Source organism: Chiloscyllium punctatum, chromosome 26 (genome assembly GCF_047496795.1).
Source record: "Chiloscyllium punctatum isolate Juve2018m chromosome 26, sChiPun1.3, whole genome shotgun sequence".
In the NCBI taxonomy this organism is placed as follows: Eukaryota; Metazoa; Chordata; class Chondrichthyes; order Orectolobiformes; family Hemiscylliidae; genus Chiloscyllium; species Chiloscyllium punctatum.
Genome location: NC_092764.1, coordinates 30857041 through 31001219, shown reverse-complemented (window position 1 = coordinate 31001219; position 144179 = coordinate 30857041). Strand labels below are relative to the sequence as shown.

The window sequence follows — 144179 nt, the reverse complement described above, 5'->3', positions numbered from 1 at the left end:
TAGCCTGATAGCTGGAAATTTCATGTCAGTTACTGATTGATTACTTATCTCTCTGCACATCATTTGAGAAGAATGGTACAAAATTGTTAGAAATGCTTTTAAAAATGTGCAGAACCATATTAGCTGTGCTTTAAAAGTGCAAATGCACAATTTAAACTGGACGGTTTAATAGTCATTTACTGACACTTAGTAAATGGGAAACGTCAGCAGAACAGTGAGTTGTTGATCACTGGCTTTGTATCCACATCTATCTGACTAGTCATCTCATTCCAAGAGATAATTTCTGGATAATTTAGAAAAGAACTGAATGAAGCAAAAAAATCAATTATTCAATCCAGCTAAAGCCTGTGTTTTACTGGTCACCAGCTAATATATGAGACTAATGTAAGATAAATGCATTGGAGTAATTACATGTACACAGAATCTGCCACTTTCACAAGCTACAAATTTTCTGCCAAATAATGAGATCTGTTTTATGGTGGTAAAAGTGGGAAATTGTCAGACTTCACTTTCTTCATACCAGTGACATGAAAGCAACTGCTGGATTCAGCATATGTGTGGTTAAGTGTAGAAATACATATTTGCTGTCAGTGACTGCAGATTTCCCCATAGGGTGCACTGTTGAAGTCTCTGCAGACAACAATCAAATAGAAATTGTTGAACTGATGTGACCTTTGACTCCTTTGCGCTTGCTCTCATTGTAAAAACCCTTGAAGAATTCACACCTGATTGAATGAGACACAATTTGGTTTTTAACAATGTAATAAATTCTTAATTACTCCTAAACATGCACTTGAAAAACTAAGTCGAGAGTGTGGTGTTGAAAAAGCACAGCAGGTCAGGCAGCAGCTGAGGAGCAGGAGAATCGACGTTTCAGGCTTAAGGTCTTCTTTATACAGTATTTGTGGAATGTCAGGATTCTCCATTGTGATTAAAAAAGGTTGTTGTTAAACAATACTTCTTAAAATATATATTAATGATGTTTCACGTACTATCTGAATTTCATGTGTATGCTCCAATCATTTATTTTATTCTTTGTAACATTTTAATTATAAAGTTAAATAATCAGTACATTTTACTTCCTAATTTGCTGTTTATGAGAATACTTCAACATGATTGGCTGCTTACACTCCTTGATGACATCACCTTTGCTGAATATTTGGAGATAAGTCTGACTTGACACCAGATGCAAACTGACATCAGGAGATGGGAAACCCACACAACAAAGATCACTCAATCTTTGTAGTTAATATTTTTCAAGGTCTAAGTGAACACCATTATTTCACTCCTGCTTGACATTGTATTTGAACAAGTACAGCAAAGTCTAATTAGTTACAATACATAAGTTAGTAATGAAATATATCGGATAAATCAATTTGGGATGAGGACTAAATAAAATATTTTTTATATTATGTAGGTACACTATGCCAGAACAAATTTAACATTTTCTCGAATATTTTGGATTTTTGTTTAAAATCAATATCATGGAACCTCTTACTAACTTTCTGACCAAGAACACAGAAAGCAAAACATATAAAAAGAATGTTTTTTTTTGGCTGTAGTATGTTATTGTAACATAATGAAGATGTGTTTCAGACCTTAGTAATTGCAAGAGACTTTTGTGCAACATAATTTATTTTCAGACTTAGAGCTGAAATCAAAATCATTCTCCTTCCTTCCCAGTAAATAATTCTTTTTCTTCCAGAAAATGAATGAGCAGACCCATTTCTCCTGAATGTTTTGAATATAACATGGTTTTCTCTTGAACAGATAAACATGGTCCTTGAAATCTGATGTCTGTGCTTCTGGGCAATGTAGCATATGGCAGAAATCAGATCACAACATTAACAGATTTCCTTTCTTGGCTTGATATACTCTTTAACACAGACATATCCAGGTAAAAACAATGACTGCAGAAGCTGGAAACCAGATTCTAGATTAGAGTAGTGCTGGAAAAGCACAGCAGTTCAGGCAGCATCCGAGGAGCAGGAATATCGACGTTTCAGGCAAAAGCCCTTCATTAGAAATAGAGGCAGAGTGCCTGTAGGGTGCAGAGATAAATGAGAGGAGGGTGGGGGTGGGGAGAAAGTAGCATAGAATACAATAGGTGAATGGCGGGGGGAATGGAGGTGATAGGTCAGGGAGGAGGGTGGGGAAAGGTAGCAAAGAGTACAATGGGTGAATGGGGGTGGGGATGCAGGTGATAGGTCAAAGACGAGAGTGGAGTGGATAGATGGAAAGGAAGGTATGCAGGTAGGACAAGTCATGCAGACAATGCTGAGCTGGAAGTTTGGAACTGGGGTGAGGTGGGGGAAGGGGAAATGAGGAAACTGGGGTTGAAGTGTTCCGAGATGGAAGATGAGGCATTCTTTCTCCAGGCGTCGGGTGGTGAGGGAGCGGCGGTGAAGGACGCCCAGGACCTCCATGTCCTCGGCAGAGTGGGAGGGGGAGTTGAAATGTTGGGCCACAGGGTGGTGTGATTGATTGGTGTTGGTGTCTCGGAGATGTTCCCTAAAGTGCTCTGCTAGGAGGCGCCCAGTCTCCCCAGTGTAGAGGATACCGCATTGGGAGCAACGGATACAATAAATAATATTGGTGGATGTGCAGCTAAAACTTTGATGGATGTGGAAGGCTCCTTTGGGGCCTTGCATGGAGGTGAGGGAGGAGGTGTGGGCACAGGTTTTGCAATTCCTGCGGTAGCAGAGGAAGGTGCCAGGACGGGAGGGTGGGTTGTTGGGGGGCGTGGACCTGGCCAGGTAGTCACGGAGGGAATGGTCTTTGCGGAAGGCAGAAAGGGGTGGGCAGGGAAATATATCCCTGGTGGTGGGGTCCATTTGGAGGTGGCAGAAATGTCGTTGGATGATTTGGTTTATGCAAAGGTTGATAGGGTGGAAGGTGAGCACCAGGGGCGTTCTGTCCTTGTTACGGTTGAAGAGGTGGGATCTGAGGGCGGCGGTGCGGGATGTGGACAAAATGCGTTGGAGGGCATGTTTAACCATGTGGGAAGGAAAATTGCGGTCTCTAAAGAAGGAGGCCATTGGTGTGTTCTGTGGTGGAACTGGTCCTCCTGGAGCAGATACGGTGGAGGCGGAGGAATTGGGAATACGGGATGGCATTTTTGCAGGAGGTAGGGTGGGAAGAGGTGTAATCCAGGTAGCTGTGGGAGTCGGTGGGTTTGTAGAAATTGTCGGTGTCAAGTCGGTCGTCATTAATGGAGATGGAGAGGTCCAGGAAGGGGAGGGAGGGGTCAGAGATGGTCCAGGTAAATTTAAGGTCAGAGTGGAATGTGTTGGTGAAGTTGATGAATTGCTCAACCGCCTCGCAGGAACACGAGGTGGCGCCAATGCAGTCATCAATGTAGCGGAGGAAGAGGTGGGGAGTGGTGCCAATGTAATTACGGAAGATCAACTGCTCTACGTAGCCAACAAAAAGACAGGCATAGCTGGGGCCTTTACGGGTTCCCATGGCTAGCCCTTTGGGAGGAAGTGGGAGATTCAAAGGAGAAATTGTTAAGGGTGAGGACCAGTTCAGCCAAATGAATGAAACGTCGGGAGAGGAAGAAACTGAGGGCTTGGAGGCCCTGGTCATGGCAGATGGAGGTGTAGAGTGATTAGATATCCATGGTGAAGGTGAGGCGTTGGGGGTCGGGGGGGAAGTCTTGGAGGAGGTGGAGGGCATGGGTGGTGTCTCGAATGTATGTGGGGAGTTCCCCTCCTCTCTGACCTATCACCTCCATCCCCACCCCCATTCACCTATTGTACTCTATGCTACTTTCTCCCCACCCCCACCCTTCTCTCCACCCTGCAGGCTCTCTGCCTCTATTCCTGATGAAGGGCTTTTGCCCGAAACGTCGATTTTCCCGCTCCTCGGATGCTGCCTGAATTGCTGTGCTTTTCCAGCACCACTCTAATCTAGAATCATAGACATATCCAGCATAGACCATGACTATACAAAGCAGTAAGGCACCTCAGTTAACAAACAAAGCAATAATTCAATTTACTGACATAAGCATAAAGAATGAATGTGATAACAACATTTTATTTTTACATGCACTTAAAAAACAAAAACATCTCACATCCAGGTTATTGTTTTCTAAAAACAAAGTAATTTCTTAAAACTAGAAATAGACACAAGATCTGTAAAACATTTCAAATACATCATGGATATAAACTATTATAGATAATAGAATCTGGATAATCTTTGAGTATTTGGCTGGCAATCCCACCATCAAATGAAAAATCCTTAGTGGACAATGGTCTGAATGGTATGAGCTTGGATGAAATTTCAAAATGCTAATACACATCTATGTCTTTGAACTTAATGTTATGGCTTAAAATTTATCCTATTGCTGTAACTAAAACAGATTTTCATTGTGGTTTTCCTGTATTTTGCTGCCTGCATTTGTTCTTGTTTTATTAGTGAGTATCTTCTTTGATGTGAAAAAGCACATTGGCTTAGCATATTTCTGTAAAGTAGTGCCATATTTGATGTTGAGTCTTTCCAGACCAGTAAATATTTTCAGAAGGTCATTTTTGCAGTCACTCCTGGATTCTTCCTTATTGACTTCTTTGCTTTTCTGATTGAAGATTGAGGTCTATGCAAGCTCCTCCAAATAAAATAGCGAACTTCTGACACAGTAATTTCAAATATCTACTTCCCGTTGCACTGCAATGCTGCCTACAACTTTCCATTAACTTTTAGTTCAGTCCTTTCTCAACCATATAACGAGATTTCTATTGGTTACAGACAATGTGTTAGTAAACACAGTTTATTATCTGATAAAACTATTACTCTCACTCCTGTATCTAGTTTAAAGTTGGTGATATGTCTGTTGTCATATATAGCTGCATTCCAGAATGTACGGTTGGGATCTTTGATCTCACAAAGGAAATTCCTATCTTCCTCTTGTAGCAGAAATCTTTCAGTTTCATTAGTAACTTTGTATGTGAAGATATTTTCTTTGGAACCTGTGAAGGTCAAGGCTTCACTTTGACACAATTTTTAAAAATGGCCAATCCATCCACAGATATTGTGAAGCATTCCACAATGTTTGTAGTGCTGCATGCAGTTCTGGTTCCCCCACTATAGAAAAGATATTATTAAATTAGAAAGAGTGCAGAAAAGATGTTATCTGGACTGGAAGATTTGAGTCATAAGGAGAGTTTGGCTTGGCTGGAATATTTTTCCCTGGAGCTGAGAGGTATAGATAAGATAGTTAGCCAACAGCTTTTCCCTATGCTAGGGGAGTCTGAAACTAGAGGGTATAAGTTTAAGGTGTCTGGAATGAGCTACCAGAGGTAGTGCTGAAAGCAAGTCCAATTTTGTTATTTAAAGAAACAGTTAGACAGGCACATGGATGGTAGGTATGGAGGGATTTGGATCAAACACAGGCAAATGAGACTAATTTAATTGTGAAAACTGGGTGGCAAAGGCCTATTTCCAAGCTGTAGACCTCTATGATTCTATGATTTCAGAACCCACGCAAAGATGAGTTTACCAATCTCGACTACTTATGGGGGATCGTTGAACTTCTTGTGGCACTGCTGCTAAGTCCTTGGGAGCTGACACTAGGTACTGACCTCTTTTGCCACCATTTTCCATTCTTTTTAGAGGTGTCCATGACCTCCTGGACCTCCAGGGAATGAAGTCTCTCTTTTCTCCTTTTAAACTCAATTGCTAAAACATCCTTTACCACAGTCCTGAACTGATAGACTTCAGCCTTTCCTCATGCTGGCTGCATTTGTTAAGCTTAGTCTTGTAGTCAGTTGCAATACTGGCAGTCAACAGCAGTTACCTTTTATTGGGTGTAGCTCCCTTTTAAGAGGAACAGGTTGTCTTTAAGAGCTGGAGGTTGATTAGTTGCCTTTCAGAAAAGAACAGGTAAAATTTTCACATTAGGTTAAATGCCACTAGCAAAAAATTCATTGATAACATACAATGAATTGGTCAAATATGGCTGGAACTGTTTCTGCACTATACACGGTGGCTCAGTGGTTAGCACTACTGCCTCACAGCGCCAGGGACCCGGGTTCAATTCTCGACTCAGGCAACTGTCTGTGTGGAGTTTGCACATTCTCCTCATGTCTGTGTGGGTTTCCTCCCACAGTCCAAAAAAAAAGTGCAGGTTAGGTGAATTGGCAATGCTAAATTGCCTGTCGTGTTAGGTGCATTAGTCAGGGGTGAATGTAGGGGAATGGGTTGCTTTTCAGAGGGTTGGTGTGGACTTGTTGGGCTGAAGGGCCTGTTTCCACACTGCAGGGAATCTAAACTAATCAGATTTAGCATTTGAGCTGTGCTTTAATAAACATAATGTGTACCTTAGTGCACTTTTACAATATTCAGTTGCTTTTTATGTATACAATATTATTAGAATTATAATGGATCCATCTTTTGCCCTCATTCTAGGCTACTTTACAGGTGTGCATGACATGAAATAATATATACCATTATCTCTCAGTGATAATTTAAATACTTTTGATAAGTTTTTTTAAAAAAGTCAAAGATCCATTGAACATTGCGGTTCACCCATTCTGAACAAAATACTGGCACACCTTTCCCTTTTATCAAAATGTTATCGTGGAGATGGTGCTCAATCCTGAATCAATAAATTCTTTTATGAACTATGAAAATGCCCATGTTTAAATTGAAACAGATAAATAGAAGATTTTTTGATTTATGACTTTCCAGTACATTTAAATGCCACAATAATACAGAAACTAAACAGAAAATATTTTGCACTGGATAAATAATAATTAAAGCAAAGAACTGCGGATGCTGGAAAAATCAAACAAAACCAGAAATTGCTGGAGGACTTCAGCAGGTCTGGCAGCATTGGTGGAGAGAAAACAGCGTTAATGTTTCAAGTCTGTTCTGGAGAAGAGTCACTTGGATTTGAAATCTCAGCCACTTTCTCCAAGGCAGCACTTTGGACAACTAGTTTTGGATAGTTCTGGGAAAGGGACACTGCATCTGAAACATTGTTTCTGCTTTCTCTCCATAGATGCTGCCAGACCGGCTGAGTTCCTCCAGCAATTTCTGTTTTTGCTTTGAATGATAATTCAATTGCATTTGATACTGATTTTAGTTTTAATAAAGTGCAGGAATATGAATCAATGTCATTGGATTAGAATTCTTTTTGGTTGTTCTTAGACATCATCTGCTTTATCGGAAGAACAGGTACTTATTTCTGCAGGGCAACTAGGTGTAAAAACATTTAATCCCCTGGGAAATTAAACAACGTAAGTGAAGCTTATGATAAAGCTGAACAGACGTTGGTTAAAATAAACAATCACATCATCTGTAGCTTAGCTAATAATATTAATTGCAGGTATATTTGACATTACCTATGCGCATCTTGTTACAAATTTGTAAACTTTTAAATTACATGATTATGATTTCATACATTTTGCATTTGGAATATTCCCCTTATGTTTTGTAACTACCAATATTCAAAATAAGCATTTCTAAATTTGGGGTATGATGAAAAGCACACTAAAAAGAAAACTTCAGAAAAAATACAGCAGACATTCAACATGATGATTAATTTGATCAAGATTGCTGCAGAGTAGGACACTCCTGCAGGAGCTCCTCTGCTCTGCCTGTTCTTCTTCTTCCTTTTTCCTTTATTTTCCTCTTTTTTTCTTCTTCCTTAGCACCAGAGGCGAATTCTTGACCAGCGGCGGGCACTGGCAGCAAATCCCTGGAGCAGCGAGCCCTGGAACAGTGCACAAGCAGCGAGTCCCAGGCGAACACTGGCACAGGGGAGGAAATCCTGGAACTTGCCATGGAGCAACTGAGTGCTGGTATGGAGCAGACTGGAGCTTGGAACAGAGCAGGGATGACTGTTGGACTGGTGTCTATTTTTCAATTCTGTAGAGTAATGCAATTATTTGTAATTCTCTGCTGGAACTAGGTACTTGCAACTAAGATGTTGCCTTAAGAAGGCAGACATTGTAAAATTGTTTCACTGTACTCCTACAATGGAGCATACAAGATAATATAAGTTTATTTTATTCCAATTTTTAAAAAGATAACCCACTGGCTCACCGTAGAAATGATAAAATGCAGGAATTACTTTGGTAATTGTGCCAGAAATACCTTTTGAAATAACACTTTAACAGTTTGAAGTTTTAGCAGAAATAAAGCTGATGTATACTTGCTTATCATGCTTGTTGAATACACCATAGCTCAGTGTTCTTAAAGATAATGCTAATGGAAAAGTTATTCAAAATGTAGGTGTTTTGGTACGATGTATTTTGTTCAGTGAAACAAATAATACTGAGCTTTTTGACTTAATTAGCTGATTTTGTATGAATTATTTCTCATTTTTATTAATTGCCCCAGTATATATGTTGATTATAGATTAGAGTGGTACTGGAAAAGCACAGCAGGTAGGCAGCATCCGAGGAGCAGGAAAATCGACGTTTCGGGCAAAAGCCCTTCATCAGGAATGGAGGCAGAGTGCCTGCAGAGTAGAGAGATAAGTGAGAGGAGGGTGGGGGTGGGGAGAAAATAGCATAGAGTACAATAGGTGAATGAGGGGTGGGGATGGAGGTGATAGGTCAGAGAGGAGGGTGGGGCAAGGTAGCAAAGAGTACAATGGGTGAATGGGGGTGGGGATGGAGGTGATAGGTCAGAGAGGAGGGTGGAGTGGATAGGTAGAAAGGAAGATAGGCAGGTAGGACAGGTCAGGGTACGGTGCTGAGCTGGAAGGTTGGAACTGGGGTGAGGTGGGGGAAGGGGAAATGAGGAAACTGGTGAAGTCCACATTGATTTGTTGATTATGACTGAACATCTGATTGAGCTGCAACAGTAAAGCTTTGAATCAACCGCAAGAAGGTAATTACTTGAAATGTGACTGTACATCTAGTGATTATCTGTTTATTTGCATTTGTGCCTTTTTACCTGTTTCTCTTTCTTTACCTGTCACCATTTAAACGTAGATTGAGAAGGAATACACAACAAGTATTCCATCTGGAAGATGATAGCCAGTACTGCGCAGCAGTGTCAGTTTACATTTCATATTCAAATCATTGGAGTATTACTTGAAATCATGACCTCCTGACTGAACACTGAGCCCAGGCTGAAATAATTAAATGCCTTTTATAAAAGCTCAGAATTAAGGTATGTAACTGTTCTGGGGTGATGCACTGATTTATGTGTTTTGCAGCCTGCTGTTAAATACATTACAATGCTGTTTTCTCTGTAAAATGTATGGCTCTAACATAATTCCACATTCTCTTCTGCTGGTCATTAATTATTGTGAAGGTATCCATGAAATGTTTCTCTCTGTTGAGATCAGTTTAGTAAATCTATGTTATTCGAATATTAATTCTGTATTGCCGTGAACATGGTACGTGATGGAATGATTTGTGAAAGAATATTTTGAAACAAATGTTGAGCTTCTAGTTAATTAAATAATTGAAAAGAATGCCTTGGCTATTTATAAATTAAATCTTTTGATATCATCTGAGGAATAAAACTTGGAATGAGAATTACAGTACTTTGATAGTAACCCAGTGGTAGAGAAGTCTTGCCATTTGGAGGAGAACCAGATGCAAATTCAGTGCCTAATTGAGGAGGAGGGCATCAAAAAAAGGGAGTGGCTTGCTGAGACCACCTCCTGCCCTTGCTTCTAAGATCATTCCCCTGTGACCCCCATTCTGAATACACCCATCCGCCATCATCATCTCCAGCCAGGGATTGAGAAGCAGTCTTCATCCTGAGGTGGGTGTTGTACCAGAAGCATCATCACACCCACAGTGGTATTGCCACTCAGTGCAGCTACTGACCTCTGACTCTCAAAAGGTGGGATTTCTGTCCTGGGCTCTTTGATTCCTGGGAAAGGCCCACTGCTGGCCTTTCAAGTGATTGAGTGGAAGGCAATGTGGTAGGCCTTTCCAAAATGAAGCAATGCAAGACTCACACTGGATCTCATGGAAAGCTGTGACCCTCATCATTGCCACAAGATTTGGCCAGTAGGTTGTGAATAGATGGGGCCCCAGCACTGATCTCTTCTGCTTTCCCACTATTTACAGCCTGGCATCTTGAAATTGCCTATTTATCCACACTCTTTCCTTCAACCAATTCTTTATCCATGCTAATAACTTACCTGCAACTCTGCAAACATTTATTGTGCGCTTTAATCTTTTGTGCGGCACTTTATCAAATACCTTCATGGAAATCCAAATATACCACATTGGCTGGTTCCCCTTTACCTAGCCCATTAATTCTATCCTCAAAAAAATCTAATGAACTTGTCATAAACATTTTCCTTTTCATCAAGTCATTATTGACTTTGTCTCTATATTGTTAAAATGCATTTTTCCAAAAACTTCTATCAGGTTAACTGGCCTGAGCTCCCAATTTTCAACCTCTCTGCATTCTTGAATTATGGAGTTACATTTGTTAACCTATATCCTGTACAGTTCTGGAATTAAGAGGATTTTGGAAAGTTATAAGCAGTGCATCCATTTCCTCTGCAGCTGGGTTTTGATTAGAAACCCACATTGTTGGCAATTTGATCGTCAGGATTTACCAGATTTTAGGCCCCTAAGTTTCTCCAGTACTTTTTTTCTTTGCTAATATTATATACTCCATGTTCCTCACTCTCATTACCCCAATGATTACCCTCTCTTTCTGGTAAATGATTTTTGTGACAGCAGACACAAATTTTTTTTCTTTTTTTTGCCATTTTGTCATTCCCTTTGATAGGTAAAAACAATGACTGCAGATGCTGGAAACCAGATTCTGGAGTAGAGTGGTGCTGGAAAAGCGCAGCAATTCAGGCAGCATCCGAGGAGCAGGAAAATCCTGCTTTTCCTGCTTTTCCTGCTCCTTGGATGCTGCCTGAACTGCTGTGCTTTTCCAGCACCACTCTACTTCATTCCCTTTGATAGTTTCTTTTTCTGCTTTTAAAGGACATTAAGCATCTTACTTTTCATATACTTGTGAAAGATATTATAATCAGCTTTTATATTCCTGACTCATTTACTCTGATAATAGTATCTATTCTCTTTATATCAACATTTTGGTTGCACTTTTTTGGTTTTGAAAATATTCCTAATCCCTGGTTTTACTGCTATTTTTTGCAATATTATTTACCAGTTGTGTCTTTACCCAATACAGTCCTTAACATCCTTAGTAAACCACAGAAGAATCTTTCATACCACGATTCTACATAGGTCCAATGTCTGCTCCTCTGCAGCTGTCAATTCCTACATCTCCAGAAAGCCATATTTTGGTTTTCAGCCTCACTTTTGTGATCTGTGTTCTCCTCTCCAACAAAGAGGAAGATAAATCATCTAGTGGTGTGTGTAATAGCATGTGTCGAATGGGTGAATGGAGAGCATTTGTTGGGATGACCGTGAGCAAGAGGCATGACAAAAAGATGAGGGTAAGGATCAGCAATGGATTGCAGATGGGGATGTGAGAAAGTGCATAGACAGAGCAGGATGGGTGAGTCAGCAAGGTAAGTGTGTGTGAGGAATGATGGACTGGATTAGGCTTGAGGAAGTAGAGTACACTTGGAATGATACATTCATCTACATCTTGCAGTCAACATTTCTGCCCTGTTTATATCATGATAATTTTGATTTTGGATTCATGAATATGGCACCAAATTCGTTTTTTCATCATTCACAGGATGTGGGCATTACTGGCAAGACCAGCACTTATTATGTATCCCTGTTCATCCCTGAGGAAACCGTGGTTTGCCGCACTCTTGGAAGTGATGGATATAGGTACACTTAAAGTGCTGTTAAGAAGGGAGTTTCAGGATATTGACCCAGTGACTGTGAAGGAGCGGCAGAATATTTCCAAGTCAGGATGGTGTATGATTTGGGGTGGAACTTGCATGTGATAGCTTCAACTGTCTGCTGTCCTTGTTCTTCCAATTGGTAGAGGTTGAAAGTTTGGAAGCTGCTGTCTAAGGAGTATGGACAAGTTACTGCTGTGTCTCTTGTAGATGATACACACTGTCTGTCATTGTCTGTCAGTGGTAAAAGTGATGGATGTGGTGCCAATCAAAGGCACATTAAAGAATACCAATACAGAGAATGAAACAAGATTAATCTCTTTAAGTGTCTTATTTTCCTTCAACTCTGTGACATCCCATTTCTGATCAAAAGCAGCTAAGGAAATTTGCCTTGAATTGACTGATTCACACTTATTCAAAATTACAATGACTTTTACAAAGCATTGTGTTGATTTTGCCAATAGGAACCTATGCCAACATTTACCATTGAGCTTATATTTCTATACTGGAATACAAAAATCAATGTAAGACTTTACAAGTACATGCATGACTTCCCCACCTCTAAGTGATTTGTAATACAATTGTAGACATAAACATTCTTTAAACAATAATGGGCAGGAAGTCCTCCCCCAGTACAGTGTGGGCAATGACTAAAATGGTAGGAAAATACAGTGAGTATGAAAAGAATCAGAATCTCAACGTTAAGAAATAATTTCTCGATCGTCTCCTCAAGCCTTAAATGGTGTTTTCAGAATCTCACCATTGAGCAGTGACTACCTTATTTTTATGCATTTGAATTTCATTAAAGCCCCAAATTACTTAGTTTCTCTGGATGTGACAGATAAATAATGTGCGCAAATTCCCGACATGTTAACTAGAGCAAATGCCTGTTGGCTGCAATACGCAGAATGCCTATCCCAGCCATTGTGTAATCTTTTCCTCAGCACAATATCCCAACCTGTCCCACAGCCAACCTCCTCCTTGACCCTTAATCCACACAAGTAAACATCAGCAAATCTCCAGCCTCACCCTGACACCCTGGGCGCTCTCAGAACAACCTGCACACCACTTTAGCCCTTTACTTGGGTACTCAGGGACACCTATGACTTGCATGATTCTGTCAGCTTGCCTTGCACACAGGGATATACACACAAACACACACACACATTTCATCTGCACAGGATGCATCTTGGCTTCTTAGCACTCACTCTCTTTAGTGCTCACGTTGATGCTGCCATCATCTATGTACTTTGCATCTGCTGGATGGCTGATGCTAACAGATGGGTTCAATTCCCACACTAGCTGTAGTTATCATGAAGGACTCTCCTTAAGCTTTCCCCTTGCCTAAGGCATAGTAACCCTTAGGTTAAACCATCACTTGTCTCTCTCTGTCTCTGCATTGAGAGAGCAGCCCTACAGTCAGAGTAAGAAAATGGTGACTTTAATTTTAAAATCACACACCAGTCATAGTCCAAAAGGTTTATTTGGAAGTACAATTTTTCGAAGTACAATCCTGCTCCTTGGATGCTGCCTGACCTGCAGTGATTTTCCAGCACCACTCTAATCCTGATTTTTAACTTTGTCCACCCCAGTCCAACACTGGCACCTCCACCTCATGGTTACTTTAATTTCACATTGCTTTCATAGTGCACATTCAATAACTTCAGCAATGGGTTATGGGCTTCTACTCATTGCGTTGGGCTTTCTTAGTGCACAGGCTCTTTACTGATCCTCTATCTCTTCAGTCAGATAGAGGGTCACCTATTGCTGAGTGGCATCGTGCAATATTAACACTAGATCTGTAGCATATGCCAGAATTTTATGCGTGTTTCAATTAAATGGTCATGTATGAAATTCAAGGGGGAGCAGTCCTTAGTATGATTGACTAAGACTATAGTAAGTCAGGGGTACCATCACAGTCAGTCCAGGACTTGAATAATTCCATTTCAGAGGGTTAGCCACTGTCAGTCAGGCACCTGGTCCTATCAGACCCCAGGGACCTTGTCCCTGCAGCCCAAAGACAAATACAACTGCTAGTCAAGTATAACTTGTCCGGAGATTACAGACATACACAGTCAGGGTGTTGTGGAGACATCGGTTCAGGAGTGGATCAGCTTTCCCCTAAATAGGACAAAGGGAGGGATTGACATGATGGAAGGGAATGGAAGAGCAGTTAGCAGTGAAGCAGGAGCAGGGTAGGTGGTGAGGTGACCCCAGCGAGAGAGTAGGAAGCACAGAGGGAAGCCAGAATAAGGAGTTTGAGATGATGAGAAAAGTGGATATAATGCATACCATAGTGAGTGTTGTAGTTTGTGAGTCATAGTGAGAGCAAGTGGTAGAGTGAGAGTGAATGATGGCCCTGTGAGGTGTGAGGTAGCTGAGAGAAGAAGTTGATACTTACCCTTGTGAAGCTCAGAAAATCATTGATCTTTTTCCAGCAGAGCCTTCACTTAGGACACAGCACTGACCAATGGCTGTAATTAGTGCCCAGCCTGGCTTGTTCTGGTGGCTTGGCCTCCTATGGTGATTGGCAGGAAAAAAAGACTGCCCTGCTCTCCATCCCATCCACCAAGATCTCCTGCTCGCTACATGAGGACTGAGGTTTAGTATCTTTGAACAATCTGCTAAATGTTGACCATCCATAATAACAGGGTGAGGGCCAGTTCCTGAAGTGGAGCACAGCTGAACTTGAAAAATGGTGCCAGAGGAGGGAAGGCTGGAAATTCTGACAGAGGAGAGCATCTCAACATTTCTAGACGCGTTAATGCCTGAGAAAGACAAGCAGGAGCCGAGTTGCACAATTATTGAGGTATAGAGCAGAATATTGACCAAGTCATTCATTCCACGCAGCCCAGGCACCATGAATCTTCCTGAACAAAACTCTTTAACTTTTAATGGGAAAATTCCACTTGACATTTCCAAATAGGTGATGAAGAAGTTTGTAAATCTCTGTTGCTGTTTAGCAGCTTTTCGTTTTGAAAGCATGTTGCATTTCTTGATGGGGAAACAGCTTCTCAACAAAAGTGCTATATCATTTAGTGGTCAAGCAAGAGCCATCAAATTGAGCTGAGTGATGAGAAACAATTGTGAATTGTTGAATGTGACTTTGAACTCATTGTGGTTGAATTTACACTCGTTTGATTTTACTGTCTGTTCTACTGCGAAGGAACATTTTTGCATTCTATCTCTTAACATCGTAAATGTTTACTTCATGCCATTTTCATTCTTCCTACATTTAATCTTGGCATCTTTTCATCCTCAGCAGTAAATTGGAAAGGCAACCATTTCTGCCAGTTTTCCATCCTGACATTTTCCAACCTCTGAATCTCCTACCAAGCCTTCAATGGCAATGGCTTTGTGTAATTCTTTGTACTTCCTAAACCTCCCACCTTCAGAGAGCTCTCGGGTCAGACAAAGTTTATGACATGAATTTATCTGTTTTTTTTTTATTTATAGTGAGGTAAGATTTTGCATTTTAGCGTGCGCTTCACTTGGACCAGTACTTCAATAATTCATTGATGAGGTAAATACTTTTTGTGGAGTCAATTGAGATGGTATTGTCAATAATTAGTTTAAATAATGACGATGCCCAGCAGCTACAATTAGAGTGCAGGGTGCAGGAGAGGTCTTCTCAGTAAGGAAGGCATTCCGCTTTTCTATGCATGTTGAGGCCACATGTAGAGAATCTCAAAAATAGCTTTCCGCATTATTTATGTTTCACAGGTTTGATTGCTATAAACTAGGAATTGTATTTTTTAATTAACTTTTTTAGATTTATGAGTCATCTGCTGCTTCAAGATTTGTGCCCTATGCCAGAGTCCGAGCTATGACTGACAATTTTCAACTAATGCTGAAAGCGCGTAATAATGATTCATTGTTGTGCAATCAATTAACCAGAACTTTAATTTATTCTAAAATATCCTAATTATTTCTAAATTATCTTTAGTTGGTATTCCACCTTTGGGCTAGGATGTATCCTTATAGAGAAGACAAATTGGTTGGCAGGTTTCCTCCAGCATTGCTTTACAAACACTTGATGCTATGAGTGCTTCAATTATTATTTTTCATCACTTTTCTCTCTAGAAAGGTCTTATTTATAGGTCATATTATCCTAGTATAGCTAAGGTGCACACATTAAGGTGCCTGCCTTGCTGGAATGTAGGTGGTTCACTAATATGCCGAACAGAAGCAATGTCCACACCTCCAGAAACACTTGCAAAGCTGCCTACCACTGGAATTATGACCAAAGAGTAACCTGACACAGAGTATCGGCTCTCCCTGGCAGTTATTTCTGGCCTTATCTTTTCCGGACTCCAATCCAGGCTTATCTTATATGCATGGCCATCAATTGGGATTTCTGTGATTTTTACAGCCGGTCCTGCCAGATGAGGACAAAGAAAACCAACCGCTCCAACAGGAGTAGCAGTCATTACAGCCTGCATCTGATAGATTTGCAGCTTTACAGGAGAGTGAGGACCAGCTCAAGGGTGCAGCTCACAGGATCTAATACCTGGCACGTGGAGTCTATAAGCAGAGGAGAAGCTTCTGACACATATTGAACACCGGTGATTCAGGAGGCTTGGGGTCTTGCATCAAGTGGCGCCAAACATTTGCAACCTCATGCAACAATATCTCATGCCAGCTAGAGCTGGTGGTCATCCTTTACCAGTGGAGGGGGGCAGGGTGGGGTGGGGGTGTGTGTGTGGAGAGAGAGACGTGGGGACAAAGTTCCCTGAGTAAAGCACCAGCAATATGTATGGCTTCTGTGGCCTGTGGTACTGGACAGCTGACCTGCTGCAGTCAAAATGCTCCTTGCCTTTCGGAGGTGCAGGACTGAAAGGAGCTGGGAAATGCTATGACAGCATGGGAAGAGGAGCAAGTGGAATAAATGGTGAGTATGCCTGAAGTAAAAGATAAAGACAATGGGAGTGATGGAAAGGAAGTGTGGGATGTTTAAATTAGGTGGAATTGTTAGGCATGAAAAGGAGAAAAATAGGTGCGCTTCGCTGAGAGCAAAGCCAACAAGACATGGCTGGGAAGTTGAGTTATGTAAGAAAAATGAGAGACAAAGGTCATACTCTGATATTAACTCAATTTTGAGCCCTAGAGCCTGCCTTAGTGGAAAATGAGGTCCTGTACCTCCAGCTTAACTAGAACACTAAGAGGCCCAGACCAAAATGTAGCATGGGAACAAGGTGGTTTATTGAAATGGAAAGCAACTGAGCAAACGTCTTTCATAAATAAGAGCGGAGGTGTTCCATAATGTAGTCACCCTGTCTCCCAATATAAAGCAGACCACAATGCATGCAGCAAATGTAGTAGACTGGAGTGAAAGCAGTACAGTAAATCCCTGCTCCACTTGGAAATTTAGTTTGGGGCCTTGTCCAGGAGGAGGAAGGAGGTAATTGGGTAAGTGTTACACCTTCTGCAATTGCAAGGGAAATGTACCAGGGAGAAGAGAGGGCATTAGGAGTTCCAGAGGAGTGGGTCAGGGTGTCATGGAAGAAACAGTCCTGACAGAATGCTGAAGTAAATTCAGTATGCCCATTGTTGACTTGTTAATACAGCCAGCTCAGGTTTCGTATCAGATTCTCGTTTGGTTGCCACAGTAATAGACCACTGTTCTGTATGTTTTTCTTTCCAACTTAGGAAATGATGTGCTGTTTTTTTTAATCCCTTACCTGCATTTGATTAATACCTTTGACATTTCTCATAATATCTGACCTCCTTCTGTTAAACACATGTGAAATAACAAACCTCTAAGCATTTAAGATTATTAACAAAATCTAACAGGGGTGTAAACTTAGGGGGCACAGCTATCCAGCTTCCCTGTATTTTACCAGCAGTGGGCAAGGTGCCAGGCATGTGCCACCCTTGGACCACTTGAGACCCTTAAGCTGCCAATGAAGGAACCTTCCCCCCCACCACAATTTTACCAGTGGTAGTGGTGCCCACACCATGTGGCATCTCTGACAGCCTTGCTCCGGCTAGAGGGGACTTTCCTCACATTTGGGCAGCCTATCAGCATCACCCCTGCCAAACTGCCCCCAACCCCCTCCACAATTCACCCTCTAATCCAACTGATGGAAAGGTCATCCTGGTCCCTGCTCTTCAGGACTGGAGAACTAATGGCCATCTGATTAGTTGGCTGCTCTCAGAGGCGAGACAGACTTTTCCTTTTATCTTGCAAAAATGTACATTATTCATAAAAAAAATCTTCATGTACATGCACAGGTATTAAAGTATAAATTGTCTTTACACATCGAGAGAATCAAACCCTGACATTCTCTGCAGTTAAAAGGCCAAAGACGTTTCTTACTCATGCAAGGCATTATTTACATATATTTGAGGCAATGAGAGGGTCTGACAACTGAATGGATCCACATTATGCTTTGACAGAAAGACCTTAGATGGTAGATTTTCCCCATTGTGTCTTGGTGACAGTTGCTCGAAGCTTTGGTGCATCCCTCAGCACATAGTCCTGGATCTTGGAATGTGCCAGTCTGCAACACCCAATGGAGTTCAACTCTTCACTGGAAGACCACTAAGTTTCAAGCAGACCAAAGAGCATCTTTCACTGAGTTAGAGGTCCTCCAGGTGCAGCCTAGTTTGTCTCAGTGTGGGACCCCAGAATATCCCATAAAGTGCATAATCCTGCATTATGGAGCTGCTCGGGGTGAACCTCAACAAAACCTCTGCATCTCTCCAGGCCTTCTTTGCAAAGGCACATTTCTACTAATTAACTACCTGACAGCTATAAGATCAGTTCAGGACTTTTTGGTCACTTCAAAGCGAGTTCACCCCCAGTGGCCATGGTCCTTGCATAAAATTCCAACCTGCTTGTCTTCATACTTCAACTTGATTGATTGAAGAGCTTGACTGTTACTCTCTCTAGTCATGGTCAGTGCAGATCCTGTATGCAAGCACTGCACTGAAAGTGTAAACAATTGATGCGGTCCTAGAATTGATTAAATGGGCTAAACTAGTTTGAATCTATTGAGGATTGTAACTGTGACTCTGAACAAAATAATGTCCAAACCTCAATTCTGACAATCGCCCAGCCAATATAAAAGAAAAAGGAAAAAAGTTTTTTAAACGTGATAATTGAAATAAAATCAGAAAATATTGGATATACATAGCAGTCAGTCAGTGGGCGGCATGGTGGCACTGCTGCCTCACAGCGCCAGAGACCCGGGTTCAATTCCCACCTCAGGCGACTGACTGTGTGGAATTTGCACATTCTCCTCGTGTCTGCGTGGGTTTCTTCCGGTTTCCTCCACAGTCCAAAAATGTGCAGGTTAGGTGAATCGGCCATGCTAAATTGCCTGGAATGTTAGGTGAAGGGGTAAATGTCGGGGAATGGGTCTGGGTGGGTTGCGCTTCGGCGGGTCGGTGTGGACTTATTGGGCTGAAGGGCCTGTTTCCATACTGTAAGTAATCTAATAAAATCTAATCTAATAAAAAAACAGTTGGTTACAATTTTCAGACATGTTGCTGCATTACTTAAGGATTCAATAAGGCTGAGTCCAGCAATAATTCTTCATGAGATTGTACAGGATGCATTTTGCTTCCTGTAGCATGAATGACAGATTGTGCACAGTGCATCAGTTACAGTTTCTATATTGTTTAAAACAGTTAGTGCTCGAAGCAAGAGTGTGCACAGGAGCTTCATTAATGTGTTGCTTTTCTTGTATGATACAAATGTCATCGTATCGTAGCCTTTTGCCTGTATAATGGATTCTGCATTAAGTTGCAATAGACCTTTCAAACTGGGTATTTGATTCAATGATTCTTTGTATCTATGGAAACAAATGACTGGGATGAAAGAATTTGTGCCTTTACATCTACATTAAGTTTAACAAATATTTGTACAATTATTTCAACAGCAGAATTTCCATAGATAGAAACCATATTTATAATATAGAAGATATAATAAATATATTAGCATATTTTATAATATAGTGCCCATAGGACACCAATAAAACTGATAACATAGTTTCATAATAATCAGAACAAATTACATGTTACAGCAGTGCCCCATATTAAGCACACTAAAGGCAGAGAAGGAGAGAAAAATCGGGATTGTTGGTACACTTCTACACTTTTGGATGATAAGCAGTCGGCCTAATTCTGTCCTGACCTAACATTTAAACATATGGAGTGTGCAGGTCACAACTTCAAGGGTACAAGACAGGCTGGTGGAATGAGTGGACACATGGCAGGTGAAGTTTTGTGCAGTGAATTGTAAAATATTACATTTAGTCGGAAGAAGGAAAGGAGGCAATATAAAATAATTCTAAAGGAGTGTAGGGACTGGGGGTAAATCTACACAAATTGTTGAAAGCTGCAAAGTAGGTTGTAGAAATGGTGAAGCAAGCAAATGGGTTTGATAGAAAAGAAACGTGTGGAAGTTATGACAAAACTTTATTAAACATTGATTAAACTTGAAAAGGAGGATTGCGTCCAATCTGTGAAGTGTTCAGAAAGAATGCAGGAACATCAGAGACTTCAGCTAGATGGAGAGGTAGAAGATTTTAGAGTGTGTTTGTGCTGAAAAGGTTGACCAGTGATTTATTTGAGGCATTTAAAACCATGCAGAATCTAGGCAGAGTAGATAGAAACTGTTCCCATTGGCAGAAGAGTCGAGAACCATGGGGTACTGATGTGGGTAATTGGCAAAAGAAGACATTTGTGAACCAAGAGAAACTTTTTGGAGCATTGCTGAAAACAGGACACAATACTCAACCTTACATTTTTGTTGGTCGATTGTGTTGAGTTTTTCTGTCGTGAGGCTTAGTGAGTTTTTTCACGTAACTAACCAAAGTGATTCATTTACTACCTTCCATACCTTAATTGTGTCCATCATGTCTGATTCCAGCCTTATCTTACCATGTAATGTTCCCAGGACAACTCGCCGCTTAATGGATATCTGTTGCACCTGTGCTATCTTTGAAAGCCTATTGTGCACCTGGCTAAGCACTGGCAATCTGGCAATGCCCCTCACTGGCAACATCTTGGCACAGCAGCCACACTGCCCAAAGCTACTTGCTGACGTGGTTGCCACTCCCTCACATACAATCCCAATCTCTCATATTAGTTGCTATTTAACTACCACACCTCCCAGTTTACCTGTCTGCTAATGCGTTCCGTCTGAACACCCATTACTTCAATGCTGTTTTCTCCCTAGTGCCTGCTGTGGAGCTGAAACTAGCCATTGTTCAGTGGGGGAGCATTCATACACGCAAGCAATTAGACAAATCTAAACATGAGCTTTTATTCGAACACAGTAAAAGTGAACACAAACAAAATAATGGCTTCAGTTTGCCCTCACAATATTCTTCTCACAATGTAGACTTTGGCATCATAACCAACAGCTATTTTACAATTCAGATGGTCTGTTGTACCCAGCTCTCATCTACTGGAATTGGGTCTCAATCAGCCACAGAGATCGATGGCTTCCACTCTAGAGGCCTCAATTCCCACTTGAGTATCCAGTACAGTTCCATCACAATGACGTGGGAAATATGGAGCCTGTGTCAGCACTGCACCTCATTCATCCCCAGGATATAGAAAAACTGTGGGCCTTGGGCAGACCCCATGCACCCTGAGGGACCTTAAGCAGTGATCGCTCCCTGAGGTGTGTGCTCCTCATCCTCCACAGAGACATGTTGCTGCCCCTGAGCTTGCAGTTAACCCTGGTCTCCTCTGTAGCTGCCTTCACCTTCTGACAAAGGCTGACACAATGACCAACATCCCACCAGCAGCTGGGTGCAGGACTGAGAGTGGAAAAGACCTGAATTGGGAACAGAAGGAGTTTACTGGCATATCCTGAGGATGGGAGCTGAGTGCACCCCTCCACTCAATGAGACATGCTGCACCCTGATAGCAATGTCCTTGTCTCCACCATTGCTGGCTCAAGGCATCATCAAAAGGATTGTTGCTTCCTATCAACTTCTTACTTCAGTTGGTGTCGACCACCCTTACATGACAAATGAAGTGATGGTGTAGAGATCCCATAGCATGCTTGGAAGCTGCATGAACAATGGCTTACCTTTGGCTAGCATTGGTCTGTTATAACATTTTCGCTGCTAACTTCATTGAGGAATCCATGTCCAATTTGTAAGCCCCAGTGACATGGTGCAAACCATCTTTAACCCTGAAACATCCTCACTCTGAATGTTCAGCAAATCGATAATGATCTGATTGCAAATTAAATTTAGCTAGAGTTTGCAAATGGCTGTTTATTTTATTTACTCCTTCAATGTATTAGGTCCAGCAAACATGGATTCAGCACTTTCACCCATCAAAATGATTTGACTCTGTCCACCCTGGGTATTGCCCCAGCTATTTTCAATGCAGGCAATGTAGAAAATGGAAGGTAATGACAAGGAACACATCCTGTAGTGGACATTTTAACCTCCATCTTGCCTTGTCACCAGGTCATACCCTCCCAAACCCCTAGCCTCTTTCTCCTTTTACCTTATATGATTCCAACAATCCATTTCCACCCATTCCCTGCACCATATTGAACTTTGCCTACAACTGTACCCCCTGTCCTGTGAACCCCAGCATTATACCTTGATGGTACCCGCTCTAATCCTCTGTGCTTCACCTGTGGGGTCCACAGTGGTGGTCACTACCACTACCTTCACGTCCACCCCCACTGGAGCCTATAATACTCTTCAATGCTGTTCTGCAAATCCTTTATTCACCTTGCAATCCTTACCTGGTCTGGCCTACATGTGATTCCAGAATCACAGCAGTGTGGTTGGCTATTAACTGCCCTCTGAGCAAATAGGGATGTGCAAAAAATGCTGGCCTAGCCAACGACACCCTCATCACATGAATGAATAATAAAAAAAGCCTCTGATCCACCTAAGCCACTAAATTATTCTGCAAAAAGTCACCAATTCACCTATAGGCAATTGTAATGGGTTCAAAAGGCACAATTGCTTTGGAAGATGTACAGAATATAATTGAGCAATACTAAGTAAAGGTGAAGTGCAGTAAATTGAGGAGAGTATGTATCTGTAATAGTGTAAAAGAGATTGAATTCACTGCGGCACAAAATTCTGGTTATAATGCTCATTGCATCTGGTTCACTTTCTGTAATTCCCCAAGACAAATGTTATTGACTTTGTGCAATAGGATCTGTGCAGAATAATTCAAAGCCAGCAAACCAATAAAGTCAGCAGACTAATTAATTGTTTTCTGCTGAAGGTAGTGAAATGCTACTAGAACAGAGAACAGAGCACATGTTGGGATAAATCTAAAACTTCAGACATCACAATTGATTGTTGTAAATTAGAAATTCGGTACCTATATGGACCAATAAATCACGAAGCAAAAGTGAAAATTAAAATTGAAAAAGTAATGCTTAGAAACAAATACTGGTCATATGTGTGCTTTCTACAAAATTTTCGAGATTTTCTTTGCATGTTTTGATGATATTGTGTATGACATTTGGGAACTCAATAATTCTCTAATTTATGATGAGTTATGTATTTGGCATTAACCTTTCTGCTGTACGGCTTCATATGTTGGAAGTAATAATACAAATTTTGTTTCAAGCTACCATAATTTTCTATTCAAGTTAATAGATAGAAAATCATTGTGCCTGTACATCCAAAATCACAATATGTGTTCTTTGTGTGAAAAACTGTTGCAGGATGTTAACAATAATAATTCCAGAAGGTAGTGCTGAAGGAATATCAGCCCTTGACCTTGTCTAAAGGTTTGAGATTCTTGCTGTCTGTGTGGATTAGAATGGGTGCTGTTGGGAAGATAAACAAATTGACCATAGCACCTTGGTACAGGGAGCCATTCAGCAGCGGGGAGAAAAGAGACATGTAGTTGTAATTGGAGGTAGTATAGTCAGGGAATAGGATGTGCTCTGTGGCCAGTTTCAAGAGTCCCAAAAGCTGTTTGCCTGCCTGGTGCCTGGTTTTAGGATATCGTATCTGGGCTGCAGAGGAGCTTGGAGTGGGAGGGGAAAGATCCAGTTGACATAGCTACCAGCTATATAGGGAGAAAGAGGAAAGAGGTTCTGTTGAGGGAATATGAACAGCTAAGAGCTAAATTAAAAAGAAGAATCAAAAAGACAATACTCTGAATTACAACCTGAAGGATGAGCAAACTAGCACAGCCTCAACAAAATTACAAAGGTAAATGTGTGGCTCAAACATTGGTGTGGGAGAAACAGGTTCTTATTCATTGGACATTTGCATTAGTACTGGGGAAGAAGGGAGTTGTTCCAATGGGTCAGGAATCATGATGGGACCAGAGTCCTGGTGAATCATACTACTAGGGCTTGGGAGATAGGGCTTTAAACAAAATGTGTGTGTGTGTGTGTGTGTGTGTGTAGTATGGAGGGCTCAGCACAGGTTGTTAAAGTCTCCATGACTAATAATACGACAGGGAATGTGGAAATGGTCAGGAATCTAACTTCAGGCACAGCAGATAAGGGGGCAACAATAAGAAGAGGAGCAATTAAAGTGTTGTTCCTAAATGCACACACTATACGAAACAAGGTAAATAACTTGTAGTGCAGATAGTAATTGATGGGTGGAATGTTGTGGGAATCACAGGGACATGGCTGCAAGGGGATCAGGGCTGGGGTCTAAATATCCAAGAATATATGTCCTATCAAAAGGACAGACAGATGGACAGAGAGGAGTGGAGTTGCATTGTTAGTAAGAAATTTAATTAAATTAAATCAATAGCACGTAGTGATATCAAGTCAGCAAGGTGCAGAGTGTGTGGTACAGTTGAAGAACCACAAAGGAAAAAAGACCCTGATGGGAGTTCTGTACATGCCTCCTAGCAGCAGTCAGGATGTGAGGAAGGTAATAAATCAGAAGATAGTAAAGGCATGTATAAAAGGCACTGTTACAATAGGCATGGGGTCTTCAATATGCAGTGGATGCGGAAATTCAGGCTGGTAGTAGATCTCAAGGAAAGTGTCATAAAACTAGTTCCTTTTGTTTCTAAAAGCTGTTCCTTGGCTCAAGGATACTCTGTCCTTGATTGTTTTCAGAGGGGTAATAAACCAGGCCGGGCTCCGATCAGTCTGGTTTAGTGCAGAGATGAAAAGGATTTTGAGAGGCCTTTGTTTATATGTAAACAGATGAGGCTTCAGGCCAAAGTGGTCATGTTTTAGAAGTGACCTGTATAATGAAAGGAGAGTGATCAGCTCTCTAGCTGAGCAGTTTAGTTCAGCCTTGAACTAGTGAGGAGTTCAACAGGGAGATGTGTGAAAACTCTCGCTCTCTTTCTGCCCTACAACTTCAACCTGTAAGCATGTGTTCCATTTATACTGGTTTTTAAAGGGGGTTTGCTTATTGGGACTGTTGTGAATATTTGAAACAGCATAATTAAGTCTAGGTTGGATAGACTGAGTTCTGTACAGGTTCTTGATTCTGTTCTTAGTGTTTCATTGTGTAATTTTGTGAAGAAATGTTTGTCTGTTTTAAAATCTAATAGTCAATATAGCTAACTTAATCCGGATAATTTTCACTCTACACTTACTGACACAAATTGCAAAGTTATGGTCTGGCTGCCTGCTTATGAATGTTTTTAGTGGTCTGGCCTAGTCCATAACAAAAGGAACTTGTGGAATGGGTATGAGCTGTTTTTTTGAAGCACTCTAGGGAACAGGGAATTCTGGATTTGATGATGCATATTGAGGCAGAATTGATTAGGGAGCTTAAGTTGTGGAACCCTTAGGGGGAAGTGACTACAATTTGATACAATTTGCCCCACAGTTTGAGAGGGAGAAATTGAAATCAAATGTAATTGCATTACAACTGAGTAAAAGTAACTACAAATACAGGGAGGAACTGGCCAGAGCTTATTAGAAGGGGAGGCTAGCAGGGAAGATGGTGGAGTAGCAATGGCAGGAGATTCTCAGGGTACAGCAGAGTTTGAGGTGCCCAGCAGAAATTCATCCCAAGGAAGAAGAAATAGTGTAAGAGGTCAAGGCAACCATAGCTGACAAGGGGGGGTCAGGGACAGCACAAACACAAAATAAAAAGAAATATACAAGTGTTGAAGATTACTGGGAAGCCAGATGATTAGGAAGCCTTTAGAAAACCAGCAGAGGACAACTTAAAAAACAATGGAGGAGAGAAGATTAAATACAAGGATAATTTTCACTAGTAATATAAAAGAAGATTTAAAGAGGTTTTTTTATATATATAAAAGGTAACAAAGACGCAAGAGGTCTTTGGACTGCTGGAAAAAGAGGCGGGAGAAGTAGTAATTAGGGAACAGAGAAATGGCAGAGGAACTGAATAGGTACTTCAAATCAATTTTCACAGTGGAAGACACAAGCAGCATACCAGAACTTCAAGAGAGTTGGGGGCAGAGGTGAGTGTAGTGGCCATCATTGAAGAAAAGGGTGTTGGGGAAGCTGAAAAGGTTGAAGGTGGATAAAAACCCTGACCAGAGGGACTACATCCTAGATTTCTGAAGGAGATAGCTGAGGAAATTGTAGAGGCATTGGTAGTGATCTTTCAGGAATCACTGGAAGCAGTGAGGGTCCCAGAGAACAGGAAAATCGTTAATGTAACACCCCTGTTTAAGAAGGGAGGAAGGCAGAAGACAGGTAACTACAAGTCAGTTAGCCTGACCTCTGTCATTGCTACGATTTCATAGTCCATTATTAAGGATGAGATTGTGGAGTACTTGGCAGTGCATAGTAAAATAGGGCTGAGTCAGCATGGCTTTAGCAAAGGGAGGTCATGCCTGTTAGAATTCTTTGAGGTAAGGAGCAAGTTAGACAAAGGAGAGCCAGTGGATATGATCTGTTTGGATATCCAGAAGCCATATTTCACAAGGTGCTGCACAGGAAGCTGCTAAATAAGATAAAAGCCCATTGTGTTAGGGGCAAGGCACTAGGATGGATAGATGACTGGTTGTCTGGCAGAAGACAGAGAGTAGGAATTCAGGTGTCTTTTTCAGTATGGTAACTGGTGACAGGTGAAGTATTGCAGAGATCAGTTTTGGGACCCTAACTATTCACGTTATACATTTATGATCTGGAGGAAGGAACTGTGGGCATTGTTGTTAAGTTTGCAGTTGACATAGATAGGTGGAGGAACAGATAAGGTTAAAGAAGCAGGAAGGCCACAGAAGGACTTGAACGGGCTACGAGAGTGGGCAAAGAAATGGCAGATGGAATACAATGTAGGAATATATGAGGTTACACACTTTATATGGAAGAATAGAGACATAGAACACTTTCTAAAAGGGAAAAAACTTTGGAAATCTGAAGCACAGAGGAACTTTGGAGTCCTAATTCAGGTTAACATGAAAATTCAGTTGGCAATTAGGAAAGCAAATTCAAAGTTAACATTCAATTCAAGAGGGCTAGAATACAAAAGCAGAGGTGTACTGCTGAGGTTGTGTATGGCTCTCATCAGACGGCATTTGGAACATGGAGAAAGTGAGTACTGCAGATGCTGGCGTGTCAGAGTTGAAATGTGTGGTGCTTGAAAAGCACAGTAGGTCAGGTCCCACCTATCCACTCCACCCTCCTCACCGACCTCTCACAATTACCCCCCATCTGCATCCACCTATTGCCTTCCCAGCTACCTTTCCCCCATCCCCACCTCCCTATTTATCTATCAGCCCCCTTTAACCTCCACATTCCTGATGAAGAGCTTATGCCCAAAACATCAACTCTCCCACTCCTCGGATGCTACCTGACCTGCTGTGCTTTTCCAGTGCCACATTTCAAATATTGTGAGCAATTTTGGGCCTGATATCTAAGGAAGGATGTGCTGGCCTGGGAGGGAATCCAGAGGAGGTTGACAAGAATGACACAGAAGAGGTCGTCACATGAGGAGTGGTTGAGGACTCTGGGTCTGTTCTTGTTGGAGTTTAGAAGAATGAGGGAGGCATCTGATTGAAACTTACATAATACTGAGAAGCCTAGATAGAGTGGACATGGGGAAGGTGAAAAGGAGAGACTAGGACAGGAGAACAGTCTTAGGGTGAAGGGAAGGCCCTTTAGAACTGAGATGAGGAGGAATTTCTTTAACAGCGGGTCATGAATCTGTGGATTTCATTGCCACAGAAGGCAGTGGAGGTTAAGTTATTGAGTATATTCATGACAGCGATATGTTATTGATTAGTAAGGGGATCAAGGGTTATAGGGAGAAAGCGGAATTTGGGTTGAGAAACATATCAGCCATGGCAGAGCATATTTGATGGACCTAATGGTCTAATTCTGCTCCTTCGTCTTATGGTCTATTGAAAGAAAATCTATATTTTAACAGTAATATCACAGGTAAAGTGTATCAACAAAATGTAGAAATGGATCAAAGAAAGAAAGATAAAGTGCAATACAGACAATTATAAGGCACCACCTAAAGCTGAAAAATATTTGACATTAGTACTCTACAAAATATATCACAATGGATAAGAATAAAGTTAAATGATATCTTGGGATGTAAGTAGATTCACCACTCAAAATGATTCAATACTCCGGGAAAAACAACTAACAGAGTGAGCAGAATGTTAAACTTTACAGTTTAAAGTGGTGGCAGACAAATCGGATTTAATCATAGTCAAACGGTAAACGGCTTTCCTTTAAGGGCACTGTGACTACTGTGCTCAATCAAAGCATTGACCAACAGCTCAGAGAAGGGCTAAAAGATTAACCCTACCAACCCTCCAACAGGGAGTTGGAGAAAATAGGCTGCTGTCAATCCCAAGGAAACTTATAAGGAATAAGAAATGGAAACTGAATGTAATTAACATGAGCAAATTGACATCAATCAAGAAAATCATGCAAATAAAAAGTGACAGATCCCAAGAACCAAATGATTTATATTGTAAGGGACCCCAGCTATGAACTTCCAAAGTTCATCTGCCCTCATCAATCTTCTTTGCTACTTCTTCAAAAAACTCAATCAAGTTTGTGAGACATGATTTCCCACACACAAAGCTATGTAGACTATCACGAATCAGTCCTTGCCTTTCCAAATACAATTTGTAAAGATTATGTCTTGCCTGATGAACCTGATTGACTTATTTAAAAAAAATTTCTAAAGTAGTGGACAAAAGAATGTCTACTGATACTGGCTTCCATATTGCATTTGATAAAGTCCCTCTTACCAGACTGTTAGCTAATATTGAAGCTGCTGGAATTGAAAACAAATTATTGACCTGGTTAGGAGATTAACTGAGTGACAAGAGACAAGAGAGGTTGTCGGCAGATTTTTCTAATTGATAAGATATCTTGTGAAATTTCATAGATCTTTGGTCAAGCATCAGCTATTCACTATATTTAATAATGACTTAAATGACATAGGACACATGTCCAAATGTGCTTCAGGATAGGTCATGTTATGAGCATTGCAAATGGAAGCATTATATGAAAAACAGCAAATGGGCAAACTTGGCAAGTGGGGTTCAATTTGGTACATCGAGGTAATCTCCTTTGTATTTAGTAAACATAAAATATTGCTTTCAATGTAGTGAAAAGCTAGAAACTGTAGACTCCTTAGACTTATTAATAAGATAGAAATAAGTTTGATGTTTTAGGAAACACACCTGAACTATGGAATGGTCTTGAAATGAGAAGCAGAGATCAACAAATGAGCTGGTTTGGAAGTCAACGATCATGGATATGCTAAGCTGGTTTACAAAACAGTTTGGGGAAGAAACTATTTTATTTTGATGCTCATTTTTGGCTTGGTTTACCCAGGATATCATAGTAAATTAATTTAGTTCTTATTATTTTAGGTTGTTAAATGTGTACATGTTAATCTATTTAGAAACCCTAAAGAAGCTTAAACACAGTGGTGGCTCAGTGGTTAGCACTGCTGGTTCACAGCACCAGCATCCTCTGTTCAATTCCAGCCTTGAGTAACTGTCTGTGTAGGGTTTGCACATCCTCCATTTGTCTGTGTGGGTTTCTGCTAGATACTCCAGTTTCCTCCCACAGTTCAATGATGTGCAACTTAGGTGGCTTAGCTATGCTAAATTGCCCCATAGTGTCCAGGGATATGTGGGTTAGCCATGGGAATTGCAGGGATGTAGGTCTGGGTGAAAAGCTCTTTGGAGGGTCAGTGTGAACTTGATGGGCTGAAAATCCTACTTACACACTGTAGGGATTCTATGAACTTCATAAAATAACATTTGTTAATTTTAATAGATACAATCAATGACCAGCTTATCTGCCTGTTGAGGAATATTCATATCAAGAATATTGATTAGTTCAGGAAATACAATTACATTATTTAGGAGTGGTCAGAAACCCTTATGAAATCTTTTCAAATTCTGTAGATGACGTGTTCTTACTGTGATCAATGCTTATGAAATTCTTACTTCATTGGAAAAATGCCATTGCATTTTTGTGTGCACTATAAACTATTGTCAAGTTGAATAGAGCATTTTAATATTATGTAAACCATGTACGTCTTAACTAAAGAGACTAGCATTTTTGCTTAAAAATGAATTCATGAAAACTAACACTGATGTACACTGAATCTTTGTTCCATGTGTTGAAACAATTTCCTGAACATTTTTAAAAACGTAATATTATGCTTCATAACTAAAATTGCAATTTTTGTTTTCACTGAAGTTGTTCAGATCAAGAATTCACCTTCCATTTATTACTAATACAATATTCTTTACTTGTGCAATATATGTAAATTATACTCACAAAGTATCATAAGGTCTTTTACCAAGCCACTTACTGGACTATTGATTGACAAGGGTGTCAAGGATTATTAGAGTGGGTGGGGGTAATGGGGGTGAAGACTGGAAAGTGAATCAGGTCAGATCAGATCAGCCATGAATAACAGAATAGGTATGAAGGGCTGAATGATCTACTCCTCCTAATTACTATGTTCCTATTGCAGCTCATTAAAAAATGCTGCAAGCTTGACCTAAGTTTAAGTGGAGGATAGCATTTTATACTATTGTAGGTGGAAGATCTGTGGCAATGATTCAAGAAATTTAGCACGTTTCGGGGCACAGTAATATTAACAATGAATAGCAATAACTTTTAATGTGCAATGTAAGTGTGGTATGTAATTATTACAGGTCAAAATTGATATGTAGAATAGGGCAGTAAGTCCAGTGGAAGTTAACACTTGAAAGATACAAAGTTCCTATCAGTTGAATATAGTTGCTATGAGAATCAGCAATTACATCAGAGATTTCCCAAATTTTAAGTCTCTTCAATGTTCATATACATTGCTTTAAACCCTTGAAAACATCAAGCTGAGTTCTCATTTGTCTCTTTTAAATCAGTAATCTAACTACTTCAATTATCTCGATAGTTTTCTATTTTCTATGAACAAGCATATGACGCAGGAGTAAGCTCTTTAGTCCCTTGAGCCTATGTGCCATTCACTAAGATTATGACTGACTGATTACTCTACATTCTTCCTTACCCCTGATTTTTCCCATATTTAAATCCAAAAATGTGAAGGAATAAAAGAAAAAAAATTGCAGTTATATAGCACTTTTCATGACCACTGCCTGCCTCAAACCATGCCAACTATTTAAAACTGATTAAATGTTTTTTACAAGTATAGCCACTATTGTGGTGTGGGAACAGCAGCAGCCAATGTGCACTCAGCAAACTCTCCTAGTCAGCAATGTGTTAATGCTCTTCAAAATAGTGCAATAGGCTCTTTTGTATCCACCTGCTCAGGTAGACGGAGCCACAGCTTAATGCCTCATCCGAAAGATGGCACCTCCAAAGGTACAGTATTCCTTAGGACTGCACTGGAGTAGCAGTCTTCATTTCTCTGCTCAAATCTTGGGAACAGTACTTGAACCCAGAATATCAATTCCGAGGCAGGAGCCATATCAACTGAGCCACAGTTCTGGGGATTTTTGGATCTGGTCACATTTTCAATTTTCAACCATAAGAAATAGGAATAGGAGTAGGCCATTCTACCCCTCAATCTGCTGTGCCGTTTAAAGTCATAGAGACATACAGCATGGAAACAGACCCTTCGGTCCAACTCATTCATTCTGACCAGATATCCTAAACTAATTCTCGTCCCATTTAGAGTCATAAAGTCATAAAGATGTACAAAACGGGAACAGACCCTTCGGTCCAACTGGTCCATGCAGACCAGGTATCCAAAACCAATCTAGTCCCACCTGCCAGCACCCAGCCATATCCCTCTAAACCCTTCCAATTCATATACCCGTCCAGATAGAGTCATGGAGTCATAAAGATGTACAACACGGAAATAGACCCTTCAGTCCAACCCGTCCATGCCGACCCGATATCTCAACCCAATCTAGTCCCACCTGCCAGCACCCGGCCCATATCCCTCCAAACTCTCCCCATTATGGACTCCCCCACCCCAGAGAAAAGACCTTGTTTACTTACCATATTCATGTCCCTCATGATTTTATAAACCTCTATAAGGTCACTCCTCAGCCTCCAATGCTCGAGGGAAAACAGCCCCAGCCCATTCAGCCTCTCCCTATAGATGACCTGGCAACATCCTTGTAAATCTTTTCTGAACTCTTTCAAATTTCACAACATCTTAGAAATAGGAGGGAGACCAGAATTGCACACAATGTTCCAAAAGTGGCCCAACTAATGTCCTGTACAGCCACAAAATGACCTCCCAACTCCTTTACTCGATGCTCTGACCAATAAAGGGAAGTATACTAAATGTCTTCTTCATTATCCTATCTACCTGCAACTTCAAGGTCTCTTTGTTCACTTTCAAGGAGCTATGAATCTGCACTCCAAGGTCTCTTTGTTCAGCAACATTCCCCAGAACCTTAAGTGTATAAGTCCTGCCCTGATTTGCCTTTCCATTTGATGGGATCCTGGATTATCCAGCATTCCTCCCACCCACTTTCCCTGTAACCCTTGATTCCCCAACTGATCAAGAATCTACTTATCTCAGTAAAAATATACACAAGGACTATCTCCTTATCTCTCTGTAACAGGGAGTTCCAAAGACACAACCCTCTGAGGGAAGAAATTCCTCATCTCAGTCTTAATTTTTTTATTCATTCACAGGATGAGGATGTTGCTAGCTAGGCCAGCAAGTATTGCCCATCCTTAAATGCCCAGAGGATCGTTACGAGTCACCCACATTGCTGTGGGTCTGAAGTCACATTTAGGTCAGACCTGGTAAGGACGGCAGTTTCCTTCCCAAAAGGACATTAGTGAACCAGATGGGCTTTTCCTGACAATTGATTCTTGGTTATCATTAGACTCTTTATTCCAGATATTTATTGAATTCAAATTCCATCATTTCCCATTGCTGTATTTGAACCCAGGTCCCCAGAACATTATCTGGGTCCCTGGATTACAGTGCAGCAATAATACCATTAGACCACCCCACCATGCCTCTTTTTTCTGAGACTATGCCCTCTAGTCCTACACTGTCAGGGGAAATAGCCTCTCAGCATTTACTCTATCAAGCCCCTTATTGTTCCAATAAGATCATCTCCAGTGCGTGGAATGCCAAACTGTTTAGCCTTTGTTCATAAAACAAGCCCTTTCATCATCATCAATCACAAATCTCTAACATTTCATCTTCACTCAATGCCTTTGATTACATGTTCTCCAGAGTTTGACAGCGATTTACCTCAAATGATAATAAATATCAGTGAAGCAGTGGACTGAGGAGGGTCAGACTGTATAGACCTTTGATACATGGATTATATCCTTCTTAGTGTCCCTACCCCTGAACTGAGACGCCCAGGTTCAAGTCCCACCTTCTCCAGAGGTGTGTAATAACATCTCTGAACAGGTTGACTAGAAAAATAAGTGTAAAACAAAAGGTTTCCATTGGGGCATTCCCCTCAGCCCATGGAGCATGTGACTGGGACATTGATCAAGTGACATGGGTATTTGACCTAGTTATTTACAAATTCCAGCCAAGGGTCACCAGTCAGAACTCTCAAAAAAAACTTGACGAATGTTGACCAGTCGAGTTTGCCAAGAAGGTAACTCCAATTGCTGAAGAAAACCAAAGCAGAAGAGAGGGATTTGGAGCTCAAAGGTCGAGATTCCAACTTTCTCTTCAACCACTGGAGTCATCGGTGGAAAGTCGTCTCCAGGGGCACGGCCGGAAGTATGCTGCTGCTTCTTAGTATAGTTCATCTTAACACGGAGGCACCTTAACCCTGAGGGAGCAATATCTATTGTCTGGACAAAAGAGTGCGCGGAGTGATGCTGGTTTGCGTCAGACGGAATGTGACTGGAGGAGAAGCTCAGGGTTTGGCGGAAAGACGGGGGATTGCAGTCAGAAGCTCCGAGACATGTCTCTTGATTGTGTTACACTCATACCAAGCTGCTGGCCAGAATCGACGACTTCATCGCGGTAACTACAGCACTCACCCATAGGTAGGTCCTGAGCACTGTCTGATTGTAAACGCTGGTTATAGCTTTATTGGTTTGGAGACTGAGGAAAATCTCCAGGATCTCGAAAAGCTAAAGGAGAATGGGTTTGTTTTTTAAATAAAGATTAATCATAGAATCACAGAACCCTGACGGCATTGAAGGAGGTTATTCGGCCCATCGTGTCAATGAAGGTTCTTGGGAAAGAAGTGGCATTCTCACTCGGGTTAATTCCCGGAACACTCCGACCGCCTTCCCTAACCTTTCAGTGTCTGTCACAAACATAAAGAGTTCACTTATTTTGACACATCGCTTACAATCATACCGACCGGGCAGCAGCGGCTGTCGCCTACCAGAAGGAGATTGGACTGTGTGAAACGTTAACTTAATGACCAAAAACAAAGTGCAATAACATGTACAATAAGAGGTGACTGTACAATGTGAGACTGACCCAGAACAAGCAACAGAAAGGCGGCAGATGCATTATGTTCTTGTACCACAGTAGTTATCTAAATTTAAAAATCACAGACAGTAATCATATCAAATCAGACCAGTCAATGCAGTGAAGACGCGACTGCAGTTTCTCGGAGAAACAATACAAACACTGTGCACAAAAGCGGACAACTCAGTTAATCAATTGAGGTGTCCCGTATCCACTGTATCTAGACTGGAGCTCGTTCTGATCATGATTTCCTCCTGCATTGCATTGCTGTAAGTAGTTAATTAGTGCATCTACCGCAGTTTATCTCCTTGTTGCACATGTGGAAACGTCTTTTTTCACATCATAGTTTGTGCGTTGTGCTTTATTTAAAAGATCAGTATCGCGAATATGGTAATGGTTTTTGAGACTTTATTTGCAACAGAATAAAATACTTCACTGGAAAAAGGTGAAATCACAACATTGGAAATTGATTTTAAAAATCATTATTTTACACTTCTACCAATATACTAAATGATGCATTAATTAAAATCGTCTACAGCATCATAGGTTTTGGAAGCGGTCAACTGACATTGAACACGGCAGAAACCTTATTTTCCCGCATTGAGTACCAGTCACAATTCGCAATTTAATCGAACCCTTTTTAAATAAATCTCCGTTTTCCCCACTGCAATCTTCACTGGTTACCCTGCATACTCTCTTGGTGTGTGTATGACAGTGATGTGCCTGTTTTCTTTCCCCAAGTTAAATGTTCAGGACCTTGTTGCTGTTTGGACAGACTAATGGATGGCTAAGTGTGGACGGCTAACCCGAACCCTCTCTCGTTCCTGTTTTGCAGGTGAACGTGGTTCGCTCAGTTACAGCGCAGGCCGTCCCAGACAGTCTGTTGCTGAGTGTGGTGATGCGGGATTTCCCGAGGAACCTGACGCTGGAGACGGGCTGGATGTCCGGCAGGAGTTGCTCGAACGGCAGCGAGGAGTCCTGGCTGGGCTGCAGCCTGGTCAGTCGGTCCCTGGTGGTCACCTTCATGCTGTTACTCGCCTGTGCGGTGGTGGCGGGCAACTTCATCACCGTGGCGGTCTTCCTCAGCACCAAGGAGTCCCGCACCCCTCAGGGCTACCTGAAGGTCTCCCTGGCCCTGGCCGATCTGGCGGTGGGGCTCCTGGTGCTCCCTTTCTCCGCCTACACGGAGATCGCGTTGCTGGGGAGCCCCAGCCGCCCGCCCTGGCAGCCCGGCTATTCGGCCACGGGAGGTGGCGCGCTGTGGCAGCCCTGCAGCCTGGTGGGTGTGGTGTTCGCCGGCTGCACCTTCGTGTCCATCAGCACCATCTTCCTGCTGTCGGTGGAGCGGGGTGTAGCCATCCTGAGACCCCTGCACAAGGAGGTGGTGATCACCCGGAGGAGGACCTGGCTCCTCATCCTGCTCTCCTGGTTCAGCAGCTTCCTGCTCGCCACTGCCCCCCTGCTCTCCAGCGGCCACTTCTCCCTGGAGTACAGCGAATGCAGCCGCATGTGTAACTACGCCTTGGTGGCCGGCGCTCCCCCCCAGCCCGGCGGCAGTATCCTCCTCCTCTTCCCCGCCTTTGACTTCACCATCCTGGGGGGCACCGTGATCGTCAACGCGCTGTCCTTCCGCACCATCCACCGCTACTCCGAGAGGCGCAAGTTCTTGGCTGAGCTGGGGAACCTACCCGCGTCCCTGCGCCCCTCCTCCTCAGACATTAAAGCCGCCAAAACCATCGGCATCCTGACTTTGATCTTCACCGCCTCTTTCAGCCCAGTTGCCGCCTTCGTGCTGGGCAATGTCATGGGCTATCGCTGGTGCAGCTTCTCCTTCTTCGCCTTTTGGGTGCTGGCGTCCAACAGCTGCTGCAATGTCATCATCTACAGCGTCAGGGACCAGAGGTTCCGCAAGGGCCTGCACCAGTTATTCCACAAAACCCCACACTGATCCCCTCAGGAAAGGACTGTGCTCTGAGGAACCGGGGTTTTCCCGAAGGGCGGACCCACATGCATAGCCTTTCTGACTGGACAGTGAGTATCATCAGATCGGCTGCCCACCGAAACTGCTGAGCATGATAGAGTCCTTCCACAGTAACGTGAAGGGGACAGTGCAGTTCAACGGCTGCTCTTATGAGCCCATCCACCTCCACAGAGGCATCAAACAAGGCTGCTTCCTCGCTCCCACACTCTTTGGGATTTTGTTTTGATGTGATGCCTTTGGCACCGCACCGGTGGTGACTTACCAACACACTAGATCAGAGGCAGGCTCTTCAACCTGGTCCGCCTTTAGAGCCAAGACAAATGTACGCAAGCGTTGGAGGCTGACATTTTTGTCTTGACTGTCAGCTTGGGATTTGACCATACTTGAGTCGTGAGGCTCACAACAGTTGAGGCTGCTTTCCCAATCCTCTTCTTGATCTCTGTGTCCACGGAGGGATTATCAGTGACAGTAGAGCCAATGTAAGTGCACTTATCAGGGACATGCTGTTTGCCAATGATGCTGCAGTTGCAAGATACACTCCAGTTACTGATAGACTGCCTCTCTCATGCTTGCAAGGTGTTTGGGCTAACAGTCTGAAGAAGACGAGCATCCTGGGACAGGACACAGAGACACTGCCGGTCATCACCATCAACAACTACAAACTCAATGTCATCCATCAGTTTATGTACCTTGGCTCTACCATCACTGACAACCTCTCCTTGGACACAGAGGTCGAGAAGAGATCGAGAAAGCAGCTTCAACTCTTGCTCGCCTCATGACTCGAGTACGGACAAATCCCAAGCTGACAGTGAAGACAGAAATGTCAGTCTACAATGGCTGCCTCATCAGCACATTGCTGTACGGTAATGAAATGTGTCAGGAGAGAAGAGTGAATACCTTCCACTTGAGGAGTATCCACCATGTCCTGGATATATCCTGGCAAGACAGAGTATCCAACACAGCAGTCCTATCTCGCGCTGGCCTTCCCAGCATGTATAGTCTGCTCAGGCAGTGGAGACTGCACTGGCTGGGCCACATCCACCGCATGGAGGATGGACGCATCCCAAAGGTTATTCTCTATGGAGAATTGCGGCCCGGAAGAGACCCACTGGGTATCCCCAGCTGCGCTACAAGGACATCTGCATGAGGGACGTGAAGGCGCTTAATATCATTATGGAGTACTGGGAAAGGCTTGCAGCTGACCGCACGAAATGGAGAACCACCCAGAATCAACATCTCAAAACAGGGGAAAAGAAGCTGATCAGCGTTGCAGCAGACAAGCGGGCACCAAGGAAGGAATACAGCAGCTCTGGCAGACGAACGACTACATACAGATGTGACCTCTGTGACCGGGACTGTCACTCCAGCATTGGTCTCTTCAATCACATAGAACGTAGAACAAAGAACAATACAGCGCAGAACAGGCCCTTCGGCCCTCGATGTTGCGCCAACCCTGTGAACTAATCTAAGCCCATCCCCCATGCTGGCCCATCATCATCCATGTGTTTATCCAAGGATTGTTCAAATGTCCCTAATGTGGCTGAGTTAACTACATTGGCATTCCATGCCCTTACCACTCTCTGAGTAAAGAACCTGCTTCTGACATCTGTCTTAAATCTATCACCCCTCAATTTGTAGTTATGCCCCCTCGTACAAGCTGACGCCATCATCCCAGGAAAAAGATTTTCACTGTCTTACCCTATCTAATCCTCTGATCATCTTGTATGTCTCTACCAAATCCCCTCTTAGCTTTCTTCTCTCCAATGAGAACAGACCCAAGTCTCTCAGCCTTTCCTCATAAGACCTTCCCTCCAGACCAGACAACATCCTGGTAAATCTTCTCTGCACCTTTCCCAATGCTTCCACATCCTTCCTGTAATGAAGCGACCAGAACTGTACGCAATATTCCAAGTGCAACTGCACTAGCATTTTGTATTGTTGCAGCATGACGTTACGGCTCCGGAACTCAATCCCTCTACCAATAAAACCAAACACACCATGTGCCTTCTTAACAGCACTATCAACCTGGCAACCTTTAGGGATCTATGTACATGGACTCCAAAATCCTTCTGCACATCCACACTACCAAGAATCTTTCTATTGACCCAGTACTCTGCCTTCCTGTTATTCTTCCCAAAAGTGAATCACCTCTCGTTTATCTGCATTGAACTCCATTTGCAACCTTTCAGTCCAATTCTGCAGTTTATCCAAGTCCCCCTGCAACTTGCAACATTCTTTCACACTGTCCACTACTCCACCAACCTTAGTGTCAACTTACTAACCCATCCACCTATGCCTGTGTCCAAGTCATTTACAAAAACAGCAGTGGTCCTAAAACAGATCCTTGTCACAAATGACATTGCTTCAGGGAAGCAGCAAGCCAGAACAATGAGGATGCAACTCATGGTCAGCCATGACCGAAAGGGGCCTCATACCACCAGATTGATCCAATAAGTGTATAAACCACAACTAAAACTACCAGCTTCTCTCACATTATGCTATATTGGAAACACCAGTACAAATTACAAATGGGCATTTGAGAACATTTATGAATATCCAATTATTTTCTTATTGTGCATTCTATGAATTGTATACTTTGAAAACACTGATGAGAAATATTAATCAATATCCCTGACCTAACATATTATTTTGAAGCTTTTAAATTGACTTTGTGTGCGATAGTTGTCTTCTTAGGCAGTTTCTTGGTATTGAGGATGACTTGTTTCTACTTCAAAAGATTCTGAGATGGCAGCTAAGCCAATCTGCAGATTCTGCCACATGTAGGACAGGAGCTGCTTGAAGAGACAGACATATTGAGTTGGAGGTGTGCGTGCACGCATGTGTGTGTGTGTGTGTTCTCGATCCAGTGTCTCATCTTTGCCTCTGTGTGCTCCTGAAGAAGTGTCTCAGTATGTTTGATGTCTTCCCAGAGAAACCAAAAACCAAGGGCTCATTGATTTAGTGGGGTTGCTTGATTCTTTCTGGCTGCTTTGAGAACATGCCTGTAGAAGATACTCTATCTTCCTAGAAGTCTCCTACTGCCCCAAGTAGAAGTCTGGTGTTACGTCTATGAGCAACACACAACATTCAGTTAAACAATTAGTTCATTCTCACAAAAGTTTTACACTGAAGTTTTACTATAAGCTGGGTGGGAGAGGAGGGCAAGTCAGTTTCATACTCTTTTTAATCTAGTTCAAAGCTATAGTGACACAGAACATGAAACAAGTCTCCCTCAATTTCTCTTGACTGCATAAAAAATGATAATAATCAAATCTTCAAAAAAGAATAAATATTCTATACTTAATTTGGGAATGTTACTGTCTGTCACAATTAATTACTTGAATAATTTCAAACATGATGAAATGTTTTAATTATTACGTTTAGAAAATGATTATAATTTACTTATTCTGATAAAATCCTTGTTAACATTTAGGAATTCTACTTCAGAGAAACTGAGGTTACATTTTTGTTCAACTTTCATACAGTACAGCATTAACAAATTAAAGATTATTTAAGTGGCTTTTCATTTTATTAATAAGGCATTTTATTGAGAACTACTTTGAACTCTGTTTTGCATGATAAAGCTAGTATGCACTGTATTTATTTCTGCTTTTTGCATAAATGAATGTGATAAATTATTTACTTAACATGGGAATTAAATTATGACAATGCTTTGTCTTTGTTGGATTGATGTATTTCAAATGGTTTGAACCACAGTAGAGTGTAATTGGGAGATAACATTGGACCAATAGTCTAACGAATTAATGACAACAACAACTACTATTAATATGACACTTTTAATATAATAAATGCCTCAAACCCTTCACATTTAAAAAAAAAGACGCAAGCCACAAAAAGTAGTATTAGGACACATTATCAAATGTTTTGGGCAAAAGGGTTAGTTTTAAGCAGTGATTTAAATGAGGAAAGTGAGGTGGAGAGGCAGAGAAGTGTAAGAAGGGTTTCTGGAGCTTAGGGTCTCAGTGACTGAAATCAATAATGATGGAGCAATGAAACTGGGGATGTGCAAAAGGCACACACATTGATATCTTCAAAGACTGTGGGGATACCTGAGTTTACAGAGATACTGAAGAGCCGCAGATGAAAACTTTAAGATCAAGTCATTACTTGAGTGGCAGTCAATATAAGTGGGAGTGCACAAGGGATGGGTGTTGGCGTTAAGATAGGGGCATCAGTTTTTGGTGGGTAGAGTGTGGAAGTGCACTGGTATCAGCAATGCAAGAAATTACAAAGATACGAGCAAAAATGTCAGCAGCAGATGAGCTAGGAAAAAGGTGAGATTGGGAAATATTTTGGAAATGTAGTTCCATTTTGATATTTGTGGTGACATAAATATAAGTGTGGAAGCTCATTTCAGGGTCCAATGTAATACCTAAGTTAAGAACAGACTGGGTTGATTACAGACTGTTGTCAGAGAGAGGGATTGTAATCCGTTTCAATGCATAAATTAATGTTTTTTGTGGACACTTGAGAGTTTCTTGAGGGTTACTTTTTCATTTGTGAGGCCTACTTTCTAGTTTTCAGAAACTCCTTTGTCATTCTCACTAAAATATCTATTAAGTGATGCAGTTATGAAGTAACAACACCTTCTATATTTGTGTTACGTATGGAGTATTTGAACTAACACAGAAGTAGAATTAGAAGAATTAATTAATATCCTCAAAAATGATCTATCCTCTAACAAAGGCACAATACAGAAGGAAGTGGACATCACAGCATTTAAATTGGAACAAAGCAACAGACTCAAGCTGACTATAAAATTTTATTTTCAAAGCAACTGACTCACACTTCCACATGCTAAAATCCATTATTTTAAAAGTACCTTTTACAAATGGGTAAAGTCGTAACCAATTTGTCTCCATCGTGCATATACAAAACTGGAATATTTTAACCAGGCAATTGCTACAGATTTCAATCTCTGATTTAAATCTATTCCACAGTGTTAATTACAGTAGTACATGTTACAAATTTCCCCTTGTAGTGGCTGCTGAACTTTTGCAGCCTTGAACTTGAGATTCCACACTCATTTGCAAGAACCTCATTACATCCTTGACTTCAAGTTTTCCTGACTCCATGTTTTCTGAGCAATTGTTTATTGCCAGGCTTTAAACTGTTCCCGCCTCTGCACACCCTTGCAGTTCCGCTTTCCCATCCCTTGCAGCCTCAACCTCCTTCAACTACTTGTAGCCTTCCTCTCCCCCACCCCGGTTGTAGCCTATCCCTCCCTTCAAACATTTCTTGCAGCCTCATCCTCCATCTACTGCTCTTCCTGATTTATTAGAGACACCATATAAAAATAAGAGTTTCATACTGCATAGTCAGCAAAGGGTACACATCAGGAGACTAAATCTGGGTGAGATATACACTGAGTGAGTAGTGTATTGGTTTCACATAGATTTATCCAGGGATGACAGAAGTGTGTTATGAGAAGAAATTGAGGAAACAGAGTCTCTATTCCGTAGAGTTTTGAAAAATAAGAGGTGACCTCATTGACATTTGCAAGATTCTTACAGGATGTAACTGTATGGATGTAGAGTCTGGAGCCAGAGGACACAGTTGCAGAATAAGGGGCCAAGGGACAGTGAATCTTTGGAATTCTCTAACCCAAGGGACTCTGGAAGCTCAATCATTGAACATATTCAAGAAAAATCAATGAATTTCTAGGTATTAATGTCATGAGGTGATATGGAAATAGTGTAGAAAAGTGCATTGAGGTAGATGATCAGCCATGATCTTATTGAATGGTGCATTACGTTCAATGGATTGAAATACCTAGTCCTGTTCCAATGTTCCTCCTTTCCCTCACCCATAATTCCCTCTTGTCAACTCTTCATTCCATCAGCACTTTACAGCCTCATTTTTAGCTCTCACCCCTCTTGCTGCTGCCTTCTTGCCTCCAAGCAGCTGCACCTCCACCCCACATTGACCAGTTGATGCCCTTCCCACCTTCTGGTCTCTGGAAAACAGCCTCAGTGGCCCCTGGCAAAGGGCATAGTCTGTAGAAAAAGGTGTAGCCACTGACAAAAGCCCAAGCCATCTGCTAGACTTCAGACATCTGCCTACCTCTCCATGTGTTTCTTTTTTCAAACTAGGTCTACTCTACACTATGCCCAGTGAGGAGCGACTGTATGGCATCATTGCAAGATTACTCCAGGGTCCTAAAACCCTTACACAACTGAGAAAGAACATGATGAGGCTGAAATCACCAATGACGAGAAGTCACTGGATCCAAAGATGAGGAAGGAAATTAATAAAGGTAACTTGATGATAACATTTAAAACAAACAACTTTATGTGTGTGTGGTTGAGAATGATATGTTTGAAAGAGGTGAGCGGGATGGAACAAGGTGAAATGCACAAAGGAGGAGCATGTATCAAAGGAAGGTGGAGTCAGGTCAAGATATGGGCGGCACGGTGGCACAGTGGTTAGCACTGCTGCCTCACAGCGCCAGAGACCCGGGTTCAATTCCCGGGCGACTCTCTGTGTGGAGTTTGCACATTCTCCCCGTGTCTGAGTGGGTTTCCTCCTGGTGCTCCGGTTTCCTCACACAGTCCAAAGATGTGCCTGTCAGGTGAATTGGCCATGCTAAATTGCCTGTAGTGTTAGGTAAGGGGTAGATGTAGGGGTGTGGGTGGGTTGCGCTTCGGTAGGGCGGTGTGGACTTGTTGGGCCGAAGGGCCTGTTTCCACACTGTAAGTAACCTAACCTAACCTAATCTAATGTTCTAGTGCTAAGTGCCATGCTGCTACTATGACAATCAGATGGGTGAGTAAATGGGGTGAAAGATTGAAAAAGGAGTGAGGAGGTTTCATTAATGGCCAAATGCTACTACCCCTCAGCCAAATTATTGTTAAGGCCATAATGTCAATGCAATCACTCATAATACCTTAAGTGAAAGAGACTTTCTGAATAGAGGTGAAACCTTATGATTGTTTCAAAACAAGAAACTGAAACCTGCAAGTTTAATACGTGGAGGACACAATTTAAATAAGTTACTGAGTATTATATTTTATTGTATGTACTAAAGTGTTGTCCCATTCCCCCCCTCATTGGAGCAAAACACTCAGAGACACGGTATTATTTTACCTCCTTTATCTTTATTCTGGGCCCTGGAGGGAGAGAGAACAATCGCCCATGTGCAGAGACATGAGTTCACGATCTTCTCTGGAATAGCAGTTTCTTAATGAATTATATAGTCGTTTTACAGGGAGGAGCATCCAGATAAGGCAACACACATATTGATTGAGTGACAGTTACAATCAGCAAGCATCAACAGTAAAGATTAAGCCATCTGCTGTTACACAATGAATGTTCTTAACCTTAACTGGCTTAACATAATGAATACTTTTCACCTTGTTAACTGACCTTACATACTGAATGCTTTCAATATTGTTAAATGGCTCTACATAATGAATGCTTTTCCACCTTATTAACCCATTACCCTTGACTCCAGCACCCCATTGTTAACTGCAAGTCAGATCATCTGATTTGAGTCATGCTTAGTTGAACCTCTTGTTTCACAAAACTCAAAACTTATCTCATTCCCTACCTGTTTGTACCCTATGCACTTTCTCAAGCGTAGCTTAAGAGCAGCCCCAATCCTTCACCTTTCTCAGATAGTTTTAATCAACATGTTATGACACACCTTTAAACCATGGCCTTCTAACCTAAAAGTAGGGTCATTACCACAGTACCACAACTACCAATTACACTGTAGAGCAAATAGGGAGTTTCAACATTCTCTAAAACCTTAAAAAAACATAGAAAAATACTTAGATTGCATTGGAAGCAGCAGCAATAACTAGCAATAACTAGCTGTACAGTGCAGTCATTTGTTTTCACAGCTTTCAGGTTAGCTGTGCTGACCAGAAAATATTTGTAAATAGTCAATTTTGAATATGTTCAAAGTGCAGCTGTTGATTAGTTTTGCAATTTCAATCAGACTGATTCCATGGCTCTGGCAGCAACACATTTTCAGCTCTGGCAGCCAAGGCTATTATAGAACTGCTTCCACACAATAAATTGATCTCTCCAAAGTTTCAATTATATGGCTGATTCAAATCTCAATTCAGAGCAGAAGTGAATGATTAGTTTGGATCAGCTAAACTGAAATCACATCACTGCAGTTCCTTTCCAAGTGGGATTCAATCAATATATAGAACATTTGAAAGGATGTTAATAGAATGTACACGTCTTTGAAAGTATTGTTTGTTTCGGAAGAAGCAATGTTTACAATATTTTGCCTACGCTCTCACAATTTAACCTAAGACATAGATTTGAAGTACTTCAATGCATGATTAGACCTTTTCTTTCACTGAAAGGATAATTTGAGGTCCAGAGCTTGCACGTCTTGAAGTGTGGTTGGGACAGACACACAATGTGTTTAAAAAGCACTTCTATATGCTTTTGAAATTCTGCAACCTCCAAGATAATAGACCAAAAGCTGAAAAATGGACTAGGCTATATAGCACCTTTTCAGCTGATACTGACATGCTGAAGGGTTTCCTTCCTATGGTTTGGTGATTGCATTATCAAAGATTTACAAATGGTAAGTATCATTCAAATAAGGATGAAAATGTTGAGCAGGGCTCTCTTGTGGTGCAATCAACATCTTTGAGCCAGGAGACTCAAGTTCAAGCCCCATCTCAGGATAGAGATGGGCATGGAAGCTTTTCCAAACAGGTTAATTAACAATGTTATAAAGAGAGTCAGCTAGGACTTTGGTTTAGAAGCAGAGGTGAGTAAAGCTGAATCCTAATAAATAATCTACTATGAAGGGAAAGAATTGTTTTGTATTGTACTTCACAGTCTGTCTTGAATCCATTTAAGATGGTAGCAGAGGAATGCTCCCTAAAAGTGAAGATTGGAAAAAAAAATTAACTCTCTGATGGAATACTGTAACTGAATTTACTTTAAGATGATTATCTGAAAGCAAATGTAAAGCGACAATGTATTATTTTCTGCTGACGGTCTCTAAATCTGAATTTCTTTATTCATGGCATGAAGGCATCACTGATTAGGCAAGTCCATCCTTTATTGCCCAGAAGCAATTGTGACAGTTAGTTGTATGGGTCTGGAGTTACATGTAGGCCAGACCAGGTAAAAATGGCAGTTTCCTTCCATAAAGGGCATTGGTGGATCAGATGGGTTTTTGGATAGATTCATGGTCATCATTTGATTCTTAATTCAGTTGAATTCAAATCTCACTCTCTGTCATGGAAGGATCCAAATCCAGGTCCCCAGAGCATTACCTGAGTCTCTGGATTAACAGTCCAGTGATTACACCACTAGGCAATCTATGACCCCCTTTATGACAATGGAAAAATGAAGTAGATATTTAGACATGAGCCACATTACATTCTTATGAAGGATAAGATCTCATCTTGGCATTATTGCTTCCTAGCCAAAGCAACATAAAATGTAACAAGTTTTTAGGTTATAAACTTATCAGTTGGACATTAAGGAAGGTTTGGATAATCTATTATGGGCGAAGTTTATAAGAATGATAATCTAATTTAGAAAAGCATATGGTTAATCCATATAAAAATATATCATGGGATTTAACAGAATAGTTATAGGATTGTGGAAGTTCTATTAGTAAGTTCCTGGTTTAATGCTTATTTTTGAATTGTTGGACTGTGTTAATGTGTCAGACTCCTGGTCTAAATGGAGATCAATTCTCAGAAAGAGACGTGCTTTAGGACTGGACGTCTGAGACTTTAGAAACATTCTTGGTAAGGCAACAATTTCCAGCAGCCTTCATGGCACAAAAGGAACAGGCACCGTTGGTTACAACAATTGGAGAATTTAATACTCATGGCAAATTCAAGACTGTTCAAATGTTGGGAGTGGGAAAAAATGAAGAAAGAAATAAGGACAGAGATTTTTATAACAGGAATGGAAAAATAATAACAGGAGAGTAAACCTCAGAAATTATTGCTCCAGGTGTGATTTGAAAATTCATTATGTCGCAATGTGTCCAAAATGAACCGACATTTTTGTGGTGATGCATGGCACAGAAGATTTGAAAGGTGAAGATAGTCAACTACTATAGAATTGATCAGTCTGAAGGATTTGTCCTGGTCAAAGCTTCAGTCCGGTAATGAGTGTAGTAGTTGATTCATTTAATTTTGCCATGTTGGACAGCGGCTGCACATCCATAGTATGCGGAATGAGAATTGAAGTAACGTCAGGGAATATGAAACTTCTACTCACTTCTGGTTCAGAGATGACAATATGTGAAAAGAGTGGTGATTCCCTGTAGAATGTCTGGGATAAGCCACTTTGTTAATACAAACCTAGTATCCAGTGAGAAACACTTAATACTGAGCTAAAATCAGAGAGTTGTGCTCGATCTGTGTGACTTACTTAGATAGTTACCCAGGAAAAAACAGAGTTTAAAACCTGGTTCACCATCTGAGTAACTACACAATTAACACCCTCGCCCACTAATTACTCCAACCCAACCTGTCGACTACCTTTTATCACTTGACCAGTCCCCAACCAGATCTGACTGCCCTTGACCCAATCCTACTAACTCTCATCACCCAACTATCAACCTCTGACCTGCAAACCTCTGACCCAACCCACATTCTCCATGGCAATTAGTTAGACAGCAAATGCTATCCACATTCCATGAACAAATAAAAAAATCCCGAGCTAACTACCCACTGACCACTCAACTAGCCATCCACCTATATTCCTCATCCATCTGCCCATTCACTTATTCACTCAATCCCTAACTCACTGAAGCATTTTAAACACTTATGTGAATATGGAGCTCACATGGTGAAAAGGGAATATATTTCCTCTAAGTTAATCCTCTTTGTGAATCTTTGATTTGAATCGTAACTGAGGAAGTTCTTCATTGTGGATAAGACTTTAAGCTTCTTGAGGTAAGTGGGCAGTTTTCTGTATGATTGGCTTCAGTTGCAGCAGTTCCAATGCTGATTGGGAGATTTAGACTTTTATATTTGTATGTTGGAAATAATAAAAACTCTATTTCAGAGAAAACATAACATTGCTGTCAGTTCAAGATGACCCATGATCAGAGTATCTAATATTGGCTAAGATATAGAAAATTCAAAGTGTTTGTTGTCATATTCTAATTGCTTGTGTGGAGATCATTCAATGGGTGTTATATGGTTGTAAAATTTAGGTCTATGCAAAATTGAGAAATGTTAATATTGAAGCTAATGACAAATGAACTGTTCATTCCCACAAGTTATTGTCACTTGTTTGGCTGATTTACTTTCCAAGTTGGACAACTATTGCAGCTTACTTTAGGAAATGGTGTTCTTAAAAAAAAAGTTAGAGCCATTGTTTTGTTCATGATTATTGACTGTCTTTTTATTTAACCTCTTCAGAGATTTTATTACACACCTCATGGTTCAGAAGTGGGACACAACCTCCATGCCACAAGAAGTCCCCTAAACTGGTTTTTCCAGCCAGTCTCCCACCTTACAGACTGTCTTTTTTTTACTGTAATGAATTGATTTTATTGCTTTTTCATGTGCTTTCCAAATTATTTTCCAGACAGGAGGATGCCATCATATTTTTGCTGAGACAGCCTCATCAATTCTTCCTTGGAATTTTGTATTTTGAACCAATGCACCGCACCCCCTTTTCATCTTTTTATAAAAAATGCTGAAACCCGGCCATTCCATGACAACCTAGAAATCCAGACCATAAATTCCAGTATTAGAATCGTACATGATGCCCAGATCAATGTGCTCCTGGATCCCAAAGCCAAAGTTTCCTGTGTGGTGAAATTACTCTTCCTCAGTTCATATTCCTGAACCATTAGACCTTTCTATTTGGCTCCTTGGATTATGCAATGAACAGCAATCTTCTCATTCGTTCTAATACCAAATAATTGCACAGTATAGTGAGCTTTGGAGAACACTGGAATCTGACCACTGAGTTGCTCCAACACTTTAGCGGTGAGTCTGCCACCACTTTCACTTTCACAGATATTCAAACATAGCTTCCTAATGTGCAAAGGTGCAGGGCAAAGTTTTCACCCAGGTGATGCTGGGTGTTTGGAATGCACAGCCAGTGGAATTGGTAGAAGCTGGCATGTTAACAACGTTTAAGGCATACTTTGATAGACATATGAACAGGAGGTAAACAGAGGGATAGAAACTGTGCCTGGGCAATAAGTAGCAGGTTTAAATAAAGATTAAGAATCAGCACAGGCTTGGTGGGCTAAAAGGCCTGTTCCTGTGCTGTATTGAAGTGAAAAATGTGGAACTCACGCATAGGAATTTCCTTCTTTACATCCACTATTCCCTCAGCACTCAACAGTGAAAGAAATGTTTGCCCTGCAGCTGCACTTACTTGAAACATTCAGATTTGTAACTGTCTGATACATAACAGGATATAGGCAAAGATAAATTTGACATTAAGATATCAGATTCATCAGGTGATGGGTTGTATTATATTATTCAACCTCTTATGCTCATTTTATTCAAGTCATTTTTAGAATATAGATATATATTGTTTGTAAAGGTATCACAGAATATTTAGTTTGAATCTTGGGAGGTTACATTTGTGTCTTGAGCAGGAATACAGCCCTCGAGAGTAAAAGGTCATAAATAATGAAGACTGAAATGGATTCCTGCAATTATTATGTTTTATTTAGATACACATAGAAGCTTTAAATTTTATATGATCAAAAAGATATATTAGCATTATGCTGAACACCTACATTTTGTTCCATATAAACATAATTGCAAATTAAATATTGGTTAGCAGTGTGTTTTGTTTGATTATTTAGCTTGCTCAATTATGTAATTAATTAATTCTTGTGTCACCAAAATTATATATTTTGTAGGTTTTCCTCCCTTAATACACAGCTGCATTTTACATCTTCTAGTCTATACAGTTTGTTTGGGGACCACATAAATCCAGTCAAGTCATTGATAAGTGACCACCTTGATTCTTCGATTAAAATGATTTGGAGATAATGGTGTTGGACTGAGGTGTACGAAGTTAAATATTACACAACACCAGGTTATAGTCCAACAGGTTTAATTGGAAGCACTAGCTTTCAGAGCACCGCTCCTTCATCAGGTGATTGTGGAGTACACAGTTGTAAGATACAGGATCAATTTTAATCAATTAAAATGCATTCTATTGAACATTGTGAGTGGTGACCTGTCACTAATTTGAAGAAAAATCCTTCTAAGCCTCAAATATTGCCAACTAGTATCTTAATTAACTATAATATTTAAATGATTGTAGTTACTAACCTGACACCTCACACTCCTACACCAATGTTACTTACTCTTGTGCTATGTTATATGATCTTGCACTGATGTAACACTATCTTGCACAAATGTCCCATACTGCTGCTACATTCCCCTATACTGATGCTACATGGTCTGGCACAAATGCTAAGCATTTCAACAGTGGATGAATAATATGCCTAATTGGGTGAAACTAAGTCATGCAACTTGCCCCTACACCAGGTGAAAAATGGTTGTTGCATAGGAAGTGGTCATCATCCTTCAAAGTTTTGCACAGCTTACCGTCTGTCCCTAAAAGAATCTTGCAGATCATACCTGGTGTGCAGAGGTTTTGATGGTTACATTTGGTTCAGTCACTAACATTGAATATTGGTGCAATGTTTGATGAAGAAAATTGTGACCTCTTTTGCTTCGAAAACAAGATCTGCTTTATGCAAGTGTGCAATGCATGAAGAGGACTCTTGTGGTATGGTAGTGTCCATACTTCTGGGCCAGGAAACCAAGGTTCAGGCCCCACCTGCTCCACAGATTTGTAATAACATTTCTGAACAGGTGATTTGGGAAAAAAAAATACAATGCATGAAGCTTGTACCAATTTTCCATAAGAGTACTATAAACAGGGATTGAAGTTCACTTTCAAAATCCTGTGTGGCTAAATGAGCAGAAATCTAATGAGAAGCCAATTTGTGCCCCTGCATTTATCACTTGATCTAGTACAGTATCAATAATTATGGCAATCAGGGGATAAAGCCCAAAGGATAAAGAAACCTGAAGATGAATTAACTCCTCTTGCTTTCCTGCCTCTTATTTGCAAAAATGAGCATTTCATATCTGTCAATCCTTCTGGGCGACCTCTGAGTACATCTCTCAATTAAGTAAATCTGTAACAAGCAAGGCTGACGTATTCCATTGGTTTCCTGATATAACACTGGCAGTACAGTAGGAAGGCACTATATTTATTCCATGTGGCAGGAATTCCAAAGTCTAGCATTATTAATGGCATTAGTAAATCTCAGGAGTAACCTTTTGATCAGCTGTAGGCAAGGGTAAGCATTTATAGAAAATCAGTGTCCATTTCCCAGGAAGAGCTATGATTCTTTGATTTTTAAATGATCTACCTTTTGCAGAAGATTGCAACTGAATGTTTGGCTACTGGGAAAACAAATTTAGCCTCTTCAGCCCCAACTCATGACCCTGATTGACAGACACAAGCACTAGATGAATGTTCATATAAAATGACAACATAGCAGTGGATCATTATTAAACATACAAACACAACTTGAAGCAGTGCTTCAGATACTGTAATAAGTGCAATGTATTTAAGCATGTATTACAGTGCAGACCCCTCATTGTCTTGAAGGTTATTAGTGGTACTATTGACAGAGGCCATACTACACTTTAATTACAGCAGATGAATTGAGTCATCGTATCTGTATTCATAGCAAAATATTACCTAGCCTCATCTCACTTTTCAGGTCTTGGTCTGTAGCCTGTAGGTTAGGGAAACTCCAAGTATTTTTGAAACACTGCCTGTACCATCCTTGCAGGCAGTGAATTCCAGATACCACACCCCCCCACCCCCCACCCTTTGAGTGCAAAAACAAATGTGGTCTTAATTTTCTTCTATCAATTATTTTGAAGGTATGCCCCCTAGTTATTGACCTTTCTGAGATATAATCCTTTCCACTCTATTTAGGTCCCTCAGTTGAATCTTTCCTCAGCATCCTTTGTTCCAAACAAACCAATCCAGCCAGTTCAATCTTAGCTCATTACAAAAATTTCTATTCTTTTGCATTCATTTTTATAAATCTCATATGTACCTTGCTGCAATGTGATGACAAGAATTGTGTGCAATACTCTAGATGTGGTCTCACTGGGATTTTATATAGAGTCAACGTAACTTCCTGCTCTTATACTATATTCTTTGGATAATTTAAAAAAATGTATCCTGTATGATTTCTAAACTACATTTTCTACCTGTCCTACCACTTCGTGGATCTGTGAATGTACATTCCAAAGTTCCTCTGCTCTTCCACAATTCTCAGTACCCTGCCATTTATTGTTTCTTCCTATGCCTTGTTTACCTTCTGTCCATTTGACCAGTTCATTGATATATGCCTGCAGTGTGCAGTTTTCTTCCTTATTGTTAACTAACATTCTCTTTTTATATTATCTGCATAGTTCTTCATCACACACTTTGGATTAAAATTTAATCATTGATACATAACACAAAAATAAAAGACTTCACATTGAATCCTGCAGAACCCACTTGATAACCCACTTCCAGCCACAAAAACATGCCTCCTCTTTGCTTCCTCTCATTGACTCAACTTGGATCCAACTTGTAACATTCTATTGGAACTCATAAGGTCCAATTGATGAGTTCAACTTGTGCGATCTTGTCAAAAGACTTTCTGAGACCCATGCAAATTGCATCACCTAGAATATCCCTATCTTCTATCCTTGTTACTGCTTCAAAAGATTCAATCCAATTAGATAAACTTGACCTTTCCATGATCATTCCAAAACGATTGTCCATGATTGATCCATGCCTTACCAAATGATGTTTTATGCTGTTCCTCAGAAGTTTTCCGATTATTTAGCCAATGATACGTTTAGACTGACTGGCCTGTAATTATATGGGCTATCCCTGGCTCCTTTCTTAAATGTTAGGGCAGCATTAGCAATCTTCCATTGATCTAGTACCACATCTATAGCTAGAGATGATTGGAAAATAATCATGACAACCACTGTTATTACCTCCCATGCTTACTTACCTTAGCAGGCTACAATGCTTTTCATCCAGGTCTCATGGTTTATCAAATGTTAAAGATGCTAAGACACTTAATATTTCCTCCTTCACCACGTCTAACCTATCCAAGGCTTTATTAACTCTCTCTTTAATTACAGTGTTCCAATTCTTTACATAAAGCATTCATTGAGAAGTATGTTCATAACCACCACCTCTGCATACAGGTTTTTTTGCTTTCAACTGCACTTAGTAGAAGAGAGGAATGCTGATGTTGACCTTGAAGATGAAAAGAAGGATATACATCTGATACTTATAAATAAAACTAATTACTTGCACTGCCTGATTCATTGAAATAATAGATCAATGCAATTCACAAAAATGCTACAGCACAGAAAGAGGCCATTCGGCCCAACATGTCTGTGCCAGCTGAATGCTGCCTTTACTCACCCCACTTAGCACAGATCTACAGCCTTGCAGCTTCCAGTTCTTCTGCTGCAGATCCAATTTTCTTTCTCGTGAATTGAATGTTTCCACCCTCACTACAAACTGGGCAATGAAAAGATTTTTCCTCCATTTAATTGTTCAACAATCAAAAGATATCTGTGCCTCCCCAGTAACCTCTGTTAGGGAAACAGCTGTTCATTATCCAGTTTATCTAAACCACTCATACTTTTGCATTCCTCGGTTAAGTCACCCCTCAGCCTTCTCTGTTCCAAGGAAAATAACCCTAGCCAGTCCAATTGCAATTTTATATTACCTAATAGAAATAATGGGAATACCTTCAGCACATGGACTGCAGTGCACCACTTTCTCAGAGAAACTGCACATGGACAATAAATATTGTCATTCCCAATGGCTTTCATAACCTGAGAATACATTTTTTAAGTATACATAATATTTTCCTTGCTTGTTCCCTATGTGCTAGTTGTATTATCCTATGACTCTTTTTCCTCAAAGTGTTGAAATCCTTTATTGCTGTGTCACCCAGCTACATCACTCTTCCTTGGGGTCAAAATATTGTCTGTTCAGTACCTTCCTCAATTTTTTTCAACCTCCAACAATTTTATGGTTTGAGACAATCAACCTCGTGATCTCTCTAGTCTTTTCTGCCTGGATGGTGCTCTGCATTTCTGAATGTTGATCCTTCATCTTGGTTTCACAATAAAATTTGCAGACAGGATTTATGAATTTAGGATCATAAGAAGAATAGAAGCACAATTTCATGATTAATTTCCAACAGTGTTATAAACATTATAACCCTGTTGTATTTGTTCATTACCGAGAAGTTCATTAATGTGGCACTTGAGATACTGATACACCTATTTTTAATTTCTGTCTATGTGTGGATACTCAGCGTAATCATGTAACTTTAACGATCAGGCAAACCTGTTAATAGAGTCATAGAGATGTACAGCATGGAAACAGACCCTTCGGTCCAACCCGTCCATGCCGACCAGATATCCCAACCCTATCTAGTCCCACCTGCCAGCACCCGGCGCATATCCCTCCAAACCCTTCCTATTCATATACCCATCCAAAAGCCTCTTAAATGTTGCAATTGTACCAGCCTCCACCACATCCTCTGGCAGCTCATTCCATACACAAACCACTGTCTACATGAAAAAGTTGCCCCTTAGGCCATGGCTATATCCTACCTCAGGGAGAAAATGAAATGAGATGCCTTAGAATGGAATAAAAGAGGGAACTCGGAATTCCATTCTACAGTGCAGCAGATAAACATGCTTTGCTTGTTCTGTACAACAATTGAATTGAGTGGATGGAACTCAAGGGTAGATAGATTCTTTAGTTATCTTTCAACAATGGCTGGCTTCAGGTCAACACCAATGTAACTTCATCATCCTTCTGTGAAGAAGCCAGGTTTTTTTATGAAATACAATTCAATTTAATCATAGATTCATAGAATCCATACAGTGTGGAAACAGGCCATTTGGCCCTAGTCCACACCGACCCTCCAAAGAGTAACCCACCCAGATGATCCATTCCCCTACCCTATATTTACGCCTGACTAATGCACATCCCTGAACACTATGGGCAATTTAGCATGGCCAATTCACCTAACCTGCATATCTTTAGACTGTAGAGGAAACCAGAGCACCCAGAGGAAACCCATGCAGATATAGGGAGAATGTGCAAACTCCACATGGACAGTAGCTCAAGGCAGGAATTGAACCCGGGTCCCTGGTGCTGTGAGGCAGCAGTGCTAACCACTAAGCCACCGTGTTGCCCCATCTCACCAATTTCCTCTGGCTCCACACAAAACATCCCTCCTTAAACCTTGAGTTGACCAACTCTTCCCTTCATACCTCTTGCCTTCTTGATGGATCTGGGTTTCTGCTGGATTATTTTGAACTCCATGTTATGTCTTTGAACGTCCATTGCACCTCCAATAAAGACACAAAGTACAATGCAAAAGGGGAAATGTTGAGGATTTATTATAAAACAATTAATTCTTGGAATGATCTTGCAGATGGATAGTGGGAGAGAGTCACCAACTTAGACTGAAGCAGGAACTAGATTGAAAATCAGTTTCCCTCATCCGAACTGGTGATGTTATTGTGATATACTGCTGTTTGAGTAACTAGAGTAAGAGACAACCTTAGAATTATGTATTGATTCAACTGCGATACATGGAACACAAGTATCTTTAACAACGGAAGATAGATTAACTCAGGGCAGGGTTAGGAACATGGGACTGGGATATCATAGCAATTACAGAAATATGGCTCAGAGATGGATAGGACTGGCAGTTTAATATTCTAGGATACAAATGCTACAGGAAGGTCAGAAAGGGAGGCAGGAGAGGAGGAGTAGTGGCGTTTTTGATAAAGGATAGCATTACAGTTGGACTGAGGGAGGATATTCCTGGAAATATATCCAGGGATGTTATTTGGTTGAACTGAGAAATAAGAAAGGGCTGATCACCTTATTGGGATTTTATTATAGACCCCCAATACAGAGGAACCTCGATTATCCGAATATCAATTATCCGAAGTTCGGATTATCCGAAGGGGATCTCAAGGTCCCGATAGAAACATTATGTCAATGAGCTGTTTCAACCCTGATCGCATCTTTTGTTTACAGGTGCAATGATTAAAAATGAACTCGGCTCACTGAGATGCTGCCGAGAACAGTCCAGGCACTGTCTCTAAATGACTGACATTCCACCCTCTCTCTCTCCTCCACTTTCCCTGGAGTTCCTCACAGGGGTGTATCCTAAAACCCCCTTCCCCAGATAATCTCAGGGCAGAGGTGGAACCTGTTAAAAGGTTCCAGTAAAAAGGGTGCGTGTGTGTGCGCGTGTGCACGCGCGAGACTTACCCTTGGTGGGGGGTGGGGCGGGTCGGCGAGGGAGCAGCAGCATGGACAGGGGGTTTGATGGTGGGTGGAGTTGGATGGGGTACAGGGTTGGGAGTGGGTGGATGGGCTTGGGAGCAGACGGAGTTTGGGACGAGCAGGGCGTGGGATGGGGCGGATGGGGTTGGGGCAGGCGGGGGCAGGGTGAGTTTGGACACAGTTTGTGGGCAGGCAGGGGAGTGGACAGGAGGTGGGGGTGGGGTTGGGGGCTGGGTCTCACGGGTGATGTGCTGCAGCCTAGTCTCCTGAACATGGAGCAGACATACCAGGAAACTCCAAGCCCCAAAGGAAATCAATTAACCAAATAATCAATTATCCGAACGAAATAATATCCACCCACCTCGTGCAGATAATCGCGGTTCCTCTGTAATCAGAGGGAATTTGAGAAACACATTTGTAAGGCAATCTCAGTTATCTGTAAGAATAATAGGGTGGTTATGGTAGGGGATTTTAACTTAAGAAACATGCGTGCCAGGTGAATTGGCCATGTTAAATTACCCATAGTGTTTTGTGCATTAGTCACAGGGAAATGGGTTTGGGTGTGTTACTTGGAGGGTCAGTGTGGACTGGTTGGGTCAAAGAGCCTGTTTCCACACTGTAGGGAATCTAATCTAATCTAAACACAGAGTCGCAGTGGTGGAAGCTGATACCAGTTCCTCCAAGGATAGGATCCAGGCTCTGGAGACGCAGGTCTGTAATTTGATGGGCGGCACGGTGGCACAGTGGTTAGCACTGCTGCCTCACAGCGCCAGAGACCCGGGTTCAATTCCCACCTCAGGCGACTGACTGTGTGGAGTTTGCACATTCTCCCCCTGTCTGTGTGGGTTTCCTCTGGGTGCTCCCGTTTCCTCCCACTGTCCAACAATGTGCAGGTTAGGTGAATTGGCCATGTTAAGTTGCCCGTAGTATTAGGGGCAGGGGTAAATCTAGGGATCTGGGTGGGTTGTGCTTCAGCGGGTCTGTGTGGACTTGTTGGGCCGAAGGGCCTGTTTCCACACTGTAAGTAATCTAAACATAGACTGGGACTGCCATAGTGTGAAGGGTTTAGATGGAGAAGAATTTGTTAAGTGTGTACAAGAAAATTTTCTGATTCAGTATGTAGTTATACCTACTAGAGAAGGTGCAAAATTTGACCTACTCTTGGGAAATAAGGCAGGGCAGGTGATTGAGGTGTCAGTGGGGGAGCACTTTGGGGCCAGTGACCATAATTCTATTAGTTTTAAAATAGTGATGGAAAAGGATAGACCAGATCTAAAAGTTGAAGTTCTAAATTGGAGGAAGGCTAAGAAATTGAGGGTTTGGTTATGAAAAAGAAGGAAACATATGTCAGGTATAGACAAGATAGATCAAATGAATCCTTAGAAGAGTGTAAAGGCAGTAGGAGTATACTTAAGAGGGCAACCAGGAGGGCAAAAAGGGGACATGAGATAGATTTGGCAAATAAGAGTTAAAGAGAATCCAAAGGGTTTTTACAATTACATTAAGGACAATAATCTTGAATACGGTGAAAGCCTGGAAGATAATGAGGCAAGACGAGGGCAATTGGTTTAAGAGTTCACCATTTACCTCGCTGGTAGGAGCCCAAGGATTTAAACCTGGGGCAATGGACTTCAGCTTTAAGACATGGGAGAATAAAGGAACTTTATGTTTGGGAGACTTAGTCGAGGGAGAGGTCCTGATGTCATTTAGTCAGTTGTCAGAAATATGGATTGTCGAATAAGGACCTTTTCCGATACTTCCAGATAAGGGACTATATACAGAGGAAGACCACACTCCTGTCCCAATGTTATAAGTCCAATACGGAGAAAATAATACTCCGGTGTTTGGGTACTCTTTCATTTAGAACTTTATATCATTTACAGAAAGGCTGTGTCTGGGGGATATGGAAGGATTCTTTAAGACGTGGAACTGAGAGTTAGGACAGAACATTTCACCAGAGATATGGGAAGATATCTGGGGGAATATAAGGAAAATTTTAGTATGTAACAGAGCACAGGGTATGCAATTGAAGATCTTACACAGGGCTCATATGGCACCAGAAAGGCTAGCTTTGTTTAAGAGAGGAGTGTCACCAGAATGTCCTAAATGTAAAATTAATATAGGCACTCTCACACATTGTTATTGGTCATGTTGCAAGGTCCAAAGATATTGGAGTGCTATAGTAAGGGAATTAAAGGACATTCTGGGGATTGAAATTAACATGGATCCAGTAATTCTTCTTTTGGGGTTGCCAAATTTGCCCTCTCTGGGGAGACATGGGAAGAGACTGTGTAATATCCTTGCCCATCGCACAAGGTAGAACATTCTAATAGATTGTTCTGGGATGGCGTAACCTGGTGATGGAGCATCTTCCCCAAGATTACCTCACAAATATGGTGTGCCACAAAATGGAAGAGTTTTACAAGACGTGTCGGCCCTTCTTAAAATTATATTGAAGCTGGCTTGTTGGCAATATTTGTCAGGTCCGTGGTACAGCTGTGGGAATCTTTAGGCGGAGACTGGAAGGAAAAGAATATGGGTACTGTAGGGGGTACTCCCGGGGGTGGGAGCCTCAGTGGAGGTGCGATGAGTAAGATAAACTAGTGAGATATTATTTAAGTTATTTGAATGTAGATTAAGTTAGTATTTATTTAATATGTTTGTAGTTTAGTTTTAGTTAAGTAGATATGTTTGTTTTGGTAGAATAGTGGGTTGTTTATTAACAATGGTACAATGCTATGACCTTGTTCTTTATACTTTTTTTTCTGTTTTGATGATGTTATTCTTTTACTTTATGTTTTGCAAAAGATTTTTAAAAAACTTTTCAATAAAAAACTTGGTGGGCAAGTTGTTGGAGGGAATTCTTAGGGACAGGAAGTACATGTATTTGGAAAGGCAAGGACTGATTAGGGATAGTCAATATGGCTTTGTGCATGGGAAATCATGTCTCACAAATTTGACTGAGTTTTTTGAAGAAGTAACAAAGAGGTTTGATGAAGGCAAGAGCGGTGGACGTGATCGAAATGGACTTCAGTAAGGCTTTCGACAAGGTTCCCCATGGGAGACTGGTTAGCAAGGTTAGATCTCATGGAATATAGGGAGAACTAGCCACTTGAATACAGAACTGGCTCAAAGGTAGAAGACCGAGGGTGGTGGAGGGTTGTTTTTCAGACTGGAGGCCTGTGACCAGTGGAGTGCCACAACGATCGGAGTTCACTACTTTTTGTCAGGTATATAAATGATTTGCATGTGAGCATAAGAGGTATAGTTAGTAAGTTTGCAGATGACATCAAAATTGGAGGTGTAGTGGACAGCGAAGAACATTACCTCAGAATGGAATTTTGATCAGATGGGCCAATGGGCTGAGGTGGCAGGTGGAGTTTAACTTAGATAAATGTGAGGTGCTGCATTTTGGGAAAGCAAATCTTAGCAGGACTTATACACTAAGGTCCAGGGGAATGTTGCTGAACAGAGACCTTGGAGTGCAGGTTCATAGCTCCTTGAAAGTGGAGTTGCAGGTAGATAGGATAGTGAAGAAGGCGTTTGGTATGCTTTCCTTTATTGGTCAGAGTATTGAGTACAGGAGTTGGGAGGTCATGTTGCGGCTGTACAGGACATTATTTAGGCCACTGTTGAAATATTGCGTGCAAATGTCTCCTTCCTATCAGAAGGATGTTGTGAAACTTGAAAGGTTCAGAAAAGATTTACAAGGATGTTGCCAGGTTGGGAGGATTTGAGCTATAGGGAGAGGTTGAATAGGCTGGAACTGTTTTCCCCGGAGTCTCTGAGGCGTGACTCTATAGGGGTTTATAAAATCATGAGGGGCATGCATAGGATAAATAGACAAAGTCTCTCCCCTGGGTTGGGGGAGTCCAGAACTAGAGGGCATAGGTTTAGGGTGAGAGGGGTAAGATGTAAAAGGGACCTGAGGGGCAACTTTCTCATGCAGAGGGTGGATTGTGTATGGAATGAGCTGCCAGAGGAAGTGGTGGAGGCTGGTACGATTGCAACATTTAAAAGGTATCTGGATAGGTATTTGAATAGGAAGGTTTGGAGGGATATGGGTGGGGTGCTGGGAGGTAGGACTATAAGACCATAAGACATAGGAGCGGAAGTAAGGCCATTCGGCCCATCGAGTCCACTCCGCCATTCAATCATGGCTGATGCGCATTTCAGCTCCACTTGCCAGCATTCTCCCCGTAGCCCTTAATTCCTCTAGACAACAAGAACCTATCAATCTCGGCCTTGAAGACATTTAGCGTCCCGGCTTCCACTGCACTCCGTGGCAATGAATTCCACAGGCCCACCACTCTCTGGCTGAAGAAATGTCTCCGCATTTCTGTTCTGAAATGACCCCCTCTAATTCTAAGGCTGTGTCCACGGGTCCTAGTCTCCTCACCTAACAGAAACAATTTTCTAGCATCCACCTTTTCAAAGCCATGTATTATTTTGTACGTCTCTATTAGATCTCCCCTTAATCTTCTAAACTCCAACGAATACAATCCCAGTATCCTCAGCCGTTCCTCATATGCTAGACCTGTCATTCCAGGGATCATCCGTGTGAATCTCCGCTGGACACGTTCCAGTGCCAGTATGTCCTTCCTGAGGTGTGGGGACCAAAACTGGACACAGTACTCCAAATGGGGCCTAACCAGAGCTTTATAAAGTCTTAGTAGTACATCTCTGCTTTTATATTCCAACCCTCTTGAGATAAGAGACAACATTGCATTCGCTTTCTTAATCACAGACTCAACCTGCATGTTTACCTTTAGAGAATCCTCGACTAGCACTCCCAGATCCCTTTGTGCTTTGGCTTTATTAATTTTCTCACCATTTAGAAAGTAGTCCATGCTTTTATTCTTTTTGCCAAAGTGCAAGACCTCGCACTTGCTCACGTTAAATTCCATCAGCCATTTCCTGGACCACTCTCCCAACCTGTCTACATCCTTCTGTAGCCTCCCCACTTCCTCAGTACTACCTGCCTGTCCACCTAACTTTGTATCATCGGCAAACTTCGCTAGAATGCCCCCGGTTCCCTCATCCAAATCATTAATATATAATGCGAACAGCTGTGGCCCCAGCACCGAACCCTGCGGGACACCGCTCGTCACCGGCTGCCATTCTGAAAAAGAACCTTTTATCCCAACTCTCTGCCTTCTGTTAGATAGCCAATCCTCAATCCATCCCAGCAGCTCACCTCGAACACCATGGGCCCTCACCTTGCTCAGCAGCCTCCCGTGTGGCACCTTATCAAAGGCCTTTTGAAAGTCCAGATAGACCACATCCACTGGGTTTCCCTGGTCTAACCTACTTGTTACCTCTTCAAAAAATTCCAACAGGTTTGTCAGGCATGACCTCCCTTTACTAAATCCATGTTGACTTGTTCTAATCAGACTCTGCTCTTCCAAGAATTTAGAAACCTCATCCTTAATGATGGATTCTAGAATTTTACCAACAACCGAGGTTAAGCTGATTGGCCTATAATTTTCCATCTTTTGCCTTGATCCTTTCTTGAACAAGGGGATTACTACAGCCATCTTCCAATCATCCGGGACCTTTCCTGACTCCAGTGACTCTTGAAAGATCTCAACCAATGCCTCTATTATTTCCTCAGCAACCTCTCTCAGAACTCTAGGGTGTATCCCATCAGGGCCAGGAGATTTATCAATTTTAAGACTTTTTAACTTTTCTAGCACTATCTCTTTCATAATGGCAACCATACTCAACTCAGCCCCGTGACACCCTTTAATTTTTGGGATATTACTCATGTCTTCCACTGTGAAAACTGACGCAAAGTACTTGTTAAGTTCTCCTGCTATTTCCTTATCTCCCATCACTAGGCTCCCTGCATCAGTTTGAAGTGGCCCAATGTCTACTTTTGCCTGTCGTTTGTTTCTTATGTACTGAAAGAAACTTTTACTATTATTTCTAATATTACTGGCTAGCCTACCTTCATAGTTGATCCTCTCATTTCTTATTACACTCTTTGTTATCCTCTGTTGGCTTTTGTATCCTTCCCAATCTTCTGATTTCCCACTGTTCTTAGCCACTTTATAGGATCTCTCTTTTTCTTTAATACATTTCCTGACTTCCTTTGTCAGCCAAGGTTGTCTAATCCCTCCCCGGTTAATCTTTCTTTTCTTGGGAATGAACCTCTGTACAGTGTCCTCAATTATACCTACAAACTCCTGCCATTTTTGCTCTAGTGTCTTCCCGGTTAGCCTCTGCTTCCAGTCTATTTTAGTCAGTTCCTCTCTCATGCCTTCATAATTACCTTTATTCAACTGTAACACCATTACATCAGATTTTGCCTTCTCCCTTTCAAACTCCAGACTGAACTCTACCATATTATGGTCGCTACTTCCTAAGGGTTCCCTTACTTTAAGATCTTTTATAGAGTCTGGTTCATTGCAAAGCACTAGGTCCAGAATAGCCTGCTCTCTTGTGGGCTCCATGACAAGCTGTTCCAAAAAGCCATCCTGTAAGCATTCCATGAATTCCCTTTCTTTAGATCCACTAGCAACATTATTTACCCAGTCCACCTGCATATTGAAGTCACCCATGATCAATGTAACCTTGCCTTTCTGACATGCCTTCTCTATTTCCCGGTACATGTTGCGTCCCTGGTCCTGACCACTGTTAGGAGGTCTGTACACAACTCCAATTATGGTTTTTTTGCCTTTGTGGTTCCTCAATTCCACCCACACAGACTCCACATCATCCGACGCTATGTCATTCAATACCATAGATTTAATTTTGTTCTTAACTAACAAGGCAACCCCACCCCCTCTGCCCACCTCTCTGTCTTTTCGATAAGTTGAAAAACCATGGAGGTTTAACTGCCAGTCCTGACCCCCCTGTAACCAAGTCTCTGTGATGCCTACTACATCATAATCATTCACTATTATCTGTTCATCGGCTTTGTTATGAATACTACGAGCATTCAGGTAAAGTGCCTTAATGCTAACTTCCTTATCATTAGAGATATTGGAAGTCATATGTCCTAAGTTATCCTTGCTTTTTTCTGCATTCTCAGCCTGCCTCAATTTTAAATCCGCCTGGAAACATGCTATCCTGCTGCTTATCTTTCCATTTACCTCCATACTCCCTGTCGCTTTCACTTTCCCTTCCCCCCAACTCAGAAGTTTAAAGTCCTACTGACCACCCTATTTATCCTCTTCGCTAGAACATTGGTACCTGATCGGTTCAGGTGGAGACCGTCCCAACGGCACAGATCCCCCCTGTTCCAAAACTGATGCCAATGCCCCATGAAGTGGAATCCCTCTTTCCCACACCAATCCCTTAGCCACGTGTTTACTTGCCTAATTTTCTTGTCTCTATGCCAATTGGCACGTGGCTCGGGCAGTAATCCGGAGATTATGACCCTTGAGGACCTGTGCTTCAATTTCCTGCCTAGTGCTTCGTAATGCCCAAACAGGTCCTCCACCCTAGTCTTGCCTATGTTGTTGGTACCAACGTGGACCACAACAACTGGATCCTCCCCCTCCCGCTCCAATATCCTTTCAAGCCGGTCAGAGATGTCTTGCACCCTGGCACTGGGCAGGCAACACACCATGCGAGACTAGATTGGGTTGGGGTATCTAATCAGCATGGATGAGTTGGACCGAAGGGTCTGTTTCCGTGCTGTATATCTCTATGATTCTATGAATCTCTGGGTGAGGATACAATACTTATACTGTTAATTTATCTTTGACAAACTTTGCTCACTAAAATCCCATTTCTTTATTTTATCACTCCATGGATTGTCTGTCAAACCAATCACATTAACTGGTACAAAACTTCAGCTACTTGTGATCCCCAAGGGATATTCTTCTGTGAAGCTGCGAGGTCTTCTCATTCTTCTTATCTAGTGGTGTTCAAACTGATGAAAGACATCAGTTATCACCTTGAGTTCATCAGGGCCTAACCCATTGTAGTTGCCCTGCAACTACACAGTAGCTGTTGTGACTGCAGCAACAGACCCATCTTGAACACTGTAACGAGTACCAGCAACTGTATCTCTCACAACCTGTGATCTGCACCCACTGCTTCAGCAATACTGGAAAATCCTTGTTCCCTACAAAGAAAAAACATTGAATTACAATTTGAGACCTTGCTCACAGAAACAGAAAGAAACAGCTCCCTCTTAGTGTGATGGCATAGCAATAATTTCAATCACAAGAGACTGACGTGAAAACAGAACTGCCACTGAATTCATTTCCAATTATATGACACAATTATTCTGATAGAAATGTTATTATTTAAATACTGGACTTCTGCTGCTCTATACCGCCTCCATAGAGACGATTCCTCAAAGGCAGGGAGGTAGGGACATCAGGCTGAATTCAATGGCCAGTGTGTTGCTATGATAACTGTCCTGCAATGTGGGCAGAGGATTGATTATTCAGTGAGACAATCCACATTGTACCCTCCACTGTACTGTCTAATTATGAAGGGCTTTTGTCTGAAACGTTGATTTCGCTGCTCACTGGATGCTGCCTGAACTGCTGTGCTCTTCCAGCACCACTAATCCAGTGTACTGTCTAATGCCTAGTTATGTTATTGGCATGGTGCTGGAATTATACTGATGTTGCTTTTATAGCAGTGAGTGACAACAGATTTTAAATGGGATTCAAATGTACCACCAGGTTCAATGGATTTTGCTCTTTAACAAGTTTTCATTCTCTGAAAATGTACTTCCCCATGTGTAGGAACATCATCCCATTTAATCAACACTGCAAGCCAAAAACAAAAAGTGTTTATGAAACACCCTGCTGTCAATGAATAGAAAGCATAATTGGATGAGTAAAGCACACTTACTTTAACAGCTGCTCTAGTTCCCGTTTGATTTTGTTCACCACAGGGGGTCCTTGATAAACCAAGGCTGTGTACAACTGAATCAAAGTGGCTCCTGCTCGGATCTTTTCAAGGGCATCAGCTCCATTGCTGATCCCACCCACTCCTATAATAGGGATTCTTCCTGCACAAGCAAGCACAACAACTAAATTCATTAAATGTGACTTGTACTAAAGGGGCATGTATCCCACTGGCAATACTTCAGCCCCAGCAGGATCTTTTACTATTTGGAATATACATAAATTCAACACAAAATGAAATTAAACCAAAGAACTATGGATACTGAAAATCTGAAATGAAAAAACGTTGCTGGAGAAACTCAACAGGTCTGGCAGCATCTGTGGTGAGAAAGCAGAGTTAATGTTTCCACTCCAGTGACCATGTTGATTCTGCTTTCTCTGTGTAGTTGCTGCCAGAGGTGCTGAGTTTCTCCAACAATTTCTGTTTTTGTTGTAAGTTTAGTAATACAGGGCAAGAATCTCAATTATATTATGATCAGTAAATGGATTTTGTGTATGCTTGTATAATAAAAATAAAAGGAACTAAAGAATTAAAGAGTTCATTCAGTAAATATGGACCAGAAAGGACCTGTGTGCTACCTTTTATCAATATATTCTAGATGATCCACCTCAACGTCTCATTCCCGTTCCATACCCGTCTCCCCAATGTCATCATTCCCGTTCTATACCCGTCTCCCCAAGGTCATCATTCCCGTTCTATACCCGTCTCCCCAATGTCATCATTCCCATTCTATACCCGTCTCCCCAAGGTCATCATTCCCGTTCTATACCCGTCTCCCCAATGTCATCATTCCCGTTCTATACCCATCTCCCCAAGGTCATCATTCCCGTTCTATACCCGTCTCCCCAATGTCATCATTCCCATTCTATACCCGTCTCCCCAAGGTCATCATTCCCGTTCTATACCTGTCTCCCCAATGTCATCATTCCCATTCTATACCCGTCTCCCCAATGTCATTGGTTACTAGAAATCTATCAATTTCTGTCTTGAAGTTAAAAAGCTCCTTCTCATCTCAATGTTAAATGGCCTGCCTTTTATTCTGAGTCTGTATCCCCTGCTTCTCGGTCCCATAGCTGGGGGTGGAGGGGGAAACCATGCTTTCTGCATCTATTCTGCCTATCACTTTAAAGATCAGCTCTCTTCTAAACTTTGCTCTACACACTCTTTCCTCATTGGACAGTCCCACTATCCCAGGGAGTAGTTTGGTGAACCTTCACTGCACTCAGTCTGTGGATATATCTGTCACACATGAGACCAGGCAGGTATGTCTAACTAGAGTTCTATATTATTAAACACAGACTTTTTTCCTCCTATAATTGCTCTCTCTTTGCTGACTGAATTATCTAAAAAGGAGTTACAATTGTTTTTTTGCCCTGGATTTGGAGAGGGCAAATCTGATTCCTCATCACAATAGAGCACCTTATTGGAAATATGTGTGGGCAAGACTGGTCCTGATACCCAGTGGTTAAAGCCACTGATCACATTGTCAATAGCCATTTCAGCAAACTATTGGAGGACACCGAGCGGCTGTCAAACTTTATCCCAGAGAAGAGGACAATGAGCAAGAAAAGTCAAATATTTATTGCACCAATCCGATGCTATTCCACTGTACAATAATCCTTTTTGCAACTCCACCATCCTTGTGCCTCTTCATGTCTTAGCGAGAGCCACGGGATTGTGTCCAAATGGTGAGAAATCTTTACATAATTTCATGAATCTGGAGATGTGGATGGTGAGTTCAAAATTTTAATCATGAACCTTGCTCAAGTTGAATGCAGCAACACTGACCTTTTGCTTTTGGTTAGATTTTACAAAGACACTGGAAGTGAAAGGACACATTAAATGAAGGCCGTGTCCAACCTGATACAACAGTAAAAGTGACCAATATCACTTTACATCTCGGGTGGAGGACAACGTAGTGAGGTCCCCGGGTGGAGGACAAGGTGCCGAGGTCCCCGGGTGGAGGACAAGGTGCCGAGGTCCCCGGGTGGAGGACAAGGTGCCGAGGTCCCCGGGTGGAGGACAAGGTGCCGAGGTCCCCGGGTGGAGGACAAGGTGCCGAGGTCCCCGGGTGGAGGACAAGGTGCCGAGGTCCCCGGGTGGAGGACAAGGTGCCGAGGTCCCCGGGTGGAGGACAAGGTGCCGAGGTCCCCGGGTGGAGGACAAGGTGCCGAGGTCCCCGGGTGGAGGACAAGGTGCCGAGGTCCCCGGGTGGAGGACAAGGTGCCGAGGTCCCGGGGTGGAGGACAAGGTGCTGAGGTCCCGGGGTGGAGGACAAGGTGCTGAGGTCCCGGGGTGGAGTTCCCACAGAAAATGTAAATTTAGCTGAAGAAATGAACTAAGTGGGTAGTGTCACTGCAGTGCACCTTAAATAAAAATATCTAGAGGGATGCAGAAACACATATGCAGAAACAAACACATCGACCTGGACCCAATATACCGGTCACTGCAGTGGACAGCTGGAACTGACAACTGGAAGCGGCAGAGACAGGCCACTATAAATGCCGGAGGAAACATCGCAGAAGCGCTTCACAGGAGGGTCCCAAGCACTGAGGATGTCACCTAGACAGGGGACGAAACGTCTGCAACACAAATTTCTAGCTCGGCGAACAGAACCACAACAACGAGCACCCGAGCTACAAATCTTCTCCCAAACTTTGAATATATGGAGGTTCTACAAGCTAATGAAACATTATTGTTTCACAGCAACATGCTTTACTCCTCCAATTTTAATTCAACTGCCTTCATAGTCCATTTTGAAGTACAGAGGGCACAAAGTAAAGCATGCTGCCCTGAAACAATAATGTCTAGTTAGCTTGTAGATCATCCATATATACTACATCACTGTAGATTTCTCAAGGCTCATTTCAATTTAAAATAGTAATGTGACATAGCCAATTTAGTTCATTAACTTGGCTAAATTTCCATTTAAATCAAAGTTCTTTTTTAAAAAAATCTTGAGAAAATCTGTTTGCTGTAATGGGTAAATTTTCTGTCTTTTTGCCCAGTGTTGTGTCAGTGAAGCCTCCCAATATTATACCTCCTGTGTCCAATATTGAATTTGAACTCTCAGTCGCTGATGCCATTTGTGATTCAATGTGGCTGAATAATACCTTTGGTTAGTGAATACATCTCATTCACAGTCTGTGTTGACATTTCCTTCAGTGGTGCTCCACTCAAGCCCCCAGATTGAGCCTGTTGTGGGTCTTGAAGAGACTGTGGCCTGCCGACTGTAGTGTTTGTCACAATGAGACCATCAACTCCCAGCTGCAATTTGGAACAGCAATACATCAAGTGGAAAATTACACATGGGAACGAGAATAATGCAGTGACTCAACAGATTCATGCCCTTTCACTGACTTACCATATCTTATCAAGATAGAGAGGAAGAAAACATGCAAATCTCGCCTCACAGTCTGAATTCTAAAAGACAAGATCAGTCTCGGCAACACACCCAGAACAAGGGCTGATTACCTCCTCTGGGTTTCCTGCTCCAGCCCGTGAAATGGAAAGCTCATCTCATCCTAGCCCAATTCAGGGAGCGGACTGGTTCATTTCTACGAATTCAGATCCATGATCAGGTTATAGGTGCAAGCTCAATGGCTGCATGTCCTCACCTCCATTACAACACCAGCAATGTCTTTTTTATCTTGAGCTGTCAGATCTGGAGCTATTTTTAAAAGTATAGCTGGCTTCCGGTTGACAGTTAGAGAGTCTCTTTCCTTCAACACCTTGAAAAAGAAATTAGGAAAAGTTGCTAAAAAAAAAACTTTAACAGTAAGTTATTAAAAAGGTGGCGACGCAGTATCCTAACAGCACAGATAGACCGAGGCACTAAAGAAATGAGAATGCCTACATTTTCTTTCAAAAACAAAAAGTAAGTACATGTTTACCAACATGAAATAGGAATCAACAATGGGTATGAATAAAGAAAATAATTGTGGATAGATACTTGCTTTCTCCTTTAACAACAGAAAATAAAAATAATGCATTTATATGTTGTATTTTACAATTTCAGGAGGTTGAAACATGTTCTACAGAGAATCAAATACTCTGGACATGGTACTGACCAGCTGTCTGTTTAAATGATGTTGGTTGAGGGATAAATACTGGCCAGTGCTAAGATGGAACTCCCTTTATCTTCTTTTAAATGATGCCAAGGGAGCTTTTATGTCTGTACAAGAAAGCAATGGTGGAGTCAGTTTAACATCTCCGACAGAACACCACCCCTTCAATGGGATGTTGGTCTGTTAGATTAGATTCCACTCTCAAGTTCTGGAGTTGGACTTGAATCCACAAGCTCCTGACACTCAGGTAAAGTACTACCATTGTGCCATGAAATGACAAACAATAAGGGTGGCATGGTTGCTCAGTGGTTGGCATTGCCAGGGACCAAGTTTGATTCCACCCTCAGGGGACTGTCTGTGTGGAATTTGCACATTCTCCCCATGTCTGCATGGGTTTCCTCCGGGTGCTCCGGTTTCCTTTCACAGTCCAAAGATGTGCAGGTTAGATGGATTGGCCAAGCTAAATTGCCCAGCTTGTCCAGGCTGGATGGATTAGCCATGGGAAATGTAGGGCTTCAGGGTAGAGTAGTGGAGTGGGTCTGGGTGGGATGCTCTTCAGAGGGTTGGTGTGGACTCGATGGGCCAAATGGCCTGTTTCCACACTGTAGGGATTCTATGAACTTTTGTTTTGCTTTTAGTGCTTGTTGTATACTGCATAAATAAAGGAGAGCTTCTTGCTGACCTTCTCCAACAGAGTCCTCAGCTCCTTCTTGCTCTGAAGCGCTCTCAAACCTGGGGTGTTGGGACTGGACAGATTCACAACCAGATAGTCAGCTAATGGACCCAGCTGCTGGACCCCTTTCACGTAGTCAGCCGCAGCATCTTGAGATAGCTTATTCTTCCCAAGATTTATACCCAAAGGTCTCCCCACTACCGAAACAAAAAATAATTCACGTTTAGAAGAATATTCCAACAGAATATATTTGACAGATATTACACAGAGTTTGACAGAAAGGAGAAATATTACTCAGCATTAATTAAACCAAAAAAAACCCATAGAACTGCAGATGCTGGAAATCAGAATCAAAGACAGAACTTGCTGGAAAAAACTCAGCAAGTCTGCCAGCCTCTGTGGAAAGAAACAGTTAAGTTGTTCTGAAGGAGGGTCATTAAAACAAAATGTTATCTCTGCTTTTTCTCCACAGGATGCTGCCAGAGGTTTTCCAACAATTTCTGTTTTGTTTATGACAACTGGAATTAAACTGTTTTTACATCTTCAAAGACAAGGAAATTGCTCAAGTTTCTCCAGCGATTATTTTATAATTTTTTCCCACTGCAGATGTACTGGAACCAATGCCTGTGTTCAGATTCCAGGTGATAAAGTTGTGAAGGGTGTACTGCATGAGGATTACAGAATGGCATTGATTGGAACCTGAACCAACTGGCTTTGCAGAAGCGTTAAAATCCAATTTAACAATAATAACTGAAATGGCATTTACATAAGGCCTCTCACACCTTCAAGATATCTGAAGAAGTTTTATAATCAGTGTGAATTAATTTCAAAATGCAATCACTGTTGCTTTGCAGAAAAAAACATCCAGTATCACAATCGTGCAAATACAATGCTCTGGTGATCTTGACTGAGGGATAAATTGTGTAAGACACAAGGACAACCCATTCTCCTTTCCTTGAATCATTGCCACGAGAATGATTAACATCCACTTTAACATACAAATGAGCTTTGGTTCAAAATCTAATCTGAATTAGCAATATGTTAAAAGATTGTGGGAGAGGGCTGAATGTGGACTTGAGGCTGTGATCAGCCATGATCATATTAAATGGTGGAGAAGGCTTGAGGGGCTGAATTGCTTACTCCTGTTCCTTGTTCTATGGAATTCAAAAAGTCAATAAGCTGCACTTCAGATGAGTTCAACTCAATTTCCATCAATAAAACCAGGAAATACTGGAGAAACTCAGCACATCTGGCAGTGCAACATTCCCATGGTACTGCACTGCAATGATCAGCCCAGGCAGGGTGAGAGGAGGCTTTAATCCAAGGCAAGTGTACAGTATTTAGGCTAAGGGATGGCAGATTTAAAAACAGAGATAAACATAGAACAGTACAGCACAGGAACAAGCTCCTTGGCCCACAATGTCTATGCCGACCATGATGTTATTCTAAACCAACCCCATCTGCCTGCTGAATGTTTGGATAGTGAGGAATGATATTAAAGGATACAGTGGGATAAAGGGCAGCTGGAATGCTGGGTGGAGAAAGAGTAGGTGGAATTTAATCTGGACAAGTGTATGTGGTGATGTATTTTGGGAGGTCAAATGTGAGATGAAAGTACACAGTAAATGGCCACATCCTTAAGAGCTTTGACATGCTGAGGGATTTGGGTGTCGAAATCCTTAGTTCCCTGAAAGTAGTAACGCAAGTGGATATGGTGGTAAAGAAGGCACACAGAATGCTTGACTTCATCAGTTGGCCATTGAATAGAAATAGTTTGCAAGTCATGGTGCAGCTATATAAGAATTTGGTCAGGCCACGTTTGGAGAACTGTGTGCAGTTCTGGTTGCCACACTATTGGAAGGATGTGGAGGCTTTGAAGAGGGTGCAGAAGAGGTTTGCCAGGACGTAGTCTGGATTGGAGCGTATTAGCTAAAAAGGAGAAGTCGGATAAACCTACGTTGAATTATTTCTCTCAAAGGGCTGGGAACCTGTGGAATTCACTGCCTCAGCTTACAGTGGACTACAGAACATTGAATAAATTTTATGAGGAGATGGATAGATTTTTAATTAGCAATGTGTTAAAAGGTTGTGGGAGAGGGCTGAATGTGAACTTGAGGCTGTGATCAGCCATGATCATATTAAATGGTGGAGAAGGCTTGAGGGGCTAAATTGCTTACTCCTGTTCCTTGTTCTATGGAATTCAAAAAGTCAATAAACTGCACTTCAGATGAGTTCAGAACATCCCAACTCAATTCCCATCAATAAAACCAGGAAACTCAGCAAGGCTGGCAGCAGCTGTGGACAGAGAAACTTGGGAGTCCGATATGACTTCTTCAGAATTGAAAGGATGGGTTCTGAAGAAAGCTCATACTAGCCTCAAAACATTAACTCTTTCTCTCTTCACAGATGCTACCAGGCCTGCTGAGTTTCTCCAGCACTGCATATTTATACTTCAGATTTTCAGCATTGCTTTTGTTTTACTGATGACCATCAATGTTGGCACATCATGTATTAAACATTTTCAAAAACAATTAATTGACATTTAGCTGTCTCATTTGGCAAGTTGAAAATTTAGACAGTTATAAAGTTAACAAGGATGCTTTCAAATACTAACAGAATGCTGAAAACACTCAGGAGGTTAGGCTGCCCGTGTTGAAGGATGGAAACATGCATTAATGTTTCAAGTTAATGATCTTTCAATTCTGGAAAGTGTATAGTCTGAAACATTAACTTGATTGTTTCTCTCCTCAGATTGGAATTGAGCTGGTGAGTATTTCAAGTGTTTGCAGTTGTGTTAGATCTTCAACTTTTGTAGTTAGGATTTCCTTTAGGTATTGTGTAAAAAAAAGCTCACTCTGCTGCCATCATGTGGCAAGACACGGTGTTACAGCCAAGGCAGTTTTTTCCAATGGTCCACGTTGGCACCTTTAGAAGAGATAAACGTGTTGTGCACAGGCTAAGTAGAGGAATAAAGCTGAAAAGAATGTGTCAAAACAAAACAGAATAAACTGAAACAATAAAGTGAAGCAGGTTTGATAAACAATACAGCACATCCACTGTATTCAAACATCTGCTGTTACCTTACCAAACATCTTACCTTTTGTAAGCTGTTCCTGGGTTTCTGACCGAGCTTGAAGCCTCTGCTGTACAGCAATAGAACCATGACTATTAAAACCATATCTGTATTAAAGAAAAACACATTCAAAAAGGCATCTTCTAAAAAATAATGAAATGATTCTGAATGCTACATTGGTGACACCAAAATTGGAGGTGTAGTGGACAGTGAAGAAGGTTACCTCAGATTACAACTGGATCTTGACCAGATGAGCCAATGCACTGAGAAGTGGCAGATGGAGTTTAATTCAGATAAATGTGAGGTGCTGTATTTTGGGAAAGCAAACCTTAGCAGGACTTATACACTTAAAGGTAAGGTCCTAGGGAGTGGTGCTGAACAAATAGACCTTGGAGTGCAGGTTCATAGCTCCTTGAAAGTGGAGTCACAGGGAGATAGGATAGTGAAGAAGGCGTTTGGTATGCTTTCCTTTATTGGTCAGAGTATTGAGTACGAGTTGGGAGGTCATGTTGCGGCTGTACAGGACATTGGTTAGGTCACTGTTGGAATATTGTGTGCAATTCTGGTCTCCTTCCTATCGGAAAGATGTTGTGAAACTTGAAAGGGCTCAGAAAAGATTTACAAGGATGCTGCCAGGGTTGGAGGATCTGAGCTACAGGGAGAGGCTGAACAGGCTGGGGCTGTTTTCCCTGGAGCATCGGAGGTTGAGGGGTGACCTTTATAGAGGTTTATTAAATCATGAGGGGCATGGATAGGATAAATAGACAAAGTCTTTTCCCTGGGGTTGGGGAGTCCGGAACTAGAGGGCAGAGATTTAGGTGAGAGGGGAAAGATATACAAGAGTCAGTCCCAGCAACAAGTGAATAATTCCCCACTCTCAGCATTGTATCTGGTGATATTACACAACGCAACTAACTGCAATATACATCACTTGTGGATGCCAGGTGTTTCTATTGCCCTGGTATGCTACCAGCATAAATCCACATGTTTACAGAATCAGGAATGGAATTCAGGTTGCTACATAAAACCATTGACCTCAAACCCTGAAGAGCTGAATGATCACAGCGAAATGCACCTTTTTGGGTCTTCCTTTGCTTGCTGCATGCTGTCCTCAGATCAAAAGCAGAAAGGAGTTAGGGACACGGACCAGTTTCTGCCAGCTTTGGTACGAGTGCATCGTCTCAACCTTCAGCTTATTGAGTGAGATGAAATAAAGTGGGAGGAGGCACAAGTGAAGTACCATCATCAATACTGACCAGTCCCTTCAAAATTAAAACATTGACTGAAAATGTTCTCAATGTGCATAACATCAGTTGTCAAACACATTGATGAATCTACCTCATCACCATCTCTTTGCTCACTTCCTGCACTGTAACTAAATTATGAGGCTGTATATCTGAGATCTGTACTTGTTAAGCAGAAACCTTCTCCAAGTAAACATGGAGAAGGCTGAAGCCATTAGGCTTCGATTTTCATTGTTCCTTAACCACTGACTCCATCCTTCATGTTGGCATCTGATGGAGGCTGAATCGGACAGTTCACAGACCTGGTGCCATATCTCACCCCGTGGTTTCCAATCACATCTACATATCACCACAAAAACCATCTATTCCATAGTTATATCATTGTCAGACTTCATCTGTCTCAGCTCATCACCAGCAGGGGTAAGTCATGTGGCCCTTTGAGAACTGCCACACCTTTCAATTCGTTTGTGGTTGATCTAGTTGCGCTCTCCACTCCACTTTCCTGTCTACCCTTTGCTCCGATCTGTAACTCCTTGACTCCCCTGTCTATCAAAAGTTGGCTTAACTTAACCTTAAATAAGTTTGATGACACAGCCTCCACTACTTTCAGGGGAGGAGGATTCAACGGGTTAATGACTGTCTAAGAAAAAAATTCTCATCTCTATTTTAAAGAGAGACCTTTTAAGTTTTAAACAGTGTTCCCTAGTTCTGATCTCCACTATGACTGGGAACTACTCCCTTTCAGGGAGTTAAGTTTCAATTATTTCACCTCTTATTTTTCTAGATTCCTGCTGCTGGAAAGCCTACTCCAGATATTTGTTAACTCTACACTTGACGCTTCTATCTCACACCTTCCACGTTCCACTTCTGACCCAAATGTCTTCAGCCCATACCTTTATTCACACCAAAGACTGCTCCACTATCATTCCTGTGTTTGCTAATCTACAATAGCTAATCAAGCAATGTCCTGATTTTAAGTTTCTTATTTACAAATTCAATTCCTTGCACTGCCCTATCTCTGTAACCTCCTCCAGCAGATAGCTCTCCTCAGCTCTCTGCTTTCTTGAGCTTCCCATATTTTGATCACTCTAGCAATTGTGACATGCTTCAGGACCCCTAAGCTCTGGAATTCCTCTCTTGAACCTTTCCACCTTCCTTGTTGCCCATCAGATACAACTTAAAACCTATCTCTTTGACTAAGCTTATGGCTGTCTGCCCAAAAATGACATTATGTGACTCTGCATCAAAATTTGTTTGAGAAATCTATTCTGAGGTGGTTTGGAATGTTTTGTTATTTTAAAAGATGCTACATAAATACAAGTTGTTGATGTTGAGTAATGTGTATTGTTTAATGTACTCCTGTGTGGTATAATGAAGAGATTGACCTTCAAAAGCAGTTTCTGTTAATCAATTCACTTTGAGGTGAAATGTAAGCACATACAACAGGGTGCTGTCACTCATACTTACACCAAAATATTTTCTGTTAACTATAAAATAAGAATTTATACTTACAGCCCTTAGCTTACCTGTTGATAACAGCCTGATCAGTCGCCAGTCTGAAGACCCTGGGTTTGGGATTTCCATCCTGGGGTTGGGGAGTGACACTTCCCACCTCCACAAATCCGAATCCCAGCCTGTAAAGACCATCCACTGCCTCCCCATGTTTGTCGAACCCGGCTGCAATTCCCACTGGGTTCTTGAACTTTTGGCCAAACACAGTGACCTCCTGAAATAGGTCGGGGATCACCAGTGCATAAGGCAAACAATCAACAATAACCAGTAAGAGCTATTCCACACGCTCAGCGATGTCAATCCTCCAATAATATCCTAGGGCCACCCGAATTAATCTCACGTTTATTTCTACGCGTTACACAGGAGAAGCATCACTCAACATTAGAAATATGTTTTTTTTTCTCCACATCTTTCTTGAACACCTTAAGTTTTAATTATAAAAATATTAGATGGGGAAATGGCTATTTTCTAGCAGAGGTTTGGTGGGTAGTGGAGAGAACTTCAGTAACAATTTGAGAGTTGCAAAACCTACATAGAGTCTTTTTTTAAGGCATTGTAGGTAGGTTGTGCATCCCAAGAATCATCGCACTCATCACTGTGAGTTTGGAGGCTTTTGAGGGCATTATATTTGCACTTACTTGACCTCTCCTGCAGTTACTCACTGTCAGGCACATTGGTGGACTATTGACTCAGAACATCCACAGCATTGTTTTCCTGCAAACTACTCACTCTTGCTTTTAAGGATTTCAAAAGTAGTTGGCTGCATTTGAAAATGAAGCTGTTAAGAAGCTGATGGTTTGTATTTGAGCAAGTTCATGGTCAAATCAGAGGGCAGAGCCAAGCAGGTGATCTATCTTTCTTTAAAAGTACTTAAAAAAAGGACTGAAGCATTTCTGAAGGTCTTTTTTTTAGATTAGATTAGATTACTTACAGTGTGGAAACAGGCCCTTCGGCCCAACAAGTCCACACCGCCCCGCCGAAGCGCAACCCACCCATACCCCTACATCTACCCCTTACCTAACACTACGGGCAATTTAGCATGGCCAATTCACCTGACCTGCACATCTTTGGACTGTGGGAGGAAACCGGAGCATCCGGAGGAAACCCACGCAGACACGGGGAGAACGTGCAAACTCCACACAGTCAGTCGCCTGAGGCGGGAATTGAACCCGGGTCTCTGGCGCTGTGAGGCAGCAGTGCTAACCACTGTGCCACCGTGCCGCCCATACTATCCCCCTTACCTCACTCTAGAAAAACTTTGAACTTTTTTTTCAGAAGCAGGAACATTAACATTAGATTCCTATGTGAACGCACCTAAATCTGATCATTATTTTCGACATTAAAATGCTTGATACATGGTGATACGCATCAATATCACATTAAGCCATACGGAGACTCTCCATGTTAACTTCCCTTACAGGTCGCGAAAACTCCACATATTTCAGAAGTGATATTAACTTCAGAAACACTAATCATATTATGATATTGCATCAGTTTGTACTCTATTATCAATTAAAATTACTGCAATCTGCATCCTTTTATCAGAAAACTTAGGGGACATTTTATTCTATTTGCTTTATTTTTTTGTAAGGTAGGCAGTCTTTCTTACTTTCTTCATAGCAAAATAATTGCTGCAAGTACAGAGTAAGGGCAGGGCAATAATATGAAATGCAGCATGGATGCGGAGAGTGGAAACATTGAAATATTATGTCCACAGCAAGTTCAAAGTGCTTTATGATGCTAAAAGAAATTATGCATTCACTTCACTTCTTGCACAGTTTCAACTGTTCTTTGGGAATGGTCAGGATGGACTAGATTATGGTTTCATGAAATACTTACCAGGCTGGTGGAGTCCCTACACTTTGCCCATGGGATGAATCCCTTGGAAATAAACCAGACGGCAAGAGTATGTGAGGTTTCTGGATCCACAACCTTCTGCAGGGCGGGCATCAGATGTCTGGCATAAAACTTCTCATCCCCGATAACAGTACAATACGTGAAAAACAGGCATGTACCACTGCCCAACACACGAACTGCCTCTCTCAAACGTCTCTGTATTGGGGTGAAGCAAAACAACACCAACATTAAAACCAAATCTGGGAATATGTTTACTCCCGCAACCATTCTGAAGTGCTGCAGGTTGGCTTGAAGTACAGCTTCTGGGAAGGACAGCAGGAGCTACTGGCTTTGTGCACAACACGTGCTGATACAGAAAACAGAAGAATGTTGCAAACAGCTTTGGACGTTTGAGCAGAAAAAGATGACATTTTGGAATAGTCAAACATGGAAGACTGCAATGATGCTTTTTAAATGGTTTTAAATGGCTTTAAATGGGGTGGGGTGGGGTGGGGTGGGAAAAAAAAGAGAAAGACTGAGAGAACTGCAGACAGCACGACTCTCCGGGCATGTTCAGATGGTAGAGCAGTGACAGAAGGGAATAACCAGTAAAGGAGCGGCCAAATGCTAGGGGTTAGGATGGTGAAGAAGATGCCTCTATTCAAAGGGTTACAGAATGATTTGAGGAAGGGGACGAGGAATACTGAATATTATTCATCTGGGCACATAGAACTGGCAACATGACAGTGGTTAGCACTGCTGCCTCACCATGCCAGGGACTTGGTTTCAATTCCACCCTTGGGTGACTGTGTAGAGTTTGCACATTCTCCTGTGTCTGTGTGGGTTTCCTCCACGTGCTCTGGTTTCCTTCCACAGTCCAAAGATGGGCAGGTTAGGTGTATTGGTAATGGGAAATTGCCTATAGTGTCCTGGGATGTGCAGGGTGGGTGGATTAGCCATGGGAAATGCAAGATTATAGGAACAAGGTGGAGGAATGGCTCTGGGTGGGATGCTCTTCAGATGGTCTGTGTGGACTCAATGGGCCGAATGGTCTGCTTCCACACACTATAGAGATTCTATGACATTTTTTTCAGGGATTTCTAGTATTTCAGATTTTGCATTGAGAGTTGTCCAGAAGCGCCTTAGAAAATTCACATTTCAAGCCACAGGGGAAATGAGCCAATAAAGGTCAACAGGGCACAATTTTAACCCATTCAAAACCCCCGAAATTGGTCTGAAAGTCGTGCCCTACACTATTCCGATACATCACAATTTTAAAGCAAGATATTCCAAGATTCAGAATCACATTCTCGTTACAATTTTTAAAATTGTAAATGCATTTTGCTGAAGTTGCGTTCAAGAACAGATAAAAATGTAGCGAGAACTTTAAACCCAATCACATGCATTCTCTTATTGATTCACACAGTAAAATCTGATTTAATGAGGTTTACTGGATGTTATCATGGGGGCATTTTCCTCGGCTGCACTGAAAGTTGAACCGAAATTTTAAAAATTAACTTGATAAAAGTTCATACCCATTTGCTTTGTGGCTTGCTGCATTAAGCACCCTCTCCCCGCCATATCCTGGTTATTATTTATTGTAGGTCCCTCCCATGAGGAGAGTCCGTCAGCGAGTGAGAACACAAGCTGCAGCGCCCGAACACATCAAGGAGACATTGTAACACAGTGTCGACTCTCCAATCAATTACCCTCCTACCTTCAGTATACTGCTAGCCATTCTGAAATCCGAGGCAGTCCCTCTGTTTCCTGTGCTCCCGGAACAGGCGGAGACACCAGACAGACGGGAAGTATTGTAGTGGGTGAGACTGCACTTTGACAGGCAGTATTTTGTGTGATAAGTTACTGCTCTATGAGTGAACTGGTTGGCTTCAATAAATACCCCTTCACACTGATATCAAACAATTTTTTAAAATGCCAAACTATTGGGAGAACCGTTTGTTGTTAGCTCTAACCTGGCCTAATTTTCTGTGGCTTTCGGATTCTTTTTAAAATATGAGTTATGACATACCTGGATCACAAGAGTCCAGTCTTATGTTGATTCAAAGCAGGATGTTCGAATCAGTTATCACTGGTTAGATCAGTATTTTATTCCCCATCCCTTATTGTCCAGAGGGCAGTTAAAAGTCAACCACATTGCAGTGATGATTTAGAGATGCCGGTGTTGGATTAGGGTTGGGTACATGGTACATTGGGAAAACCGAGCAAAGGCTATGGCAACGGATGAATGGGCACCGCACAACAATCAACAGACACGAGTGTTCCCTCCCAGTTGGGGAACACTTCAACGGTCCAGAACATTCGACCTCGGACCTTCGGGTGACCATCCTCCAAGGTGGACTTCGGGACAGGCAACAGCAAAAAGTGGCCAAGCAGAGGCTGATAGCCATGTTCGGTACCCATAGGGAGGGCCTCAACTGGGACCTGGGGTTCATGTCACACTACAGGTGACTACCATTGCACTACACACACACACACACACACGGACACACATATACACAGACACGCACACAGACACACACACTCACACATGCACCCCCTCACAGACTTAAGACATTCTACACTCACATACACACACATATACACCCTGTTTCACACTCACCACCCAACCCCCCCCCCCCCCCCCCCCCCCCCAACCCAGACAGACAGACAGACACGTTAAAAACAATGACTACAGATGCTGAAAACCAAATTCTGGATTAGTGGTGCTGGATTTTACTGCTCCTCGGATGCTGCCTGAACTGCTGTGCTCTTCCAGCACCACTAATCCAGACAGACAGACATATACACACAAAGACCCACATGCACACACATACGTATACATTTGTGAGGTGAACTTGTACTTGCAGAGTTGCATTGTACTTTGCTCAAAAACTGCATGTATTCATGTAAAACTCCATTATCTCACTTTTTAGATTAGAATCAATCTAAACATCATGGCAGAGAACACAGGGACTAACACCTTCCACATATTGTCCAGCTAACACCAATTGTTACAGTTAACCTGAGAATGCAACTTTAAAAAAAACGTTTTGTGATTTACTCATGAAAGAAGTGAAACTATCATGGTATTCGAACAGATGAAAGACTCAACAGACAATCAAGGTATTTTTCAATGTATAATTTCAGTTACATCACACTGTAAACTTTTGCTATAAATTCTGTGCCTTACAATTGTGTCCTCCACAACCACCTGGTGAAGGAGCGTCGCTCCGAAAGCTAGTGCTTCCAATTAAACCTGTTGGACTATAACCTGGTGTCGTGTGATTTTTAACATTGCTGTGAGTCTGTATTAATGTGTAGGTCATACCAGGTAAAGATGCTAGCTGTCCTTCTCTACAGGACTTTAGTGAACTAGATAGGTTTTTACTGCAACTAGGAGGACTGCAGATGAGGGAGATCCTGGTCGAAAAGTGTATTGATTGTAGTTACATGGTTGTCCCAAGGCCAGCTTTTGGCTTTCAGATTTTCTTTATTTATTCAATTCAAGTCTCACTATCTGCCCTTGTGGGATTTGAACCTTGGTTTCCAGAACATTAACTTGGCATTCTGGATTACCAGCGCAGTGACATCAGCACATCATTAAGTAATATTCAACAGAGGTCTGATGGTTGTGGTTCATTAAATTGAAATTTTTGAACAAGCTTTCTAATTTAGTTCTTTTTTCCCTGAAAATCCTGCAATCGTAGCTCAGGATGAGTATAGTAAGGCGGAGAGTTGATAATTGTAGTTATCCTCTCAGTTTCAGCATTCAATAGAGTTTCCAAGCAATATGTGCCCATCTGGTCAATTCAAGATAAAACACAAGATAGAATGGAAACACAACAGATCAGAGAACAAAGCATTTAAACGGGTCCTTCTTCAGACGCAGCAGTGTTTATTGTGAGATAGAGGGGTACTTCAGGGCTGAGAAGAAACAAGGGCACCCTATACTTGGGTCGGGGCAGACCCGGGCATCCTGGTCAGGAGTAGCACCAGGGCACCCAATTTATGTCCCTGCCCCAGTTTATTTGGGAATAAACTGCACACTGTCGCTCATTGGGGATTTACCAAAGCTACATAACTGCTCAACTTTGGTTTCAAATATGGACAAAAGCCCTAAACTTCAGAGGTGAGGTGAATGTGACTGCTCTGATGTCAAGACTGCATTTGACGGAATGTGACATCAAGGACCCCTAACAAAACCCAAGTCAGTGGAAATCAGGGAACAAAACTTTCTGCTGATTAGAGTCGAATCTAGCACAAAGAAGTATGGTTTTTGCTATTGGACGTCAGTCATCTTGAGGATCTAAAATCAGGATTTAGGCTGTTATCAGGAGCAACCATTTAATACATGCCCTTACTAACAACAAAATGGCTTCTTAATGCAAGTAACATTAAGTAACATAATAAAATGGCTTCCAGGCTGCAAATTGACAACTGTGTTTAAAATGGCTTTTTACCTTGCTAAAAGCTAGATTCCTGAACTAACTGAATCAAAGATTAGCAGACAATGCTTTCTTCACAGTATGGAATTATCTAGATAAGACATTACTAACCATCCTAGCTGACCTTGTAGACGCAGGTGCAGGGAGATAAAATGTGCAAAGCAAAGTTGGTTCCCAAGAAATATCATTGGGTTAACTTGCTGTCTGTTATGTCATTTTATTACCTTTTATTGGATTTGCACTGTAATTAAGGCTGTACTATTTCTTAAGAATGATATAGAAATTGTCTTTGTTTTAAGCTATTTGCGCAATTTCTCCAGGGAGCACAGAAGCTTTTAACCTCTGTGTTGCTGGACAACCTGTGCCCGGCTGATATTGATTAAAGTGTGAAATCTTGCAGAATCAGTGAATTACTAGTGATTTTGACTGATCGCGGAACTGAGAGACCCCTCCTGTGGGCTGAGATCTTCAATCTCAGCTCCAGGACATCTCTGCAGGAGTTTCTCAGGGTAGTTTTATTATCACCGCCATCTTCAGCTGCTTCATCAATGACCTTGATTATTGCACAGTGTTCAGCACCATTCATGAACTCCTCAGATACTGAAACAGCCCATGACCAAATGCAGGGCTGGATAATATCCAGGTTGCAACAATAAGTGACAAGTAATATTTGCAACAAGAATTGGGAGTTTTAGAGGTTTACAGCATGAAAACACACCCTTTGGCCCAACCCGTGCATACTGATCAAGTTTCCTAAACTGAGCTAGTCCCAGTTTCCTGCTTTTGGCTCATCTCCCTCTAAACCATTCCTATCCATGTAACTATCCAAGTGTCTTTTAAATGTTGTAATTGAACCTGCCTCTACCACTTCCTCTGCAGCTCATTCCATATAAGCACCATCTTCCATGTGAAAAGGTTGCCCTGTGGGTCGCTTTTTAATCTTTCCTATCTTATCTTAAACTTAAATGACCTCCACCATTGAAAAAGACAAGGTCAGTAAATAAGGGGAGCACCACCACATGCAAATTCCCCTCCAAGCCATTCATTGTCTTGACTGGGAAGTATATCGCCATTCCTTCAGTATCACGAAGTCAAAATCCTGGAATTCTCTCCCTAATGGTATTGTGAGTGTACCTGCACCAAATGGACTGCAGAAGATAGCTCATCACCACTTTTTCAAGGGCAATTAAGGATGTGTAATAAAAGCTGACCCAGCTAACAAAGCTCACGTTCCCTGAATAAATATTTTTCAAAAACCTTTCAGCCAGCTTGAATCTAAGTTGTCTTAACTCCCTGAATACACTGCCATAGAAAATGGACAAGTACATAACAAATGTAATGAATATGCAGCAGTATTTGCTCAATGGTTATTAACCAATGGGAAGAAAAGGTGACTTGTTTACTGTGCCATCTGAAGCACTTAATGAGATTATACGTGTAATTATTCCTAAAGATGTTCTGTATATATCAGTTAATACCCAAACGTCTCTTGTAAATACTTCCATTGTTGATTTGGAAATTTAATCCAGCATTAACTAATAAGTGGACATTATAAAAGTCCTGCCTTAAATCCTTTAGACTCAGTTGATGAATCAAATCACAATGAATGTCAGGTTCTGCTCTCTCCTGACTTCATTTAGGATGAATTTGCAATTGTTTATTGTGTCTTATTTTGTTTTGCAAATTGTAGCAATGCCCTGCTTAGAGCATCAGAAAGAATTTCAAAACTCATGTTATGAGTTTATGGAACAACGACTGAACTTTGGGGATGCCCAGAACTGGTGTAAGCAAGGAGGTGGGCATCTCACCAATATACAGAATGAAAAAATGCACAACTTTCTGCAGAGTCATATCAACCATATACCAGACAATACGAGGTGGTGGATTGGCTTAGTTTTATTGGGAGAAGAACCAAGTCGGAGACCCCATGTCCCAGGTAAGACCCAAACACATGAGCAGTAGAAGGTTGGTGTCAGGGAACTGTCAGAACCATGAGCCTCATTTGAGATCAGAAGAACCTTTTCAGATTATGGTGAAATTATTATAAAGAGTTAGGGAAACCATTGTTATGAAGCAGCAGAGGCAACAATACAAAAAAATGCAACAATTTAACTTTTTTGCCTCTGCATATTATCTCAAATCTTTGATTATCATAGCACAAGAAAAAGTAAAAGAATAAGATTTACTCATTCCTGACAACTACTGAAGGCTTGTGAGAATATTTCATAAATTATTTTATATTGATTGTTCCTCCTAACCAGTGCAATAGGAATTACTTCACTATTCTCTTGTGTATTTTAAATAAATATTATGGGATTCAATGTTATGTTGCCAACAATTAATTTTCCATGCTTTAGCAGCTAATAAATTGTAACCATTAGCTGAGGTATGTATGGCTAAATTAATCAGTTTTTCTCTGTTCTAAGTTTTACATTTATTGATACTCCCAGTTCTATCCTGGCTTGGTGCATCATTGCAGTTTCCCAATGCTGGGATTTCTGAACAAGGGACAGGTCTGTCACCCAAGTGCGGCTACCTTTCATGGAAAAGTAGATACAAACATTGGGACACAACAAGCTGCAGCAAAACTCTCTCATTTATCTGTGAATTTGGTAAGGGACACTTTTAAATTCCTCTCAAAATTGAACTGTCTGGAGAAATGTATAATAATCTATTTGTTGTAAGCACATTTTTCCAAAGCATTTTCATACTGTAATTCCATTCTTCAGGAGCTACACATGTTTGGTAGACTCCCATTAGTATCAAACAAAGAATGGGGGTTGCTGGAAATCAGAAACAAAAATACAAATTGCTGGAGAAACTTAGGCAGCATCTATGGAAAGAGAAACAGAGTTAATGTTTCAAGTCCAGTGACCCTGCCAGAACTAGGCAGTAGCTAGGAAAAAGTGGTGTGGATGCTGAAGGCAAAGGGTGTGGTAGGAGGAATAAAATAATAATCAAGAGGTGGAGGTGGAGCCCACAGGGAGAGCAAAACAGTTAGGCAGACAACAAGATGGATAATGGTAAACCAGGGAGACAGAAAAGCTGATATTCAACCCAACCTATGATCCCCATTATCAGCTTTTCTGTCTCTTGCTTACCATTACTCTGCCTAACTGGCTTTCTCCCTCTCTCTGGGCTCCATCTCCACCTATCATTTACTCTTTTACCCCCATTCCCTGTCTTCAACGTTTTCCCGGTGACTATAGTTCTGAAGTGTTAATTCTGCTGCCTTTCCTCTGCTGTCAGATTCTGACAGACCTGCTCAGTTTCTCCAGCAACTTCTGTTTTGTTTCAGATTTGCAGTAGTTCCTGCTTCACAATGATGGAACAGATGCTTTTTATAGAGTTTTAAAAAGTTAGAATGCTTGTGGTTCTTGTGACACAGTGGTAGTATCCTTACCTCAGGTCTAGCAGACTTGGATTCAAGGCTGTACCTGCTTGAGAGGTGTGTCTGGATAGGTTGCTTTTTTAAAAAAATGAAAGCTGGACTAATGAGTCTTGTAGTGTCATGGTAGTGTCCCTACCTTGGAGCTAGGTAATCTGGTTCAAATCTACCTGCTCCAGTGTTGTGTAGTAACATCCCTGAACAGGTCGATTAAAATATCTGGGAAGCTGGAATAGGTCTTTTGTGACACAGTGCTAGTGTCCCTACCTCTGGAGCAGCAGGCCTGGGTTCAAGTCCAATCTGCACAAGAGGAGTGTAATAACATCTCTGAGCAGGGTGATTAAGACAAATAGAAAGCTGGAGTAAAGGGTTGCTAGTGACCTAGTGGTGATGTTATGGGACTAGCAATTGAAGTCCCCAGGTAATTACATGGTTCAAATCCCACCCTGGCAAGTGTGAAGTTTGAACATAATAGAAAGCTGGAGTGAAGGGGCATTTGTAGTGTAGTGTCCTTGGTGTCTTGGAGATGGAGGGGAAATGACTGTTTGTCTAAGCTAGAGGCAGGATGTCATGCCATGATAAACTCCGTTTTAAAACTGACAACCTTACAAATATAAATCAAATCTACGATGGTAGAAACTAAAACATTTCACATTATAATTAAACTCTTTGTGAGAATATTGCACTGTGATATCTTGAAATTCAACTTTGCAATCTTGCTCTCTTAATAGTTATCCTTAATGTTATTTTAAAGTTCCCAAAGTGACTGATGTTGGTGCTGTCCATAAGGTAAACACAATGGGAGGTGAATTTCTCTGGTATTCTCTTCATAGTCTGCCATGGCTTCAGTTACCATGGAGATAGTCCAATGGTAATTCACTAGGCTAATACCTGAGATAAAAGGAATGAGTTCTCTTAGAATGTAAACAAATTTGGGCTTAATTTAGACATTAAGGTTATAGCAGGAAGAAATGGTAGTTTTTCTCCCCTAAAGGACATCAATGGACCATTTAGGTTTTCAGCTCAACATTTGGGAGAATTGTAAACTGAGAGGAGGACAGTGTAGAACTCCAAAAGGACATTGACATGCTAGTGGAGTGGTTGGCTACTTGGTAGATGAAGTTCGATGAAGAAAAGTGTGAGGTGATGCACTTTGGATTATCAAACATGAAGAGTCAGTATAGAATAAAGGACATAAATTCTATAAGGCATAAGCAGAGCGACCTGGGTGTATAAGTATAGGTGGCAGGACAGGGATGAAGAGAGTGGTTATTAAAGCATACACTACTCTCGAATTTATAAATAGAGGTGTAGAGCACAAGAACAAGGAGGTCATGATGAACTCAGGTCAGGTTCTAGGGACTCCACTATAGGAAGGATGTAAATGCATTGGAGAGAATCCAGCTGGTGTTTATGAGAATGGATCCAGGGACAAATGAGGATAGACTGGAGAGGTTGGGTCTGTTTACCTTGGAGAGTAGATGGCTAAGAGATTTGATAAAAGTTTTCAAATCATGAGGCAAGTGGATAGGGTAAGTATGAGGAAACTATTTTCACTCATAAATGGATCAAGAACCAGATGAAAGTTTTAAAGTGTTTTGCAAATAAAAAGAGGAAAAATGTGTTCACACAGCAATAGTTTAGGGTGAAATGCACTATTTGGAAGTGTGGTGGAGGCAAGTTCAAGAGGCATTGGATTTGACTATTTAAATAGAAACAATATGCAGCGTTATGTGGAAAAGGCAGGAAATTGGCACTGAGCTAAAATGCTTAGGGAGCTAATACAAACACAAGGGGCTGAATGGCGTCCTGCTGTTGCATAACCATTCTGTAATTCTTGATTACAATTCAACAGTTTCAGTCATTATTATTGCTGCCTGCCTTTTATTATCATTTGGCAGAAGATACACAGCTAATAATGTGTCATGCCACTGACACTTTGACTAACTGAAATTATTCCATTAATCATTGATGCATAGAATCCCAAGTGATGTTTCTGTCCTCAGAAATCCCCTTATAATACTTCGTTCTTTACACTACTTAGAAAAGTTTATTTTAAACAGAATAAAAACCTTGGCTACTAGAGAGAGAGATAGAGAGGGATTTCAATAAAATAGAAGCCACAGCATAACATCAAGGCCATACATTGTTTTATGCTTTTTCATATTCATGTTACCAATTGACAATTTTGCCATATTTCGTGTTTTTGGAGGCAGGAACAGTTACCATACAATTGGACAGGAATAGACACTTTGATTTATTTTAATGGATGATGCAGAGATGCATCAGACGAAGTTTTCATCTTTGATTCAGACAGTGCAAGTCGGGCTATCTCCTAACATCAGTCTCCCAATGTTTGCCTATTCACTGACAGCTTTGAGTTCCAAATGCCAGGGCAGATGGAGTCTGGGTTTCTGCCTCCTGAAATCCTGCCTCTTTTTACTGGGCTCAGTTCTATTAATGATCGTTAGAAACTCAACCCAAGACTAAATGTGTCAAAAGGAGTTTAATAGGTTGATTGATATTTTTAGTGTTGTGAGCATTTCAAAGACCTTTTGGTGTTATTACATGGCTTATTGTTTTCATTCATCATTAGTACTTGAAAACTGATTCAAAGAGTTAACGGCTGTCAGAACGTTAATGTGAAAATTAACTCATCGAATCCTTTACATATTAATGTCTGATTTTCCATTATTAATACATATAGAAAAGGGCTTTATCCACTGTATTAAAACCCATTCACATTGCTGGTCAATTCAATAATCTTTTACATTTTGAGGATAAAGTCTTGTGATCAAGTAGTGCATTGATATCATATTTAACCTCCCAAACACCATCTAATAATGCCTGTTGAAGTTGGCTCCCTGGATTTGTTCCAGTTCTTTCTTCAGAAATAGGAAGACTATTAGATTTTTGCCGGTCCTCTGAAACTTCTGTTTTTTGAAAGATTGCCTCTGCTATTTCCTTATTAAAATCTTTTTATACATAGGCATAAGGTCAGAGAAGAGAGATACGAAAGGTTCCAAAGGGGCAATTTGTTTCACACAGACAATGGTGAGTGTCTGGAATGGGCTGCCAGAGGTAGTATAGGAGGTGAATTCAATTTTGTCAAATAAAACCATTTAGACAGGTACATAGATGGAATAGTGGAGGAAGAGTGGACCACGGAGTCCCAGAGGGGCGTCTGTTCTGATGATGCCAGCTTTGACAAGGGACCCTCTGAAATGTCCACCTTCTTTCTCAACTGAGGATTCCCCAGCACCATTGTTGACAGAACTGCCCTATCCTTCCACCCCTTTCTTCCCTCCCACAACAGTGATAGGGTCCTCCTCGTCCCTCATCCTAATGAAGGGCTTTTGCCCGAAAACTCAATTGTCCTGCTCCTCGGCTGTCCTGTGCTTTTCCAGCACTACATTTTTGACTCTGATGCAGTCCTCACTTTCTCCTTCTTGTCCTCACCTATCATCTCACCAGCATCCACATCCAGCGGATCATTAACTACCATTTCCACACCCCCAGTGAGATGCCATCACCAGACACATATTCCTCTCCCCTCCCTTGTCAGCCTTCCGCAGAGACCATTCCTTCCAGAACACCTGGTCCACTCTTTCTTCACTCCCAACACCTCCCCCCACCGTCCCCAGATGCTGCAGCCTTCTGTGCTCAATACTGAGTTCAATAATTTTAGAGCTTGAGCTCTCCCATGTCCTTATCCCAACCTCCACATGTCAGGCCTAGTGATCACATAGTTGACTATTACACATAGAGTCATAGAGATATACGGCATGGAAACAGACCCTTTGGTCCAATCCGTCCACGCCGACCAGATATCCCAACCCAGTCTAGTCCCATCTGCCAGCACCTGGCCCATATCCCTCCAAACTCTTCCTATTCATATACCCATCCAAATGCCTCTTAAATGTTGCAATTGTACCAGCCTCCACCACTTCCTCTGGCAGCTCATTCCATACACGTACCACCCTCTGCGTGAAAACGTTGCCCTTTAGGTCTCTTTTATATCTTTCCCCTCTCACCCTAAACCTATGCCCTCTAGTTCTGGACTCTCTGACCCCAGGGAAAAGACTTTGCCTATTCACCCTATCCATGCACCTCATATTAGCCACTAACAGCCTCCATTAATAGCTAGTCACCCTCCCAACCAAATTGTTACCCACTCCTTTGTCTGTCCAACTGTATGTCTCTCGTTTTGGGGTCTATCCCCACCTATCCTTTACTCCTTACCCCCTCCCCCTATCTTCTGCTGAAAAACTGACATTTTCCTACCTACCATCGGTTCTGAGGAAGGGCCACTCGATCCGAAACAATAACTCTGATTTCTCTCCACAGATGCTGCCAGAGCTGCTAACCTTTTCCAGCAATTTCTGTTTTTATTTTAGATTAATTGTGAAGCAGGTCATAGATATAAGTTTGTCAATAATAGATCTGTTAGGAAATTCAGGAGAAACATCTTTACCCCAAGAATTGAGAGATTGTGAAATGTGGTACTGCTAGCAGTGGTTGAGCAAATGGCATACATACACTTAAGGGGAAACTAGATTTTATATGAGGAATAAAGGATAGAAGGAATGCTGGTAAGTTTACATGGTGGGGCAGGATTTGGGGAGAAGGATGTTGTTTCAAGTGTAGATGCTAACTTTGGTTTACTGGACTCACTTACCTGTTTTTGTGCTGTAGACATGATATAGCTCATATAAACACATCCATAATATCTTGTCATCAGCTAGAATTCCCCACATATAAAAGACACATTTTGTGTAAAACAATAAATCAACTGAACAATCTTGGAATACTGAACAAAAGGAAAACAAAGGAAAATAATTTCCTCCACATTTGAGCATCAGGTAACATTTCAAGCTTTGAGGGAATCAGTGGACACCACCATTCTCTCTTTCCAAGGATACCAAACACAAACATAGCCATAGAAGGGAGGCAGGTAGTCAGGAATTATGACCCCTCCCCCCCACCTCCACAACCCACTACCTGGGCCTGTTGGTGGGTACTTCAGCCAAGCCCACGGGAGGTCCACAGCCTCTTACCGTGTAAGCATATTTTTGAAGGTAATTTTTAATAAACCTGTTCAGGGATGTTATGACACATCTCTGGAGCAGGTGAGACTTGAATCCAGGATTTGTAACCCAGAGGTAAGGACACTACCATTGTGCTTCAAGAATCTTCAGGTCGCATATCAACTTTCAAAAGAGGAATGCCAAACAGCCGCTAATTTAAAGAAACTTGCTGTAGCAATAGCTTTTAATTGATTGGAGGAATATGCCTTTTTAGATCACTTTGCTACAGGTTGGCTTTGAGCAGCAGCCTCAGGAGAAAGTGTTAACAGTTAATTTAACAGTTAAATCTTACAAGCTACCTCCAGACTGTTGATTACATTTGTACAATAATACAACAATGCAGCTGTTCTGAATAGAGCCCTTTGCTATGATCAATTTTATGAATGTGCTTTTTAATCACAATAGCTCAAATGAATAGGAAGGAAAGTGATATACATCATACACGGAGATGGTTAATTACTGTCTGAAACAGAAAACTCTCAGGTTACCATCTTTAAATAATAAATTGCACTTCTGATGCTTTTGTTCATTTGTAAGGGGTTCTTAATGGCAGTTATACAATATAATTTAGCATAGCATATATATCTACTGTGAACCAATTAATCATTCAAATACAGGTACTATCTTCCTGAATTGAATATTTATTAATAAAGAAGAATAATGGTCAGTAAATATTAACAAAGTGAGTACTTTATAAGGTTCCTGAAATATGAAATGGAACCTTTATGGTTTGTTCAATTTAATTTACTTTCAGATTGTCATATTGTTTAAGTACTTTACTCAATAATTTAAAGAACACAATAATAGTCAGCCCCCAGGATATGAAATTATATTGAAGTGCTTCCCATTCATTTAGGCTGTTCAATACAATGTTCTATTGGTTCAGGTCTGCAGCTGTCACAGGGAGTAACCTCTTCAAGTTGGAACATTCTCACCATTTCATCCGAAATATCACATTACACACCTTTTAAAATCATTTGCTCAGTTGACACTGGAGATGGCCGCATGATTAATACTGAAATTCCAGAGCAGTGAGTAGACCTACCTACTTCAAAATGGAAGTGTTGAATGTACATTTAGTGTAAATGTTGGTAGCATAACCATTTATTGGGTTATAAAGTATTTTGATTTTGAATATTGTTTCCATTGCCCTACATCAGCTTATAATCAAAACATAAAATTTGCTCAGTTCCTCACTCTGTTGGGAAACCTACATTCCAGCTATAAACTTGCTTGGCTAAGACCCACATTTACTTTCCAAGGAGGATAGACCCTGGACAATCTTTTTCTTTCAATCAGTAGTAAAATTTTAGCTGATTATTCTACTCGTTGGCAAGCAGGAAAGAAACGGTGAGCATTAATGAGTGATGCTCAGTTTGGAATTCATGTGCCTCAGAGGTCAATGCAGGATTGAGTTTTACCCTCCATATAATTTGATAACTTGGATTTGGGATTTCAAAATTTTCTGACAGTATAAAAGTAGGAAGCTTGGCTGACAGTCAGGAGAAGCGCAGCAGGTCAGGCAGCATCCAAGGAACAGGAGAATCGACGTTTCGGGCATAAGCCCTTCTTCTGGAATGAGGAAAGTGTGTCCCACAGGCTAAGATAAAAGGTAGAGAGGAGGGACTTGAGGGAGGGGCGTTGGAAATGCGATAGGTGGAAGGAGGTCAAGGTGAGGGTGATAGGCCAGAGTGGGGTGGGGGCGGAGAGGTCAGGAAGAAGATTGCAGGTTAGGAAGGCGGTGCTGAGTTCGAGGGATTTGACTGAGACAAGGTGGGGGGAGGGGAAATGAGGAAACTGGAGAAATCTGAGTTCATCCCTTGTGGTTGGAGGGTTCCTAGGCGGAAGATGAGGCGCTCTTCCTCCAACTGTCGTGTTGCTATGGTCTGGCGATGGAGGAGAACAAGGACCTGCATGTGCTTGGTGGAGTGGCAGGGGGAGTTGAAGTGTTGAGCTACGGGGTGGTTGGGTTGGTTGGTCCGGGTGTCCCAGAGGTGTTCTCTGAAACGTTCCACTTTTCCAGCAACACATTTTCAGCTCTGATCTCCAGCATCTGCAGTCCTCACTTTCTTCTGACAGTCAGGAGACCTCTTATGAAACATGCAAATGGTGTATGAGAAAATAACAATCCTGCATAAATTAAATTAGATTCCCTATAGTGTGGAAACAGGCCCTTCGGCCCAACAAGTCCACACCAACTCTCTGAAGAGTAAACCACCCAGACCCATTTCCCTCTGACTAATGCACTAACACTATGGGCAATTTAGCATGGCCAATTCACCTGGCCTCTGGGAGGAAACCCACACAGACACGGGGAGAATGTGCAAACTCTACACAGACAGTTGCCCGAGGCTAGAATCAAACCTGGGACCCTGGTGCTGTGAGGTAGCCGTGCTAACCACTGAACCACTGTGCCACCTTAAATATGCTTTAGTTCACAGAGCAAAATAGTCCAGCAATGGATGTGAGGGAAGTGAAGGTGTATTCTATACATTTTAGTATAGTCAGCACAGCAATTGTATGAAAAAAGAGCAGTCAGACTGCTCTTGTGGGACCAGTATGAAGACTGAACATAAAACTGGGAGCAAATACAATGATCTTTGTAATGTATTTTAACATAATTTCATGTTTACACATGAACCTGCTGCAAAGACAACCAATGGCCGAGATGTGGAACTGCTTGAAGCTATAAAATACAGTTTAACAAAATACAGTTTAACAAGTCTGACATTTAACATTGAAAACACTGATCACAGCTCCATAGCAAGACTTCACAAGCAAATGTAGACACAGTTCAAATAGAGTTTCCACATAATTGACAAAAGAGTTTCAACGTATTTGAAATGGTGATCCATGGTGAGCATGTTGATCCACCTCTATATTTTAGTTTCTGAAAAATTTTAAACAGTCAACTGAATAAAAATTGTTTACAATCTGTCTTCAGAAACTCACAGTTCGGTTAAATGTACAGAAAATGCAAAATTACCAATAAGGGAATAACAAGTAGATAACTAACAAGAAGAAATTGTTGAACAAGTTAGATCTTTGATTTTCTAGGATAAAAAAATGAATTCTTCCACTACTGTACACAAAGAATTTAATTCCAGCTGATACAATTTCACAATATGATTGTGCTGTCATACAATAGTTGAGTATGATTGTTTGGTAAGCAGTTTGGAATGTTCTGTAAGGCATAGCCCCATAACAAGGAATTATATTTATATTCTATAAATATCTGGCAACTTTAATTTATTCTGCACAACAATCAGTTGTATTATGAAATTAGAATCATACTTGAAAGTGCTGCAAGTTAGTTTCATTAGGTGTCCCTGATCCTAAACATATTTTGTAATGTTATAGCAATATGACCATGTATGTTGTGTCACATTATTGCTAGAGCACACGTTATGGCACAATGTTGCCTGTCCTGCACTTTGTACCTTTGATATCATTTTGGTCAACGTTACCCATCAACATGCTGTTTTCCTCAGCTTTCCACCTCTCCCTGACAGAAACTTGAGCTCAACCAACACTGTGCCAAATGTAACCTAAGGTGCACCAATTTCCCCTTTCCAGCTTACTATCCAACAGCGGCTCCATTTTAAGATTTTTGTTCTTGTTTTCAATTCCTTCATGGCCTCAGCACCCCACATCTAGGGCAAACCCCTTCAGTCATTTAATCGTCCTACCTTCCTCCCATTTTGGTCTCTGTACATTCCTGATCTTTTAGGTTGCTCCATCATTGAAGGTTATGTTTCCAGATGTCTAAGCCCTTCAATACCCTTCCCCACACCTCTGAGCCTCAATCTCCTCTTACAAAGACACTCTTTTCTGATCAAGCATAGATTATCTGTCCCAGTCTCTTCTTGGCAAAAGTGGGTACTGCAGATGCTGGAGATTAGAGTTATGATGAGAGTAGTACTGAAAAAGCACAGCAGGTCAGGCAGCATCCGAGGAGCAAGAAAATCGATGTTTCGGGCAAAAGCCCTTCAACCAGCACTACTCTAATCTTGACCCCAATTTCTTCTTGTCTAGTTCCATGTCAAACTTTGTTTGATAGCACTCCTGTAAGTCATGTTGGACCAATGGGAGATGTGGTGTAGTGGTAATGTCACTAGTAATCCAGAGAACCAGCTTAATGGTCTGGGGATATGGATTTAAGATCTACCAATAATCAATCTGGAGTTGAAAGCTAGTCTCAGAACTACCAGTCATGAAACTGTCAATCAAATATCCAAAAATCCATCTGGTCTCCTAATGTCTGTTTAAGAAAGGCAATCTGCCATCCTACATGTGATTTTGGATCTACAGCAATTTGGTCGACTCTTAATTGCTCTTTGAAATAGCAGAGTTTGAGGACAATCAAGGATGCCTACATCCCATGAAAAAATATATTTAAAATCTTTAAAAATGCTATCTACATGAAAGTGATTAATTTTGAAATGCACTTAGTCAACATTACAAAATGTACTGTATCTGTAATTATCAGTGGTGTATCTGTTGATTGCTGTGTAAATTAGATCATTCAGGATCTTGCACACATACAGAAGATCTGGACTTTTCCAAATTCACGTTGAATGCCATTCAAAGGACAGTCACCTTGAAGTTGAAAAAGCTGTTTTCATTCAAGAGTTATCCAATGATTTCAGTGATGTCCAGTGTTCCAGCTCAGGCCAATCCGATGTGATTCCCACTTGCAGAGTTCCATTTGGACATACATTGTTGATTGATGTTACAGCTGGTAAAGGTAATGTTTGATCTATCATAATTCATAACTTATTGCTTCTGATTAATTTCCATTATTGATTTTTTTAGCAGAAGCTGTCAGGTTCAAATCTAGGTTTCGGAGTTGTAACAACATCATTTTATTTCCCAAGTTAAAATCGATTAACAATAGGCATCTTTTTTTAAAGTGTAAGCCAGAAATATATTTTTCTCTTTACTTCACTATAGCATGCAAATCTGATATGGATTAAAATCTAAATTAGTCCATTTGTAGCACGATAGTTGAAAAAGCATTTGTTGCATTTCTTGACTAAACAATAACTTTCCTAGGTTGTAGATCTATTCCTATAGTTAGATGAATATTGTCTACATGCCAGTCAGAATAGTGACAGGGCATTTGATTGTAAAATTAACAGTAGTCTAAATGTTATACACATCTTATAGCCATTCATGATGAAAGATTTCAATGACAATATTAGAACCAAAACAATCTCTCGAGCCTTTCCAAATTAAATCCAAATAAGAACAGTGTTTCTTCAAAAGTGTTGCATTTAATCTGGGTGCAAGATAATATTAAAGCTTAATTTGCAAGATGGCTTTTTGGGTAATGAATGAAATTCAATGTGGTCACAGGGCCATTGTTCCACATATTTTACAGATAGCAGTTCTCCCTGTGACTGAACTTTTAGAACTTTTTACAACTAAATGATCTGACTTTATGGCAATACGATTGTTGTGTGGCTTGCATGTGTAACAGATGTTTGTTGTGTAACACAGGAAGCAATTAACAAAATGCAATATTTCAGCATTTAGTGCAGTTACTATGTGTAATGCACTGAACACTGTTGAGGATTTGTTTGGTGTGTGTCTATGACCTGTTCTCCTGTTTGTTACTCATGTCTGTTTCCCCTGACCCTCTTTTCACTCTCACTGTGTTGTCCTATTGCTCTGACTGTATCCCACACATCTCCCCGTACCTACCCGCTCACTCCTACATGTAGCTCTTCACACAGAACAATGAGGGCATTCCTGTTGTAAATGTATGCCACTGTTGATACACATACTGCATCATTTCTGTCTACTCCTCTTTGTCAGCTTGTTTGATGAGACTTTGTGCTCTGTGCCTGCATATGGAAATCTCCTGAATTCTGACTGGTGCATACTGAAGGGTATCTCTAGACCTGTCCAGGGCCTAGATATACATCCTTATTATCGAGGTAAAAACAATGACTGCAGATGCTGGAAACCAGATTCTGGATTAGTGGTGCTGGAAGAGCACAGCAGTTCAGGCAGCATCCAAGGAGCTTCGAAGCTACCTGGATGCTGCCTGAACTGCTGTGCTCTTCCAGCACCACTAATCCAGAATACATCCTTATTATGCTGACAGCTTACTCAATGATACATGTGAATGGTGTATAGCTTGTATTGCATTGCTTTTGGTTAATATCCTCACAGATATCACCAATCATATTTTAATTGCATATCCCTCCTCTTGTCAATACTTTCATCTTGAACGCAATCAGTTTTTGAATTTGTTTCAAGCATCAGGGAAGGTGGATTTCCACAGGATGACAGAATCAATGACAGCTGCCTATGGTATAAGGGTCTGAAAGGGTTAATGCTGGGGAATGCATTTAGCAGCACACAAAATGATGATGTCATATAGTTTTGGGTAAGAGGAACAGCTTTAGATCTGGAAGGAGTAAGACCTAACATAGAGATCTTCCTCATAGTAACAATGTGTATCACACCAATGTAATTTGTAACGAGCTACCAGATATCTACTTCACCAAAATGAGCTGTGGTGAGGATCCATCACACAATAGTGCCTGGGAATTCCATGTAAACCTCCAATTAATTGTTTTTTGTGGTTGTACATCTCTTGCATATTAGTGGAATGACACCTCTTTTGATTGTCATATACTAGTGAGTGATTTTGGGGGCGTTGGGGGGGGGTGGGGATGTGTGGTGATGGGGCAGGGCCTACATTGTTTATAAAGGTCAGTGATACCATGTGCCTGAGGGAAGCCACTTAGAGCTGTAAACCTGAGCAGCCACTCACCCTGACAGGCATCGTCAATGGAAATGAGAACAACACTACTGACCCTGGCATACTTGCCAAAAGTCATCTTGTGAATTGTTGACTGCAGGATTCTGCAGACACCTTGGGCAAGATCTTGGAAGGAGCCAGAGGCAAAGAATTTGAGGTGGTTGTGATTTTGAAAGCCACCAGTAAAGCATGGGTACAACGTCAATCTGGCAGTAAGTATTGTTCCCAGTAGGTTGCCAGTGTCTGCCACATGTGGACAGCTCTTGAGCTTCCTGAGGCACTGGAGATGTTTTGAGGAGGATACTCCCTGTTGCTGTACCCAATGGTGAGGCTCTCACCATTGTGAAGTGCAGGCTGTTGGTTCCAGTGTTGCTGGGGGTGACCCCAGAGGCATTTTCCCACTGTGGGTGGTTCTGCTGCTTATCTTCAAACTCACTTCAGTCCAAACTAATGCAGCATGGGTACAGATCTGACAGATCACAACTGTAATGTGGCGATCAGGTACACAATCCTTCAAAGCTGTTGAACAAAACTTTCCATACAAACAGATAAGAGATTTTCTGTGAGATTTCAGTATTTATTGATATATTTTCCTGTTATATCTTCAGCTCCTGCCATTGTTGGTGTTTGCTCTTTTTGCTTTCCCTGTGAATTCCATGAAACCTATGCACCCCAAGTTAAATTTCAGAAACCAAGTTAAGGTTGCAATAGTTCCGTGATTAACACATTGATGTTGAGAAGCCACCTCTTCTGAGGGATTTGCTCGCATGCAGGTGAATGGCCTTCAGTTAAAAGCAGAAGTTGACAGGCTGGAGTCAGCATTCTGTCACACCTTCATTACCTGTACTTTGAAACTCCAGGCACCCCTGAACCACTCTGCTCCTGCGTGTTATAACTCACCTCATTGAGGTAACAACACCAAGACAGATTATTCGGTTCTGCCTATCTGTTTCAGTGTTACACTCATCATGTACTTCTTCCGGATCCTGTTTATCTAACTCCAACAGTACAATTTATTCTTTAATTTCCTTCTCTGTCATGTGTTCATCTAACTTGCCCTTAAATATATCTCTGATATTTGCCTTATCTTCTCCTTGTTGCGAGTTCCACATTCTTGCTGCGTTTTTGATAAAGACATTTCTTGCGCATTTCCTTATGGATTTATTAGTGATTATTTGATGTCACCAACAAATTTTGAAATTGTAATTCCAGTTACAGATTCTAATTGTTAATGTCATGTTGGATAATATCTGAATTCCAGATCAATCTGGATATATACTTTCACCCCTTTTCTCTGGGAAATCTGTGAGTGGTGAAGGAAGGGTAAATAACCAATAAGTGGTTTCTCAATATGCATTAAATTAAAACAAAAGTCTAATTTCCCAGCTAGTTCTTCCCATTGTTTTTCTGATTTGCCACTGTATCTTCTATTCTCCTCTTATTTTGCAGATTCATTTCAGTATGGCTTTGCTTATTCTCTTCATTATTCTCCTTGTATCAAGGCCTTTGAGCAATTACTAGTTTTTAAAATATTGATATTCAAGTTAAAAATACATATGGTTAGGTGTAAAAGGGACTAACTGTGCAATTAGGAAGCCCATTATCATCGAATTGAATTCTGAAATATGCTGTCCTTTCTGATTTCTGTCAGGTTCCAGTTGAATTTAGAAACAGTCACAGATGATCATCTCAAAATTAAGTTTAAATTCTTTACAGGGGTCTACCTGATCTACACGGCATCAATTGGAAACATTACCCTCTATACGTCCACTGCACAATCAGGAATTATCTCTGTTGACAATGCTACTCAACACCTCATTGGACCTGGTGTACATCAAATGACCATTCATGTTTTGAATAACTTAACTCTGGAAGAGACATCTTGGGATATTACCATTCATTTAATGGAGCTGCTTGTTGGTTTAGAGACCACATTAAGCTCAATTATTCTGATACCGTTGAATCACTTTCCAGTAAGGATCACAATTTTAGATGGTAGTCCAGTAAGGAGACAATTTGAAGAATTCCCCGTGAACATAACTGTCAATGCTACAGCAAGGCAATCCAAAGCCAAAGAAAAATATTGGAACATTCTAATGATTTCTAAAGGTAAGAAGCTCTTTGGAGATTTTTAATGCAAGTTTTATGCTTTTTAAATGTTAAGGTCATTAGCATATATTCTCTGTGTATATACATATATACATATATATATGATTCAAAATTCTACTGTGGAATTATTTATAGTATCACCAATTAGGTACAAAGGATTGACAGGAATAATAGGTAACTTGTTGTCTAAAATAAAAGATAATGTTATCTGTACATATAGGTAAGGGTGTGATATTTTTAAAAGAATAATAGGTATTGGTTATTACAGGTAAAATGGATTTAAAATTAATGACTTCAAATGAAAAAGCTAATAGAAATGAACATCAAAAGTCTTCACAGCTTCACCAAAGATTATGCAAGAAATTGTATTGTCAAGTGCAGGTGTGAGCCATGTCACGAGGTAGATTCACGTTTGATTTTCTGTACTGACGAGCTGTTTGCACCAACTCTGGATTTACAATTAACCTCAACAGCCCTGGGCTATGGGACCTGGGGAAAGTAACTGGAAGCCCACTCTTTGTTATGTACTGAACCTGGCTGGAAGGTGTACAGTTATTGAAACTGAGTTTTGTATTCTGCTATAATTGCTCCCATGATCAAATCATCCCTTGACAGGATGTGACCATTGGTGACCCGCAAGGACCTGTGTTTTTGCTTAAGAGTGGAAGTATTTTTTGTGGTGATTAAACCAATAGAGTGGTGTTCTGATATGGTTCCAACTCCTAAACAAAACAATGCTCCATTCGTATGTACGTTGACTTAACACAACTGAAGAAAGTGGCAGCAAGAGAACTTCATCCTATACACAAAGATAGATGAAAATTTAGTGAAGTTATCCAAGAGTAAAACTTTAACAAAACTTGATATGAATAGTTCTTGGCAGTTTTTAGCAGTTTGCTCTTTGGCAGTTCCAATAGATGAAAAATCAAAGCGATGAACATGCTTCCAAATTTGGAAGGTTGTGCTTCAACCATTTACCATTCAGCAGCAAAGATTCTCCAAAAACTTCAAGGACTTAGTGAACTCATCTGCCACATGGTTAACATTTTAATCCATGGAGGAATCAGTCAAAGAATATGATCTGAGAGGAAAATTATTTACAGGAAGACAGCCTGTTATTAATGAAAAGTGTGAATTCTCCAAGTTATCTTGTTTTGTAAGACACATTGCCAGTAAGGCAGTGATAAAGGCATAAAGGTAGATCCAGAATTTCCAACTCAGAAACTGATCTAAGATCTTCAGTAATTTCTTAGAAAGATCAGTTGGCTTTTTTCCCTCAATTTAGCAACTGTTGCTGCACTTTTGAGATATCTCACAAAGAAAGCTCAATCATGGTTTTGGAATCTTCATCAGGAATAGGCAATTCAGGAACCTTTTAAAAAATGCTAATTTCCACAGTATGCCTGTGCACATTATAATCGTCCATTACTGCCTATCATAGCAGCAGGCACGCCAGCTAAAGCCTTAGGAGCAGTACATTTCCAGAAACAGCTGGATGGTAGTTGAAGACCAATCTATTATGCATCTTGAGCACTGTCAGACACAGGGATAAGATGTACTGTCTTAGAAAAAATAGCTGTCTCAGCTGTGAAATTCTCAGGCTCCATTATTAGTCTGAAAATGGTTATTGAGACAGGCTGCTAGCACTTAAGTTTTCTTACTTGATGAGAAGGAACTTACAAAAATGTCTCTGAGAACAGATTTTGACTGAAATTGATCACATTTGCTTTTGAAATCAATTATGTTCACAATAAACTGCAAGCAGCAAGATACACATTCTCGGGAAACTATTGATAATCACCATTTCTAAAAATTGAATCATATATTCAGTTTAGTGTCGCACAATGGCCAACATATCAGTCTGGACTGAAACAAGTTGAGGGTTGACCAAAACTATGACCTTGTGTGGTGTAATCATGAAAGCATACTTTGAATGTAGGAAACACTTCATTATTATCAGTGAGATTTTATTATAACAAAAGAAAACAATTCCAACTTCACTCAGAGAAACTGTCTTAAAGAGACATCAAGGTCATATGGGTAACACCAAGTATCAAGCAAGAGCTCAGTCATAATGTCGTAGCCTGGAATTTCAAAGAAACTGAAGAAGTGATTTCCAGTTGCAAACTATGTGCAATACATTGACCATAACAGAGAGAAGCATTATATTGAATCAATTTCAAAACAGATCAATGGAAAGGATGAATAGTAATTCATACCTTATTGTCAATGACTTTCCAAGAAGGATTGAAGTTAAAATGTGGTACACTTTGAGTACAGTTGTCAGAGTATTGAGATTTCTGCAACTTGTGAAATTCCAGATAAAATTGTTCCTGACAACTTTGCAAATGAATGTTTCAAGTAATTTGCAGAAAATATTGGATTTGAGCATATTCCAAATTTGCCAAGATATTCTCAGTCAAATAATAAAGCTGAATGATGCGTCTGGAAAATTCCCCCCAAAGAGTGAGTCTGAGATGGCTGGATGAGGGACATGTCATGTACTAGAACTTCAAGAGAGTCAGGTGGCAGACATGAGTGCAGTGGACATTACTAAGGAGGAGATGCTGGGGAAGCTGAAAGGTCTGAAGGTGGATAAATCACCCAGATCAGACAGACGACACTGCAGGGTTCTGAAAGAGATAGCTGAGAAGATTGTGGAGGCATTGGTGGGGATCTTTCAGTAATCACTAGACTCAGGGAGGGTCCCAGGGGACTGGAAGGTGGTAAATGTAACACCCCTATATAAGAAGGGAGGAAGACAGAAGATAGGAAAATATAGGCTGGTTAGTCCAAACTCATTTATTGGTAAGATTTTAGAGTCCATTATTAAGAATGAGATTGCAGGTTACTTGGAAGTGCAATGTAGAATACGGCAGAGTCAGCACACCTTCACCAAAAGGAGGTCAGGCCTGACAAACCTGTTGGAATTCTTTGAGGATGCCACAGCTAGTTAGAAAAGGAAGAGCCAGTGGACATGCTCTACTTGGACTCCTAGTAGGCTTTTGACAAAGTGCTGCACAGAACTCTCATCTAAATAAGATGAGGGACCATGGCGTTAGGGGCAAGATACTGGCATGGTTAGAGCATTGGCTGACTGGAAGAAGGCAGAGATTGGGGACAAAGTGGTCTTTTTCAGGACGACAGCCAGCGAGTGCCACAAGTGTCAGTGTTGGGACCACAACTGTTCACATTTTACATTTACGATCTGGACAAAGGAACCCAAGGGCATTGCAGCTAAGTTTGTAGATGACCCAAAGATAGGTGGACAAGCAGTATTGAGGAAAAGGGAAGACTATAGAAGAACTTGGACAGGCTAAGAGAGTGGCAAAGAAGTTGAAGATGAAATACAATATGAGAATGTGGGAGGTTATATACTTTGGTAGGAAGAATAGCGGTGCAGGCTATTTTCTAAATTGGGAAAGGCTTCGGAAATGTGGAGCACAAATGGACTTGGGAGTCCTGGTTCAGGATTCTCTTAAGGTTAACATGAAGATTCAGTTGGCAGTCAGAAAGGCAAATGCAATGTTAACATTCATTTCAAGAGGGCTAGTATACAAGAGCAGAGATGTACTGCTCAGGCTGTATAAGGCTTTGGTCAGACTGCATTTGGAATACTGTGAGCAGTTTTAGGCCCTGTCTCTCAGGAAGGATGGGCTGTTATAGTAGAGGGTCTAGAGAATGTTTACAAGAATGATCCTAGGGATGAAGGGCTCACTGTGTGAGGAGTGGCTGAGGACTCTGGGTCTGTACTTAGAGTTAGAAGGATGGGGGTGTGGGGGGATCTGATTGAAACTTACAGAATAGTGAGAGGCCTGGGTAGAGTGGACATGGAGAAGATGTTTCCACTAGTAGGAGGCACTGGGACCCAACAGCATAGCCTCAGAGTGAAGGGATGATTGCTTAGAACTGAGATGAGGAAGAATTTCATCAGCCCCAAAGGGTGGGAAATCTATGGAACTCAATGCGGCAGAAGGCTGTGGAGGTGAATCATTAAATATATTTAAGACAGAAATAGATAGGTTCTTGATTACTAAGGGGATCAAGGAGAGAAAGCAGGATAATGGGATTGAGAAACCTATCCTCCATGATCGAATGATGGAGCAGACCGGTTGGGCTGAATGGTCTACTTCTACTCTGATATCTTATGGTCTTATGAAAGGCTTCTAACATGAATTGTAGTGCTGACAGAAAAAATCATGCAACATTTGCAGTAATACAATAAACTTTTCACTGTTTTCTTTCTCCAACTCTGGAGCTCCCTACTAGTTAGACCAAAAAGGTGAATTGCCCGCATCCACAACAAAGTCATGTTTCATGACAAACTGTTTTTGTTTAATAAGGTTGGGGATTCATGGTGAAGTGGCAGTGTCTTTATTGCTTGGCCTAGAGCATTCGGTTTAAATCCTCCCATTCCAGTGGTGTGTCATAGCACTTCTGAACATGTTGATTAAAAATATCTGCAGACATAAGGCAGAGGTCCTGTCTGACATTTTGTTAAAATGATTTTGGTGAACCCGATTATTGCTAAACATGTGGCTTAACACATTTAATGTATATTTTAGTATATGTGTTGAACAGCATGTATTTTCTAACAGCTTCTCCATGTACTTTGTCAGGTCCTCTCATGAAAAAACATAGGTTATCAAGGGTAAGTTATTTTTTAAGTAAATATGTGATTTTATAAATCATACAGATTAGAGATTTTCTTCAGAATTAATGTCAGTAACCTTCTCGCAATAGCAATGCAGAAGATTTGTCAGTCTACATGATTTTAAAGTGTGTGCTGAGCCTATGAATTATTGCTACATTGGCAGAGTATCCTAATCAACTGAGAGAGGGAAAATGAAAATGAATAATCTAACCCATATTAAACAAAACATTGAGCTTTTAAACCTTAATTTGTCATATTCCAATCCTCTTCAAAACTACGGTGTTATCTGCTCTTCATGTAATCTGTACCATTGTTGGATATTATCATGAGCTCAGGTAATCTAGGAGAGACAAGAATGATAGCAGTCAGATGAAATTCTGATGGATCATATTATGTTTTTGGCCACTGCTTGTTTTGTAGCTGCAGTAAATAATTATGTTCGTTCACTTACAGTTAAAAAGAAATGGAAGCAAGGAGAAGAATAAAGACAGCAAGGAAGTAGACAGGGAGAAGAACGGCAATGGAGCAAAGAAGGAGAATAACGACAACAAAGGAAACAAGGAGAATAACAGCAAAGAAGGAAACAGGGACAGTAACAGCAAGGAAGGAAACAAGGAGAATAACAGCAAGGAAGGAAACAGGGACAGTAACAGCAAGGAAGGAAACAAGAAGAATAACAGCAAGGAAGTAAACAGGGAGAATAACAGCAAGGAAGGAAACAAGAAGAATAACAGCAAGGAAGGAAACAAGGAGAATAACAGCAAGGAAGGAAACAAGGAGAATAACAGCAAGGAAGGAAACAGGGAGAGTAACAGCAAGGAAGGAAACAGGGAGAATAACAGCAAGGAAGGAAACAAGGAGAATAACAGCAAGGAAGGAAACAAGGAGAATAACAGCAAGGAAGGAAACAGGGACAGTAACAGCAAGGAAGGAAACAAGGAGAATAACAGCAAGGAAAGAAACAGGGAGAATAACAGCAAGGAAGGAAACAGGGACAGTAACAGCAAGGAAGGAAACAAGAAGAATAACAGCAAGGAAGGAAACAAGGAGAATAACAGCAAGGAAGTAAACAGGGAGAATAACAGCAAGGAAGGAAACAAGAAGAATAACAGCAAGGAAGGAAACAAGGAGAATAACAGCAAGGAAGGAAACAGGGAGAATAACAGCAAGGAAGGAAACAGGGACAGTAACAGCAAGGAAGGAAACAAGAAGAATAACAGCAAGGAAGGAAACAAGGAGAATAACAGCAAGGAAGGAAACAGGGAGAATAACAGCAAGGAAAATGGCTTCCTATTTTGGACACTTAAGCTCACCTTTAAGGTAAGTGTTCCATCTTCATCATGTATAATTTGTTATCATAAGCAATGCTAAAATCAAGTTTTTTGGATTTATTATTAATCAGAGGAATGCCGGCCTTTTAAAGTTTATTAATTCATGGAATGTGCTTATCGTAGCTGGGCCAGCGTTTATTGTATGTTCCTAGTTGCCTTTGAGAAGGTGGTGGTGAGCTGCCTTCTTGAACCACTGCATTCCACATGCTGTAGATTGATGCACAATGCCCTGAGAGAGAGAATTTCATGATTTTTACCCAGCGACAGTGAAGAAACAGCAATATATTTCCAAATCAGGATGGTGAGTGATTTTGGGGGGGATGTGCACGTGGGTGTGTTCCCATGTATTTGCTGCCCTTGTCCTTCTCAATGGTTGTAGAAGCTAAGGTGCTAAGAAAGGCCTTTCAATCCATTAAGCCCACTCCATCCAGAATGCAAGGGACTATTTTATGACAAGGTCCCACATTCACCATTTCTTATCCCCTTTTTTAAGGAATTGTTGTTTACTTCTAACTCTCCTGATTTGTGAGAGTTGTTCCAAATATTCAGTATTTTATGAAGAACCTTTTCTCTCAATTGCATTCCTTGCTCAAAGCTTGTGAATTTAGTCTTGGAAGCAGCTAATCTTTTCTTGCTGTTTCTATTAAGTAGCGTGTTGGCTCAGCAATACCTTTCATTATTGTTAAGTTTCGTTTTGTGCTTCTCCAGCAAAAATATGTTTGTCTCCTGGAGTTAATTCTTTGAAAGGACTGAATCATTTGGTCCCTTGTCTCTATTCTATTGTACGACACTTCTTAAAAACAGAGTGACCTATACTGTATGACACATCCAAAAATTGGCGTCAGCATTGTTGTGTGTAATATCAGTTTAAATTGTAATTTTTAATAATATTCACTATTGGCATTCTTAGAAAAAGAGCAAAGCACTGCTGGCATTTAAAATCTGAAATAACCGGTTCAGCAATTTAGCATACGGTCAATGGTCATACAAGTGGCTGTCACGGCTGAATTGATAGTCGACTTGCCCCTAAATCAAATTGTTATTGGTTCAAGTCCCTGTGAAGACAAATATTAAACTTGAAATAATCGTGCATTTAAAGGATTAAAGCAAAGTACTGGGGATGAACATAATGTATTGGAGAAACTCAGCAGGTCAGGTAATATCTGTGAGCAGCAATTGGATAGAATCTTACAGGTTTCTGAATAATATGGGCTCAGGCAGGTTTGGTGGTAGAATGGTGTGAAAGTCTGATGAGGCCTATCTTGATGTTGGAGCCAGCATTTATGTTTTTGACAAGTGGTGTGATGAGTTCCCACTAGGCGGTGACAAGTTGCCAGTTGAGGGGTGTATTGCATGTTAAATACCTTACTAACAGCCAAGCTCCCCTTTTTAATATTTCAACTTAGTCTCTTAACAAATGTGCCAAATATGCTTGATATTGAGATCAAAGCAGGTACCTGATAACTTCAGCCTGCCACTTGCTCTGAAGCACCACAATGTGGGACTTTGGGTACTCACATCTCCATGAGCAACAGCCATATGCACCCCTCGCATCCACAGACATTGGTATAAATATGTGCCATCCTCATGACACATTTTGATCCACTTACAGTACACTTTTGCATTTCAGTGCTGTACCTCAGGCTACGCTGGCAGTTATTATTGTAATGTTGCAGCAAAGAGACTGTGCACTCTGAGACAAACACCCAGCTCCTGGACTGGACTGGACTACGTCCCTGGGCACTTCACTCACTGTCATCACGCTCACTCACTCTGAGACTACCTTGATGCTCACAGCATCCCTGTTTTATAATCCCTTGCCTTGCCTTGCATTGCATTTATGCACTTGGCCGCTCAGCTAGTGATACAGACTCATATCTGTCTTCCTGTACTGTTTAGTGCAGACATAAAGGCAGGAAGCCCATCACAGTTGTCAGATGGCCTCAGTCAAGAGAAGATTTCTGGTACAGTATGCCTCTAATACCAGTCCAGGGCTTGGATATGATCAGTCAGCCACTCAAAGCTGTCACAGTCAGGATGCTTTCCCTATAAAGCGATGAGAAGCTGAGTGTCAAGCAACCTGCTACATGTCTTGATTGTTCCTGCTCTACGGGGGCTATTTTCCTTCTAACCTGCGAGGGAGGTAGTAAAGGAGGTGGGAGTGAGTGGCATAGCTGTTAATTTTGGTGCAGATGGGGAGGTGATCCGAATGAATGAGTAGGCAGTGCATAAGTTATGCAGAGTTAGTACTATTGGAGTTTGCGGTGGGTGAGAGCACATGAGAGAAAATGTTGCAGGCAATAGCAAGAGGGGCATCAGTGATAGGCAACATGGTTTTGTGTGGGGGAGATCGTGCCTTACCAACTTAATAGAGTTCTTCGAGGAAGTGACCAAGTTGATAGATGAAGGAAGGGCTGTTGATGAGGCTGATATACATGGACTTTAGTAAGGCGTTTGATAAGGTTCCCCATGGTAGACTAATGTAGAAAGTGAAGTCACATGGTATGCCGAGTGTTCTAGCTAAGTGGATAAAGAACTGGTTGAGCAACAGGAGACAGAGAGTAGTAGTTGAAGGGAGTTTCTCAAAATGGAGGTGACCAGTGGTGTTCCACAGGGATCAGTGTTGGGGCCACTGTTGTTTGTAATATCCATAAATGATCTGGAAGAAGGCACTGTTGGTATGATCAGCAAGTTTGCAGATGACCTAAGATTGGTGGAGTAGCAGAAAGCATAAGGGACTGTCAAAGAATACAGAAGGATATAGATAGATTGGTGAGTTGGGTGGAAAAGTGGCGGATGGATTTCAATCCAGACAAATGTGACGTGATGCATTTAGGCAAGACTAATTCTAGAGCGAATTATACAATGAATAGAAGAGCCTTGGGAAAAGTTGATGGGCAAAGAGATCTGGGAGTCCATTGTACCCTGAAGGTTGCTGCACAGGTGGATAGAGTGGTCAAGAAGGCATATTGTATGCTTGCCTTCATTGGGCATGGTATTGAGTATATGAGCTGGCAAGTCATGTTAAAATTTTACAGGACGTTGGTTCGGGCGCATTTGGAATACTGTGTACATTTCTGATCGCCACATTACCAAAAGGATGTGGACACTTTGGAGAGGGTGCAGAGAAGGTTTACGAGGATGTTGCCTGGTATGGAAGGTGCTCGCTATGAAGAGAGGTTGAATAGGTTAGGTTTATTTTCATTAGAAAAAAGGAGATTGAGGGGGGACCTGATTGAGGTTTGCAAAATCATGAGGGTATAGTCATGGTGGATAGGGACAAGCTTTTTCCTAGAGTGAAGGATTCCATAATGAGAGGTCACACTTTCAAGGTTAGAGTTTAAGGGGGATACACGTGGCAAGCACTTCACACAGAGGGTGGTGGGCATCTGGAACGCGTCACCAGCAGAGGTGGTAGAGGCAGGCACAGTAGATTCATTTAAGATGTGTCTGGACTGCTGCATGAGTAGGTGGGGAGCAGAGGGATACAGATGCTTAGGAATTAACCGACAGGTTTAGAGAGTACATTGGATCGGCTCAGGCTTGGAAGACCGAAGGGCCTGTTCCTGGGCTGTAAATTTTCTTTGTTCTTTGGGTAGAACATGAGTCTTAATGGGTGGTGGGTACAGTAGCAGAGCAAGAGTGAACATGAGGTATCAGAGAGAAGATGGTGACACTAACACTGTTGGAGTGAGAAGATAATTGAATTATGCTTTCCTCCAGAAAGCTGAGACTGCTTTAACCTGGGTGGCAACCTTGGACCAGGTTAGCGAGGTCTGGTGCTGTGGCTGCCACCTGGGATGGAGGAAGTCTCATATCTGGACCACTCTGTCTAGGTGGACGTCCAGGTTCCTGCTCACAAAGGGGCATAGATTTCCACAACTGCTGTATCAGAGGCAAACGTCAAGAAACTATGCAGGGGATAGTTCCAGACCGGCAGTGGTTATCTGGGCACACAATAGGCTTTGAAGATGACATGGATACAAAAGTTGCCAATCATTTCTGGGATACCCTGACGATGGCATGTTCTTCTGGGAACAGTGCTTGGTAGGATTGGGCTGGAATAGGACATCAGGAATGCCATTGGGGTGGATAAATAGTTAATGAGGTGAGTTAGGTAAGCAGCCTGCTTAATCAGTATCCCATCTACTGCAATAAACATTCTCTCTCTTCATCACCGATATACAATTGTACTAATGTGTACTATATACTATGACAATTCACTAAGGCACCAAGGGCAACAAAGGGATAGAAACACCTCATTTCTCTTCAAGCCAGATATCATTCTAATTTGGAACTATATCACTGTTCCTTCACTGTCACTAGGTCAAAATCCTGGAACTCCCTTCCTAATAGCACTTAGTATACCCCAACACAAGGAGGACTGCTGCAGTTCTAATACCGAATTGTCCTTAAGAAGGTTGAGTAACAAATGCTGGCCTAGTCAGCAATGCTCACAACCTGTGAAAAATAATTGCTGGCATAAGTGCTCTTGCACACACTAGACCCACAACAATCCTCTGATCTGAATGTTTAGAGTCATAGAGATGTACAGCTCAGAAACAGACTGCTCAGTCCAAGTCGTCAATGCTGACCAGATATTCTAAATTAATCTAGACCCATTTGCCAGCATTTTGCCCATATTTCTCTAAACCCTTCCTATTCAAATATCCATCCAGATGCCTTTTTCTTGGAATTTACAACAACCAGGAAACAAATATCAAAAACTGAATTAAAAACAATATAGTTCATGCTCAAGTTCTTTGTTAACATTGACTTGAATGCAGTGCAAAGAGAAGACTCCATTTTATCCAGCTGCAGATCTCCTCCTCTACATTCCAGTCTTATATAAATAGAGCTGAAAGTCAAGAAGGATGACATTAAGTTTCCTGCTTCTCCAAAATGTAGAAAAGTGTTATCAAGAGAGAATATAGAAGTCTGGAGAAAATGACATGATTTCTAACAAATGTTTTTATATTTATCCTGAAATCATTTGGATCTTTAGAAGGTGACAGAAGAGTTAATGGTGAACTTCTCCTATGCAGTAAAAAGTGTTGATAATTTGGTAAAGTTGGAACAGGCAGCAGTATTCCTGGATCACCTGACTAGTATCCGCAGTAACTTAACATATACAATTCAGGTAAGCAGGATTCAGCATGCTCAGTTATATCTGATGAATTTGAATGGGAATTTATTAAGTTTAATATTATATAGAATCCCTACTGTGTGGAAACACACCATTTGGCTCAATAAGTCTACACCAACCCTCTGAAGAGCATCCCACCCAGACCCATTCCCCTACCCTATAACTCTGCATTTCCCATGGAAACGCACCTAACCTACACATCCCTGAACACTATGGATAATTTAGCATGTCCAATCAACCTAACTTTGAACTGTGGGAGAAAACCAAAGCGCCAGGAGGAAACCTGTGCAGACATAGGGAAGATGTGCAAACTCCACACAGACAGTCTCCCGAGGCTGGAATCAAACCAAGGTCCCTGGCATTGCGAGGCAGTAGTGCTAACCCCTGAGCCACCGTACTCAAACTTAAGTTCAAGATGTGTGGCTGTTCTTTATCTCCAGTAGATTAATTTCCAATATAAAGACTTGGCCAAGCAATAAAGATCTTCATAAATAGAATTTATGTTCTTCATATGTTTGTAATGGAACAATATGGCACAGCCCTTAAATAGACAAAGAAGGTAATAATTCTGTCAGCCAAATAAAGTAGAGTTAATTATGGGCTCTCTGAAGTCAGCCACTGAGACCAGAGGGGTGGGAAGGCAGTGTTCTGAAAAACACCATTATGTTAACAAAAGTGGCTGTAGAAGTCCTTTTGCTGCAAAGTTGCATCATTATTTTAAAAAAAACAAAGTTGCATCAATTACTAAATGAAATAAGGGAAATGTTTTGTGAGTTAAATAGACCAAAATTTTAATTTTGCTCAAGCAGAATAAACATCTCAGTGAAGAGGGACAGCCTGGCCATCAGCTCTCCTACCGCAGTCACTTGCTTCTGGTGCCATAGAATGTTTTGATAGTTTCACAGAATTCCTACAGTATGGAAACAGGCCATTTGGCTCAACTAGTCCATACTGACCCTCCGAAGAGTAACCCACCCAGACCCATTCCCTGATCTTATTACTCTACATTTACCCCTGACTAATCCACATAACCTATACATCCCTGAATACTGCGGGCAATTTAGCGCGGCCAATTCAACTAACCTGCACATCTTTGGATTATGTGAGGAAACCTGAGCACCTGGAGGAAACCCACGCAGATACGGGGAGAATGTGCAAACTCCACACAGATGGTCACGTGAGGCTGGAATCCAACCCGTGTCCCTGGCGTTGTGAGGCAGCAGTGTTAATCACTGAGCCACCATGCCACCTTGGTGATACAATCAGCGGATGTCCCCTTCAGGATTATTGGCAGCCACAATGGGACTGTTGTGGTGTATTGAAATGAGTCCCACTCTTAATTAGCGCAGCAGGTCAGGCAGCATCCAAGGGGCAGGAGAATCGACGTTTCGGGCATGAGCCCTTCTTCAGGAATGAGGAAAGTGTGTCCCACAGGCTAAGATAAAAGGTAGGGAGGAGGGACTTGGGGGAGGGGCGTTGGAAATGCGATAGATGGAAGGAGGTTAAGGTGAGGGTGATAGGCCAGAGTGGGGGTGGGGGCGGGGGTGGAGAGGTCAGGAAGAAGATTGCAGGTTAGGAAGGTGGTTCTGAGTTCAAGGGTTGGGACTGAGACAAGGTGGGAGGAGGGGAAACGAGGAAACTGGAGAAATCTGAGTTTATCCCTTGTGGTTGGAGGATTCCTAGGCGGAAGATGAGGCGCTCTTCCTCCAGCCGTTGTGTTGCTATGGTCTGGCGATGGAGGAGTCCAAGGACCTGCATGTCCTTGGTGGAGTGGGAGGGGGAGTTGAAGTGTTGAGCCACGAGGTGGTTGGGTTGGTTGGTCTGGGTGTCCCAGAGGTGTTCTCTGAAACTTTCCGCAAGTAGGCGGCCTGTCTCCCCAATATAGAGGAGGCCATATCGGGTCCAGCAGATGCAGTAAATGATGTGTGTGGAGGTGCAGGTGAATTTGTGGTAGATATGGAAGGATCCCTTGGGGCCTTGGAGGGAAGTAAGGGGGGGAGGTATAGGCGCATGTTTTGCATTTCTTGCGGTTGCAGGCGAAGGTGCCGGGACTGGAGGTTGGGTTGGGGAGTGTGTGCACCTGATGAGGGAGTCATGGAGGGAGTGGTCTTTTCGGTATGCTGATAGGGGAGGGGAGGGAAATATATTCCTGGTGGTGGGGGACATTTGGAGGTGGGGGAAATGACGACAGATGTATGTGGAGGTTGGTGGGGTGGTAGGTGAGGACCAGTGGGGTCCTGTCCTAGTGGCGATTGGAGTGGTGGGGTTCAAGGGCGGAGGAGCGGGAAGTGGAGGAGATGCGGTGGAGAAGCGGTGGAGATCCTCCACTTCCCGCTCCTCCGCCCTTGAACCCCACCCCTCCAATCGCCACTAGGACAGGACCCCACTGGTCCTCACCTACCACCCCACCAACCTCCATATACATCATATCATCCGTCGTCATTTCCACCACCTCCAAACGGACCCCACCACCAGGGATATAATTCCCTCCCCTCCCCTATCAGCGTTCCAAAAAGACCACTCCCTCCATGACTCCCTCGTCAGGTCCACACCCCCCACCAACCCAACCTCCACTCCCGGCACCTTCCCCTGCAACCGCAAGAAATGCAAAACTTGCGCCCACACCTTCCCCCCCTTACTTCCCTCCAAGGCCCCAAGGGATCCTTCCATATCCACCACAAATTCACCTGCATCTCTACACACATTGTTTACTGCATCTGCTGCACCTGATGTGGCCTCCTCTATATTGGGGAGACAGGCCGCCTACTTGTGGAGCTTTTCAGAAAACACCTCTGGGACACCCGGACCAACCAACCCAACCACCCCGTGGCTCAACACTTCAGCTCCCCCTCCCACTCCACCAAGGACATGCAGGTCCTTGGACTCCTCCATCGCCAGACCATAGCAACACGACGGCTGGAGGAAGAGCACCTCATCTTCCGCCTCGGAACCCTCCAACCACAAGGGATGAACTCAGATTTCTCCAGTTTCCTCATTTCCCCTCCCCCCACCTTGTCTCAGTCCCAACCCTCGAACTCAGAACCACCTTCCTAACCTGCAATTTTCTTCCTGACCTCTCTGCCCCCACCCCCACTCCGGCCTATCACCCTCACCTTAACCTCCTTCCATCTATCACATTTCCAACGCCCCTCCCCCAAGTCCCTCCTCCCTACCTTTTATCTTAGCCTGTGGGACACACCTTCCTCATTCCTGAAGAAGGACTCATGCCCGAAACGTCGATTCTCCTGCTCCTTGGATGGTGCCTGACCTGCTGCGCTTTTCCAGCAACACATTTTCAGCTCTGATCTCCAGCATCTGCAGTCCTCACTTTCTCCCACTCTTAATTATCCCATCTTCGTTCCCACGCCCAGTCAGGCGAAGTGGACAAAAGATTTTCCTTCAGATCTACTAAGGGCTCACACCATCTAAAATCCAAACCTTATATCAGAACCAGGCTCGTGATCCCAAATCCGACCCGGATCCTGTTTCCAATCACTCTGACGAAACTCAGCCCATTATCTGAGTAGCTGAAAGGATCTGGCTAGAATCTTGGAAAAAGCTGCATGACCAAAAGAGGAGCACCATTACTAAGTTAGATTCTAAATTTTATGTGAAGGAAGGTACAGTTAAAGGTACACTCAATGAGTGTACTCAGCGACACTTAACTAGCATCGGAGAATATAAGTCTGAAAGATGGACCAATAGAAATGAAATATAAGTAAGTTTATTTGCTTCATGTTCCTGTCTTCATATTTATTGATGTTTTTTAAAACTATCTTTATGGCTCTCTAACATACAGGGAAAGGTGAATAAAGTTCCTAAATGTCAAGAAAATAACAGGATATTCTCTTTCCAGGTAAAAGCCAGTGAGGTGCTTTTGTTTCTGTGCACACAGTTGATAGAGCTCCAGGCGAAAGGTGATAACTCTTCAGAAAGAATAGGCTCAGCTGCTAATTCACTCTTTCACGCAGCTGATAATTTGGTAGACGCTATGGACATCGCCAACATCACAAAGATGGTAAACTATCTGTATCAATGCTGTTAAATAGTCTGTGGCTACGGTCAGAGATGGACCATATGTAGAGGAATACAAATGCATAATAAATGAAAAATGATTTTATACGGGTCATCTATCATGCTGAACTATCCCAGTGTTTCACATTGAACTAGTTTTTGAAATGCAGGGACCGATACGTATCAAAATATAATATGTGTTAATATGAAACCACCTTCTCTTCTCCTTTAGTGTATTAATGAATGGGCATTCAAAGAGTGCCTGTCTACTTTTCAGCATTGTTAGTGATTACAAACTACAAAATAAAAGTGTGATTTGCATAACAAGTAAAATTAGAATTAACATACTAAAATATTCATTTTTGTTCCACAAAATGCACTATATCATTCTGCCAAGCACCAAGCACCAAGCTAACTGTTCCTATATATTCGTTACCCCAGAATTATGGTGTACCCTAATCTTAAACCATACTCTAGAACACCTGACTCAAGAACATACATAATGAAGAAAATTGTGAATGCCAAATTGCAGCAAAGATTTTGCTCCTGGCAGGTTTATTGATTGAACTCAGCAACCTTCCTTAAAATTGGAGAACTCTTACAGTAAGAAAGAGGCCATTTGGCATATCAAGTCTGCACCGATCCTCCACAGGGTGTTCCACCCAGGCCCCTACCCTATCCTTGCATTTAAAGTCACTTATCCACCTAATGTGCACATCTCTAGTCGTTGCAGACAATTTAGCATGGCCAATCCGCCTAACCTACACATCTTTTGAACTGTAGGAGGAGACTAGAGAGAGATGAATATGCAAACTCCACGCAGACTGTCACCCAAAACTGGAAACAAATCTGGGGCCCTGGTGCTGTGAGCAGTGCTAACCACTGAACCATCATGTCATCCATTTATGTTTTGTGTAGTTAAATGAAAAAATACACACTTCTAGCAATTTGACGATCTGCACTGGCTGATGAGGCTGTCTGGGAAAAATAGGGAATTTGACAGATAGCAGCACATCACAGCAGATCTCCTCAGTTACAAACTTTATTTTAATTTTCTTTTCTAATTTGTATCAATATAATTTAACCCCTTCAAGATATATAGACATTTTAATAAATTGCAGAACCTCCAAATCAAAGCATCAGTTAGTTATGAATTCATTGTCAGATTTACTACAAATTTTCTAAATTCTTCATTCAAGCCAATTTGATGTTGGTGATTTCTTTTGGTAATCTGAGTTTACATCCCATGATTCACTAATTAGGCCTTCCACACATTTTTCTATAGATAAAAGCCAATAAAGCATTACGTTATTATTTCTATCGGATTTTCCTGGTAGTTTTGTTGCCAAGAAAGTAAACATTTCTCATGATGTACAATTTCTTTTTTATGGGAGTAGTTTTAGTTCAAAGTCAGGGATCACATGACACCAGGTTATAGTCTGACAGGTTAAGCGCTGCTCCTTTGTCAGGTGAAGAGTTGTTTTAGTTCAGCCACATCATCTGCATTCTGACAATGGACTGCCTACTGAAAATACACAACAAAAGTTGTCAGAATGAGTTTCTCTGAATTCCTTGAAGGGACAAGGCTCAGTTCAGAAAAAGATAAGTGTCGCGGTTTGGATCTACATTGTTCTCCAAGATTTCTGTTATGTGCTACCAAGTTTGATTAGTCATGTCTCCTGTACGAGAATTGCACTTAACTCAGCTGGTCAGCAGCAGATAGACTACAACAAAGTACATTCCCAACATAATGATCCGAATGTCGACTAACAACATTTGGGACAAACCTTTGGTTACATTCTCTTCAACTCTTCCCCACTGAGTGATATAGATAAAATGAGAAAAAAATGCCCTGAAAATATGGAAGAAATAATGATTATTCTCAATATTTATATTAGATGATGAGGATAGCCAACAGTACCATACAGTCTCTAGAGAAAATACAAACCGTGCTTTTGACCACGATAAAGGAAGGGGACAAACCAATCATTAAACAAGGACAGAAAGTTGACATGTACCTGAGCAGGTAATTCATTGCCATTAATATTGGCATTAAAGCCTTAAACAAAATGTTTACCACAAACTGAAGTTTAGAGTATGATTTTGTGAGACTCCTTATTTCAGAATCTGATGTATGTTCATTTTAAGCCGGAGTAATAGACAAACATTTATAACATTACATCCTTCTGTATGTCAGCATAGCAGAGATGTTAAGCTATTGAACTAGGTTAACATGATCATTCAAATATTAAATAGAACAATGTTATGTTAACATAATAAAAGTTTGTCTGTGAATGTTATCAGTGTAAGTATACAGTTTTGTATTATTTTTAGACTATTGTGGCCTTTTTTGAAATTCCAGTAATAGACTATACTGTAATGAAACTGGATGGATGATCTGAGCTAGACACTGGAAACAACAATGACAAATGCAGCTGTGTCAACCCTGTGTTACTTTTCCAACATCTGTGAACTTGTAACAAAGAGGTTCACAGACCTATCATGCAACACAGTCATATGCAATGAATCATGCCTTACAGACATTGTGTCACACACCACCATCACCATTTCTGAGTATGTCACTGAAGGCATGGGATGTTCAAAGCAATGGGCCCTAACAACATTCTGGCAATGATCCTGAATATATGCATTCCAGAACATGTCACACCTCTAGCCAAGCTGTTTCAGTACAGCTCTGACACTGGCATGCACCTGACAATGTGAAAATGCCCAGTCATATGCTGTGCAGTAAAAGCAGGACAAATCAAAACAGCTAATTACCAGCCCATCGGTTTCCTCTTGCTCATCCATTAAGCGATGGAAGGGGTCATCAACAATGCTATCAAGTGACACTTGCAAAGGAATAACCTCTGCACAGACCCTCAGTTTGGGTTCCACTAGGACTACTCAGCTACTGACCACATTACAGCCTTGATTTCAAATTGGATAAGAGAGCTGAATGCCAGAGAGAGAATGAGAGTGAATGACCTTAAGTATGCCAACAAAGACCCATTGCAAAGCTAGACCCTGTGGGAATTGAAGGGAAACTCTCCTGATGGAGTCATACCTGGCACCTCGGAGGATGATTGTAGTTGTTAGGCTCAGGCCCAGACCACAATAAACTATTGCTTGAGTTCCTCAGAGTAGTGTCCTTCACCCAACCATCTTCAGCTGCTTCATCGATGACCATCAATGATTGGAAGTGGGGATATTCGCAACATTTGCAACTCCTCACAAAGCAGACCATATCCAAACATAGCCGGACCTGGACAATATTCAGGGTTGGGCTATTACGTGGCAAGTAATTCTTGTGTCACATGAGTGCCAGACAGTGACCATCTCGAACAAAAGGGAATACTACCACTGCACCTTGACATTCATTTCCATTTCACTGAATCCCTCACTATAAGTATCCTAGGGGTTATTATAGACCAGAAGGAGTTGGCAGTAGCAAAATGGTAAAGTCACTGGTAATCCAGAGCTGTAGGCTAATATCCTTGGGGAATGGGTTTGAATCCCACAACAGCAGATGACAAAGTTTGAATTTCATAAAATCTGGACTCAGAAGCTAATCTAATGGTGACCATGTAACCATTATCATTTCAGAAAAAACAATTAATGCCCTTTTGGAAAGGAAGATCTGGCTGGGATGTGATGCTTAACTCTTAAATGGCCTTGAGTGTCAGTTGGTTCAAGTGACATAGGCATAGGCAACAAACCTGGACCTTAGTGGAAATGCCACCATTCCATGCAAAAATAAATTTTAAACAAATCATATAAGTACAGGGAATAGATTAGGAATTCTGCTTCTCCAATGTCTGTCTGCCATCTGCAAGTTCACAATTCAGGAACATGATAAAATACTCCCCATTATCCAGACAAATGAACCTGGTTGATTGGTGCACCACCCACCATATTCAACATTTGTTTCCTTCACCACTGATGGACATCGGCAGCAGTGTGTACCATCTTCAAGCAGTTTTATGCTAGGTAACTCACCAAGGTACTGAAATAACTTGACAGAGATTGGTTTCCCATGCCAAGTTTACATGACACTGATCCAGCTTTAACACTGATCCAGCCTCTCAGTGCCAACTTTCAGAGTGAACAGACCCTCGGACATTCCTGTTTATATCTGTCAACCTGGGCTCGCTGATTGGATCAGCCCAGATCAGGGAACTCATATTCAATGACATCCACTTGGCTGAACTTATTACAATCACTCCAGGCACTTCCAACAGCACTGTCCAAATACATGACCTTTACCACCTGGAAGGACAAGGGTAGCAGATACAAATAACACAACATCCTGCATTGGAAACAGATCACCATTCCTTCACTGTTGCTCGGCCAAAATCCTGGAACTCTGTTCCTGACAGCACTGTTCACCACTAACTTCTCCAGTGTAATTAATAGTAAATGCCAGTCTTGTCATTGATCTGTAATATTATCAGTAACCAATTATAAACTGTATAATCTACAAGGTGACCTATGTTTTCACCACAGGATCAGATCAAGTAACTTGTCAGGAAGCAAAATTTCTACCCCAGAACCTGTTCACGCTTATTTCACTTTCCCTTCTAAATGTGCTTTAAAGAACATCATTGAGAGGCATCCAGTGATACAAATTAAAGTGAGTAGTGAAATTTTCTTCATACCATGATAAATTGAAAAGTAATTAAGCATATTAATAGAATGACTCAGATTATGAACTAAAATTAGCCTCAAAGTAAGTTGCTTTAAGAATCCAAGTAATGTTTGTAGATTCCATTGGTTGACTACGTTGTGAGTTTAGTTGAGGGCTGATTTGTTAAGGTATTGGCAAAATTGGCAGACAATGATTCTCCAGACTCATGCTAATAATAAGTCTTTAAAATCTTCACTAATTATGACTGAACAATGTCCTGGGAGTGGTATGTATAAGGGACTTAGTTTGGAGGGGAAGGAAGTTTGCTTTGCTTTGTTTTTCTAAATTCTTTACCCTGTAGGAATTGTTTCTTATTCTACAGCAGGAGAAGAAGCTGTCTGTTGGGTAAGTGTATGTTAAGTGATTACAGTCTATTTTATGCCTAACATTTAAAATATTACATGATCTAAGATAAGGCTAAGAAAATATATTTAAAAGAAAAAAAATAAACTGGATATATAATTAAATATATAATTAAATCAGCTTTAGCAGGCATCATGGTGTAGCATGTGCAGGTTCCTGGATGCCAGTGTGACCCAAAGTAAGCACATCTGCTGAACGTTTTGCAGCTCCAGCAACTTCAACTGTGTTTATGAGCTGGCCGTTGATCTGTATACAATACCAAGCTTCAGGAAGGGGAAAGTTAACTGGATTTTTTTGTATTTGGTGAATGGTCAGGGACAGGGGAGTGTGGCTGCAGTTGAGGAAGGTAAGGAGACCAAGGGGCCAGGAATGCAGGAGTCTTCGACTTTGCAATTGTCCAGGTTTGGTGTTCTTTTAATTTGCATGGATGAGAGCGAGAGGTACAGGGTTGGTGTACTAACTGCCACGGCATTGCTGAAAGCCATTCAAGTGAGTGGAGCTAATAGGAATGTAGTCATATTAGAGAAAGTATAGTATGTAGTGCAGTGAAGGATGAGAGTCGAGGGAGTTCTGTTACCTGCCTGCTGCCAGGGTTTGTGATATCTGCTCATAAATGGAGAGGAACTTATAATGGAACTGTCCATGCATGTACCAACATCATTGACAAGGCAAAGAAAGATGGTCATAATGAAGAGCTAGATGTTTTAGTAAAAACACAATCTTGTGAGGTTCAACAAGCTATTCAAGCCTATGCTAAACACAGGTTACTCATTGTTACCCAAAAGAACTTTTCAAGAATGCAAAGGTTTCAACACAGTTTATAATTCCCAACATAATATGGGCCTCCACTTACCTCAATATCAGCCTTGGGTCTTCTGGTTTCCATGGCACCACAGCCTTCAGTTCTCCAAATTACATTAGTCTATGTCACCCTGGTTAACTCTTACAACAGAAATCTAGCATATCTACAGCTAAGACTAGCATGCAGCTTAATTTGTAATCAACCTACTTTTATCTCTCTGAAACTACTTCACAGAAAAATTAAGAGGTGGAACAGTAAAGATAATAACCTCTCGATAATTATATGAGTCATGTACAAATTATCATAGGGCAATTAAGATTAGAGAAATAAACGCATACCTCAAAGACTGGTGTGGCAGTAAATTAAATAATGCGATAGTGGTGGTGGGGATGGGGTGGCAAGGGATCAAATTTGGAAAGATGTGATAAATCAAAGACTAGGGACAAGACAAGAAAGAAAGGTATTAAGATGGGAAATGATAAGCAGAACTTGATAGGAAGGGATGGAGAATGCAAATCCAGGAATATATCAACAGATAACACTAAAGATGTTAAAAATAAGATAAGGACAAAACTATAAGCTCTGCACGTGAAGGTACATAGCATTTCAAACAAAATAGAATATCCTATAACATAAACAGAAATGACTGAGTACAGACTGATTGCCATTACAGAGATATTACTGCAGGATGACCTAGATTGGAACCTGAATACTGAAGACTACATGATTATTCCAGAAGGGCAAGAAGCCACGAATGCATATTTCTATTAATTAATTTTGATAGTAGCTCAATACAGGGGGATGACCAGAGTTCAGGAAACCAGAATGTAGAAGCAGTTTGAGAGGAGAGAAAAAAGTTGATAAAGGAAAGTCACTTGTGGGAGTGGTATACAGATCCCTGAATAGTAACTACAGAGTAGATTGTATATAAAGGAAGAAAGAATGGGAGCCCGTCAGAAAGTGATAATATGGGAATTTTAATCTACATAAAGACGTTAAAAATCAGATAGGCAAATGTAGCAAAGTTCAGAGATACATAGAATGGGATATTTTCTTGGAAGGGGGACGAAACGTCTGCAAGGGAAATTTCCAGCTCGGCGAAATGAACCACAACAACGAGCACCCAAGCTACAAATCTTCTCACAAACTTTGATCTATTTAAATGACTTGGATGAAGGAATTAAAGGTATAGTTGTTAAATTTGTTGATGACACAAATTTGAAGGGAAAGTAAGTTATGCAGAAAACAGAAGGAGGCAGATAGGTTAAATAAGTGGGCAAAGTTCTGACAAATGTAATACAATGTGGGAAAATATGGAATTTCCTATATTGGCAGGAAGAACGAAGAGGAAGCACATTATCTAAGTGATGATAGATTGCAGAATTTGAGTTGCAGGGGAATCTGTATGTCTACTGCAAGAATCACAAAAGGTAAGTATGCAGGTCCAGCAAATGATACAATGTTAATCATTTATTGTGACGGGAATTGAACTAAAAAAGGAAGATTATGCTTCAGTTAGACAAGATATCGATGAAATGAAATCTGAAGTACTGTATACTGGTCTCTATATTTAACTAATGCAAAGTATGATTAATGGAGTAGGAGATTGTTTTGTAAGGAGAGGTTGGATAAGCTGGGCTTGTATCACTAGAATTTAGATGAGTAAGAGCAATTATTGTGAAACATGTAAGATCCTGAGGCACCTTAATAGCATGGCTGAGAAAAGGAATTTGTCTGTTAGGGGAGAATCTAAAATACACAGGCAGGAGGCTGGAAGAACACAGCAAGCAAGGCAGCATCAGGAGGTGGAGAAGTTGATGTTTCGGGTGTAACCCTTCATCAGGACGGCGGGTGGGTGTGGAGGGAGCTGCAGACAAAGGGGGTGTTGGGGGCAGGGTGGTGAAGTGGGGGTAGGTGAAGACAGGTAGAGGGTACGACCTGGTTGGTTAGTGGGAGGAATGAATCTGGTTGGGGGCAGGGAGCAGTGGAAGGGATAGGGAGAGGCTGGGAAGGGAGTTGGTGGATGGGAAGGGAGGTTATTTGAAATTGGAGAACTCAATGTTGAATCCTCCAGGCTGGAGGCTGCCCAGGCGGAAGATGAGGTGTTGTTCCTCCAGTTTGCACTGTGGTTTGTTTTGGCAAGGGAGGAGGCCAAGGATGGCATGTCGGAAAGGGAGTAGTTGGGGGAATTGAAATGGGCTTTAACTGGGAGGTCTGGTTGGCCCATGCGGACCCGATAGCAATGCTCAGCGAACTGTTCCCTAAGTTTACATTCAGCCTCCCCAGTTAGAGAAGACCACACCGGGAGCACCTGATTCAGTGAACTAGGTTGGAAGAGAGACAGGTGAACCTCTGTCTCATCTGGAAGGACTGTTTGGGCACCTGGATGGAGGTAAGGGAAATGGTGTACTGGCAGGTCTGCAAACTGTTTAAATTTAAGGGGTCACCATTTTAGAGAAAGAGGAGAAGTTTTTATTTCACAGAGAGTTGTGAGCTTTTGGAACTCACTTTCTCAAAAGGTGGTTGAAGTAGACACCTTCAATGTTGTTAAGGTTGGTGTAGATAGATTCTTGATTCTGGGTTTGTGGAGTAATCAGTTCAGACATAATTTTATTAAATGTTGAAACAGTGTCAAGGGGCTCAATGGCCTACTCCTTGGTCAAATTGGTCAAATTCAACACTGCATTGACAAGAAGAATTAAGTCATGGGAAAGATCACATTTGGCCTTGGAACTGCAATTAATTAAGTCTTGAAATTTTTTTTTCTTGTTTTTATAGGTTTTAAGGCTTGGGATTGAAATCAATTCGATATCACTGATTTGTAGTTTAGGATAAGTATAAGCACAACAAAACTAGTGGAATAAAAGTTCAGAACTTGCCAGTGTGTACACGGAAACCATTTTGTTTGGTGTTCTTGGTTAAATAACAGATGGCATACACTATTATTGATAATATGTAGATCATGCCCAATGTCCCAATAACTTACATTGCAAGTAATTTTTATACAATGGCCCAGATCTTCCAATAAAAGGACAATCAATGCAGCAGTATAGGCTGGATTTGTGCATCACAATCATGTTGAAATCTCAACACAGCTGATGATGTGGGAATTGTTCTTGAAGTTTGTATTTCTGTTGGACAATCACTGCCACCTTCTGAAAATGTCTCCAACTGTTATTGTGCAATGGATGCTTTGGAGGGTTCTGACTTACTTACCTTAATAGTTGGTCAGGACAAGTTAGATGTGTAATCATTTCTGTCTGTTTTACAGATGCTCAATTTTGTTTTCAATCCATTTGCATCATTTGGAGGGAAACCCATCACAGGTGCTGTCGCTGGTCTGTCTCTGTTGTCCTCTAACAACACTGAAGTCGCAACGTACAATCTGTCAGAGAATATAGAGGTAAAAGATGTGATTATCATAGGTTGACTATTTACCTGTGAACCAAATCCACACCAATGTCTGACAACCAGACTAACGTTTATGCTACATGTTAAAGCTATACTAAAAACAACATGAGATTCTCCCATTGTTAGTCCAAAATCCAAATTGCATTAAGACCATAAGACGGTACGATATCGGAGCAAAATCAGACCATTCAGCCCATCACATCTACTCTGTCATTCAATCATGGCTGATATATTTCTTACCTTCATTCTCCTGACATCTCCCTGTAACCTTTGATCTCCTTCCTAATCAAAAACCTATCTGTCTCTGTCTTATATACATTCAATGACTTGGCCTCCATAACCTGTGGCAATGAGTTCCACAGATTCACTACCCTCTGGCTGAAAAAAATTCCTCCTCATCTGAGTTTTAAAGAGTCACCCCTTCACTCTGAGGCTGTGCCCTTGGGTCCCAGTCTGTCCTACGAGTGGAAGCATCTTTTCCATGTCCATTCTATCCAGGCCTGTTAGTATTATAAGTTTTAATGAGATTCCCCTTCATCCCTTGAAACTCCATCTTGGACAGACACAGAGTCCTCAGCTGCTTCTGATATGACAAACCCTTCAGCATTCTTGTAATGCCCCTCTGGAACCCTCCAATGCCAGCACGTTCTTCTTTAGATACATGCCCCAAAACTGTTCACAATATGCCATATATGGTCTCACCAGGGCCTTATACAGCCTCAGCAGTACATCTCTGCTCTTGTATTCTAGCCCTCTCAAAGTGAATTGTAACATTGCACTTGCCTTCCTAACTGCCAAACCAAATAAAAGTCCTTCTGAAGCTTCCCCCCTTACTCAAGACTCCCCGTCCCTCAATCTATCTTTGTGTCATCTGCAAACTTAGCAACAATGGCCTGAGTTCCTTCATTGAGATCATTAATGTATAACGTGAATTGTTGTAATTCCAACACTGACCCCTGTAAACTCCACTAGTCACTGACTGCCATCCTGAAAAAGATCCCTTTATTCCTACTCTCTGTCTTCTGCCAGTCAGCCAATCCTCTATCCATGCCAGCAGCTTGTCCCTAACACCTTGAGGTGGTATCTTAGTAAGCAATCTCCTGTGTGGCCCCTTGTCAAAAGCCCTCTGGAAATCCAAATAGATCACGCCCACTTAGTCTCCTTTGTCTAACTTGTTCATTACCTCTTCAAAAAATTCCAATGGACTTGTCAAGCATGACCTCCCCTTGATAAAGCATGCTGACTCCATGCTATTTTACCATGCTCTTCCATGTACCTTGCAATCCCATTCTAATAAAGGTCTCTAAAATCTTACCAACGACTGAGGTTAGATTAACTGGCTGATAATTTCCAATCTTCTGCCTTCCTCTCTTCTTAGCCATTTTCCAGTTGTCTGGAATTCCCCCTACCTGTTTCAGATTAAGGCTCACGAGGTATGATTCAACCATAGAATATGTACAAAGTACCAAACAACATTAGATACACTCTCGAAGACAACTTCATTCAGAAAGCTGAAACCTACACATCAGAAGCTTCTAAACCCACACCAACTACTGAAAGGAAACTGTGAGAAATTCAAGAAGTCGAAGACAGAATGAAAAATGTATCTAAATCCAGAAATATTAGGTGGAAGGTTGTCCAGACCATTTACCTAACAATCCAATGCTACTGCAATACGTTGAACAGTGCACTATCAGTGATGACTTGCTAGTCTTTAATGAGAAAACACTTTGCTCTGTGATTCTTCAAAGAATTCATCAAGTTGCTTGGGCAATTATAAAGTTTCTTGTGGGGCTGCAACAATTAAAAATTAATACAGTTAAAAATCACACAACACCAGGTTATAGTCCAACAGATTTATTTGGAAGCATTAGCTTTCGGAGTGACGCTCCTTATTCAGGTGGTTGTAGAGTAAGACCAGAAGACATAGAATTCAAGGAAAAGATTACAGTGTCATGCAAGTAAAATGATATATTGAACAAACCTCGATTGTTGTTAAGTCTTTCATCCTTTAGAATGAGTTACAGGTTTTGGGTGATTAATATGTAAATCCCAAAAGTTATTTGAAGTCACACTCTCAAGATAAATTAAGGTTTTATGAAAAAAGGTGACATCTCAATGCCTTAAAGATGTGAGGTCAGAGGCTTTCTGTATCCCAGTCTAGACTCAGACTAGTTTTATTTCCAAAGTGGAATTTACAAAATATTATATGGATTGACTATCTGCATTGACTGCCTACTGGTTGTGTATTTTTTGAGCAAAAATAGAATATATCTGTAAATATGATGCTGCAAATACAAATTCACCCCATAGACTTATATGTGTGTGCATGTGCAGGATAGAGAGAGAGAGAAAGAGAGAGAGTGCATCTCAGTGTGTGTGTGTAAGCTTGGTAAAATGTGTGTGTCAGTGTAATGGGGTATAAGCCTGTGAGAGGGTGTGTGCTTGGGTATGAGTGTGGGGGATGTATGTGTGTATAAGAGAGACCACGTGTGTGAGAGAGGGGTGTGTTATTAGATTAGATTACTAGATTAGATTACTTACAGTGTGGAAACAGGCCCTTCGGCCCAACAAGTCCACACCGCCCCACAAAAGCGCAACCCACCCAGACCCCTACATTTACTCCTTACCTAACACTACGGGCAATTTAGCGTGGCCAATTTACCTGACCTGCACATTTTTGGACTGTGGGAGGAAACCAGAGCACCCAGAGGAAACCCACGCAGACACAGGGAGAACGTGCAAACTCCACACAGTCAGTCGCCTGAGGCGGGAATTGAACCCAGGTCTCTGGCGCTGTGAGGCACCACTGTGCCACTGTGTGTGTGTGTGTGTGTGTGTGTGTGTGTGTGTGTGTGTGTGTGTGTGTGTGAGAGTGAGTGAGTGAGTGAGTGAGTGAGAGAGAGAGAGAAAAAAATGTATGGTGCAGTGGGGTTACCTGTAGTGTGACATGAATCCAAGATCCTGGTTTAGCTATCCCCATGGGCACTGAACTTGGCTATCAGCCTCTGCTTGGCCACTTTGTGTTGTTGCCTGCCCTGAAGTCTGCCTTGGAGGATGGTCACCCGAAGATCCGAGGTCAAATGTCACTGAACGGTGAAGTGTTCCCTGACTGGGAGGGAACACCCCTGTCTGGTGATTATTGTGCGGTGTCTATTCATTCATTGTCATAGTGTCTGCTTGATCTCAGCAATGTAGCATGCCTCAGGGCATCCTTACCTGCAGCGTATCAGATAGGCTGTAAGAAATGACTGCCAACTGTGTTCCCTTGGGCTGTAAATAGCCAGGAGAAAAAGAACTACGATAACCTTCCCTTTTCCATCAAGGCCATGACAGGAAGTGGGAATGGATTTATTTGAATTTAAAGATATGATCTTCATTATTGGCAGAGACCTAAAATAGATTGTCAAATGTCTGCTTAGTATCACTCAGACACCATGATTCTAAAAGCACTCAAAGTATTCTTCTCAAGGCATGAGATTCCGAAGAAACTGAGTGAAGAGTGTGGACAACCGAAGTATTACTGATGAACCAAGACTTGAATATTGCACTATGAAGTTATTAATCTTCACCACTACAAAATGTGTTAGATAGATACATTTTTAGATTTTAAAGGCATCAAGTGGTGTGGGAATGTGACATGGAGAATCAGCAATGATTATATTGAAAAGTGAAGCAGGGTCAAATGGCTGAAAGGCCTATTCCTGTTTCTAAGTTCCACATTTCCATGGGTTACCACCACCAAAGTTACTGATGGGCAGGAGATTGAGAACACCGTTTTCACCTCTGTCTCATATGTTAAAACCTCAAATTTCTCTGAATAACCACAACAGGTTGAAAGAGCAAAGGGATAACCAGCTCTTACTTTCAATAAAAGATACAGAGTTTGAGTTGCCACAGCTGAAACATGAGGAAAGAGTAAGTATTAAGAGATCAATGGAGAGAAGAAATGATCACAGCAAAAACATTGTGTTTGATTTTTATTATCAGGAAGGAAAAAAATCTACTTATTGACAATCTTGACATTCTGTAATTTTTTTCCATTTGAGAAAAAGTATTGAGGTGATTTAATTGACAGTTTCAAAGTCATAAGTGGTATCGATAGAATTTAAGTTAGATTTAGTGGAATTAAAATAAGGATAAAATTGCCACTTCAAAAGGAGCTCTTCTATAAATCCTCATGAACAATGATAATAATTCTGATTGTCACCTTTTCTCTTTAGGTTGTGCTTTTCAGGGACAATGTGAGCAAAATGTTCATGAAAGAATACAGGTCATGTGGAGATCGCATGAGCTTGGAATTAAATGTCACTTCACATGAAGAGTCTATTGTAATACAAATAAATTCAGAAGAGCATTGCTCACTACAGCTGTTCCTTGGCTTCCAATATGTACCCAGTGAGACAATGTTTCAGCTTCAAACAGTCCTTCCAATTATGAGTGCCAATGGAGGTAAATTGAATTTGTTGCTATCCTTTTCACTCCTGTTATTATAAAGCCTGAACATTTTCATTCCTGGGGTTGTTTGACTCCCAGCGGACATTATTTGCAGGTTCTTATGGCTCCCCATTGTTTATTAATAATGATCCATGTACAGATTCCAGTTTTCAAAAAAATTGGATTTACAAACAGGCTCTAGAATGGTTAAAACAAAACAGGAGCAATGCTTAATATCCAAGACAGTGATGTATCTCTGGGATCTAGTGTTGTAATGCACAAACAATGAACAAAAGAGTTCAATAATGTCTTTCAGCTATTTGAATGCCATTTATATAATTCCTCCCTGATATGGGTATGTTAAATTTCAAATGTTAAGTTCTGAAAGGAAGTTAGAGAGCTGTAACCTTGAGTAAAACATGATAGAAGTTTCTAACTCACTTAAAATCTACATTTTCCATTGCTGTCTTCCACCTCCATCTTCTCCAGTATTAGCAAGAGGGTCGTGGGAAATTGCAAATTTTTTTATGGCAATGTCTAGACAATTCAAGATCTGCCTCTTAACCCTAACTTGACAATATTCAACAGTAAATGTAAAGATGACAGTTTTGAGAACAGGGATGAAACATTTTATATTGCCCATCTATGTTTCTAATACTAATATTAAATTTCCATAGCATCTTACAGAATCATTGATCAGTGGAAATGATCTTTCACTCTTAAATGATTTTAAAATTTGCATCAATTTGGCTGTCATGTGTCAAATTATGAAGGTTTTTCTGTCCCTAATTTTAAAATATTAAATTAAAAATGTAACCCATGATTTATTCAATGAATTAAATGAGATAAATTAAATTTATTCAATTTCAGATGCAACTAAAATTTTCTTGGCTAATCTCTACTTTTTTCACTCTACTGTATGACAATGCTTTGAAGTCCAAGTAGCTGGTTGTTATCTCTCCTGATGATTAGAAGTATTTAGGCTGAATTTTATACATATTCTCCAGGGGTGGGGCATGTAAAATAGGGCAGGTGGTCAGCTCATCTTCCCAAAACCCCCAAACACACCCCCCCCAAACTCAACTCCCCCATGATCAGAAAGGCTGACAGCTCCAGAAGATGAAACTTTTTTCCCATTGAGGCATGGAGATCCCACTCTGCTCACCCACTGCGTGTGCTGTGGCTGTGGGACAGGATTGATGTCAATTTCTGGCTGTCAACTTTCCTTCTGGGTTGGGTGGGAGGATAAGAGATTTGCCACCTCCTTACGTTAAATTCTGCCCAACATCTATGTGTTGAAGCCACTGACCATGTTGTGAGCGGTCTAGGGTCTAGTATGCTCACACTGGGATTGATTCCATCACCCTAACATAGACAGGCTGATGGTGTGTAAGGGGTAGGGGCACAGTGGGGGACTGCAAAATAGCGAGAATGAACAGCCCATTTTCTTCTTGATTCCTTGGTAATTTATAAGGGACAAGGAAGGTTGAGGCTGAACCTTCCACCAAGAAGCTTTCAATATTTCAATAATTCTGAATTCAATAATTGTTGTATTGTTCCAGTTTGACCTCCTGTGATGAACAGCTGGTGAATTGTAGTAGTTTCCCTTTTAGTTTACTTGGAGTTTCCTTGTGGTAGTGTCCACTATACCCAAAGAGGGGCCTTGCAGAGGCTGCCTTCCTTGGCCACCATCTTCTACTCTCAGTCAAAAAATGTGGCACTGGAAATGCACAGCAGTTCAGGCAGCATCTGAGGAGTAAGAGAGTTGATGTTTCAGATATAAGCCCTTCATCAGGCATATACATTTATGCCCGAAATGTCAACTCTCCTGCTCCTCAGATGCTGCCTGATCTGCTGTGCTTTTCCAGAACCATGCTTTTTGACTCAGACTCTCCAGCACCTGCAGTCTTCACGATCTCCTACTCTCACCTAGTCCTCGCCAACTTTGCCCTCAGACCTCACTTAGCATTCTCTGTGAGGCAAATTCCTTGCAGAGGCAACCACTTCAGATGTTATTATAGAACTTTATAAGTGGGAATGGGAGGCCACCATTTAAAAGGAGAGGAACCCCAAGAATGCATCCATGGGTCTCAGAAGGTGCAGAGACAATGCTGGGATTTGGTCCCTCACTACGCCAGTAATTTTTAACTTGGATAATTCTTTTGTAACAGCTAATTTTGTCTCCTTCTTCGATGGCGTATGTAACATTTAATTTTATTTCATAAGATCGCATATGTACCTGGATTCTGACTCCTAGAATGCTACAGCATGGAGAAGGAGTTTACTATGTGACGATTGGACCATCAAATACATCACAGGCAGAGATTACGAGCTACAACGTCAGTGTTTTTACAGCACAATGCTTGTTTTGGACAGGAGATAAATGGTCAGACAATCTGTGTCAGGTTAGTTTTTTTTAAAAGAGATTATACATGTCACAGTTCCTAATGATAAGAGCCTCTCCATACAGTAGGATTGGTGAAGGCTGTAACACAAAGCTTGCAGGAGTTTTGGAAGGATTTTATTCCAAGGTCCATTACACAGTTGATCACACTGAGCAGGAGTGGGAGAGGGTCTGGTTAATTGAAGCCTTTACTGTTCATAGTGCCAAGACAGCATGTTAAAGCACTTGGCCTGAATTGATTATTATGTAAAAATATTTTGATGGGGATGGGATTTAGAAAATACTATCCACACCATTCAAGTGGGGTAATTAAAAATGAATGTGGTGAGTTTGAATGTGGCAGCGGTCTGAGTGGTCTGCTATGCTGGGCTAAATGCCACACCCCTGGTAAGGTGGACTTTAGATTAGATTACATTACAGTGTGGAAACAGGCCCTTCGGCCCAACAAGTCCACACCGACCCGCCAAAGCGCAACCCACCCATGCCCCTACATTTATCCCATACCTAACACTACAGGCAATTTAGCATGACCAATTCACCTGACCTGCACATCTTTGGACTGTGGGAGGAAACCAGAGCACCCGGAAGAAACCAATGCAGACAAGGGGAGAATGTGCAAACCCCACACAGCCAGTCGCCTGAGGCGGGAATTGAACCCGGGTCTCTGGCGCTGTGAGGCAGCAGTGCTAACCACTGTGCCACCCATACTTTACGCCAGACTTTACTGTGCCTCCCTCCCCCCCCCCCCCCGCCTTGTTAACTACCCCGCAGAGAAAAATTGATAATATAAGGTTACTGAAAATCTGGAGCTGCTAAAATTGTGGTTTGACAGTTCCAAGATCAGGATAAAGGCAAATAAAGGAAAAGGGGCGAATGGAGTACATCAAGCAGGGCCCTCCCCTACTGCATTGGGGGTGCCTGTAGCTCAAACTCCCACGTTGTTCCCTTTGGATTTAATGGGGTAGCAGCGTTTACTCTCAGAGTTTGCCAAACTTCAAAAGGTTGAAGCAGTGGTGGGGCCAATATTTGCCATGTTTGATAAAGCATGAGCACGATATTCAAACACTGGACCAAAGAGTAGAAGCAGTGGAGCAGAGGACCGCAGGATCGGAGACCGTGGCGGAGGTTTCGGGAGGAAGGGTCTGAACACTGAAGGATCAGGTTCGGGTCCTTCAGGAACAAGTGGACGACCTGGAAAACAAAAGTAGAAGAAAAAACTTAGGACTCGTGGGTCTCCAAGAGCACGGGAAAGGCAAGGACCTCGTTAGATTCATGCAGAAGTGGCTCCCAAAGTTCCTGGGGCTGGACTTGGAGTTGGGCCTGGTGAGTGTGGAGTGGGCCCACCGGATCACAATGCGCAGGTCCGGGCGGGATCCGTGCCCCAGCCTGGTCCTAGTGTGACTCCGGCATTGTAAAGGAAAACAATTAGTGAATGAAACAGCAAGAAGACTGGGAAGAGATCCACAGGCTTTAACATACAAAGGCTCACGAATAAATTTTTTTTTCAAGACTTCTCAGGAGCCATAGTTAAAAAGAGAAAGACATTTGATGAAGTTAAGAGAAAATTAAGGGATTTGAACATTCAGTATTCCTTGAGGTAACTGGTGGTGTTGCGTTTTGCTCACAGAGGGACAGTATATAATTTTGATTCAGCTGAAAAGACAAAGGACTTTGTGAACTCTTTGAAATAAAGGACTTGGGTTTGGAGTAGGGGGGGAAGGGGCATCATTGTGGACAGTGGTACAGTTTTTCTTTACTTCCTCTGCCCCTCTTTTTCTCCTCTCTCCCCTTTTTTGTGGTTATCGGTTTTATAGCTTTTGTACTGCCTTGGTGTAAAACCTGATTTATTTATTATTTCAGTCAGTTGGTTATTGTCTGGGATTGTTTTTGCTGCTGTCCTTTTTTTTCGATTGGGAGTAGCTATCTCTGTGGTCTACATTTATCCCTGACTGATGCATCCAACCTACACATCCCTGAACACTATGGACAAGTTAGCATGGCCAATTCATCTAACCTGCACATCTTTGGACTGTGGGAGGAAACCCACGCAGACACAGGGAGAATGTGCAACTCCACACAGACAGTCGCCCAAGGCAGGAATCGAGCCCGGGTCCCTGGCGCTGTGAGACAGCAGTGTTAACCATTGAGCCACTGTGCCGCCCTGTGCTGCTCTTGTTTAAGAAGTTTATTTGAGGGGGAAGTCTTGATGTAATTTAGCCAACTAAGTCAGAAATATGGATTGTCTAACAGGAACCCTTTCTGGTACTTTCAGATAAGGGATTATATACAGAGGAAGACCACACTCCTGGCTCAGCCTTATAAGTCAGACGTGGAAGAAAGAGTGCTCTGGTGCACGGGCGCTCTTTCAGTTAGTACTTTATATCATTTACAGAAAGGACATGCCTTAGGAGATGTGGACATACTCTGTAGGGCTTGGAATTGGGAACCAGGAGAGGATATTTCATGGGAAGATATACGGAAAAATGTAAAGAAAATCTCAATATGTAACAAAGTGCTGGCCATGCAGTTGAAGATTTTATACAGGGCTCATGTGGTACGAGAGACGCTAGCTAAGTTCAAGAGAGGAGCGTCTCCAGGGTGCCGTAAATGCAAAATTAGTGTAGGCACTCTCACACACTGCTATTGGTCATATTGCAAGATCTAAGGATACTGGAGTGCCATAGTAAGGGAGCTGAAGGAAATGCTGGAAATTGAAGTCAAAATTTCTTCTTCTGGAGTTGCCAAATTGCCCTGTCTGGGGGAACACCAGAAGAAACTGTAACATTCTTACCCACTGTGCAAGGAGGAACATTTTAGTGAATTAAAGGTTTTAAAAATCCCCATGTCTTATTGGGTGGCGCAGGCTGTTGTTGGAGCATCTCTCCCAAGACTACCTCACAAATATGATGCACCTCAAAGCAGAGCAATTTTATAAGACATGGCGGTCCTTTCTAATCTACATTGATGCAGATTTATCGGCAATATTAATTCGGCCGTGATATAGCTGTGGGAATCATTTTGGGCGCCCATGGGGTTCTGGAAGGGGGAAGCTGGGGGTGGGGGTAGTGGGGGGAGGTAAAAATACGGGGACAATGACTGGTGCCCCCAGGGGTAGGAGCTTTAGTGGAGGTGTGGTGAGTGAAATAGAATAAAGTAATGTGATATAATTTAATTTAAGCTAATTTGAATTCAGTTTAATTTAATTTGATTGTAGTTTAGTTTCAGTAGATACATTTGTTCTGGTAGAATAGTAGGTAGTCTATCATTAATAGTATTGTGATATGACATTGTTGTACTATCTCTATCTTTTTTATATTTTGGTTTCTTTTATATATAGTTGTTTTGTACAAGATTTGAAAAAGTTTTTAATAAAGATATCTTTTTAAAAAATGTAGGTGGTAGTCATACTCAGTCTGTAACTCAGATTCCAGCTCAATGACTCTGACCCCAAGTACATGAAGCCACAGACACTCAGTGCAGAAATGGCTTTGTGGGACTTCAGTGCTCTCTGTAAACCCCCAGAGTTACAGCACACCATCTGTCCTGCCATGTTTATCTAATCTTCTTCAGTTATCTATTGTATTAATATGTGTTTGTGTAATTGAATCAAATATTTTAGTTCAATTATTTCTTTATTAATTGAGAAACTAAACAAATTGCAGGGAGCACTCAGCAAGCTACTAACTTTCAACAAAAGGATAAAACAGCACCTCTGTACCCCTACGCTGAATTCCCAGCCACACTGAATTCTCCACTTGAGCAGGTCTATTAATGAAGCCTTCAGTTTTGTGATCAGTATGTGCTACATACAAGAATATTGAATTGCAGTTTTGCACATTATCTAGCCAGAGGGAGCAACCTTTATAGAAATGTTGACTCGTTCCTTCAGCCCTCTCATTTTAACTTTGCCCTACCAAACAAATTAAACTTTATCTGCATTGCACCATAAACATTAATATGTTGGACCTGACCAGTTAAGGATGAACGCTAATTCATTCAGTTAGTGCTACTCCTATGAAGTATATTTCTATATATTTCTTTTTTACACTGTATGTAATATTTAACTAAATGGAATGTAGACCATATATTACCATAATATGCCATAACATGGAAAAAGGCTAAAAAAAAAATTGTGGATGCTGGAAATCATAAACAAAAGCAGAAAATGCTGGAAAAACTCAGCAGATCTAGTGGCATCCGTTTCAAGTCCAGTGACTTCAGAACTGAAGAAGAGTCACTGAACCTGAAAATGCTGCTTTCTCTCCACAGATGCTGCCAGACAGGCTGAGTTGTTCCAACAATTTCAGTTTATGTAAAAATACTGTTCATGTTAAGGTGACAGACCCTGGTTATATAGAACATTTATTGTTGGACTTTCTATGTATTACTCTGAGCATCACCCATTGTATCTTTGTTGTCTTGTTAGGTTGGACCACAGACAACTCCTGGTCAAAGCCATTGTCTTTGTAACCATCTAACGTTTTTTGGCAGTACCTTTTTTGTTATGCCCAATACGCTGGATTTGACACAGATACCAGAACTGTTTGCTCAAACTAGTCAAAACCCTGTGGTGGTGTCACTTGTAGCTACTATCTTTGGTGTTTACATTATTGTTCTAGTTTGGGCTCGAGTAAAGGATAGAAGTGACTTACGAAAGGTGAGCATATTGTTTACTTATTACTTTTTCTCTCTGACGATATTTCTGATATTTTAGTTTATACTTTGCGAAAGGTCAAACAACCAAGGATAACAATTCTTAAAATCCAGTTGTTTTTGTATGAGCCTTTTGAAATATTGCTAAGGCAGAACTAATCAATATCAATACTGGAGGGGTTTATGTAAAGGATTCATAGCAGGAAAAGGCTGTCTGAATTTACATTTGTAGAGGAGGCATGACGGCTGGTTTTATGAGGCTGTGTTGACTGTTTAGAGTTCTGGGACTGAAACTAAACACCTGACCTGTCTTTTTCTTGTTAGACTATCTTTTGAATGCAGAATAAAATCAATATTGGGCAGTGCATGCCTCCATATTTAAAGTTATACATGAGAGTCCAGCTGAATACTGTAGCTTTCTGACCACAGCTTTGTGTGTCAGTTTGTAAGATGTCCCAATATATGACTGACTTTAACTTTAAAGAGAGTACCACACTCGTAAATAAACCTGGCACCAAATGTTTTCCAATTAATCGTTCTGTGTGTTCACTATTACAGTTATAAGAACATAAGAAACAGGAGCAGGAGTAGGCAATTCAACCTCTCAAGCCTGCTCTGCCATTGTATCTAAGGCCCTGGACTCTGCTTTCATGCCAGCTCCTCCTCAACTCCTTAATATTTTAAAAATCTGTCTACCTCCTCATAAAATGTCTTCAGTGATCCATCCTTCACAGCTCTCTAGGGTAGAAAATTCCAAAAATTCACTTTGCTCTGGGAGAAGAAATTCTTTCACATCTCAGTTTTGAAGGAGTGCCCCCATATTCTGTACCTATGTCTCTTATTTTGAGACTCCCCCCATCAGTGGAAACATCAAATTTGCTTGTTATATCTTCAAAGAACTGTGACAAATTTGTCAAACACAATTTCCCTTTCGAAAGCTATATTTACTCTGTTTGATTGTGTTGAGCTTTTCTAATTGACCTGCTGTTTCTTCCTTAATAATGGACTCTTTAACATTTTCCCAATGACAGACGTTAAACTTACTAGTTTATAGTTTCCTGCTTTCTGTCTCCATTCCTTCTTGAACTGGGACAATCCATTAGCAGTTTTCCAATCCACCAGAACCCTCCCAGAATCCAAGGAGTTCTGGAATATTTCAATCAATGCTTCCACTATCTCTGCAACTAGTTCCTTTAAAATCCATGGCAATAGTTGGTTATTTTGTTATTGCAGTTTAATCATTTGAATTTTATGTTGAAATCCATTTCTTTCATCCAGTTTGCTTCCAGCTGCTGTTTTATTTTCAGCAAGCACAATAATTGTGATGGCACTTGATTTTAAACATTTCCATAGATGTCCTGTGTTTGAAGGAGTAGGAGCAGTTTTTGAGAGAACAGAAAGTTGCTCTTATGTAATGGTTACAAATAAGTCATACCACATAACTTATATTTAATAATCTAGACTGTATTGCCTCAGCATGTATTTCATAATTTTTGTAAATCTTTGCAGAACATTTTTTTGGGTTGTTACATTGTTATATCATCTCTTGGAGGCTAGATTACAGACAACCTAAATGACAAGGGTGGTTTATTGTTTTATTCCTTTGCATCACCATATGCTTCTGACCTACCTTTGGTAACCTGCTGAATCAACCATTTACTTGATTGTGGGAACATCAAGGAAAACCAAAGGCTGTGAAATCTGTGGCTTAGTTGTCGGTTCTCTTGCCTTTGAAGCACAAGGTTCCACATCTACAATTCCAACAACAGCATCCTTCTCTTCCAGTTGTGCGGGCATCACAAACAGGCATTTTATTTTATTATGGCTGTGGTTATTAATGGGACAAGATTATCTGGTTTTGTGATTGTGTTTATAGAATGTTTATAAAAAGCAAGAGTAAATGTGATGAAGAAGATCAGATGAAAGTTGAAAAAAATCATGCATTTACATTGGAAATAAAACTTGATAAATAGTGAGAGTGGAGAGAATGACACAGACAGTTAAGAAAAAACAGAAGAAGCATAGCCTAAATAGCAAATCTAATGCATGTATTTCCAATTAAGTGTAGCTTTGCATCATATCTTTATAATAGTACACCCTTTAATGAACTGCCTTGTGGTAGTTGTAGGATTCAGTTATAATCACAGTCAAATGTTAATTGCCAAACTGTCAAATCTTTACAAGAATTTGGTCACAAATGAATTTCTATATTATGGAAGTTCCCATTTCCTTTCCCTCTATTTTGTTATTTCTTGTTCATTAATGCTGCTCTCATTCATTCTTCTTCAGGCAAAGGTAACAGTCCTATTTGATAATGACCCTCATGCACAATATCGTTACCTGATAAGAATTCAAACTGGTCACCGCAAAGGGGCAGCTACCACAGCTAAGGTTAGTTGATGTCTTTGAAATTGAATTATAAAATGTGAAAACTTGTTTTTTTCTCTCTCTCTTCACTCCATTCTGTTGGAATTTAAGCTGTCAATTAAATGATAAATTAACAAAACAAGTCTTCTTCTTTCATCCTTTGAGGTGCGGTGTGATTTCATTTACTTTAAAGATACGATGTAAATATAATGCATCACTGTTGCAGGGTATCAACATTATGTATTTCTGTATCTAATCATGAAGTCTAAAGACTATGACTCGACTGACCTTCCCTGATATACACTCTTTTTCACATTTTCATATTTTTATTCATGAAAATGATTCCTTCTGAATTCAGTATTGATCATTCAGTTAAACTCTAATTGCTCTCTTACTGTCTTTGTCATCATCTGTATTTTTATTTTATTTGTGCAGGCCATAGCCTTTATTTGCATTTGTTGGTAGACTTGGATACATAATTGTAAAAATAATAAAGTATTTTTAGGTTTCTTGGTACTTATAAAGGTTTCCAAAGTAACAGAAAACACTAAAAATTTTATAAGTAGTTCACTGCAAGTTAGTAGCTTGTCTATAACTGGATATTCCTAAACAAATGGCAATGGAATATACTTTCAGTCTGTGACTGAGGCACACTTGCAGAAGATAATGATTGGGCAAAATTCTGTTGCAGTCTCCAGAATCCTTTCTTGTTACTTTAGTGTTGATTACATATTCACAGCTTTGGATAATTTAATTTATACACAATCACTTAACGTGCACAATTTGGTGAAACATTGTACAAAACATGAATGAATAGGCAAGCACTTAAGTTCAGTACTGAAGGAGCACCGCAGTGAAGTGCTATCCATCAGATGGGTATTAAAGCAAGATCATGTCTGCCCTCAGAAGTCTATCATGGATTTGAAGCACAGATTCCCCTTGTGTCTGGTCATCATTTATCCTTCAAGCATGTTATCAAAATAGGTTATCTAACCATTTGTCTTATTGATGCCAATGGGACTTTGTTAAGCACAACTTGATCTCACTATATTATAATAATGATCACCCTTCAAAAGGAATTCATTAACTGTGAAGCTCTATGGGACACTCTGAGGAGGTGTAATGCACTATACAAAGGCAAGAACTTATTATACAATGTATATTGGTAAATCTTTAGATATGGATTCATCTTTGACTTTCTTTGTTGTGGGAAAACAGGTAGTAATTATGCTCATTGGCTCTAAGGGGCAGAGTGACCCTCATTTCTTGACTGACTCAGAGAAACCTGTCTTTGAGAGAGGAGCAGCCGATGAATTCCTTCTTACTACATTCTTTTCACTGGGGACTCTTCAGTCGATAAGGTTATGGCATGACAATTCAGGATCCAGTCCATCTTGGTGAGTGCTATTTATCATAATAACTTAACAGTAACCTGAAGGAATTGAAATCTTACAAGATATTTTCAGCCAAACGTCAGCAAATCTACTTGTCACCAAACTGACATCATTTGTTAGGCTTATAAAACTACAAAGCGCTACAACAGGGGAAGTATTGATCATCACAAAATGGAACACAAATGGAAATACATTAAACTAAAATTAAAACTGAATTGAATAATTGATATATCAATTACCAGAAAGGACTTGATAAGTCAAGAACATGATTATGGTTTAGTATCAAATGCAAATGAGGATCTTGTGAATTTGAGAAATATGGCATAAGGCTAGACAATGTTCAATACTTATATTGATTAAAGTCCACCTAAATGGATAAGAAATTGCTTGATACTGTACAGGCAGCAAATACTTAACATTTTCTAACATGTTTTTTAAAACATGATATTTATTTTTGTTTTATAAAACAGATCAATTGATTGGTAATATTTCTGATTTTACTGATTCCAGTTCTGTAGTTGTCTTACATTTTACTTAGTATTGTAAGAATCGGGACTTTAAATATACAATTTACCACTGTGTTCTGGTGGTTTTATAGTTTAACAAGAAACATTATTTATGTAGTTTTCAATTTTCCCAACTGTTTCCTTCTCTCCTGATCCTCCAACTCCTGATTCTCAGCTCTACTTAAATCGGCAGGTATGTGAATCATGTGACTGTTCTGGATGTTGAAGCAAACAAGCAGTGGCGTTTCATCTGCAATTCATGGTTGGCAATTGACATTGATGAAAACATGATAGACAAAATCTTCCTTGCAGCCTCTGACATGGAGCTGAAGAGTTTCAAGTAATCCATAAAATACTTTGGATTGGTATTTTTACTCCACTCTTCTGCATTACGTGTTTTTTTTTGCTTTCTCATCTTTCATTGCATGGCTAAAATATATATCCTAAAAGTTAATCAGCAGGTAAAAGTCATTTACAGAGCAGATTAACTGCTGAGATTTCTAATGAGAAATGTGATGTTTAGCATAATAGAATATCAAATGATAATATGCAGAGAAGATTGGAAGACAACCTTAGTTTAGAATGAAGCGTGTAGAGTGTGGTCTTTGGCATGACACTAGAGACACATGAAAGTAACATGTAACAGTCAGGTGTAAATTAAAGTATTACAGTTAAACAGGAATGGAAGAATTTTAATCTAGGATAAGGAGCCAATAGTCTCTAAGAGCACATATGTAAACACCTTTATGGAGGAATAGCTTCATAATTTCATACTTGTGCAAACCTGACTTTGAAGGATTGTGCAGATATATGGACTTTTTAATTAAAGAGATTAACAAGCGGACAGTAGAATAGTTTTTCTTAACAAAACTTCCTTGGAAACCACAACTGCTGATCTTGATTGCTTGAACATACTTCAGCGACAACATATTGGCTTCTTTGACAAGGTTCCCCATGGGAGACTGGTTAGCAAGATTAGATTTCATGGAATGCAAGGAGAACTAGCCATTTGGATACAGAACTAGCTCAAAGATAGAAGACAGAGGGTGGTGATGGAGGTTGCTTTTCAGACTGGAGGCCTGTGACCAGTGGAGTGCCACAAGGATCATGCTGGGTCCACTACTTTTTGTCATTTATATAAATGATTTGGATGTGAACTTTGGGCATATACTTGGTTTGCAGATGACACCAAAATTGGAGGTATAGTGGAGAATGAAGAAGGTTAGCTCAAAGTACAATGGGATCTTGATCAGATGTACCAATGGACTGAAGAATGACAGATGGATTTTAATTTAGATAAATGCCAGGTGCTGTATTTTGGAGAAGCAAATCATAGCAGGACTTATATACTTAATGGTAAAGTGCTAGTGAGTGTTGCTGAACAAAGAGACTTGAAGTGCAGGTTCATAGCTCCTTGAAAGTAGAGTCACAGATAGATAGATAGTGAAGAAGATGTTTGGTATGCTTTCCTTGGTCAGAGTATTGAGTATAGGAGTTGGGAGGTTATGTTGCAGCTGTACAGGATGTTGATTAGGTCACTTTTGGAATATTGTATGCAATTCTGAACTTCTTCCTATTGGAAGCATGTTGTGAAACTTGAAAGGATTCAGAAAAGATTTACAAGGATGTTGCCAGGGCTGGTTTCCCCGGAGCGTCGGAGGCTGAGCGGTGACCTCATAGAGGTTTATAAAAGCCTGAGGGGCATGGATAGGATAAATAGACAAGGTGTTTTCCCTGGAGTGGGGGAGTCCAGAACTAGAGGGCATAGGTTCAGGGTGAGAGGGGAAAGATATAAAAGGTACCTAGGGGCAGCTTTTTCATGCAGTGGGTAGTGTGTGTATGGAATGAGCTGCCAGAGGAAGTGATGAAGGCTGGTACAATTGCAGCATTTAAAAGGCATCTGGATGGTTATATACATAGGAAGGGTGTAGAGGAATATGGGCCATGCGGTAGCAAATGGGACTAGATTAATTTAGGATATTTGTTGGTATGGAAGAGTTGAACTGAAGGGGTGCTGTACATGTCTATGACTGTATGAATTTATATAACTGATTTTGTGAAGAGGTTTTACAGCTGTTCTGTTCAGATGGTGTTTTGCTTCCTCGAAGATGCCTTCAATTTTCAATGGGGTGCTTGTTAAAAGAAAATAGCTGCTCGGCTCATCTCTGCTATTTCTGAAGTACCTTTGTAATAAACCCAGTGTGAAACTCATTGGCCTCTTGAAATGTGACTGAAACAGTACTGTATTTCCTGAGTAAGCTGAGTCTACCAAAACCCCAGAGATTTCTGTCTAGTGCTGGTGACAGCCATCTACACTTGTCAGAATATAAGTCTGATAGACATGTGAACATTCCACACTTTTTTATTTGAATTCAAGAACTAAGACTTATTGGTCAAAATTGTTATTTTTCTTAAAGTGAACCTCTGCAGAGAAATCAATTTTTTTCTCATTATTGTGTGAATGGTTATCTGTTGGGGTTAATTAGAGGATAAACTTTATATTTTATTTTACAGACTGTGCGCATTAACCAATTCTGCATCTTCACAGGATAAATGGTGATTTATAATAAATCAATAATTTTATGTTTATTAAAAAACTTCATTAATGGATCTTTCTACTCTACACTGACATCTATGAGCACATGTACTAGCAACAAAATCTCTCAAAATATATTTAAATGAAGGTGAACAAAGACCTAAAAATGGAGTGTTGGCAAGGAGAAGGAAAGGGTTAAACAAAGTAGAATTTTTTTGAAGTGTAAAGATCAAGGTTCTCATATGCAATCACATTTATAATAAAAACATTGGTTTCAGCAGGTATACACTTTATTCTATGTCTTATGTAGAGAATGCATAAAATCATTATCATCCTACAAGACCACAGGACTGTGTTCTCATTACAGTGACATGACTGGTGGTGGCTTAACTTGAGTTTTACTTTATTAATTCATGGGATAAAGCCTTCACTGGCCAGACCAGTATTTATCGTCCATGTTAATTGCCCAGAGGGCAGTTAAACGTGAACCAAATTGCTGTGGGTCTGGAGTCACATGTAGGCTAAACCAGATAAGGATAGCAATTTCCTTCCCTGAAGGCCATGAATGAACCAAAGTGTCACCACACCTCAGGCAAAGGGAAGGAGAATCCTTCACAGTAACTTCAGCTGGTGTGGGAATTGAAGCTACATTGATGGCAATAGTTTGTTATTGCAAGACCTATTATCATAACAGTTAGTAAGCAGCCCTGCAATGCTTAGGAGAACTATGCTAGTAACAGTATTAATCAAAAGGATAGATTAAAGGATAAGAAACAAAATGATAGACAACATTTAGAGTACTTGTTATAGACAACCTATTCAAACCATAACTATAAAAGTTACACAGAATGTAACTTCTATACAAGTGGATACATCTCAGCAACAAGCAGGTGACAGATGTGGTACTCCACTGTAAGGAAAGGAGCGAGCTATTGGGTGAATTTCCGGTAAGTGGTTAAGGTCTTTTCTATTCTTAAGTTTGAACATAGCATAAAAATGAGTAGTAACGTTAACAAAATATATAAAAGCAACATAAATAAATGACTAGCATCATCAGAATTCATTAATGTTGGCAGAACAGTTATGTGTCGAAGCTGTAACCTATGGGAGCACCTGAAGACCAATGTGATCCAACACAAACCTTTTTGTAATAAGTATTTGATGTTTGAGCAGTTTTAGCAGACTTTATGAGTTGGAGACTGAACTATAGAGGGAGTAAGTTACATAAAGATTTAGGAGAGAGTGTTATGATTTGGTCAGTGGAAGGGGCAGGAGGGTGTGACTATGAGTGAGGTAGGTAATGCAGAGGGTGGGTGTGCGTGCATGTTATTCCTTATAATTGTCCAGTAGGTTTGAGGATCTCTCGCCTTGTTCAGAGATAAGAGCAGGAGCTGCAGAGTGAATGTATAAATTGACCATGGAGCCATAATACAGGAAGCCATTCCAGTGGGGAAAGCAGTAAGGACTGGAACAGTTGTCAGGGATAATACGGTGATAGGGATCGACACTATTTTCTTCAGAAAAAAGAAAGAGTCTAAAAGGCTATGCCATCTGCTGGAAAGGAACTCACAGGTGGGAGCAGGAAGATCAAATAGTTGTTATCCATAAAGGCATCAATGAAATAGGTAGAATCAAGAAAGAGGTTCTGCATATGGGCATGAAGAGCTAGGCACTAAACTCAAAACAGAACCTCAAAGGTTATAATCTTTGGATTTTTACCTGAGCTACATGCAAATTGGATTAGGGTACATTACATTAGAGAAACGAGTACATGGCTCAAAGACTGGTGTTGAAGAAATGGATTCCAGTTCAAGGAGCAATGGCACCAGCACTGGGGGAAGTGGAGGCTGTACAGCTGGGATATTTTACATCTGACTAATACTGCGACCACTGTTCTTGTGAAGTGCATAATTAGGGAAGGAAGGAGAAGTATAAACTATATAGTGGCAACAAGAGATCAAATGTAGTAAATCAAAGACTAGAAACAAAGTAAGAAAGAAAAATAATAGTATGGGAAATGAGAGTCGGAGAATACTAAGAAGTGATAGAGAGAAAGAATTTAATCGTACACCAACAATCAAGATCTGTTACAAAGATAACAAAAAAAGACAAAATGAAAGGCTCTGCACCTGAATGTACATAGTATTCAGAACAAAATAAGCAATTTGATAGCACAAATTGAAATAAATAAATATGATCTGATAACCATTCTGGAAGTTATGGTGTCTGGGAATTGACAAAGATCGGGCCATGAGTAATGAGGAATATATTATATTCAAAGAAATTGGAAACTGGTTGAAGATTGAGAAGTTGTACTATTACTTGGAGATGGTGAGACTGCAGATGGTGCAAAGTCAGAGACGATAATGTGTGGAGCTGAAAAAAAGCAAAGCAGATCAAGCAGCATCAGAGGAGTAGAGAAGTCGACGTTTCAAGTTGGGACACTCAAGGATGGCACATGTGCATTAGTTAAAAGATTTTTAGTTCAGGA

At 41.1% G+C, this 144179-nt stretch overlaps 3 protein-coding genes and 1 pseudogene across 4 annotated transcripts; 2 read left to right on the top strand and 2 right to left on the bottom strand.

The window, feature by feature from the left end:
• Positions 1–35437: 35437 nt before the first annotated feature.
• LOC140453235 (rhodopsin, GQ-coupled) lies at positions 35438–39658 on the top strand. The gene has a single exon (XM_072547810.1). The coding sequence runs from the start codon at positions 35438–35440 to the stop codon at positions 36485–36487; it is 1050 nt and encodes a 349-aa protein (XP_072403911.1). The 3' UTR covers positions 36488–39658.
• A 7978-nt stretch (positions 39659–47636) lies between these two features.
• Positions 47637–51886, bottom strand: LOC140453234 (large ribosomal subunit protein uL5-like; annotated as a pseudogene).
• An 11730-nt stretch (positions 51887–63616) lies between these two features.
• dhodh (dihydroorotate dehydrogenase) lies at positions 63617–78968 on the bottom strand. 2 transcript variants are annotated; one of them, XM_072596024.1, is made up of 9 exons: positions 78897–78968; positions 77183–77395; positions 75358–75557; positions 72612–72694; positions 69524–69711; positions 68392–68505; positions 67888–68041; positions 64718–64877; positions 63617–63974 (listed from the first exon to the last, which is right to left on the bottom strand). In XM_072596024.1, exons 1-9 carry the CDS (start codon positions 78915–78917, stop codon positions 63920–63922), a joined length of 1188 nt encoding a protein of 395 aa, XP_072452125.1. In that variant the 5' UTR covers positions 78918–78968; the 3' UTR covers positions 63617–63919. The 2 variants fall into 2 exon arrangements, with proteins under 2 accessions (XP_072452125.1, XP_072452126.1); XM_072596025.1 differs by lacking the exon at positions 78897–78968 and adding an exon at positions 78715–78887.
• A 4348-nt stretch (positions 78969–83316) lies between these two features.
• On the top strand, positions 83317–139711 carry LOC140453233 (polycystin-1-like protein 3). The gene is made up of 16 exons (XM_072547809.1): positions 83317–83560; positions 85767–85801; positions 96975–97086; positions 103582–103634; positions 104091–104957; positions 109974–110108; positions 113971–114132; positions 116027–116154; positions 118635–118761; positions 123252–123383; positions 127615–127843; positions 130055–130233; positions 134659–134889; positions 137175–137276; positions 138471–138649; positions 139346–139711. The coding sequence occupies exons 1-16, from the start codon at positions 83317–83319 to the stop codon at positions 139494–139496; spliced, it is 3066 nt and encodes a 1021-aa protein (XP_072403910.1). The 3' UTR covers positions 139497–139711.
• The last annotated feature ends 4468 nt before the right edge of the window (positions 139712–144179 follow it).

Coding starts and splice junctions, on each gene's coding strand:
- LOC140453235 (XM_072547810.1), top strand. CDS start 35,438: ATGCGGGATTTCCCGAGGAACCTGACGCTGGAGACGGGCTGGATGTCC.
- LOC140453233 (XM_072547809.1), top strand. CDS start 83,317: ATGCCCTGCTTAGAGCATCAGAAAGAATTTCAAAACTCATGTTATGAG. Junction 104,958..109,973: donor CACTTAAGCTCACCTTTAAG/GTAAGTGTTCCA, acceptor TTGGATCTTTAG/AAGGTGACAGAAGAGTTAAT. Junction 138,650..139,345: donor TCAGGATCCAGTCCATCTTG/GTGAGTGCTATT, acceptor TTAAATCGGCAG/GTATGTGAATCATGTGACTG.
- dhodh (XM_072596024.1), bottom strand. CDS start 78,917: ATGGCTAGCAGTATACTGAAG. Junction 77,396..78,896: donor TGGCTAGCAGTATACTGAAG/GTAGGAGGGTAA, acceptor ACCCCAATACAG/AGACGTTTGAGAGAGGCAGT. Junction 64,878..67,887: donor GATGTATTCACTAACCAAAG/GTATTATTCAGC, acceptor TTGCTTGTGCAG/GAAGAATCCCTATTATAGGA.